The 144,179-nt window shown below is 40.8% G+C and overlaps 4 protein-coding genes and 1 non-coding gene across 9 annotated transcripts; 3 read left to right on the top strand and 2 right to left on the bottom strand.

Moving 5' to 3' along the window:
- Nucleotides 1-32,320: 32,320 nt before the first annotated feature.
- On the top strand, nt 32,321-67,004 carry pkn2b (protein kinase N2b). The gene is made up of 22 exons (XM_072684057.1): nt 32,321-32,978; nt 41,714-42,014; nt 49,037-49,197; nt 51,126-51,249; nt 52,052-52,206; nt 52,810-53,023; nt 54,291-54,476; nt 54,828-54,937; nt 57,500-57,643; nt 57,787-57,862; nt 58,129-58,306; nt 59,440-59,569; nt 59,971-60,107; nt 60,409-60,484; nt 60,687-60,778; nt 62,010-62,186; nt 62,282-62,344; nt 62,445-62,521; nt 63,963-64,105; nt 64,251-64,358; nt 64,474-64,554; nt 65,276-67,004. The coding sequence occupies exons 1-22, from the start codon at nt 32,958-32,960 to the stop codon at nt 65,477-65,479; spliced, it is 2,958 nt and encodes a 985-aa protein (XP_072540158.1). The 5' UTR covers nt 32,321-32,957; the 3' UTR covers nt 65,480-67,004.
- Nucleotides 67,005-71,846: 4,842 nt separating this feature from the next.
- LOC140560043 (kynurenine--oxoglutarate transaminase 3) lies at nt 71,847-83,262 on the bottom strand. Of its 3 annotated transcripts, XM_072684054.1 has the most exons (14): nt 83,116-83,260; nt 82,423-82,511; nt 82,279-82,343; nt 80,968-81,112; nt 80,261-80,410; nt 80,080-80,166; nt 79,869-79,994; nt 79,657-79,777; nt 77,418-77,494; nt 77,196-77,285; nt 75,131-75,317; nt 74,925-74,998; nt 74,739-74,825; nt 71,847-74,480 (listed from the first exon to the last, which is right to left on the bottom strand). In XM_072684054.1, the coding sequence occupies exons 2-14, from the start codon at nt 82,507-82,509 to the stop codon at nt 74,424-74,426; spliced, it is 1,353 nt and encodes a 450-aa protein (XP_072540155.1). In that variant the 5' UTR covers nt 82,510-82,511; nt 83,116-83,260; the 3' UTR covers nt 71,847-74,423. The 3 variants fall into 3 exon arrangements, with proteins under 3 accessions (XP_072540155.1, XP_072540156.1, XP_072540157.1); XM_072684055.1 differs by lacking the exon at nt 82,423-82,511; XM_072684056.1 differs by lacking the exon at nt 71,847-74,480 and having other exon boundaries at nt 74,773-74,843; nt 83,116-83,262.
- Nucleotides 83,263-87,185: 3,923 nt separating this feature from the next.
- On the bottom strand, nt 87,186-87,349 carry LOC140560470 (U1 spliceosomal RNA). The gene has a single exon (XR_011979972.1). It is a non-coding gene; the product is annotated as a U1 spliceosomal RNA (small nuclear RNA).
- An 11,013-nt stretch (nt 87,350-98,362) lies between these two features.
- Nucleotides 98,363-109,167, top strand: lrrc8c (leucine rich repeat containing 8 VRAC subunit C). Its single transcript, XM_072682975.1, has 3 exons — nt 98,363-98,449; nt 101,744-101,885; nt 104,973-109,167. Exons 2-3 carry the CDS (start codon nt 101,748-101,750, stop codon nt 107,226-107,228), a joined length of 2,394 nt encoding a protein of 797 aa, XP_072539076.1. The 5' UTR covers nt 98,363-98,449; nt 101,744-101,747; the 3' UTR covers nt 107,229-109,167.
- Nucleotides 109,168-119,842: 10,675 nt separating this feature from the next.
- Nucleotides 119,843-134,423, top strand: lrrc8db (leucine rich repeat containing 8 VRAC subunit Db). Of its 3 annotated transcripts, XM_072684051.1 has the most exons (3): nt 119,843-119,922; nt 120,158-120,255; nt 130,703-134,423. In XM_072684051.1, the coding sequence occupies exon 3, from the start codon at nt 130,705-130,707 to the stop codon at nt 133,216-133,218; it is 2,514 nt and encodes an 837-aa protein (XP_072540152.1). In that variant the 5' UTR covers nt 119,843-119,922; nt 120,158-120,255; nt 130,703-130,704; the 3' UTR covers nt 133,219-134,423. The 3 variants fall into 3 exon arrangements, with proteins under 3 accessions (XP_072540152.1, XP_072540151.1, XP_072540154.1); XM_072684050.1 differs by lacking the exon at nt 119,843-119,922 and having other exon boundaries at nt 120,060-120,255; XM_072684053.1 differs by lacking the exons at nt 119,843-119,922; nt 120,158-120,255 and adding an exon at nt 120,269-120,861.
- The last annotated feature ends 9,756 nt before the right edge of the window (nt 134,424-144,179 follow it).

The raw sequence follows: 144,179 nt of genomic DNA, 5'->3' as shown, positions 1-144,179 counted from the left end.
AAGAATGCCTCCCAGCCAATCACAGTGTGCATATTTTAATGAATTAATAAAAGAAAAGTTCCACCTATTTTACCTGTTATTACCTGAGAGAGTGTGTGATAACTTAATAATTACTTGTGTAATAACATGAGCCAAAACTGAGGTTGATAACATGTGCATTTGCATAATAAAGTTATTATTAAAGTTAATATATATTTATATATTACTTTAGTATAACATATAAAAAATACAACTTTATTACTATATAAGGTATTCATTTTTTTGCCAATAATTAAGAAATAACATTACCCCAATTAACTCCAAGTAGTGTGTGTGCCAGACAGGTCCTGGGGTTGTGAGTTCGAACCTCATTCTGGTCTCAGTAAGAGTGTGGTCTGATCTCATTCATGTGGGTTTGTACTCCAGGTGGTTTCCTCTCACCCCCAAAAAAACATGATAGGTAAATTGGCTAAGTAAAATTGATTGGTGTGTGTGGTACCCTTCAATAGACTGGTGGAAAAGAAGATGCATGGGTGGACGGACCTCTAATACATGATGACAATACCAACTATAGATTTCTACGGGTTACCTGAAAGGGTGGGGAGGCTACAGACCACAGTGTTCTCTGCCATACAAGCACAATTTAAAAGAATGTCAGAAGATATCAGCCAAAACTACCAGTCACAAAACCAGACTATACTGGACAGTGGGCCTCTCCTGATCTGCACCATGATATAATGACTGTGCTTCCTGTGCAATCTGTATTGTGTGAAAATTCTTTTCTGAGAAATGTGTAGTTCAAAGTTCCTCAGGCCTGTACTTCCACCGCCTGAATCATCAAGTACAGACCGGCCACTCGGGAAGCCCCAGTGCCGTTCAGTGCTGAGGGCGGAAGGCCTCACACACACTCTAACACGAAGCAGAGGAGGAAAGCCTGTGAGAGATGAGGAAAAGGGTAGAATTCCTCAGGCATTTGGCAAACTGATTCTCCACTCAGTTTTAATATAAATTGCTTAAGTTAAAAAAAAAAAAGATGGCTGAATATCAGGTTATAGAGCAGCGCTGGACCTTAAGGGGAGATTAGATCTGCCTATTGAGCCGAGTACAGCCAGCAGAGTGTTTGCAAGTTTTTGCTGCTAATTAATGGACAAGGTTTCAAATGAAGAGAAGTATGCAACAAGGAAAAAAGTCACTCTGAGGAATTTCTGTGTGCTGTCATTCAGGAATTCTTCTCATAACTCATAGTATTTCACAGCATTCCGTAGCGCTCTCGCGCTGTTCTGGGCGAGTGGACAACAGCAAAGTTGGCTGAGACAAGTGTTAACAGTGCTGCTTTGATGGTACATTTAAAAGGGTGTTGCTCCACATGACCTCATTTGAGCCCAAACAGCCGAGGAGACAGGAAAGGACGCCACGGGAATGCTTGAAGACACAGACCAGTGCTATTTATGCATGCACACACACACACACAATCGTACACACATATACACACACCCATATGCCGCTTATTATATGTCTAGTAACCAACCACTCTTTTGGGGTCCAGACATTCAAGTCTTAGCGAACTCCACGTACTAGAAAAGCTGCAGCCGAGTTTAAACAGGTCATTAAGTTTAATGAAAGTGAAGCCTTGCGCAGACATGCGCCAGACCATCATGAAACTGCAATCCCTCATTTCGCTTCAGGCCCTGAAAAACAAGATGGCTGCCAGAAGTTACCAGCCTCTCATAATATAACCCACTTCGACATACTCCCCCTACATGGGATTTTTGTCTTTCATTTCCCTCTTTGCGTGAATGGCACACATCCACACATCAGCCCCACTTGGATTTCACTGGACAGCCTAGTTCTGACTTTGCAGAGTTCATAAAAATCACACAGGGCGAGAGTAAGTTTTGGCTCCTTTAGTGCGTGCTGGAACAGAGCGCTGTTTCTACCCAAATTCTGGCCCAGCTTTCGACAGCGCAGAGTAGTGTTCCCTCCGTAAGCACAAGAGAGGACTCATGACTACTCCCATTTCCTTAGCCTGGAGAACATCACACTCTCTGTACTTCACTGTTGGGAAACTGACTCAGGAGAGCAGCCTAAAAGTTTCCAATAAATCTCTTCATACCGTGTTAACAGGTACATCCCTAAACCAATATACCAGCAAGAAAACTTCAGAGATCTGAGGGACCCCTGAGGTGAGTATACAACACTCTTTAAAATTGTGGGGCTACAAATGGTTCTTTCAGTGATGCCATATAAGAACCAGTTGTTGTAATCATGTTTGGAACAGAAGTGAGTTGGAAGAACCTTTATGATGATTCTTCAGACTGGAGGTTCCTCACACTCACACAGCTCTAAAAACTAGAGACATTCGCCAGTGTTTTTTTATCCATCATTATAAGAGTCATCATGGATCCATCATTATTAGAGAATAGCTGTAAAAGCTGGGTTTGAAAACACAACATAAATCTGACATAGATTTAGGAAGATTTTGGTAAATATGACCCATGATTCTGTATTGACCCGAGTGGTTCTTCTATTTTGGACAATCAGCTTGGTCATTCTCATTGACATGCATGTTAGGTAGCTTGGTTGGGTTCTCTATGCTGGGAGACCAGCTAAACCATCAAACTGAAATGAAAGTATACCCTATGCTGGTCAAGAGCTAAGCTAGGCAACCAGCTTGAGCTGTCCAGTCTTTTTTTTTTCAGCACTGAAAACAGGGTGTAATGGACCATTTTCACACTCCAATGCCATTAAGAGAAAATAGCGACAAAGCAGGTAAAATCACATCTGGTTAGCCTGCGTTTTAAAATGAGGCAATAAGGCACTTCTCGTGTTGTCTCAAGGACCTTGCATATATCTCAAGCAGTGACATGGGCCAATTTATAAAAACATTGCATATTCCTCTTGAGTATTTGAATTTCCAAGGTTAACCATATACCACGCATGGAATTCAGTATCAGATAGCTTATTAGAATCTTTAGAAGCCATTAAATTGCATTCACATTTTTCCATTTAGAATAAAGTAGGATGATACGATTCTAACTCTATAGACCAGTATCAAAACCAGCAAATATTATTCAGTCCTACGGAATAACTTACCAGGGGGTGGTAGAGACGTGTAGTCATGGTCAGATGCTAAAGATACGTTTACCTCCATATCCTGGCTGTTAACATCTGTTTCAAACCATGTAGATGGTCTTGACTAAAAAGATTCTCTACACTGTAAAAAGAAGAAATGTGAAATCTACAGTAACTTGCAGGCAGCAATTAGCTTGTAAGTTGTAGTAAATTTCACAGTATGTATAGTGTACATTTAATTACAGTACCTATAAAATATTGAGATGTTTATTACAGTAATAGCCACAGTACTGTAACCATTGCAGAAATAATCACAACACTGTAATTGCTATCACATGTTGTATCACAGCAAATATGAGACTACTTTAAAAGGCATTACTACATTCATTTTAACACTGTAAATTAAGAATGGTAATATAATTATATACTGTAAAATTAAGACACATCATTCATTTGATTATTTTCAACATTTAAAAAACATTTTGTAAATACATAGATACTAAATACATTTTGTTCTAGCTAGCCAGTGAAAAACGAGTTACGAGCTTCACCAAATGGATCCAAATAGCTAGCTATACACACAGGCACACACAAATGTTATTGTGTGTTACAAAATAAAATGTCATGTACACCATGCACGCTGACATACTAGCTAAGAAGACGTCATCTCTCTTCCAAAGAAGTCTTATAACCATTGCTTTTGGCAAAATGATGGCTAATTGCCTAATTTATTTATTTTTTTATTAACTATGTACACTTCTGTAACACTCAATAAAAAGCACCAGTAAGATTATATAATGCATCCAAGGAAAACAGAAATATAATGGAAAATACATAAAAACATGTATATGACATAGCAATGAGTAGCACAACTCGACAGTGCTCATCACTGGCATTTAAAATTGGGACTAGATCTATTTAAATCGTACCATGTGCTTGGTTGGAAATGTATGAAAATCCAGGTTTGTGTGGGGTTTTTTTTGTTTACAGTTGTGGCCCTGAGAAACACAGCAAAATGCCTTGAAGCTGGACTGCGCCATTTGTTTTGGTTCAAAACCAAATTATCTCAAACAGAAACCGACGAACGTTAGAACCTGGAATGTAAAAAGGGTCAATTTAAGTGCAAATATGTTTTGCTTTTTCGTTTTCTCTTAAACCTCTTAAGTTCATTTAACTTATCATGTTTTACAATGTGGCATCATTGGCAATGTTGGTGTTATTCTCTCTAATAATGCCATTTCAGAACTATCCTTAAGTATCTTTAAGGGAACTAATGGGTTGCTATAGTTCTGTAGCAGGCTCGACAGCCAGAATACAACACTTAGCTAGGATGGCACTTCCCAGTATGTGCCGTGCACATATAATAAATGACAGGCAAGTAGATACCAATCAGATACCCAATTCCCCCCTCGACATTCCTTTTTTGGACAGTTGTCTGAATGTGAGGAGAATTTTCTCAAATATTACGCCATGTTCTTTTACAAAAATGTCTGCTGGCCCTGTCTCCATTTTATGGAGACTGTCTAATAGTCTGCTACTTCATTAAAATGGTTAAGGATTAATGACACTGACACCGAATGAAGTAGGATAATTTACTGTGCTGACTGGGTTATAATGCCCTGTGACCAGCGTTCCCTTGTGACCCTGTGTTAGCCTGCCGCAGAGCATCAGCCGGTGTGAGTGCGGCCGGTGCTACGCCAAAACAAACCGCATTCAGGTTACCGGCCAATTGATCTCCAGTCATCAGCCATATGCGCATGGCGCCACTGGGTGACCAGCAGGGCTCGTGGGAAACCCGAGCTGCCCCTAATGAGACAGCACCCGGCCATGCCACAGACAATTGATTCTGGTCAAAAAAGCTTTGTGTCACAGGAAACAGGGGACAGATTCAGGAGACTCCGACTGACACTGGGATTCGAAGCAAACTGATAACAGCTCAGGACAGCGCTTTATCTATTATTCATCCTTCCATGCTGACATTCCTGGAACACAGGGATAAAAACTGCATTTTTTTTTTTATAATGAAATGACAAACTTTGCTAAGACTTGGCTAGACTGTCTGGAGTGTCAAATACTCTCGACTGGATTTCAAATGTACCTTCTTATAAACCTTATCTTAAACATAATAGGGTAGGAGTCCACAGCAGAAAGTTTTCAAAGTATCATTACTACAGTGAACTCCGGAATATCATTCCTGTCTAATTTATTCAAACCTCTAAAGACTGACCTGCCTCAGCCATAAGCCGGGCATGTGTACGCCTCTTAACACCGCTCCCCATTAGAGCTCAACCCTAGCCATAACTCTGTCACTGAGTGGCTGTGTACAGGACACAGGCGTAGTGTCTGCTAATAAACCCTGAATGGCAATGAGGAAACGTTGGGGGGGTGGGGGGTGGGGGGGTTGTCCGAAATTGGAAATCATGAAGAATTCTATAAATACAAGTTCTGCCTCGTCTTCCCCTGGCCTAATTTATTCTCCTTGCTTCATCGCTGGTGTAGGAAAAGCGCTGAGAGAATTCGGAGTCCAAGCATCTCTTCCTCCGTACCAGGGCAGTTCATTTACAGTAGGTGGCTGCTGTGGAGCAATGCATTACCGTGGGGCAGTTGCTGGAACTTTAATAGACGTGGAGGAAACTGGAGGGCAGTCCCTGCTAGTAGAATACTGATGATCAAGTCCGTTCTGGACCAGGAGAGGAGAGAGCGAGCACCAAGCGGCCCAGACACACTCTGAGTACGAACACACTCGTGCAGGCAGGCAGGCAGGCAGGCAGCGGCAGAGGAGGCACAATGAGATAATGATGTACCTGTCCTCCACTATAACACTAATCATGTCTCACCTCCAGGCCAGGCCTTTATAAGGTCACAACACATTCACCGCCATGAATTAAACCTCCTATATTGTTTTAATGAAGGAGGTTTTTTGGCCCTAAACAAGCACAGAGAAGAACAAATACTTAGCGAGGGGTTTTCCAGACAAACCACTGAAACTCACCCCCCCCCCCCTCACCAACAAATGACATCTATCGTAAATTCATGTCGCCGTTCTGTCCGTGGCAGAACAAATACTGTCCGTTCTGTCCGTGGAAGAACAAATACTTAGCGAGGGGTTTTCCAGACAAACCACTGAAACTCACCCCCCCCCCCTCACCAACAAATGACATCTATCGTAAATTCATGTCGCCGTTCTGTCTGTGGCACGTTCAGGTTCACGTACAAACAAATGTACAAACCCGTCCTCCACAGGCCTGCAGCAAACACTGCGTTCTGTCTTTCGAGGGTTTATCAGTGTATAGGGAGCAAAGGTCTATTTGTAATGACTGGAAAAGCAGCCCAAGCACAGAAGTAGGGTTTCAGCGGCCGACTCGCCATCTGAAATTACAGCCGGCGAAACACCTTTCCGCAGTGCAAATTAATGAATTCGGTGAACGCGCAAGGGGCCATGCTTTAACGAACATCTGTGACTGTGCGAGGCTCTTGAGGGAATTCCTCATAAAGGGGCCATACAGCTATATTTATGTTTCTTACCCCGATTACCACGGCTTTAAATAATACGGTCAAAATAAATAGCCCCCATTACATTTATCACATTGTGCTAACTCAAATTGTGTTTATTATGTTAATGGTACATGAAATGAAGAAAAAGACCTTGATGGCAGGAGCGTTAATTAATGGGCTTTAGGAGAAAAAACGCAAAGACGTTATTCATTCCGAAGCAAGCGTCCCCCGCTCTCCGTCGCATGGGTCCGAAATGCCTCTGATTGCATGAGTTATTCTTGCAGATGGGCTGCTCACAGCGAGTCGCCTCCATTAGGAACGAGCAGCTCATTATATAAACCCGCTAATTAAACATAATACAGGCCTGCGTCGACTCATTAATGCACAGATCCTCTCTGCACAGAACCTCGTTTGGATAGAGAGGGAGCACGGGAGAGAGAAGGAAAGAGGCTGAGAGCAATTGAGCATTCAGGAATGTGCAATGCTTTTCAACCCATGATCCTAATAGGCTCGTTTCAAATCCACATCTGCACAAATGGCTTCATGATTAGATTAAAGAGATCCTGAACACTTCCCACTCACGGCTCTTTTCATTCTGTCTCTTTAACACCATCCTATCACTGTTCTCTCGCAGGTGGCCGTGCCAAGCCATCATAAGACTTGGGGGTATTGGTCCTGACTGGTCAGATCGAATGTAGAAATAGGAGCCGAACATAAAACGCAGAGCTATTCTGATCATAAAAACATATCATATGAAATAGAGGAGACCTTAATAAGGATAAGGAACCCAAACGTGTCCAGGCCTCCTGCCGGAGTCTTAATTAGCTTACTTCAGCTCTTCTCCCTAACACAAATACACACACACACATACCCCCAAACACACACACACAAGCACGCACACCAGTCCAACGGTAAGCCTCAATAATTCAACACTAATTAAAAAGACTCCTGAATACACAACTGCTCTGAGAGGAGAGGAGTCATCAATTCTGAGAGCATGCTCACAGCTCATGGCACTGAGTCATGTGTGTATGTGTAAAACCAGGTCTTGAAGTGGGCGGGTACTCACCCGTACGCAGTACCAGCACGCCTATATTTTACTCTTGGGCGTACTGGGACTTGTACGATGTTCCTGTGTACATAAAATGCAATAAACGTCTGGGATTTCACAGCACTATATATGCTTTTATATTCTATGTGCAAATTTTGACAGCTTTAAACACGTGTGTTTATGTCCGGCCTTCTTGCCACCATAATTGGTCTACATGTACCCGCATCTACATCCACCACTGGTCAAGCCAATTCTCTTCCCAGAGAGAAAGAGCTGATGATGGACTGAAGCCTAAAATGCCTAAAAATCCAAGGTAGGTACACAAATCAGTGTAGAAATATTCGTAAGGGTCCAAAAGCATTGAGCATTAAATTAATCATCAAATCAGTGTTACACAGAGCATTAAAGTCTGTAGGACATATTAGGAGCAATGAACAGTGAATATTTTAATAGCATCTGCCTTCATTATGTTTATGGATTTAGTAAATTAAAAAATAAAATAAAATTAATTAACTAGAACAATTTTAACCTGCTTGAATCTATGGCAGACCCTCACGTCATCCATGTTTCTCTTATTTGAAAACCAAAACATTACTCTACTGTATGAACTGCATCACCCAGGTGCAACCACAGGACACTCACCTGTTCCCTTTCTCACAGCAAGTCTAGTACTGAACAAGTGATACTCCAAGGCTTCGAGAGCATGGTTTGCTTTTCTGTAGGTGGGAAAATTGAGGGAGATAGAAAGTTATAAGGGCCTAACCCACATGTTCTTTCATGACCCACATTAACTTCATCTCAACTGGACTTTCCTACCTGGCATCACACCTGAAACGTAACCATACCAGTAAAAGACAGTCCCCACTAAACTGTATTAATTTGTATGTTTTTGTTTCCATGTGCCTTCGAGTCTTTATTGACGACAAGCGGTATTGTGACTGATCTCCGGAGGGTGGAGATGGACCTGCAAGTGCGTGTTAATGTTCTAATGTTCTAGCTAGCCTTTTGCCACTCAGTGCACTAGGCACAGTACGTTCATCGTTTACAATGAGTGCTCCATTGGTCGTGCAAGTTTGTCAAACCCCTTATTGAATGCTCTGTATCGAACACTGTAATGTGAACTCCAGTAACAGTAGCAGGTGAAATGAAAGCTCTACCAGGATACTCTAATGCAGCATCACTTTTCTTCAGCCAATCACCACCCTCCACCTGTGTTAAAAGACCTCTAATCACATACTTGTGTTGCTGCTTTCAAAAGTGACATTACATGTCTCCTTCCTTCCCCCCCACCGCTACCAGTTTGGTCCCAATAGCTGCCCAGGGGTAGGCTCCGCCCCCTGCCTCTAAGTTCAGCATGATCTGCGAGAGTCCCGAAGTTGCAAGACCTGGGCTGGTGACAGGGCCTACACCACAGACAATCAGCGGTTCAACTTGCTAATATTGTTCCCATCCTATTAGTTGTCCAGATAAAATTTACGCTTTACTGCCTTCATGTCTCTGTCTTCTGGTAGAACTACATTTCCCACAATGCCACATTGCTCATCGAGTTTTAGGCTTGATACCAGGCTGGGATGTTCATGTTGCAACCATTCAACTTGTAGCATGCTGCTTCATCTCTCACTACATTTTCTCAGCTACCTCAAGTCATCCATGGTCCAACACAGAAGGTAACAGACACCAAAACAAATGGCCAAGATCTAAGTTTATATTTCATGCATATATGTATACTTAACCCATGATTCATGGAATTCATTACTCTCTGCACTCAGCAGTAACACAAATGGAGCGACTCTCCGTGTCAGATAATTAGAGGCGTGCAACGCGGCATGTTCAAATAAATAATCACTTCCCCAGCTCCGTTTCATGGGAAAATTTCCACGGCTCATTCTCCTCCAGTGAACCCACCGCTGAGAGCTCGGAGGGGGTGGCCCACGTCACGCGGAGTTTTCCAGAAAAGAGCACGCGCTAGGCGCTTGACTGCTCCCGTTTCTCCGTTCTAACACAAGACCTTTCTGAAATTCTGCAGAGCTGACAGTGGCTTGACGTTGAGCCGTGTTAATTACTGTAATGGCACGCATTCTCATTAAGTCACTGTTTGCGTGTCCCGGGGCCTGCTGGAGTCCGAGTGGTGCTCCTGTTCGCTCGTAGGCCACCGCCGCCATCCCGTCTCACCCGTCCGTGCCCTCGTTAGCGCAGGCAGCTGTTCCTCGCAGCCAAAGATGAGGCTATGGAAGAGAAGAGGGTAGGGGGGTGTGAGGGAGTGGGGGCTTGGTGGTGGGTGGGTGGGATTGGTTGAGTGGGGGCACATGCCAGTGCATGCCCCCATTGCAAGAGGCTTTGTCAGAAATAACAGTGTGCCACAAGGCGGGGAAATGTCAATGAGTAATCAGAGGGAGGAAAAGGGCGCCCCAGGACACTTCGCTCTCCAGCCAGCCCGAAACCACCCCCCAGCACACCCCTCTTCCACGGCAGCCTCCATATTGTGCCCCAAGTTCAGGGCATCTAACACACCCACCATATCCTTAATGCAGCAGAGGGACGATTCAATGCTGTGACATTTGTGTTTCACATGTAAGGCTTGTGGTCAGTCATGATGTGTCTCCTAACCCTATTTTGGGGCAGGCCTTATTTTGATGGTTCTCTATTTTAAAAGCTTAATTACAAATTAGGATCCTGGATAAAGTTGATTACTTATTGATTATGCAATGACCTGAACAAAATTGTTGTTTACATGCAAACAAAAGCCACATTTTGGACATTTTGCCCCTGTACACCTCCTCAGTAGATTTGAAATGGCAAAATCAAAGTATGGTTGAACTCTAGACTTTTAACTCTAGGTAATAAGTCTACTTTTAACTCCAAAATACTGCAACTGCAGACATTTCACGCAGTCCCTCTATATTATAGCTTTCCAGTCAGTAAGCCAACAGACATCAACAAACACTGAGTTTCCTTCATTAAGATGGATCGCCAGGCCTTCACTGAAGCCGCCTTCAGTTGCTGATTGTTTGTGGGTCTTTTTTCTTTCAGTTATGTCATCAGCAAGAGAAAAAGCTGCTGAATCGAGTTGAGGTCAGGTGACTGACTCTGTCATGTAGATGGCAGTTTTATTTATTTGCCTTAAGATGCCTTCGAGTCTGTAGTTTAGGTGTAAATTAAGGTGTAGGTTAAGGTTAGATTAGGATTAGGTGTAGGTTAAAATTAGGTTTAGGTATAGATTAAGGTGTAGGTTAAGGTGAGGTTCAGAATAAGGGTAGGGGTTGAGATTAGGGTTAGGTGTAGATTAAGGAGTAGGTTAAGGTTAAGTTTAGAATAAGGATGAGGGGAAATGTTAGGTTTATGTGTAGATTTAGGTGCAGGTTAAGATTAGGTTTATGTGAAGCTTATGTGGTTGGTGTGGCGCAACAGATAACACCACTACCCGCCACTGAACTACCACACCATGTGGGAGACTAGGGTTTGATTCCTGGTATGGGTGGCTATAATATGAGCAACCTTGTAAGTCACTCTGGATGAGAGCGTCAGCGAAATGTAAATGATTAAGGTGCAGGTTAAGATTAGGTTTATGTGAAGGTTAGGTTTAGATGTAGTTTAAGGTCTTGGTTGGTGTAAAGGTAAGATTAGGTTTAGGTGTAGATTAATTGTCTATGTTAAGTTAATCCTTCTTTTTAAGTTTATGCTGATGTTTATGTTTGATTTGGTCATATCTCTCGAATAGGCTTGTTTTGCAAGTCCAGACCAAAAATGGCCTCCATAACTTGCCTTGACACCTCTTTGGAAGACATACTGAGAGTTCACCACCTTTATGTCCTTCATTTGTTTCTTAGGTTTTCTTGTTCAAATTGATTTGAACAATAGCGAATACAAACCGTTCTTAAAAGAGAGCTCAATTAGCCTTGCTCTTTCCAAGGAGGCTAGATGGCACTTTCTCCCATATCACTCCAGAAGACAGGCTGCTTCACCCCAAGTGTGTAAAGGAGCGGTATCGCAGGTCCTTCCTTCCTGCTGCCGTCAGACTGCACAACCAGCACTGCTCCCAGCAGACCACATACACACACACTTAACTACACACACATGTTCATGTTCAGGGAATACTATGTGCAATATCCCACCCCCATGTGCAATTAAGAGTCTTTTGCTGTAAATAATATTGTTTATTGCTTTTTTAATTCTTATTTATATTGTGTATATAGTGTAAATTATTTATCTAACTTTTTGTAACTGAGTGTCTTGCTATCCCTTTCTGCTGTCACACTGTGAATTTCCCCACTGCGGGACTAATAAAGGACTATCTTATCTTACCTTATCTTAGTACACTGGCGTGTCCTGGCCAATGCATCAGAGCTGGGCACACTGTGCTTTCCTCAGATCATGTTGGATGCCTGGTTGGCAGTAGTTGGGCAAAAAAGTCACTGGCTGGCTGCGCCCGTGTCGTAGGAGGCATGTGATGGTCTTCACCCTCACAGTGTCTGAAGCATTGCATGCTGTCTGAAGCATTGCATTGCATGAGGGATACAGATTGGGGGAAAAATGGGTACAACTCAGACATAAACCATGAATAAATAATCATATTTATTACATTTCAACATTAGCAAGAAAAAAGCTGCACACAGCCAATAAAGTATGGAATCTTGAATTACCCCCCCCCCCCCACACACACACACACACACACACAAATCTCGACACAGTGATGTACACACATAGTTGAGGATTCTTTGTTGTGTGAGACTGAAGGCTTTATAGCAACAAACAACAGGACAAAGACCAAAAAGTTAAGCAGCAATAAGGTAAACCAACATGTTCTCTAAACCCCTGCTCAGTCTCTCCTCATCCTACTCCACCTTCAGGCCTAAAACTACCAGGAGATTTTGCCCACCTACCCCATTCAACCACCAGAAAGGCCAGAGAAGGCAAAGAGAGGAGAGGGGAGGGGGGCAGAGCCACCAAGCACAAACGCTGCACCAAATCCTGCTCCAAAATGCAATGAGACCTGTTCACCATGCTCATTCCCTCCCTTCCCTCCTGGGGCTCTGAGTGCCAATCAGGGAATAATGCGCTCCATCTGTAGGAGCCAGTGTAGTAATCAAAAGAGTCAATGGCACATTTCTGCACTTGCTGGGGCAGACTGCAAAATTGTTACAAAGCAAAACGACCCCCGCTCCCTCTTCCTCTCTCGCTCTCTCTCTCTCTCTCTCTCCCCCTCCATCTCTCTTTCTCTCTCTCCCAGCCTTGGGAGATTTCACACACTTTTAAACCCTGAAATGTATGTTCAATTAGGAGTTGGTTAGAAAGGATTAACATTATCTCCCGTGCCTGACAATATTTAAATTGCCAGTTTATCCGCGTCTGAGGAAACGTGGTGGCGGTGGCGGCTGCTACAATAAATGGAAATTAGAATGTCTGCTTAAGGTACACCCTGTTTTATCGTTAACTATAAAGGCTTTAATTTCGCTATCATCTCACGAATCTTGCTCCAACTGGAATTCTTTATTGAGTCCCTCTGTGTTGCTGCCAAAAGGAGGCCTTTGAAAAACAAATTCCTACAAAAGGAAAAAAAAGATTAATTTATCATTAAGGCAGGCCCTAATTGAAGTCAATTCTGAGCAAACTTGAATTCAATTTCTGCTCATTAAATTGAACGTGCGGGGCCTTTCTGCCACTGCCGCTTTGAGCCTGCAGATGAGAGCAGGGGACTAACTTCAGAATGATTAAACAGAGGGGAGTTTATTTGGCCGCGCCGCAGCCGAGTTTTGGCACGGGCTGGGGAGACGAGCAGCTGGAGGAGAAACCAAATTGAAACCAGGCCCTGCGAAAAAAAAAAAAAGAAAAGAAAAAAAACCAGAAAGATATTGACAGAAACGTGAGCATAACGATATTTAATAATGAAATTCCCGCAAACAATGGCAGGGCGAATGAAGTAATCTGGGGGAAACAAAAAAAAAAAAGTGTGCAACGTAATTTGCATAATTGACAGTGGTCCCCTCTCACCACCACCATCCCTCTGCAGCAACCCCACTATGCAAACCCCCACTCCACCACCTCCATTCTCCCTTATAAATGAATAATGAAGATAATAAAAGATGTTGCTAAAATTGGGCACAATAACAGCAAAATTTCATCAAGGGCCCCACGCTCTGATTAATCTGCTCTTGCAAATCAGCGCGGTGAGGGGAGCCAGAGAGACGGGAGGTGGGAAGAGCGTGATTAACAACGTCGGGGACCAGTGTGTCGGGCGGCGGGCGAGCGGCCCCGCGTGTGTGAGCCGCCGCTGCACACACGCTGTCTGCTCTGCGCACCGCCGTCAGCAGCTAAGCTACGCAGACTTTCCGCCTTCGTACCGCCATTAACTCCTCACGCCCCGGACTGAACTCACGCCCTCATTAGACCCTTGTTTTCGTATTCCGCCCAGCACACCTTCCTCATAATGGCTGTGGAATGTCTTAGAAACAAACTGGATGACCTGAGGTGCTCATGTTTTTGTTTAGAACACATTATGATAATGCACCCAACCCAAACCCTTATCATGTACTAGCCGGAGGTTAATTAGGGCTGCTCATGTGTTCAGGCCTAGTCAGTTGAGGCGTGCATTAGACTGCATAGGACTTTCTTTCTGTGTATGCCTTCATCATAGACTTACCTGTCCTTGTTTGAATATGCTTCATGAAGAACTATAGGGCCTGTTTACAACTGGCAGTAGCATCCGTTTTGTTTCCAGATAGTATCTGGATCTACTTTGACCAGATTCTGTTGACATCTGTGTTACATTTGTTTTACTTTCCCACTTAAAAAGCACCCCAACATTGTCCTGCTCCAGGATACTGTGGGGGTTCTACAACATGGTGGAACAATAGTTGGTTCTCACATTAGAAAAGCTAGGCTCCATACGAAAATGCAATGGACTGCTCTCACCACACACAGGAGAGAGCAAGGGAGAGAGAGGCAAAGATCTATAGTAATTATTACTCAGATTTTTTACGTATTTCCGTGTACCTGATGGAATCTGTTTACACTTGTATTAAATGTGGACGAGATTCGTCTCTGGCCACCTCTGAATGTGGTTTGAGTCATCTGATCATAGAACAACTGTGCAAACAGATTATTTCAATTTTAGAGATGGAAGGATATGTAATCTGCAGTGTTCTCTTGCAGTTCCTCGTTCAGCCACCAGATGACCACACTTACAGCTCCAGAAACCCATTGAAGCCAGTGTTTAAATCTGCTCCAGGTGCTAAATGCTGCCAGTCTGCCGCCATATCTGACTCAAACTCACATATTTGTGGAATTTGTCAAACTAACATGTCAAAGTTAGGACTTTTTAACACCACTGACTGGATACTCCTCTTATGGATCAGTACAGTACAGTGAGTACCAGACACAGCAGAACAAACAAGCACTGGGCTAAACAGTGCAGTTTTGAACAGGAATTCACAGGCTCTCAGAGTTCAACAGTGTTGATTCCATGCTTTGCATAATGATGCATCACCAAGTTTGCCTGGAAAGGTTAATGTGGCATCCAGCCCCACCCTCAGAAGGCCGATTGAGCTAAAAGCCAAACAGCAATCGGCATTGTCCCTAAAAACACTGATCGGCCCATCTTTAAACATTTGAATAGCATAGTAAAGTAATAGATTGCTGTTTGGCATTACCCCAGTTTGAGATTCAAATATATCAATACAAAAAACCTATCGCAGGACATCACATCCCATTTATAGGATCCAACTAGGGAGAAAAGCTACAAGCCCTTAGGGACAGAGCTAGGGGACATATTGACATTCATAGATTTTCCTACACTGTTCAAAGTTCCTTAAGAAACTTGAAGGTTATTCAGTTTGAATTTGTGGAGGAACCTCTTAAGGTGCTTTGAGGAACCTTCAAGTTTTTTTTAGAAGAAAAGGGTTTCTTAAAGGTTCCTTAAAGCACCTTAATAGGTTCCTCCACAGTTTTAAGTTGAAGAACCCATAAATGTTCCCTAAGAATTTTATATCTTTAACAGCGTAGAACATTATTTGCAAGAAATCCAAAATCTAAAAATCTAAAATAAAAAAAAGCTTAAATACTTAATTATTAATGGCTAGCAGCCTAAACACTATGCTCTCCACAAGAGGGGGAGCAATGAGCCCTCAAGTAGCTTTTGTGTGCACCACTAAAAAAGAGCAAACCAACACTAGCAGGATTTCTCAAGTCTCGTTGTATCAACACACTTTCCGTAAGCTATGATTGACTGATACAGTATAAACATTCACTTGTCTACAGAGTAATGATGCTTTTGCGGGCTTGTAGAGAAAACCACTACAGTGGCAGGGGGGTTGGAGGGCAAGCTAACCACACAATCCCCTACGGCAGGCATTAGAAGATATGCAGTTGCAAGTATAATCATAAGTGAGAAAGCAATAATGGGCTTTCCAATTAGGTAAGACTCTAATATGAGGCCTTAATGAGTTAATGAGGACAAATACAGTCTCAGTTTTCTTATAATGTCATTAGTATGAACAAATTGAATATGTATTTTCAGATATGGCCGTGTAGTTTTTGAGGTCACCCCTAATTCCAGCATGGCCGGCTGAAGTCCAGTTAGCTTTTCACAGTATGCACTACAGAACCAGGCATTCCAAACCTATGAGGAGACACAATACCTCGAGAAAGTGCAGTTATGAAAATGAACAGCCATCCTTAATGCCACCACAAGCTACAAAGGCCCAGTCTGTTCATTTTCATGCTTGATGACCATATACACACTCCTCCGTAATTGCAGGTGTTTGCTCCTTATGCTTAACGGTCTCGTCTCAGCAAAGCACATTTTTGAGATCATTTCAATAACTGCTTACATCTTCTACCATTTACCCAGTGTGAAAAGCAAGCATCAACTACATGTATTTTTTACAGTCCCTGTAATGCTCCTAATGAAGCTTGCATTTAATAGTCAATTGACTTGATTACATGTATAATCAGGGGAAATCGTAGCTGGCTCAAGAGGGGATGAGCAGGCAAAGCATTCATGCCCTATGGTCTTTCTAAAGCCAGTTGGGCCACAAGGGTCCGGAAGCTAGTCTGTGCCCATTGGAGTGTGTGGGTGTCCATCAGGAAGCACAGCGTAGAGCTCCGGGCTCTGTTACACACTTCGAACGCAGTCACTCGAGATGCCAGCTAGTGCTCTTTTCTATCTGATTACGCTTTGCTTCCCTTTCCCTTCTTCTGAGAAGGTTTTTTTTTAGGTTATGTTGTTCTAGCATCATTTTATTTTATTGCATTTTTATAATTAAGTGTTGAAATCATCATTAGTCATAATTGCAGCAGTTGCAGCTACCCATTTGGTGTGAGATGCCTACCCCCCCCCCCACACACACACACACACACACCCCACCCCCATATCTCTGTAATCAAAAAGACAACAAATGAAAAAAACAACAGATGGGCGATGAGAGTACTCTCAATGTGTGAGTTCTCAGTTGCCATTTGTCCAAGTGCGATTCAGCTCCATGAGTCAGAGAGAGAGAGAGAGAGAGAAAGAGAGAGAGAGAAGAGAGACAGTAGGGGGAGAGTAAGAGAGAAAGAGAGAATGCAGACATGAGCAGAGAAGAAATTCTTGCTCACTCTTTGACTGCCTTTCACTGTACACCCCCCCCCCCACCACCACCACCACCACCACCCACCCACCCCCCACCCACTGTCTCTCTCTCTCTCTCTCTCTGTCTCTCTGTCTCTCCTACTCAACAGAACCCAATCTGCTGTTTGGTGTGACAAAATGGATAATAATATCTCAACTGTTGAATCCTCGACATCAGTTACACAAGATATTAATAAAGATATGGCGGTGTGACAATTACACCAACCTCCGCCGTGTTCCAGATAAAACAAACAGGTTCAGTGGGAAATGAACCTCTAAATACATGAAAGATAGTCATCATTATATTACAGTGTCACTCAGCCCTCTCTTTTATCACCTCTGAGATAAAAGACGGTGCTTTTACTTCCTAATTGAGAAGAACGGCGTCTGTTATGGTGCCAAGTGAATTGCAGGAAAACTTTTTGGAAAACTTTGTTTATTTATTTTTTACTCAGGTGTTTTTTGTCAGATGTCAGATGTTAGAGAAACGTGAAAAAAATAACATTCCTCCTACAAAGAGCACATCTCTGCATATTTTAATTCATTTTACTAATTTTATGTTTGTCCAATATGTTCAATTTAGCATAGAACTACAGATTTTGCTCTAAAATGTGAATTTAAAAACTACTTTTGTAAGTGGTGGATGTGGTGGATTAATGTATTTGCTATTAGAAAAGAAACAAACTTCAATTTACATGTAAAGGGGCACGGGGGTGTCAAAACTTTTGCACAATTCATAGTGTATATGAAAAGCTTATGTATCCTGTACACAGATCTTGATAGTGCTAATAATCTCTAATAAGCTCATGTAATGTTTATGTTAGCACACAAAACCGTGGTTGCCAGCCACACTAGAAGAGCTTCTAAGCTAACTAGTTATCAGCAATAACAGCCAAAAAATTAGAAGCCATGTAATGTAGAAGTCACAACTAGCAGCTGTGGTTAACTACATTCACTAGCTCACAGTTTTATTGCTCATTCTTCTTAGTAGGGACAGGAAACTAAGGGCCAAAATAGCCTTTATGCAGATACACTAACATTAGCAAAGGTGAAAAGAATGGGAATTCAATGGCAAGACATCAGAAAATGATGCTAACAGGCCTGGCTTTGAGCTCTGCTGACAGGGTGATTTGACGTGAAACGCTGTGTTCTAGAGAAAAGTCAGAATTGTTCACAGAGGTGGCATTTGGAACCAGATGTCTGTAGACATTTACATTGACATGTAAGGCATTTAGGAGACGCTGTTATCCAGGGCAGCTTCCACTAAAAGTGCTACACTGTTTACTCAGAAAATACCCTTAGCTAGTTTGTAAAGGCCAGGATCTTAGATACTACTAAACACAAAAGTCAGTATGGAGACCTAGACACACAGTACTCAACATACACTACTACACTTCACCCAAGTACTCTTGTAGAGTTTAGTGGAAAGCTACTTCACAGTCTTGAAAAGTCTTGAAACCTATCTCACATAATAGATTGACTAAGCAAATTTACTAAAATGAGACTATGTTACCATATTTTACCATCTCATGTTACTATGTTGAGAGTTTTCCAACCCAGTTTTGGCCTAAAGCATTTTTTAAGCACATTCATTGCACAGAAGTACATGCAGGACATTGTAGAGAAGCGTAGACAGTATGCAAGGACATATACGGGACATGAAGGTTCACAGGTGGTTCTGTATAGTAAATAAAATGGCTATACATGTGTTACAGATAATGTGACAGCTGGTTCAGCACCTATTATTTCTCTTTATATACTGCATATTTCACATTAAGGAACACTGTATGACACCATGCAAAACCAAAATGAAAAGGAAGAGATGTTAAATGCTGACACTAAGCTCAAATAATAGGGATGTCACTAGGCCTTCTGGATGCCCTGTCTCTGCATGTGACCTGCCCTTATGTTTCACTGCAGCCTCCGTAAACTGTTCACAGGAACCTCTGCTTGCTTATGTGAGTCTGAGGCTGCATCCAAATAGTTTACGAAAACTGCAATTATTTCCTTGACACTACCTGAACTGGATTTTATGCTCTCAGTAAATATATTGGGGAAGCTGATTATCCTACGGATCCACATGGCGACCAGATCAGGTAATGTGGGTTGCTACCAATGTGGGTAGGCTGACCTAATCACTGACCCAACCTCTCTGAGTTCCAAAGTAAAACCAAATGTCTACACAGACAGAGCTCAAAATAATTCATTAATAAATAAATAACTTACAATTTATAACTATAACATAGTTATAATAACTACAACAATGTAACTACTGGTGATATGATACTGGTATTCACTGTTATAAATGAATTACAGTAGCAAAACCTATGACTCGTGTATCACAATAGCAGTGACAGCAAATTCTCTCTTAAGTGGTTATAGATGTGTAATAAGACAAGGGTAATTGTTATTATACAAGCTGCTGCCTTTCCTGTTACAGTCATTATAATGAAATGAGTCAGAACTGAAGTTGTTGCACTTGTGTGATTACACAAGCTGTTTTGCTGTAATACATCTGTAACAGTGAATACGTCACCTGTAGTTACACTGTTATCTGTGTAATGACTGTTACCGTGTCATTACACAGTTATAACAGACACTTAATGTAAAGCTGGCCAGAAATATGGCTTCCATTGAATGTTTCCTATCATAAATATATCGTCCCTCGTCAGAGCCATCCCTCATTGTGAACTGGCTCAGGCGGTCAAAAAAAGCAAGGGAGGTGGAGTGCTGACACTAAGCACAGATAATAGGGACGTCACCAGGCCTCGGAGGTGAGAATGTTCAGGATGCTCTCTCCGCATGTGTTCTGCCCTCATGTTTCACCACAGCCTCTGTGGGCAAATCTGACCTCAGATCTGTCCATTGTGGCATCAACACCTTCGAAGTCATTAGCACCATAATCCCAGCGCTCATTAGAGTATTAATCAAGGCTATGAACATCTGCGAGTGCTGGAGATCCGCCTTAGCACAAAGCACGAGCATGAATGACACTTTCCCTTATTTAGCGATGACGGCCTCCCTCAAGCGTCCTGTGAACATCACCCACGACTCCATTTCCCCGCAAGCCAGCGCCTTCCATGCCCTGCTTGCGCATCCCGCACAATTAGCAGGGCCTCGCACACCCAGAGACATCATTTGATTTGAACCTCTTCCGTCCAATTAACAAAATGTAGGTTGGAAAATAAATGGCAGACGCCAGGGGAAATTAATTATGTGTCCGGCAAGATGTTAGCCTGCGCGTTCCATGCCGAGCTGCCATTGGAGCCTGGGCAGTGTGTGCCATATGGCCTGTGTGAGAACGGCCATGGGTTTTTTTTTGGAGGGGGCAGGGTGGTGGTGGTTCAGGGGGCACCCCTCGGATTCTCACAGACACTGCGACAGTTATGGGCAGGAACTCTTTAAAGAACAACAGGACAGAGATTCTGATATAAAAATATGTTGAAGGCTGTAACTATGCCTGATTGCAAGTCTGTAGGAGCAATCGGCTTGTTGTCACTGATATTTCCCTCTAAAAGGTTTTCAGTGTTTGCCACTGAAAAGTGATGGCTGTTGATTTATTGTGTGACAGCACCCTCTATAGGATACACTGAGAATAAGGGAGCCGTTCACTCCGTTTCTTGTAAAGAAGCGGACACAGGGCCTCCTTTTAGAGTGTGAAGCTGTTTTGAGGATCATGTCTGTTTTAGAAAGCCTTTAGAAATAAAAATGGAACTGAACTGAATATGTTCATGTGGAATCATGAGCAGCTTGTCACTGTATGTGTATGAGATGTTCAGAATGTAGAAGCAAAGAAGATGCATTGAGGAACATGTTCTACTTACAGTCCATAGCCTTGTAGACAAGTGCCTATTTACAATTTAAGTGTGTATATAATAGACTAAACTAATGTCTTAATGTCCGGTCTGTTTTAAAAAGCACTATGTACATATACAATACATGGCCGAATGTTTGTGGACACCCCTTCTAATGAATGCATTCGGCTACTTTAGGTAGCACCCATTGCAGCCAATGTGTAAATTGCTTATCTAGTCCCTGTAGAGATTAGAGAGTATTGCCAATAGAATAGGACTCTCTGGAGCAGATAAACATGAACCCATTGGCACTATGTCTAATGCCAGGTGTGGGCTAGAGGGGTATAAAGCCCCCAGCATTGAGCTGTGGAGCAGTGGAACTGTGTTTTCTGGAATAATGGATGGTGCTGATCATCCAACATCGACTTCACTAATACTACTGTCGTTGAATGCAAGCAAATCCTCACGGCAATGCTCTAAAATCTAGAAGAACTCTTTTTAATAAACTTGATTTCAAAAGAAACAATGGACAAGCAGGTGTCCCAATACCTAAACACCTATAACAAATTGTTGATAGGATGTACTTGGTCTCAGTAAAAGTATGTTGGTAAGATATGCTGATAGCTTAAATGACACTAGGTGGGATATTTGGATAGCTTTAATGATCAGTTATCAGAAAATGCTCAGAGTATTAAATTGTCACATCAGTGAGTGAAGCAAATAATAACAGTAAGATAAATCTGTATAATATACTTGACGAAAAGCAAAGAGTCACTAAAAGATAATAGATCAAAGATAATAACTATAAAAATGCAGCAGACTACACAGTAACTGTTGTTAGGTCAGCTCAATGGGTAGGACTAATTGTTAGAACACCTGTTGTCAGCGATTTCCTCTAGTCGTCTGAACCCTGCCTATAAAAAATACATTTTTATACATGAATTGAACCCAAAATACAAAGTAATTCCCTAATATACATTATTAACATATTTATTGGCTGAGATATGATTTTAAAATGTTCCCCATCACTTCCCAACTGAGCTGCTACTCCATATAGCCCACACGCACCATGCATTGAATACAGGGCAGCAGATCCCTGTTTATTTATTGGTTATTGATTTGTTGGACTTAAATATTAAACTGACTATCCATCACACATATTTTTGATCACTCTTCACCATTAGCGGGCATAATGACAATCTTAAAGAAACTGTTAAACATTAAGCATGATTTCTTAAGTCCACTTAGATTTGATCTACAGCATCTATCCTTTTTTTTGTTAATAACTGTTTATATTGTATTTAAAACATACATAGGTGCACATAATATCTGTGATATAATATAACAACACATCAAAACCAAACAAACAGACAAGGGAGTTTACATACAGTAACAACAAAAATAGACATAGATATAAAGTCACTGTCTTACCCAACAAGGTGTTTAGCAAAAGAGTTGATCTATACTTTAGTAATGTAATGAATTCTGGATCTTAATTGGTCTGTTACGCAGTTCCTAACGCTATACATCTTTCTCAGTCATGAGAAGTGAAGTGATGCTGCACAGGACAAGCAAATTAGAACCACTCTATACACAACCAAGTTGATAGCCTCGTTACGAAGCACCAACTACTATTCTTTCATTCAGTTCATTATCCAATATTCCTGGTCAGGGTTACAGTGAGTCTAGAGCCTACGTGGAAACACTGCACACAAGGAAGGATAGGGTAGGAAGGGTAAGAAGGGTAACTGACTCACCTAGGGGTACAGAATAGTCAATTTACCCACCATGTGTCAAAGGGGACACCAGAAGGATGTAATGCGGTCAAAGGGAGAATGCACCAAATTCCTCAGAGACAAAGCCGGAGAAAGGGTTGTGCAGCACACACACTACCTGCTGTGCCATCACACCACCCACAAAAACGCTCTAAGCCCAACAATTTGGAATTTTTACATTTACTAGACTCTGCATGATAGACACTGGCAAGAACAGAAAGTGGACTTCTACTAAACAGTTGTGTATTTAATTGACTGAATCTTAGCCAAACTTTGCCGGAATAGTTCTTTGAGGGGCTGAGTTTGCTATTATTTTGTACAGCGAGGGAATTATCCAAAGGCAGTTGTTCTCTAGTTCACTGAATTGCCAACACTGGCAACAGTTCCCCACTCTCAATATTCAGCGCTGTTTGCTATTCCAACTTGGCCTTGTGTGCGCACGTAAGGTGGCTCAGGTGACGCCAGTGTGAACTAGAACTCATGAATGTCGCAGCGTGTCGGCTCGAACACCGACCCACACACTGCTTTATAAACATGACTGCGGCCATCTGCTGCAGAAAGACAGAGGAGACCGGAACAGTAATTTGTCAGTCACTTTACGCAAATGTCTGAGACTAAATCCAGTCACGTAGAAGCTGCAGGACGATGTAAAGGTGGGAAAAATTATGTTAACCCATCGTGCTGTATTCATGGTCATGCACTGAGCAACTACGTTCAATACTAGACTAAAATGTTGTCACTAATGTCTCTGAAATAATAACTTCACAAGCACTGCTTACCCTAATTTAAACCCCTTTTTCCAGGTTAAAGATGCTATAGAACGCCTTAATTCAGTATTTTAATAGTTCTCTGATGTCTATATAAAAGATATGTAACTTTGGGGAGGGGGGGGGGATTGCCAGATGCAGTTTTACACGCCCATTTACAACCCTGTGATTTGGCCCTAGAATGAAACAAGCTGATTTATCCTTTATGGTGGGCTTTGGAATAATTTGCTCCGCTCTGCTCTGATTGGCAGGATAAGGTCACCACAACGTGTCAATCCGACAACACACAGCATAGCTTAGCTTTGTTTTTAAGCAAGGACATTGTAATCGATAGATAGTGCTGCTGTCCTATTAGCACAGCTTGTTTAGCTAGCAAACCCGCTTGCTTCCCTGACTTTTGCTAAGCCATGCCCATGTTCTGCCTCCCCAATCAGTCCTCAGGCAAACCTGTGGTCGCAAAGTTTGGTTCACATAGCAATATGTTTTTTTCAGTATCTAGCAGAGTTTGGTGGTGATATGCTGCTCTCCACTGTTACTGATGCACAACCACAGCAAAGATTGTCTAAAGCACCACATTGACTCAGCAAGTGGCAGCTGGGTGTTACCGCCCCGTCATCTTGAGCTGGGAACACTGGTGTATGTCAATTTTGGGGGGTTATGGAAGGTTTTTTTAAATTAAAATACAACAGGGTTTGAGGTTCATTTCCATGTACTCAACTCTCATCACTCAACCAGTCTAAAGTAAATACAGTTTTCCATTCTGTGGCACCTCTAAAGAGAAATCCACAGTTTTTTCACAATGTCTGCATGAATGGTTAAATAGTTATGAAACAAAGTAATTCAGAGTGGTTTGAGTAATTAAATCTAAAAACACAAGAATTAAAGCAGCATTATGCAGGAATTGGAATTTCGGGTCACCCTGCAGTTTGCATGCATAGAATATTTCTGGACTTTTCTTTTTAGAGTTACAGAACCATCACTGAAGGTAAATGAAGGTGTGGACAGATGCTGTCTGAAGCTGATATTTTAAGGTAAAATTCTTCATAAAGATGCTTTAAAATTAACAATTAGCCATGTAAAAAAAAAAACGGAGGCAGCAATGTTGACTGTATTGGGTCATCGTGTTCTACCATGTCCAACATGTCAGACAAATTCGAGTTATGTCTCTTGGGGAGTTATAAGCAAGGCAGCAAGGCTTATTACACACTAAGGTGTATTATTCAGCAGCTACATGGACTTCTGTACAAACTGGTGGGGCTATTCTTTAGTAATTGATAATTGAAGTAACACTTTCGGCCTGTCGGCAGTCCATAGGCTGTTTGACCTTCCTGTTATGTTGTGGGTCAAATTGACCCGTTTTCAAAGGTTATGTATGTGTATATATATATACACACACACACATAGATATATATATTACATATTATTTGTAACTACTTTAGGGTTGTTAAGCATGGTTAAACACTGGTCAGCTTGCCCTTGGAACGTTTTTGCAGTTCCTGAAAGAAGAAAGTAGCACATTTTAAAATACTTTCTCTATGGTACCGATGAGTTTTCTCTTTGGGTAATCTGTAGAACCTTTTTTCTTCATCAAAGTCAGGCTATGTGAAAAAAGCAGATTTTTATCTTTTTCACTTTGATTATAATGCCATTGTAGTTTTTCTTTTTTTTTTCATTTTGGATGTTTTCAATATCATTGCAATTGTGTTTCAGCTCTTATTTTTATCTGCTGAAACTATATGAAGTCTTTGAGCTTAGGCATGAACACATGTGTCTTTGACAGATGAACCGGGACCTGTTTTACTTAATTTATGAACACTGGTGGTGAGAGAGGATCTACTGGGCTGTAATTGTTTCCAGTCCAAGTTTCCTCTGATTAATATGAACAGAGGGCAGGTGTCAGGGCCTCTTAAACATGGCACTGGCGGCTTAGGGTGTTTTTTGTAATAACCACACTGCCTGCATTGGAGATTAAACAGGTAACTAAGGCAGACATTAGACATTTGAATGTGTAAAAAAACAGGATACCCTGGAAAGGTCATAGGCAAGCAATGGTTATTGTAATGGTGTCTGTCATTTTAATTGTACAGTACTTTTCTGGTTTGGTAGGTTTTGTCTCCCCCATCTGGTTGAAATACTGAACCTCCTCTAAGGGCAAAAACAAACTTCTCCAAACTACAGTAATATTATTATACATTATAGGTGAGTTACCTGTCCAGGGATTAAAGCCAATCCTGGACTTATTGGTTTGGAATGAAGAATCCCCCTTGAAATTGAAATACACTATATGGACAAAGGTATTGGGACACCATGGGAGCTCCAAGCCTTACATCACAATGCCAGGCAAGGATGGCGTGGTGTAAAGCACACCTGGTGTAGTGGAAAGGGGGCCCAACTCTATATGAATTCCGATGGATTCAGACTGGGATGTCATAAAGGCTCTTGTATGTGTAATGTGTAGATATCCAAATGCTGTATATCTAGGTAGAAGGTATCTGTAATGATCTTTTGGCTGAATGCAATCCAACTCTCACAGCAATGTTCCAATTTTTGTTGTGTAAAGCTCTGTAAAGATCAGAGGATGATGAGGAGGAGGGCAAATTTGCTATTGATACCAAGTGGGTAGTCCGGTGCCTACAGACTTTTAGAAAAGCCTAGCTTCTATGTCCACTGTCTGGACACTGAATGACCTTAACCTATATATTATATCTACTGTGAGGGTGAACATCTACAGAATGCAATTTTGTTGTCACACTGTCCTCCACCCGATCCATCATTGGTCAGTTTCTGACCACAGAACCACTGGTATTCAGATCAAATTTGGGACTTGGACCAGGGGCATTGCTCTGGGGGGTTCAGGGTGGGTAACTGTGGCCACTTTGGTCATTTTGAATGTGTCTGGTGTAGATCTAGGGAGATACTCACCTTCAAACAAGGTAATAAAAGTAGGCAAGAAAAGCATGTAAATGTACACAGAAGGACATGGACAACAGCTCAAACCTGTGTACTGGAATATCACTCTACTGCCACTAGAGAGCGCCCAGTATACAGAATGGTAACAGTAAAAGAATGAATCCACTGTGATGAGCTTTTTATTCCCTGCAGTGAAACCTAATGACAATCATATAATCAAGCTCACAGGTATAATTATTATGTACTCAGATTTCTCTATATGGGCGGAAGTGTACACACCCGCTGAGAACAATCAAGTGAGCTTCAGGAGAGCTGAAGAAAGTGGTGTGGTCACATTTGTGACAGTTAGCTATTAGTAAGACAGGCTCTATTGCAGTCAGCTGTAAGCTGTTAAAATCAATAACCGAGTAGCTGTGAGTAACTAAGGGTGCTTCCAGTTAAATAAATGCAAAAAATGTGTTATGACAGACAGACAGATAGATAGATAGATAGATAGATAGATAGATAGATAGATAGATAGATAGATAGATAGATAGACAGATAGATAGACAGACAGATATACAGATAGATAGATAGATAGATAGATAGATAGATAGATAGATAGATAGATAGATAGACAGATAGATAGACAGACAGATATACAGATAGATAGATAGATAGATAGATAGATAGATAGATAGATAGATAGATAGACAGACAGATATACAGATAGATAGATAGATAGATAGATAGACATTTCTACAACTAACTAAACTATTACTATTTTATTACATATTTATTAAATACAGACACATATGTCTGACCCCACACCCTGAAATCACATTTATATCTTTGTGCGTGTATGTGTGAGTGTATGTATGTGTGTGTGTGTGTGTGTGTGTGTGTGTGTGTGTGTGTGTGTGTGAGAGAGAGAGAGAGAGAGAGAGAGAGACAGAGAGTTATAGGAGTGATGACACATAGGCAAGTTTCATCCTCACCACTCAGGTGTAACAGGTAACAGGTTTCGGCCGCGTGCTGCATGCTGTGTCATGCACACTCACACTCTCACTCTCTCTCTCTTTCTCTCTATCTCTTTCTGTCTCTCTCTCTCTCTCTCTCTCTCTCTCTCTCTCTCTCTCTCAGCACTGTCAGACTAACTACCACCCTAAACCTGCTCTTACTGTAAGACAGGTGCAAACAGAGGTGACTAATATTCCTCTCACACCTGACTTGAGGCCCTGAGTGTTCTGTCAGTACAGATTTACACAATTTTCCTCACATGTACTGTACATGTAAATTATATTTAGTGTTGCAGTTTCTGATACTGTGTGATATGGAGAAAATCTAGGCTTCAAGGGTGGTTGCTACAGTTGTTTTTTTATAAATGAAAATAACCAAATTTGGTCTTTGCTAAATAATTGTTTCTGAATAAAAGGCCAAGATCATTTTAAGCATTTTTCCAGCACCAACTGTTCATAAACAAAATAAAAAAGTGAGGTGAGTGCAATTTACTCCCCATGCTTCCACTACAAAATTCTGGTAAAATGGAAAACACAGCAACATAAAAACTGTGTATCACAATAAATAGGATCTGTGGGAATATTTTTGACCACAAAGTAGAACAACAGTTATCAACACAATAAAACATATTATTTTTTGCTATATTTTAATTTCCATGACGTTTACAGTACATAAACAGTACTGTCAAGTCCTCTCATTGTTTTCATTGGCACACTTCACTACAAATAACTCCCCTGTGTGGAGGCTGTACTTTGGCCTGGCTAGCTCTTAGTGTGATGTTTACATGCCTGAAAATGATACAGTCACAAAAAGGGTGATTAAAATAATATTGGTGGAAATCCAGTGACTTGCACACAACTCAGTAATAAAAATAAAAAAACAGATAAGATATTGCAGTCAGACAGTCTTCAGGGTGAATCTATTGAAAAATATGCAAAATTCGCAAATGTGGTTGCCATGGGAATAAAAGAAGATGACTATTTTGATAAAGATGAAGGCATTTGTGTGTTATACAGTGTCAAACATCCTCATAGTCCTCTTAGCCTATTATTCGATTCCTAAACAGCTCAATGCAGTTAAAAAACGTGTGGTGAGGTCGGCGAATAGTTGGCAGGTCGCTAATTGCTGCACATAGACTTCCATTATTTGCATTATGAATTATAGCAACGTTAGCCTCGTAGTTCCAGCGCACAACTGCAGAGACAAACTTTAAACACCAAAATACCTTCAAACACCAAACATCTTGACCAACCTGAACCTGCTCTCACTATAAGACAAGTGCAAACAGCAGTGACTACTACACCAGGCCTACCAGGCCCTGAGTGTTCAGACAGGGCAGAAATCAAACACCTTGGTCAGCTACACTTAGTGGAAGGGGGGGACTGTGCAAATTAGATTTTTGTTGAATCATAACTTTAAATACAGGGTTTCCATCATATGTATTTAACCCATTCTTACTTTGCACCGTAAAAGAATGACCTCAGTAAACTTTCAAAAGCGAGCAGTGGCATTTCCATATTGGGACTAATGTCCAGAGAATTTGGCTGTGCGCATTTTTATAACCTATTAGATGAAAGCCGCAGAAGATTATCACGTCTGATAGAGCAACACGCGGTCTAACACAGGAAGCCCGATTGTTACCACAGGAAGTCTCTGGCTTTCAGCTTCCTTAAGAGCTACTGAGTAAAAGAGGCCGTTGTGTTAAGCGGGGTTTCAGGCGTGGGTTCAGCGTCTGGAGCCGAAACCAGCAAACCACAGACCGAGGTGAAAGAAAATAAACAGGATAAACAGAAGTGATGCAGAGCTACAATACAGCTGCTAGCCGCTGAGCTGAGTTGAAATCCGAATAAACAGTTGCGGTGTGTTGGATCGGAGCCTACAGCCTGCTGTAAGAGACATAGAAAGAGATTTACTATGAAACTGAATGGCGTGGTGTCTCATCTACACCATTGTTGTTGTCGTTTTTCCATTCCTGCATCCGGCACTCCCAAAACGGTCTGTTAAAAAAGAAAGAGTCTGAAAGAGTCGCCATTAATAGTCTATTCTTTAGTATAGTCTGAAAGGTATGCAGAGTATGGTATTAGGTGTTGGATTATTTCACTTGCTTTACGTCTGGACAGATTTCAAGAGATTTCTCCGAGACTCTGGAAGGCATAAATTAAAGGTCTTAAGGCTTACAAAACAAACTTTGAGAGAAAGCGGGACATATTTGACCCTCACTTTCTCTGGATGGCCCTCCCTCTACCCCACTACTCAGCATGATCCTAGCCAATGAGGGCATCTGGTAGCTGATGTAATAGAACTGGTGGCTCGCAGATTTTTCTCCAAGCGTGTTCAGCTGTCCGCTGACTTAGCAGTTTAAAAAGAGACAGTTAGCTGGCTCAGAGGACGCAAGGGCTACCCTTCAGCCTCTCAATGCTAATGAATGTAGTATAGAAAATCTACATTTACATTAAACCCCCTTGTTTAGTTTTAATGGGGCTTTCGGGTCAAAAAGTTGCATAATATGTTTCCCCATGCAATTCTGCATTATTTATTGTAGAGCACCACACAAGTTTGGATTCATTATTCTTAATTTTTCATTTATCAGTGTGCTCTCATTGCAATACTCAGCTTGCATTAGGTAAACACTGAATGCCAGCAGGCTGCATACAAACAACCCTGACTGTTAGCCTAGCCACTGATCTATAGGATAATAAATACAACCAGGCTAGCGTTAGCCTTGCAAAGATCCTGCCTCTAAAAATCCACCCAAAAGATCATATTTCCTTCAAGATTTGTCATCAGAAATGTGGGATTTCTGATTATTTAAAATATAAAATATAAAATATTGCTCTAAATATTAAGGCACTCCTACTGAATGTGGCAAATTGGCATGTAGTTAAAGTTAAGATTAAAAGATTAAGTTAAACATGTTGAAGGAACTTACTAATGACTCAAAATAATCTGGATACAGAACTAATATGTGACAATTCCTGAATACTTTAACATTGCCTTGTCCATTCTAATTAGCATTGTATATGCATTTAGAAAGACTCCAAGGCCATTCCATCCTCCTCTCAGCCAAGCGTACAGGGCCACACAATAGTTCCTGACCACCAATACTGCACATGCAAATTTTTTACACACTCACCTTGCACCTCTGTATAAAGGCAGCATTGTCGACGCCTACATCAAAGCCTCTGTCTGTTGGTTTCATATACTTCATATTCTTCAGCATGATGTGACATGTGTTAATTAAATTTCTAACCTAAATATTTGTGCAAGATCGTAATAAGCATCTAGGTTATCTGTTTCTTATAGACGTATTGGATTACAGCCTTGCTTGCTTACAGCAATGCAAACCTTCCTCATTAGCAGTTCCAAGCACATTTAGAGTGGATGAGCAAAAATAATAGGTGCTGGATCGCCTCAGCCATGACTCTGTTGTGGCCTTCTCGTGTGTCATGGTCAGAATAGTTCATTTACAGATGCTATCAAATTACCAGGAAGCTTTAGAGTGAGAGGGTGGCAGGGCTTTGTCTTGGTGGTGGTCTAGAGTGCTTCATAACGCACATGGACCAGCTAAGCCTGTAAAGTGTAAATGTGTCAGTGGCATGAGTAGCTGCATGTTACACATGGTCTCCACAAGTAAAGCAAAGAAGACGGTGCACTTAAAAACAGAGTATAGTTCTCCAGAACGTGTTACAAAACATTCAGAGCACTAGGCTTAGTACATAATAAAACATTATAAATAATACTATTTACAACAACAACAATAATAGTAGAACATTTTACATAAAAAGCATCCTGATGTGCTTTCTTCAGAGCATTGTACAAAATTACATTAAAGAATATTATAAGTATACCAATTTTAAAGTAGTAATGATATCATTTTTAACAACATACTAAAATATAATACATAACTTTTTTATAAGCAATTAAAAATGAGAATTAGAAAGGCAAGGTATTTAAAATAAGGCAAATGATGACACAGCAAAAAGAGACAGCTGTTAGTTTACAGTCTTGTTCAAATGTTTGGACACCCCTTATCAAATATAGTGTATATTTTGTTGATTTTCAAATTGAAGAAGTCCTCTAAAGAACATGTAGCTATAATCTTAAAATGTGGAATTATAATATATATATATATATATATATATATATATATATATATATATATATATAAACTCTAGAAAAAAAATAATATTTTCCCCCATGCAATTCTGCATTATTTATTTTAGAGCACCACACCAGTTTGGCTTCATTATTCTCAAGTTTTCATTTATCAGTGTGCTATATATATATTTATTAATATGTTCACTTCCACATTTTGAGATGAATGCTCTAACACTTTCTGTAGAGGATTTTTTGTAAAAAGTGTAAATCAAGTGTGCAAACAAGACTGTAAAGGAATTATGTGTTATATTAATACTTACAATTGTGTACATATATATAAATATATATATATATATATATATATATATATATATATATGTGTGTGTGTGTGTGTGTGTGTTTTGTTTGTTTTGTTTTTTTGTTTTTTTTAAATATGTGCCATAGCCTTTCTACATGTCACATTTAACTTCCGAATATGTAAAATCCAGCAATAAACGTGTATATATTTTCACTCAGAAAATGAGGAATGAAATGTAATTGGAGCAGGGTTTTTTTTTTTTTTTTTTTTTTGCCTAGGTCTGTGTATTAACCACAGGTGCACATAGCAAGCAGTGCTGAGAATGAGCGTGTGTGTTTGGCAGTGTTGTGGGACAGGGCTGCTGAAGGTCGCTGTAACAGCAGTGAGGGAGTCACTATTTTCGTCCTGCTCCGTGAACAACTGCACCCCCACGGCACACATGCAGGTCACGTGACCCAGCCGACCGGAGCGGAGGAGCAGCAGCAGCAGCAGCGGCGGCGGCGGCAGCGCGAGCGCAGGACTGCCGTTTAAAATACAGCTCGATTTAAAATAAATTAATAAATAAATAACGGCCGCCTTTCTGTGCTCGGATCTCGCCAACTTTTTGTGACTTTTGTAGCTCGTGTTTATTTTCGTTTACATTAATTTTTTTTTTCCAGACTGGAAGAACTGACAAACAAAGTTTGACCAAGGAGCCGTCATGGAGACCGGGGAGTTCAGACCGACCGATGGAAACGTCCTAGTGCTGGTTTTTGACTAATTTCGTTCATCAAAAAGCAGGAGAACTCGTGAGGACACTACAGCTACAGTCCAGTCTCGGTTGGCTGTCCGGACGCTTTGCTGATTTAACTCTGGAAGAGAAGAAAGTCGTGAGGAGAAGTGGGAGAAGTGGGAGAAGTGGTGGAGTTGGACTCCTCTTCTTCCCTTCCTCCCATGTTTTAGCCACGGCTAACTTCGGGATAAAACAAGGGAAATCGTGGCGGCGGTGTCCGGTTTGCTCTTCAGATGGTTTACTGACTTGTTTCTGGGAATAAAGACAGAAATCCCGAGGAGAAGTGCTGGAGTCGGGCTCCTGTTCGCTCTCCTGAGTTTGATTCAAAAGTTGAGGGGGCAAGATGGCGGCCGATTCCGTGCAGGTAAAAAAAATATGAATTTCTCCTTTCTTCACCCACAGCTTGCTCTGTTTACCAGCCGAAACGCACATTTCAACGTCTGTCCTTCTCAAAGGGCCGTTTAAAGCGTCCTGGAATCAGACTTTTGGATACCAAATGGCGAGCTTTCCAGTTGGCCACTATAGGGTTAAGTGGCCCGGAGGAGCCAAGGCCTAGCCTGAAATCATTAACCAGCACAACTGTTGCTTCACTAACTGCAGCATATGCTGTTTAAAACGGGGTATTCTGTTCTCTCTGGTGGATTTTGGGGCTGTTAAAGTATTGACAGTAAACCATATGTGCTTTGTTATGGACGCAGCTTTACAGAGGGGCAAGGCTTCGTGTAAAAGAATGAGAAACTTGGCAGCGAAGAGCTCCAATACAGTGCGAGTTGACCCACTGACAGAAATCTGTGGAGCTAACGCTAGCTAGCTTTGTGCTACTTCTACCGATTCTTTAGCCTTTTGCATCTGTCTAAAAGTTATTTTTGGCCAAAGAATAAATAACTTTAGTGTCTTTATGTGAGAGGGTTTCTTTTAAGGGGTTTTCTTCTGACAGAGTCAGAGCTCCAGTGCTGTCACACCCATAGGCTTACTGGCTGATTCTTTAGGTCTGAGGTAATGTTAGAAACAAATAAACCAGCCCAGGCTCCAAAAACACATGGATGGTCCTGTTGCCTCTCTAGGTCAACCCAAATATTGTCATCTTTTACAAGAATTAATAATACTAATACAAGTTGGAACTGATTTTGAGAATGTAACATTTCATAATGCCCCCCCCCCCCCCCACACACACACACACAGTGGTCTGCCAAACAGCATGGCTGAGCAGCAGACTTGGACTCCCCTGCTCTTTTGAAGGATTGAAGCATGGCTTAATGGAGAGTGGTAGTGTAACAGGAGGGATCTTATGTGTTGGCATCGTGTGTTGTAAACGTTCAGCCTCCTGAGGGCCAGGGGCAAGGGGAAAACTCCAGTCAAAATCTATTATTAGCATCATATCCTGTACCATACCAGACTGGCAACTCCCTTGTAAACCAACGTGGTGCTGGACAGGGTTCGGATACATATGAGAGAATCGGTTCCATGGAAAACTGAGTCATTTGTTTGACTTGATCTGTGTATAACCGTGCAGTGGTCCTCCACTTCCAGTGTTTTCGTTGTCTTTTGACTGTGTAACGTTCAAAGTAGTTTCACACCGGTCACAAAGTGACAAAGTCACGTTTATCAAAATATTTGTCCGCGCTTGGTCAGGCCTTGCAGGTGAGGGCCATTATTTGGCCGTCAGTGTGCTGTACAATCATCTGGGGATTCTCCAAACCAGCCTTTAATTTTGTTCTCATTTGCTCAGACAAGAATGCAGTGATGCTGTGGGTTAGAGCCTGTTTTAAACTTTAATAATCTTTTAAATATTGTTTTTTATTGTAAACCTTCGCACTCAAAGACCGTTTATTAGATCTTTTTGGTGATTTTTTTATTTTTGTCTTTGTTTTTCTAGTGTCAGCAAATCTGCTCCTCCTTGGCTCCGTTTAAAAGCTTTGCAAATTGTTAACTCTGTCTAAAAGTGGAGCGTAAACTGGTCATTAACAACTTACGAGCACGGTTGACTGTGATGAATTCAAAAGCTCCTGTCATTTAGTTGGTTTGGGCGGGAGTAATGGCTGTGTTTGGGTGCAGACTCCTCCCCTGCCTAATTGTAGTGCCGCACAACTGAAACTCGGAGGGTTAACTGATACTCTAGGCCCAAGTGTTCGGAGGTACACTGGGACCTTGGCTCTGAACGCCGTGTGGGACAGGTATCCTCTTCAGAGCTGCCCTTATCTGGGGCCAGATCATTTGAGTTACTGAAGGAGAGAGGCTCATTAGCTCGGAGTGACCTCAGCCTCAGGGTGGGAAGTTAGCATAGAACTCATGGATCATAGAAGTCATGGAAAGAGGAGAGGGATTGATGCAGGGGCTAGGAAATGAATTGTTAGTTTATTCTTTCTCAGGAAGATGACATTGCTGTGTGTGTGGCTTTCATAGGGCGGTTTCAGTGGAGTCCAGGCAGTTGCTCTAAGGTCTAAGTCAAACGGTTGTAGTATTCATAAAGGCTTTTGTACTGTATTATTATTTTCTTGTTGCAGAAATCCAATAGTTTGTGTAAGGGCCCCTGCAGACCCCTTGCGCAACTGACTGGGTAATATGACAAAATTGTAAAAGCACAACAGCAATGTGACTTTTCGGTTGTGTCTCTGTGTGTGGTGCTTTGATTCATAAATGGAAAAAAAGTTTAAAAATCCATCATTTTAATTAATTGCCTGATTGACTGAGATCCGTACAGGATACCCATACGTTTTTAGTCCCGTCCGAATTCGCCAGTTAGTAAAGATTACGGCACCTTCATGATTACAACAAGTGAGTTGCAAGTCTGGTTATCATCATGTACTTCATCAGTGGTGACAGGTTATATCAGGCATGGATGGGGATTTGCACTTGTGACCCCTGGGCCATAGGGGTAGCACATTAGAGCGTTTAGTAGAGCCCATCCAGTCCTCTCTTAATTTCAGGCATTTTTTCTTTCCTCAGAGTTTGTTAATTAACTTTTATTTATTAACTTTTACATGTACTTAATTCTAAGTTGCTGCACGTCCCTAATAACCTTTAGACAGTTATTCTTTACCAAATGCTGAAGAACATAGTGTCATAATTTATCATAATAAAAATAACCATCATATTACCTACCTGTAGGTGTATTTGTCTTTTTGCAGGTAGTTCTGTGAGGCACAGCTTTTCGTTGTGGGGTCTGGTGTAGGGATGAGCTTATCCTGTATAGACCATTTCTATGACGTTTTAAACAGTAGTGAAAAATGGTTCATTGAAACACTAGTTTCTCTGTAATGCAAACAGTTGTAGACACAATGTAGACGAAAAAGGGCACTTTCCCCCTTGATGATGTAAAAGGGTTAATAAACCTTCTTGCAAAGACAGCGTGAATATCTGAAAGACCCCACAGCGTGAGTCAGTTTGCCTAAGAATGGTGACTCGTTAAACATGATGCTTGCTACAGGCCTGCTGTTTTAGCTTACCTTGTAGTGACATTCATCTTGATCAGCTCTACTATCCCAGTGCACATAACCATTTGATAGGTTGTTAGGGATGTGTCAGCTTAGTTAAATGAACCTGAATGCTCTTGTGTACTGTTTTGGCTTATGACTATTTTTGATTTGAAAAGCTGGCTATAGCACTTGTGAGGGAGAAGCTAGTAGAGTACGAGGCTTTTTTTTTTTTTTTTCTCTCCTCGCCTTGGGTCAGGGAGTTTAAAGTAAAAGTAATAGGATGAGCTTTGTGATAAGACTAAGATCTTCTGCACCTCCAGGCTCATTCACTCGTGCGTGTTCTACCTGGGTGTTGTTTATGGAGCTTGTCCTTAGAGCGTTGTGTGTAGCATTAAAAGTGCTAATCCACACTGCTTCATTCATGTGCTTTCACTGTAAGAGAACAGTGACAAGAAGCAGCTTTTTTTCTTTATTTCTTTCCTTCCCCAAAAATAATTTCCTACTGCACCTTCCTTGCTCTTGCTAGCAACAATCAGTGCTCTCTGTGCGTCACCCGCAGGTGTAGAGAGCAGCGGTGTAAAGGTCTTTTAACTTGTACGTTTTATAGGGCACGTGGCCACCTGTTATCCGCTGTGTGGGAATTAGTTTGTTATGCAATGTGGAGGTTGTGTGCCCGTGTGAGTGGATTTGTTTCTGAGCCAGGTCCTTGTTGCTGGGTGGAGCATTGAGAAACAGCAGGAGGGAGGCCCCGAGCAAGGACTTCCAGGCTGTTGCTGACTCTCCGACAGCAAGGAACGTCTTCCATCTACTTTGGGCTGCTTTTTTTTTCCACTGTAAAACAAAGTACCTGTCAGTTCACCTGCTTGTGACTCATCTGCGTTTAAGAGCTTCACACCCTTTTACTTTACACGTTCCTCCTATTTCTTTCTCTGTCTTGGGGCAGTGGTGGCTTAGTGGTTAGAGCGCCGGGCTATCGATAACAGGGTTGTGGGTTCGATACCCGGACTTGGCAAGCTGCTACCGTTGGGCCCTTGAGCAAGGCCCTTTACCCTCTCTGCTCCCCGGACGCTGGAGTTGGCTCACTAGTGTGTGTGAGTGTGTGTTCACTACCACAGATGGGTTAAATGCGGAGGACACATTTTGCTGTACAGTGTACACTGTACAGTGACAAATACGTGCACTTTTACCTTTACCTTTATATTGTGTATTTAATGAAAATTGGCATAGGGAAGTGCACTTGACTGGATACATTTATGTAGACTCTGTTGCACTAATATGGAAAAAGTGGGATTGCTGTTCTGTTCTCTGTTATGAGTGTATGTATCTGCTACTGCCAAGATAGTTTGTAATTGGGACTACAGTAGATTATTATTAAAGACTAATAGAACAGTTAGCTGATCCTTTTTACAATTTCCTAGCAGGCAATACTGCTATGTTTCCAATATCATTGTAAACCTTAGTCTAGAATTAGTGATTAGGCCATGTGAAAGCCATGTAATGCAGACAGAATTAAGGCTGAACCTAACTTTTGTCTGTCGAATCAGATTTGGCTCTTTAATGTGAAGGTCTTTTTTTCCATATAGACTAGGCAGTAGACTAGACAGTCAGAAAATCCATTGGCATGAGTTTCAGGGTTAGTTTCAGCCACACTAGTCAAATGCGGCAGTCTCTTGGGATTGTATTTCTGAGCATTTTAAAAATCAGACAAACACAGCTTAATATAATGTGTAATTTGAACTGTAACTTTTTTGAATTTCGACATGCAGTGTCAGAAATGAGGTGATGGGCAGCATGTATTTTGATATAAATCAAGCTGTCATAGCCTGTTTATAATTTCATTTGAAATTAGCCTTGAAAGTAGTTTTAATTGCCTGTATTAAAAGAACAGTAAATAGGCCCAGATGAATGTAGAATAGCCACCTACATTTTGGTTGTGGTTAAATGTGGTCTGCACCGTTTGTTGTTTTGTGTGGTTGGTGGGGTTTGTTAGCTCAGCTGTGTTCTGATTCCTGCTGTACTAAGCTAAGAGTCATGCACTTTCGAGAGTGGTACCTGGTAAATAGTGTGAAAAGTCTTTACTCTGCTTCCTTCACAAGACACGTTAGTTTTACACACTCTACACACGAGTTTGAGTCTGATGCAGTAAAAAAAAAAACAACAAAAAAAAAAAAAGAAAAACACAAAAAACGCTATGCTGACAGGGCAGAGCCAGCACATGTAGCACAACGCTGGCTTTCGATGCCTGTGATCCTAAACTTGCAAACACGATCGGATTAGCTATTTAAAGAAGTATCGGTTGATTGTTTATTTTGGCTGAAAATTGCTCTATACTGATACATAGCTGAATCTCTACGCTCCATCTCAGGTTTTAGCTTATCTTATCAGTTAACCACCAGCAGGCATGTCAGCTAGCCCTGCTAGAATACACAAATACTTGATTCCCTTTATTTATAAGTAAAATGTAATATTCTCATGTAGCTAGACGTGTGAACATTGATTTGATTGATTTTTCTGGAAACCGCTTCATGCATCGGGAGGTCTCATGGTCGTGGAAATATACACAATGAGGACAATAGTCAGTTTCATTGGTCAGTGAGCCAGTTTCATTAGATATTATTATTATTATTATTATTATTATTATAAATGCTTTCCATAATGGTTGTAGTTGAATCACCACTTTCCATGTGGTGCATCACAGTGCGTCAGTGCATTTTAAAAAGCCCAGCTCTATTTGAATTGCCTTCACCTGCCAAAAGGAAGCAGATTAATTTTACAGTTACATGACCTCATCTCCCAGGTATTGGTAGAAAAGGAAGCACAGCATGCAGTGGAACTTCTGTTCTCTTCCTCATGCTTCTGTAGGTGGTGTTCAGTGGTTGCTGAGTGTTTGGATTAGCAGAGGTGACTTGGTGCTGTGTATCGCAGCCTGTCTGAGGCCTTGTTGCCCCTTTGGATATTTTGAGATCTCCCGACCAGAGTGGCAGTCACCTGCACTTAACCACAAAGATTATCCCACACCAGGCTTAACAGGACCTGTTTCTGCCAAGGCTGGCTTAGATTCTATTCTGATTTCCATGAAACTGCCTCATTCAGAGCCCAGAGCACAGATTAGAGCACAACTCCTGCTGCTTGAGTGAGGATGTCTGTGTGTGTTGTTCTGCCTCAGGTTCTCTAAGATTTTGTCTGATAAGCTGTTTTTGTGGAACTGAGAAAATGCTGGGATCCTTGTGTGCAGAAGGAGTAGTGGAGGTCTTGGTAAGCAATGTCAGTCACACTTTTTTTGTTGTTGTTTTTTTCCCTCTCTCTTGCTCGCTCTGTTATGCAGCTGAATATGGTCACTTTTATGATGTGTACTGTAGCTATTATAGTTATTATATCTTCACTGCTCTATTTGTAAGTGCAATTCTCACTTATAGGCTATGCTATTCTTGGCTTTTTATATTGACTGTCCTTAGATGTGGGGTTTAAACTCCCAGCTTTTTTTCTACTAATCTTATGGATTGGCAACATCTTGAATTCCTTTCTTACCATAATCTTTACATGACCCTATTTTTTAGGGTGCTTCCAGTTTAAATCATATGGCTTGGCCTGGGGTTTTGGGCTTTGTGTGACTCTTGCCTGGCTGATTTGTAGCAGCTACGCTCCTCAGTTGGCGGCCTGTGTGCGCTCACCCCACCCTGCTGATAGCATAGCCAGCGAATGACAGACCCTGTATTTGCAGTCGGGCTATAAATCAGCACCATAGAGGCTTCAGAAGGGTCTCTTCATATGTGAGGCTAGTGGGGTCGGGTACGTTCACTTCAAGGAGACCATATGCTTGCGTGATCCATGACTGCATGGGTAGGAAAGCAGTGTACTGAAGAATGCAAACACTTCTGGAGGGGCCAGGGTTTACAGAATATTGTTTGTTCGTATTTATCATGCTCTCAGCATCTGCAGAAGTATATCAGGAGTGATTGCAGTTATTTATTTAAAGCATCCAAATGAAGCATTCCCAGTGATAATATTGGGCAAAGAACTTAAAAAACTTCTGTTTCTGTCCAGTGTGTTGTGAGTACGCTGTGGGTGGGAATTATTATTATTTTATTTTTAATTTTTATGTCTCAGGAGCTGGAACAAGTACAGGAATGTGGGAGCATTTATCAACCCAATCTTCATAACCTACGCTTAGTTACCACAGACAATATTTTTTAACCCACACTAATATGACCTGCTCAGCAACCATGTAAGGCAGCTCACTAATAACATGGGTTTAGGATTTTCAAAACATCATAAAATTCTTCACTGAAGAGGTTTTCCTCTCTATTCAGTTAGCTACAGCTCTATTTTCTTATGGATGAGAGGCCATCAGGCCAAGGAAAACAGTGTTTTCAGCAGCGTGTCAGCAGCTACCAGCCTGATACCAGCACCAACACTCAATTTAGCCTTTCAGCTTATCCCTTCAACCAGTACTGCTTATGCTCTATGCTAAACTTAAACAGAGTTTGCTAAAAGCAGACAGTGATGCACTGTTGTTGACATTTGTGTGTGTATTTCTTAACTTTTTTAGTTGGGTTGTGCATCTCCCTGCTCTGCACTCTCTGCCGACTTGTGGTTTCTCTCATTTGGTCACTTGATGATGTACATATGTGCGGAAACGCAATCAAGCCAGCTGATTGTTCATATGAATTTGAAATCAAGGGTCTGTGGGAACAGCGCACAGTGCACTAAAACATGTGAAAGCATTGCAAAAATGCAAGAGTATTTATATGCAGTTTATATATTTATATTTATGTGCAGTTATAACCATCAACCACTCCAGCATGCTCCTGTCAGGTACCACGCTCCTCCTGCCACTCAGCTCTAGCCTCATTAGTGGATAATGCAATGAGCATACAGGAACTTATTTGTATTCATTTACATTTATATTTATTTAGATGAATAACCCAACGTAAGGAACTGCATCAAATTGTGGCCGTGTGTATCCTTACGCCCCTAGTTGTGACTTCAAAAGTCAAAAGTTTATGAACTTGTCTGTTTTTATGATGTGTGAGCAGTACGTAGTGCCATTCGGAAGCCTCTGTTTTCTCCCAGTGAACAGCTTAGCTTGAACTTTATGCCGTTACATAATATACACAATTGAATGGTAGAGAGCAAATTGTGCCCATATAAGAGGATATTAAAGATTTGAGACGGATGCAATGGCTCATTAATATGTGAACGGAAAGATATCTTAAGGTCATAACTAATTACGTGTTGGTAAATTTTAATATCCCCTCCCCCAGTGTCACAATATCAGATATTTACATAATAGTGTAATTAAGAACAGTAATAGTGAATAGTCCCATAGTTTCAGAGTACTGCTACTCTATGGTATAATAATATTGCTTACCACACATGACAGTTTGTTTTCTTAACATTTACACCTAAGGAAACCTTCCAGAACAAGAAATGGGAACATTTTCCCTTTTCTAAAAAAAACCCAAAAACAACCTGAAGCAGCAAATCAAATCACATGCGTTGAAATGTAACAGTTTTTGCAGATATGATCAATATATAATACAGCTTAATCTAAAAAGACACTGGTATCATTAAACAATATATTGCCCAGCATTAGTTTACTGCATATTTTAAATAAGTCCTAACTCTCTTTCTCTCTCTCTCTCTCTCTTTCTCTGATTCTCTCACACAAACCATTCCGCAGGGTGATGCTCGTAGCCACATGGTGTCGGACCGTCTGGGCCTGGGCCACAACCTGGACCTGTCGGACACCATGGTCCAACAGAAGCTAGACGAGATTAAGGACCAGATCAAGCGGGAGATCCGCAAAGAACTGAAGATTAAGGAAGGAGCCGAGAACCTGCGGAAAGTCACCACAGACAAGAAGAGCCTGGCTTATGTGGACAACATGCTAAAGAAGTCCAGTAAGAAGGTGGAGGAGCTGCACCAGGAGCTGCAGGAACTGAATGCTCACATAGTAGTGAAGGACCCAGATGAGCTTTTAGGTACAGCTTGCTCTCTTTTTTCAGTATCATGCTTCAGTTTTAGCTTAAATAATTTACTTGGTAAGTGGATGAAGTACCCAATACTTATAACTACAGGTTCATGAATGTATAGTTTGATTTAATGCAAATTTCAATACAGTATAAATATAGTGTGGTCCCAATCTAACGCTGTAGTCACAAGCTGATATGTTAGCCCCAAGCTCATGCATTAGCTGCAAGCTAACACACTAGTCATGAAACGATGCAGAATGATGCAGTTCAATTTTACACAATACAAAATGCTTACATGCTTATTTGTGGCCCAATTCTTTTAGTCAGTTATCATACGCCATTTCCTCGCTAATCACAGGACTGATTTGGTTTTAATAGCTTTATTAAAAGTGTTATGCATATTTTGCTAAACTGCCTGTCTCTCTGCAGGTCTGTCATCTATTCATCTATTCTGTCATCTATTCATCTATTCGTTTACTTGTTTGTCTGTTGATTCATTTATCCAACAAATGGTAACACCAGCCATTCTGTTTGTGCATTCCCTAAATTCATATTCAGTAGAGATGTGAATTCTGCCTCTTTAAGGTGTCACTACATGAAAACTAAATGTTTTTAGTAAATGAGCCCACAGCACCATCTCTGTGTTATAAAAGCTTGATTTAGCCATTTCTCCACATTTTGCTCACACTATTGTTCAAAATTATCGAGATGCTCAACTGACTTGTAATAGGGGTAGTCGTGGCGCTGTCATCCACACTCCGTCACGCCCGTCATGCTCTGAACGCACTATGTAACTCTGATGAAGCAAGCAGAACGTAGCGCTGCATAACTTGCTTGTGTAGGTGTCTTATTTGTGTAAAAGCCTGTCAGATTACTCTACCACGTCAGCCTGCATGCTTCATTCACTTTCAGTGACTGTTCTGTATCTTTCAGCTTGACTAGTAATGACTGTGTAAAGAGTATTTTTTGGGGTGGCCCAAAGTGTGAATAACATTTCCTGACTGTAGAGGAACCTTTCTGCATAATTTATTTTAGCAGAAAAAGAAAGTAGAGAATGAAAAAAAAATGCCCTCTTTAATCCTAGCCTTCTATCTCCTATTTCCTATCTCCATACCATTAGAGGTGACATTTTCAGAGGAAAATGATGGCATGAATGTTCACTCCAAACATGAAAGTCTCCAAACCTGACCACAGTGGCGCTGAGCAAGAGCCAGAGTCAAGGGTTTTGTTGCAACAGGGAGATTCGGGCAAACATTGTTTAGTGTGCACTCAGCATTAGATAGATAAAGGGAGTGTGTGAGTGTATCTGGGGGAGAGGTTCATTAGGATGGTGGAAATATCTGAATGTGCTTTGGCAGTGTGTATCTAGTGTTGGCTATGACTACATGTCCTACCGTGTGTTTTTGGAGAATCCTGCCTCCTCCCCGTCACTTAATGAAGTTGCAGGGTGATGCCTTTGGGATGTCTCTCTTTTTAAATATTATAAAATACTAAATGATGTTTCTTGCATACATACCACCAGGCATTTACCATTATAACCCTTTGTTTTTTGGAAAGATCATGCAGAGACCAACTTACTTTCTGACTGTTTATTTGAGTGGGGAGGGGTGAGCGCAGGATTAAAGAGATGGAGAAATTAGGACAGGAAGTGTCTCTTAGGTCCAGGCTCCTGCTGGTGTGAGGAAAGCCTTTGTTAAGCGAGAGACTTTCCGGCCTAGGGCAGTGACAGCAGCCCGTTATGAATTCCTCTACTATTTATGGTCAAATATTAGACAGGTGGAAAAGTGATGGTAGTGATTCAGTGGCATTGTTTTTAAAATATGATAATTATTTATAATTACATGTATAGTACTGTTTCCAGCCTGGGTTAGCATTTAAGTGAGTTTGTGAGGCTGTGATGTAAGAAGTTTGATGTGATCACTTTTAAAATGAACTGAAAATAATAAAAAAGTTGAGTAATTGTAGTAAATGAATTAAGTACCCTAAGACCACTCATAACGGGTTGTATCTAGCTAAATCATGCCTAATGTCACTGTTGTCTTCACCTTATGTGTGATCTGTTTAGAAGAGATTCCGATGCTGATTCTGGTCTAATCTTTGTGTTTTTACAGCCACAGAATTTAAGGGAGATTAATATTGCTTTGTTTTAAGCAAACAGTTTCTGTTCTCACATTCTGGACTGATGAATTTTGATTGGTTTGATTGGCTTTCCTACTTAAATGATCATTTTATAATGTGTTCAATGACCTCCAGCTTCCAGTAATTTTACAACATTGCAAATCACAGTAGTTTAGTTTCTAACCAGACATAATTCAAGTGTAAAGCCGTGACTGGGATGTATTTCACCATGTGTTTTTTGTGGCATGAGCAAAAATATCAGAAAATAGATGTCTAGAACCACAAATATTACATTAAGTTGTCCTGTTCCACCGTAAACTAGTTCCACACTGCATACTCTGTTTTGTTACCTTCTGAGAACATTAACGGTTTCGGAACTGGATCGGGTTTAAAAACAAAACAAACAGGAAAAAAAACAATAACCAATTAAATGCCTGGATTTTCCCCAAATCTGATCACCTGTCTCTGATCAGGACATCCCTAATGGTTGAAGTAGCTTTCTAATCAAAGTATGAATCATATTTCTTTTAAAAAAACAAACAAAAAAAACGGATTTTATGGGTTTGGGAACCTCTGCACGAATAAAAACACTTCTGTCAAGTTTATAAATGATGCTGCAGTTTGACATTTCACGATGCATTGAATCGGTTCTTGTAGTATACAAATTAGCATTGATCTCATAACATGTTTCTGTTGGCTTTTTTCTGTATTCATGTTTACACTTGTGTCTCTTGTGTGTAACATTTTAACCTGTTCTGTTAAAAGTGAAGAGTACTAACCCTAGACGGGGTCCGTAATTTCTTGTGCCTGTTGAGCCTGAGAGTCCTGAGCCTGTAAGCCCTCTTTGATCATGAAACAGACATTTCAGACATGCCATAGTTTGTTGTTTGTAAGCAGTTTCATTTTCTGTTTCCTCCTCATGCTCTGGAGATTACAGGAAGGAAATTTACAGTGTTTAGATTTTTGAGATGGTTCTTGTAGATTACTATATATATCTAGTCTTTATCAGCCAAACAGCTCTGTATTTTAAACACAAGTACTTTCTATATTTGCATCGTATATTTCCTGGTACAGTAAGTAATCACTGTCTGTTTGTGTTCCTGCCATGTTCCAAGTAGACTGAGATGTACCAAATGATGCTCAATTGTGTCAAATGGAAAGTATCCGTATACTATTTGAATTGAACTCCTGATTTTTCAGTGTTCTAACTTTATTTTGGCAAATGCTGTGTAATGTGACAGTAGCACTTTGTGTATAATTAATGGGATATACCATTGCCCAAGAGACCGGCAAATTAATTTCAGCTTATTTTAGATAATGAACAGATTATTTTGTAATAAGGACTTTTATTAAGATTATTTTAGGGTTGCTGTGCTGGGTTTGTTTTAAGGTGTGCATGTGCTGGTCACAGATCCTTTAACAAAAAAGAAAGCAAGACTAAAGAATGAACGAACCAGTTAGTACTTGGTAAGACTGCTGTTTATTTCATTATGTGCTACACATCATGACCTGCTCATAAAACACGAGGCCAAAACACATTCATTTTGTCAGGCTGTGAGAATCTGTGGTTTCTGATACTCCACAAGACTCTCAAACAGAAATGTCTAAATTGCTTGGCTCTCAGGATCGCATTGCACAACAGTAACAGTTCTCTTTTCCCATTGGCTGCAGAGCTTGTTTGGTTAGTAGTGCCACTCAGGCATGTTACTTCCATAAATGTATTCTCTGATTGCTTTTAACTGTGCTTTACTCTGCACCGCTAACCTGGGCATCACAGGATGTTTATGGATCTAACCTATTTTGTTTTTTGCCTAATAATTTTAAATGGGTCTTATTTGTATGCAAGTGTTACAAGTGTTAAATGTTGCAAATGAAAATGTAAACAACTAGGTGTGGAGTGAGTGGAAATGAGACAGCTGACTTTATGAGGAGGTTCATTGCGACAGATGGCAGGGTTAGTTGTACCACACAAAAATATATATATATGTAACATATTTTGTTAAATACTGTTCTATACAGTTGGAACCTAATGGGATTTCCAACCTAAATACATATAAAATATACGCATGAAAATTGTGTAGTGAGAAGATGTCTAAAAAAGTACTGTTTTGATTTTTTTTTTTTCTGATTAGCAATATGGTTGTCTTTTACAGTTTACGTTTCAAAATTAGGGGCCTCTACATTCATTCATTTATTCATTTATTAGAAATGTTTTCTGAAAATCTCTGTCCACATGAGAAACTGTCCTAAAACCCCAATAGGTGGCGCTAACGCCTCAGAGTTTAAAGTCAAATTCATCGAAAACAAGTGTAACGGCCAAAACAGATCTAATGAATGTGTGTGCAGGATTTTCTTTCAAATGGAGAAGTAAAGTGTCAGTTTACATGTGATGTCCGTGTTTTCAGAAAGCTGTGTTTTGCCTGTCCCAAAGTTTTTTGTCTTCATCTTTTTATCTGTATTTAACCTATTATCTCTCTTTTTCGTGTTGCCACAAAGACTAGTTTATTGTTAATAACTGATTTAGTTTATTAGTTCCTAAACTGTAAACACACTCGTATCAAAATTAACAGATGGTAAAATGTGACCAAACCAGAAAAAATAAGCTTAAGGCAGCAATCTTTTAGTCTCCCATGAACAACAAGCTTACTTTCACCAGAGAAATGTTCGGTAAGGTTGTGGGCAGCACATCGAACTAAGAGAGATTGCTGGTCATGAAGAACTATGATGAACTAGTTAAAATGTCTGGTCGTGTATGGAATTTGAGGAGGTTACTAAAAGCATGCTCTGTTTGCTCCCCTTCTTGGGTCTATATTTTAATAAAATAAGTGTAATAATAATAATTATAAAAATAAAGAAAAATACTTTCTGTATATGCATGTCTGCAGCAGTAGCTCTCTTGTTACATCTGCACGTGTATATATGGTAATGCTCTCATGTCCTGGCATGAGAGCATGATCTCATCGTTCTGAACTTCATTTTTGTGCGGGTATGTGAGTAATTGTGTCAGTAAAAGTTAAAAGAGCTCTAACCCAGTGAATGGAATTCCCTAGTCATTTGTTGTTGTCCCACGGGCTTCCCTGTGTCATAGGGCAGTTAAGAGGGCAGTGAAATGCTGGCACACCACTGTACATTCTGTGCTTTGCAGTAGGTTGTGTTTTCAAACTCACACTTTCTGGTCTGTCATCAGGAAAAGTCAAAGGAAAACCCAAGGAAAAACTGTTAGTACCAGTCTTTACCTTTACTCCCCTTTTTGGTTTGTTTTCACCCCTGAGGTGTGCCGTCGCTGTGTTATTTACTTACTCTGTGGAAGCCAGACTGTTCTCACAGAAAGGCCCCTTTTCCTAGTTCCCAGCTCACTCTATTACCTGAGTGTTTGCATGCCTACACAAGTCCCCTCTGTCTTCCGTATCAGCATGTGTTCTGTTTATTTCTCAGCATTTCAAAATAGCAGTCAGTATTAGTCAGAGGGAAATTCCATTTACAAGTAAATCCTATCAAATCTGAATGATGCCTGTGACTTGGTTAGAGAGGATAACTGATGTCTTTCAGCGTAGACATCCCAATGAGATCACTAGCACATTAAACACACTTGATTTGACTCATCAGCTAATTAGCAAGATTTTCAGGTGTTAAACACTAATGGTCTCAAATAACTAAAGAATGAAGTTTTATCTACGCAATAAATTAATACATTTGATCAGAAAACAGAAAATCCCAGGGTGGACTTCCTTGTTATCCTGTCCTACTGTACTGGGCAAGAAACGGACGAGGAAAACCCTGAACAAGAGTCAACAGTCAACATAGGAAATAAACTATTTAGAATTTTCTTTCCCGCCTATAATCTTGGTTACCTTTGTTGCTCTGTTGGAGTCACGCACTTCTCAAAATTTCTCTAATCTCTTCAGTGGATTTGTGTGATGTGGTGTGGTGGGCTTTTTTGTTTTGTTTGTTAGTTTTTTTGTTGTTGTTGTGGGTTTTTTTTTTTTTTTACATGCAGTCCAGCCTTCTAGCATAATTAACTCAGCCAGTTTTCCAGCTTTGTCTTAGACCAAAAAATGCAGTAGTTAGGAATTCTCCATTTATACATGGTTTACAGTGTTTTGTCCTCATTAAGGTCTGTCAGTCTTGGTTTGTTGGTTTACCTATGTGTATTCCTTGACATATTTGCAGTTATTGAAGGGGTTGTCATGGAAATCCGTACTTTGGTATCAAGTCAATACCAGAATTCTAAAAGCATGAGTGTACCTGTTTTATATAGTACCAAAAGAAACTAGGGGGCACCATAATAAGCCTACACATGTAGGTGGGGGGGAGGGGAGAGTAGCCACAGCGGATAATGGTGTTGGGAGTTGAGTTTGATGATCAGTATGCAGACAGCGTCACCGAGCACGAAAGGACTTCCTCAAACTTATCATGTTCAGAACCTGAAACGTTACCGTTATTGTTTGTGAATTCCGTTCGGTCTGATTTAGTTGGATCTGGAAGCGCTGAGCTGTGCCTCCTTACTGAAAGGGCAGTGTTGGTTTTCTCTACTAATAGCATGATTTGGTTCAGTGGTCAAAACACTGCTGAGTCTTTTTACAGGGCAGCTGTTACTATAATACCTATAATGATCGCTAGATTGCTCGTCATGCTTATATGCCAATGCTGAACTTGATACTAGGTCCAGTGCCTGTTCTTGTTCTACTCTTTACCTTAACTTTACCTGTTTGTTTTTAATGTTCACGCTGACATGCTGTGCCATAGCAGATGGAGTGAGCTTTTAACACAGTATTACTTGTTTTAAATAAGCTTCTAACATTCCTTCCCTGGACCATGATCAACTAGGAAGCCTTAAATATATCTGCGTATTAATTAATTATCTTGTGTGTGATGAGTATTTTTTATTTTTTTTTTTCCTGTTTGTGTTTTAGTTTCGGAGTGCCCTCTGACCCCAGACACCCCTAGCAGTGAGGCTCGGGCATGCACCAACAGCAGCCGCCTGGCCGCGCTGAAGAAACAGAACGACATCGAGCTCAAAGTCAAACAGGGAGCCGAGAACATGATACAGATGTACTCCAACGGCTCTTACAAGGTAGTCTGCTTCTGAATCCCTCTCACTCTGTGTCAGGATGATAAAGTGTGTGTGTCTTAATGGCCTGAAAGCTGTGAGTGTGAAGTATCGCTTAACTGCCATTTTAGGCCCAAACAGCAAAGCTGCGGTACAAAGACACTGTTAATAATAGATTGATTAAGTTGGTATGAATCCTTCTCACTGCAAAGCTGTCTTGGAGATTATGAAGTCTTTGTTCTCTGATGTTGTCCGTAAGTCCCATCTTATGAAATGAAAACAGATGTGAGCAGAAATATTCAATAATGGTGGGTAAAATTACTTCCAAAAAAAAAAAAAAAAAAGGATGATTGGAAACTTACCAAACCAGCTCATGGACCACATGTGTTCTGGGATGGAATGGTTGTTATTTCATGAGAGCAACTGGTAGTAAAGAGCAAGTGTAGAGCAGTGTCCAGGTCTTGTTTCAGTATTAATAGGCTTTGCTGTGTGTTATTATGCACATATATATTGTGGCTGTTCCAAAGTCTACCTTTTGTGTAGTCTGAGGGGCTCACCTGCGTATGGTCTTGGGATGAAAAAGAATCTTTACGTTTAATAGATTCCCATTGTAGTGCTGAAAACTGAGGAAATTATGAGGGTTATTGGACAGTTCTTTCTCTGATGTACTCTGCTGTTCGCATGCCAACCAATTTTCGATTTAGCACACAGGTCGACACAAGTTTTGTTTGTAGGCATTTCTTGGAGTATCTTCTGAAAAACAGATAAGGACACTCACACATGAATATTAGCACAATATGATCTAACAGTCCAATTTTGTTGGTGGTGTGGTTCTGAGTTTAATGTCCACATTAACATAATTGTAAGGCTGTTTATGTGCTGTGTGTGTGCAGTTTAACAGTACCGATAGGGATCTGTTGATCTCTACTGATCTCTAATAGAAACTGACAGGCATCAGTGTGGGGAATAGATATGCTGAAAATCAAAGTAAATTCGATTCAGTCCAGTCTAGCCTGAAATGGAACCCGCTCTCATTGTGTGGTGTGATGCGCTCTATTAGCTGTGTATTTTATTCTGCAAGGTAGTTGAATATTTGAGTAGTTTAAGCACGATTGCGGAGTGTTTCAGTTACAAATGGCTAGTTTTAAATCATTATCAAATCAAATTAGTTTTATTGAATCAATATTTGTATCAGCAGTTTCTCACGATTCCCGTATCTCTATCGGTAAAGTGGTTACATTGATTCCGCCACCATTTGTTTCCTATAGGCCTGTATATAGGCTGGTGTTTTTTTGTCTGCAGAAAGCTAGGTAAGAAATACTTTGCGACTGTCTTTTTAAGTGAAATGTCAGTAGCAGATGGTATTGTCTGTTCTAATAGCTTATGACTACATCTGTCAGGGATCTGTTTCCAAAACATTCGTAAACGAAGTAAAGTAACTTTGTGCATAACAACTGAAATCGGGGTCCTGTGACATGGTGGAGCCCACATGAAGGTTCTATGCTGCTATGAATTTCCTATGGAAGTGGAAAGCGCTACCTACAGGAAAGGCCTCTGAGGTGACATCAGCATTTCATGACTGTCCAGAGGAAGCCCAGCCCTTAAGAGGCCTTTGACATATTTACATGCTTTGGACTTGTATATTGTGAGAGATAAACAGTTAGCACTGTGATCCTTTACAACTGAGCAACAAAATAAGAACTAGTCAAACAGCTGACCCTGAAAGTAAACAGTGTGTTGCCCAAAGAACATAGCCTTGCTCTGGTCATGTGGTTCATAACAGTATGAGACTTGTATTGAATGCATTAGTCTACACAGACGCTGGCCTTAGAAAAATGAATTGCTTGTGTTGCAGACCTAACATATAAATACACAATCGGAGACATTAAAGCAGTCTATCTGAATGTTTTATGACGTTGTACCTGCTGTTCCTTTTGTTCTACTGTCTGCAGGATCGCAAGCTGCTTGCCACGGCCCAACAAATGCTCCAAGACAGCAAGACAAAAATAGAGTTCATCAGGATGCAGATCCTTAAAGCAAGCCAGACCAACGAGGTGACTTACGAGAACAATGATGGTAAGGAACTTGTCCACTTGTTGTTTCATCCTTGCTGCATGGTTTTGCTCAGATATTTGATCTTCTAATCTCATTTCACTTTTTTGGGGGATGCTGTAAATGCTTTAAATCATGATGGATCTTTTTAACGTAATTGTGTTTGTAGCGGAAGTGAAATATCATAGCTAAGGAGTAGACAAGTACTTGGTTTACAGTTCAAAGTACCCATTTTTAAATACAAAGACCACTGTCCAGGTATTTGTTGGGTATTATCGGAACATTTTAGGAAAAGGTACAGATCATTTTTTTCTGTAAAATGTAACGCAAGTGTGTTTTGAGGTGTGTTTTGAAGTATGTATATTCATTTACACTGTAGTACTCTGAAATGTGATGCCTTAGGCAGATATAGCAACTTTTACTAGTCTAGATGATGGTCTTGTTAAATGAGTTTAAATGCTAAAATTACCTTGTGTAAGAGTCAGTGTTTACCAGGGTTTTTGCCTCTCACCACAGGCAGTATCACCTATTCACCTATTCAGCCTATAGCTTCACAGCTACTGTTTGGCCATTGTTTTGTCCACTTCCACAAAATTAAAATTAGTCAGAATACACATCCCTAATAAATATACTGGATGCTTTCACTGCAGAATTTTCATAAAAATATATTGCGAAGTGTCTTCATCAAATTCCAGAGCCGTTCATTTACAGTTAATGTCATTATCAAGTGCTTAGATAAGATACAGCTTTACAAGAGGTAAGGAGGCATCTCGTAATTAGCACATTACACAGCTGTGGTTAATGTAATTAAACCTTGACCTTTCAGTGCCTACAAACAAGTCCATTATCAGTCCCCTGGACCTGCGGTTGGAAGAGCTGCGTCATCACTTCAGGATCGAATCTGCTGTGGCAGAAGGAGCCAAGAATGTGATGAAGCTGCTGGGTTCGGGGAAAGTGACTGAAAAGAAAGCCCATTCAGAGGTGTGTTCCATTCACCAAGGATTCACCATCCTTATGACAATCCAGCATGTGCTTTGCTTTATGTGAGAAGGAAACAAAGCCTCCTTGGAACTCTAACTCTTACTGCTAATTGAGGTATTTAAATCTAATTCAAGCTAGGAATTGTCGTCCAGGCCTGGTGTAAAAAATGGTAACGAGGCAGTGTGAATCCTTACTGATGGTCTAGCAGCAGTGTCACGAATGTGTGTGGAATGTTAGTCAGATGTTCTAACACCTCTGGCCTATTACTTCTTTATAGGGCATGTAATTTTCAATTCAGAGTCCTGTGCATTGCACTGCAGCTTTGTATCTTAGTCTGTATTTTGTATAATTCTGTTTAACTTATGCTACATATATGCTAGTGTATTTAATGATAGAATGAGTATTGACAATATGTCCATTTGTTGGGTTTTTTATGTCCAAGGTTGATAATTGGTTCATTTTAGCACTTACATATAGCAGTAGCTGAGGCTGAATCTCTCTCTCTCTCTCTCTCTCTCTCTCTCTCTCTCTCTCTCTCTCTCTCTCTCTCTCTCTCTCTGTCTGTGTCTGTCTCTGTCTCTGTCTCTCTCTCTGTCTGTCTAGGCACAGGCACGGTTTAATGAATCTAGCCAGAAGCTGGACCTGCTGAGGTTCTCCCTGGAGCAGAGGCTAAGCGAGCTGCCTAAAAACCACCCAAAGGCCAGTGTGATCTCAGAGGAGCTGGCCATGGTGGCTTCCCCTCCTCAAAGCCCACGACAAAGCATCATCTCCTCACAAAACCAGTACACCACTGTGGCCAAACCTGCTGCTCTCACGGGTAAACATGATATATGATTCATCCTCTTGACTCGCTGAACTTGATTCGCACTACTCTACCTCTAATCTGGTGGATGTTCTGTCGAAGACGACAGGTCTACACGTTTCTTCAAAATCTGTTTGATATTTAATGCATTTTCCCAAATCAAAAGTGCCATTCAAATCAATCAAATTAAATCAGTGCCATTTCAGGCTGCTTTGGATAGATGGATTTGTGTTCATAAGGAATTACTCTAGTTGTTATTTATGTGTAGTTTGTAATGTGTTCATCATATATAGTCAGTTCCGTAAGTATTTAAACAGGGACTAAAAACTGTAATTTTGCCTTTGTACACCACCGCAATTGATCTGGTATTAAGCGACCATGATGCGATTTAAAATGTAGGCTTTTTTTTTTAAATGTAGGCTTTTTTTTTTTTTCAAGACAAAAGGTTAGGCGTTTGGTAGCTGTTCATGGGAACTTCCACTATGTGGTCCAAAAACATGTTGATTCAAAGGGAAAAGACCATCATTTGGATGGCATAACAAAGCAAACCTATTAGAAACAAATGAACAGTTTGGTACATTCCTAAAAACGAGGAATGCACTGGCAAGCTCAGCAACACCAAAGGGCCTGGTAGATCTTTGAAGACCACTAAAGATGATGATTGCAGAATTCATCCCTTGGGGAAAGATGGTAAGAGATGAGTATGGAGAAGAAAAGGAAGGGCTTATGTTCTGAAGCATACTGCCTCATCAGTCAAACATGGTGGAGACGTTGTTTTGGAACAGCGTGTATGAATGCAGAAGGAACTAGCTTGCTAGTGTTTATTGACCGTGACACTGCTGATTGCAGTAACTGAATCTCTGTAATTCCAGTAGTGTAGTGTAATATTTTAGTTAAACCCCCTGACTTAAGACTTAACATCTACATTTCAATCACATCTAAAATGTTTCATTGCAGAATCATTGTGATGGTATACAGAGGCAAAATTGTAAATAAATAAATAAATAAATAAAAATAAAATAAAATGTCACTGACCAAATACTAAAGCTCAAGAATTGTTTCAATGATAAGTTACCAAAGTACTTTTAGTGGTTCATTCTGATATGTGAAAAGCAAGCGAGCTTAAAAGAAATAATATGCATCCCTAAGGTGTTGTTTTGTGATCTGCTTTTATGCTCCCTTGATGATCTTGTATTACAGCTAACTGTAATTCAATAGTGTATACCTTGCTTGAACTTTCTGCTAGTTTCCTAACAGAGATTTTTCCACCTGTGGTGAACAGGAACATTAGAAGTGAGACTCATGGGCTGTCAGGACCTGCTGGAAAATGTTCCGGGCCGGTCTAAAGCAGCGTCTGTCTCCCTGCCTGGCTGGAGCCCCAGCGAAACACGCTCCTCCTTCATGAGCCGAACAAACAAGAACAGATCAGGCAGCAGCAGAAATCCCTCCAAAGCAGACGAGCTGTCCAGTTGAGTGCTTTTCAGTCTTTCTCAGTTCAAAACAAGATCCTGATTTGTCAGTTAGACATGTATGTGGAATGATTTACTGACCTGAGTGCATTCCAAATGCTATTTGCACGTCCTTAGGGAATTTTGAGTCATATCTATATGTGGTTCTGAATTTAAATAATAGCATTTTGGAATTAAGTTGAACCTTTTGGGTTTTCTGTGATCTGTACTCCTGCCTACCTCAGTCATAAGGACACTGTAACCAGTGTTTTACACTCAGCAGTCTGTTAAAAACCACACATGACTGTGTTTGTCTTCCTGGCTGTATAACTTGGACTGAAAGGTGTAGTGTTTGTGTATTGCATCATCAGATGAGATCAGCGCTGTTTTGAAACTGGACAACACAGTGGTGGGGCAGACTACCTGGAAGCCAGTCAGCAACCAGTCCTGGGACCAGAAGTTCACACTGGAGCTTGATCGGGTAATCAGAGCGATAAAACTCAGTCTCGCAAACAAGCGCACACACACACACACACACACACACACGCACACATGCTTAGGCTTAAAGCCCATAATCCCCTCAACACAAGTAAATGCCCACCTTTACATAGACGCTTGCATGTTCTACCTCCTGAGTCACCCCCCACCCCCCAAGAATTACCACAATTAAGTTTAAGAATGTTAATCCCAGAATTGGCCCAGTTTTTAGGAGAACCTGTGCTAGGCTCTTCACTCTTCTTCTTTAATCTTTCTTGCACTCTGTGATGTGATTGTTCCTCCATGTTTGTTAGCAGTTTTGATGATTTAGTCACACTTACATAAAACACCTTGAAAGGAATTTCAACAATTGTGAGGTTACTGACCCACTGTGGGTGTGTTTATTAATGACCGCATGAAGAGAACAATATGGGCCAAGTTGGGCGAGTTCATTTAAGCGATTCCTAAACTGGCATCATACAATCAGGACTGACCTTTAAGACTTGTGGTGGTGGTTCTCATTATTTTGAGGGCCATCTGTGTGTTTACTGATATTTCACTGGCATGATTTTGTGCATTTCATTACATTATTGACTGATAGAGTTATGTCACAGCAAGCAACGTGATGGCAGTAATCTGTAGTTGAGCAATGAGAGGCTGAATGTAACAGCCAGACAGCACTAAGACTGCTGTTAGTTCACCCTCCCTGTGAAAGTCAGGCTTATAGGTGGATTAGCAGATTTGTTGTGAGTAATGGCTGTGAAGGCTGTGTCCTGGTCTTCAGGCTTGTATTGTTATTTTTTTTTTATTTTAACAGCTATCGAATTCATGTTTGCAAAAAAAAAAAAAAAATAGAACAAAAAAGGTCTATTGAGGACATGTCTGCAGCTCTGTATTTTCTATTGTACTCAGCGTAAAAGGAGCAGAAACTATATAGGAACAACACAAGCAAATCTTATAACGGGCTGTAATGCAGAATGGAGTCTGGCTGCTTACATCTTCTGTAATGATAAATCAACTGTACATTTTCTTATAACATATGACTGGCTGGGTTCGGGTTTGGGTTTCGCTGATCAACTTTTCATTAATTTTGTTAAATACATGTTAAATATATATAGAACAATGTATTTATAGATTTTAGATTAAGCACAGACATTTAAAGCTTGTAAAATACTTTCTATATATTTTATATAAAGCTTGTTACAAACATTAATGCAGAATCATAAATAGTGGTGTTAAACGCCTTCCGGTCGTGTTGTAAACAATGTCTGAGGCTACTGCTCGTTCATAAATACACCCAGAATTCAGCCAAACACACATACCAGAGTTTCCACTCCATCCAGTTTAAGAAAAGTCCAGCTGAAAAACTCCACTCATCATGTTTCATGATAAACCCGGAGACACAGGGCTGAACGGTGGGACATATTTACTCATATTTGTGATTAAGAATGTTAAACTCAGTGATGTTGCTTATGTTTACACTGATGTAGTGGAAGAATTAAAACTGCTGGATTTACTATTTATTGATCTCACCACGGAGCTCTGTGCAGCAGTAAACAGCGCACTATGGCAGACGCGCAGTTACACACATTTTTTACGCAGCACACTTTGGCCAAGACAAACTAGCTTTTCGTCCATGTTGGAGAGAGTTCCAGACATGTTAACTTCCCTCCTGTTGCCTGTGCTGAAGCCCAATAAACATTTTTAAGGAATGCTCTATTAAACGGTGCAGGCAGATGACACAGTGACTGTAAGAAAGGGAGACATCGTGGTCACAGCCATGTGTCACAGCCATGGTGTGTATGTGGCTATGTTCTCGTGCAGCACAGAATAAGTTATATGACACTGATCGGTCACCGGTTATGGCCGATCATGCCAAAATCAGCTGATTCCGGTATGCATGATGGCTACCTTATGTTTGTTTGGTTCGTAAAAAATATGCTTGTCAGAACAGCTGGCAAGAGAAGAGAGAAACAAATCTGAGATTATGTGTGTGCACAGTGGAAAAGGGGGGATCAAACAGAGTGGTCTGCCCTCCTATGGAAACCCCCAGTAATGCGTGTAGCATGTGTATTCAAGTATGTGAGCAGTTACATTTACTTTACAGACGTTTGTCTATGCTGCCAGCGCTACTTATATTGCTTACCAAACTTGAATGGAATTGGGCAAGTGGACAGCAATGTGTGATTTCTGACCTCTGATCTGCTGTTTTAGCTCTGTTTTGCACCTCATGCTTCCCTACTGAGCTTTTGCTGTGTAACAGTGTAACATTCTGGGACATGCACAGCCTTGCACTGTGTTTTTGCTCTTTCCGTCACATGGTGTAAATACAGCACACAAAGATTATCAAGCCAACTAATCCATATATATATTTTTTTTTTTTTGTAACTGCTGTTACTCATCATCTTACTTCAAAGTCAAGCTTAAAAAAAAAAAAACGTCCACAAGTAGTCTGGCCTAACCTTGATATTCTTATTGTTCATGGTGGTTAGGCTGTTAGGATATTTTCAGTAAGTTGTAAGCTGTCTTGTAAGATTTAGTTCTTTTTATATCTCTTTGTGTGAAGTCTCGTGAGCTGGAGATATCCGTTTACTGGCGAGACTGGCGTTCTCTGTGTGCTGTGAAGTTCCTGCGACTGGAGGACTTTCTGGACAACCAGCGCCATGGCATGTGCCTCTACCTGGAGCCACAAGGAACCTTGTTTGCTGAGGTACTCGCGTTTTCTTTTTCACATGCACACATGCATCCAAACTTGCAGGCTTATCTTATATAAAGTGCTGTAACGCAAATGCAATGTACAGTTGTTATTTTTGTAATTTATTTATTTAATTATTATTGTTTTTTTTTATCCAGGTTACATTTTTTAACCCAGTTATTGAGAGACGACCAAAACTACAAAGGCAGAAGAAAATCTTCTCGAAACAGCAAGGTAAGTGCAAGTCATAACCGTGCCCCTGTAAATGGGGAAAAGCCTTCATGTGGTAAGGCTTCAATCATTAATCATTATAAGTTAAAGAGCTAAACTGAGCTAAACTCAGTCTTGTGTGTGTTGCTTCAGCCAGAGTAGATTAAGCAGCAGTAGTTTGTAGGTCTGTCCTCCTTCTGTAAGATAGGGTGAACTTTGGCCTATTGGTGTCAGGTATGCAAGCAGATCAATGAGTGATGATTTGCCTCCTTCTTGTTTGTTCTTTCCAGGTAAAACATTTTTGCGAGCCCCTCAGATGAACATAAACATTGCCACATGGGGTCGTCTGGTAAGGAGAGCCATCCCGTCCGTCAACAACTCCTTCAGCCCTCCAGTGGCAGAGCTGGGCTCAGCACTGAGCCCTGAACCTGGAGCAATCGGTCACCCAGACTCACCCCCTCTGTCCAGGTACACTAACCAACATACAGCGGTGCACACTATCTAACTTGCTTGTGAAATCACAGCTGCGTTCGTAATTGCTCTGTACTACAGAAATAGTGCAGTATGTCGTGTGATGGCGAGCCCTAGCAATTGGTTGTGAATAAAATTGGGAAGAAATTGTATTCAGAACAAAGTCACGTTGAGAATACATTAGGAGTAGCACTATGGTAACTGTAGTCTTGGCTGTTGCACTACAGAAAAGCTAAAAGTTTAGGCTGGGTTACTGTGCTAACATGACATGTTAAGTAATACTAATCAGGGTGGATTAATTAATTTTATATATCTTATTGTATCGGCATCATTAGATATACACGTTAAAAGTATTGCATGTCTGCGTCAGTGCATTCCCGGAATGAATAACCTTTCATTAAATTTATTAACAAGAGAATTGTGATATTTTACTTTTAACATTTTAATTAGATTGAATGTTTTTTTGAACAAAAGCTTGTCTTTACAAAAGCTTGTTTTTTTGTAAAGCTTGTCAAAGCCTAGCAACAGTTGATTGATAAAGCATGAATAGTTCAATTCCTCTAATGTGCAATACTCCACATCCTTTTACCAAAGCTTTTAATGCTTTTATTTGTCCTTTCATGTTTGCTGGTATATATTTATCTGCCAAATCCTATGACCAGTTCAAACACTAGTTTTTATTTTCCCTCTATTCTGTTGTATTGGATGCTAGTTCAATCAAAGCCAGCAGTTTGCAATGTAGTGAGATTCAGTCATCGGAAAACATGCTCACAGCCAAATGAAAATCTCTTAACTCTGGCAGAACATACAAATTTACTCAAGAGCCGAACATGTCCCCATTGACTACCTGCTGTGTCACAATAGTTACTCTTATCTTGAACAAACAGCGACTAACCAGCCATCTTAGCATTTAGTACTGATTTAAATATAGTAAGCACTTACTCTGTGTTTAGATTTACATGTGACTTGTAGGCCCCTTGCTTTATCTGTAGATGAATGTTCTAATGAGATGTCCTTCAGTGAGTCTGGTTTGACTAGAAAGACTCCAGGCCCAAACATGGCCGTAGGCCAGGGCTAAAACGGAAATTGGAATGTTGTCAACAGTGTTATGATTTGACCCTTTCCTTCAGTGACCCGACCGTGACCAAATTAGACTTTGACAAAGGGGCCACTCCTCCTTCAAACCAGCATTCTAATGCTGTGGAACTAGAAGAAGAACCACCAACAAAGGACAAAATCCCAGATGGAAAGGAAGTGCAGGTACTGAACCTTTTAAGTGGGTGTGTATGTACTAATACAGCCAAACAGGCGCATTTAAATTTCAACAGGGAATGTGTAAATATAAAAAATGTAAATGTGCTTTCTTTCAGTGTAACATTTCCAATACCATGTAAGGTTCCATTTGAAACTAGCTGTGTTTGGTTTAAAGGTATACTTTTAGAACAGAGTAGAAGTGGTCAGGACAGACAAGCTCACACAAACTTGGATATCATCTGATGCTCTGGTACTATGATAATCAGATATATTTAATACTCAGTGATGTTGAAATTTAGCACTATTGCCCAGCACTAGATGCATCTGCAAGCTCATATATCGCTTTCACTGTACCACAGAAGCAATAAATCTATGTATATTTTTATTTGTTGCTGTATTTTTCTCAGGATGCGTTAGCCACCTTTGACTTCCTGAACGACAGTCGGAACAGTGTAGTGACCAAAACAGGCAATGACAGTTTGGTGGAAGACGAAATTCAGCAACCTGTTGTGGAGCTCACCAGTCAACAGAAAACTGAAAAAAGGTGCCATACCAATCATTCACCTGGACACAGTCAAAAGTACAGAGACAAAGCAAGAAGGACAGTTTAAAGAGTGTGTGTGTGTGTGTGTGTGTGTAATCCCAAAAAACAACATAGCTGTGGTGTTGACCATGACCTTTGTTTTTATCAGAAATAATATTCAGTAATAGTAGAGTAAGCCCTGACTGCAGTTTTAAGTGTATGTGAAACCATTTAAATAATGTTGTGAGATCTAACAGAAAAAGTAAGTTGAGAATGATGGATAAATAAAAAGGACTAACTAATGGTATTTATATATTCTCAGGGAAGAACAGGAGGTGCAGTTCAGTCTCAGAGACTTTAAGTGTGTGGCAGTTCTGGGTCGTGGACACTTCGGAAAGGTATGCTCTGTTTTTGTGTGTTTAAAAACCAGTAGATTAATTGTACATTGTTTGACTGAGTGCAGTATGTCCGGACAGTACTCAGAAAGGAAAAACTATTCAGCTAGCATTGTTCCCTTGCAGTTTTCCTCTCGGTGTGGGTTATCATGTCTGTTAGCTACAATTTCATTGCCTCAATTGAGTGTCCTCAATAATTCAACAGGTCTTACTGGCAGAGTACAGGAGCACTGGAGAAATGTTCGCCATCAAAGCTCTGAAAAAAGGGGATATTGTCGCTCGGGATGAAGTTGACAGGTAAAACTTTTTCACAGCTACTTGTACCTAAGTGTCGTTAAGAGATGTTGTACAGTCCTGGAAGACACTGCTTAGCGCAGCTGAGCCTTTTGGGGCCAGATGTCTTCCAGAACCCAGCTGGTAGTGTTGCCTTTGTGAGGGAGAAGTAGTGGGGTTGCTAAGGGAAGTCACCATTGCATCTGTATATTCCAGAGCAGTGAGTTAGTTGGTTAAACTTGATTAGTTCATTTTCTGTAAAATTGTTAATTACCTTTCTGATTAATTGGCAGCAAAGTATGTGTACTTTTTGGCTCTTTGCTAACGGAGACTTGCTACAGGTATCTCCATATTTTATTATTATTATTTTTTGTCATTTTAGTGCAACAGCATGTTTTTTGTACATCATTTGTTATTGCTGGGTAAATTCTTTTTTTTTTGTTTGATGTTAAAAAAAAAATATTACTCAATCATCAAAATAATGTAGTTATAGCACTTGTATATTTCCTGATGTCCTTCCCTGATTAGTCTCCCCTTGCCTGGTGATTCATTTGGAAAAATGAATTGTTCTGGGCAGGGTATGGTGAGGGTGGTTTCCCATTTCCCTCTTTAATAAAGCTTTCAAAGTTTTTGGTTTTTTTACATTATTATTATTATAATGCATGTCCTCTTTGTCCAAAATGTATGCCCATATTTTCAGTTAGCGCAACAGCGACCTTTTAGATTGTGTGCATATTTTGTGATGAATGGACCAACAGAATGATCTAAAATTACTAAAAGTTAAAAGATGTTTTATGTTTTTGCATTCTCCTGTCAAGTTACAGCTTTGCTTTGTTTATTTTGGACAGCAATGATAAACTGATTATTTTGCCACCTAATTATTATTCTTGGTTGTTATAAAGAAATTTGAAAGCACTCCTCTGTTACCCTTTCTCAGTAAAGCAGCTTGAAGTTAAAAAAAGAAGAAAAGCTGTGCATTATTTGTAATTGCTTGGTTAAATCCATTTTTATTGTTTGATCTTAAAAAAGAAAAAATCTTATATATAAATAATGTAGTTACAACACTTTATATTTACAGAACATAGTCCAGTGTCTGTTGTACTGATTAGTGATCTCCCAGTGTTGCAGTGTTGCTGGTTGCTGTGTTGCTTGTAGTTGCAGCAAATGACTGCTGGCAGGTTGGACAGTCCACTGGATTGTGTACCAGTTATTCACTCTAACAATGAGCCTCTGTGTCTTTCTTGCTGTCCTCCAGTCTTATGTGTGAGAAGAGGATCTTTGAGACGGTGAACAGTGTTCGGCACCCTTTTCTGGTCAATCTTTTCGCCTGCTTCCAAACCAAGGAGCATGTGTGCTTTGTGATGGAGTATGCTGCTGGGGGTGACTTGATGATGCACATCCATGCTGATGTGTTCTCAGAGCCGCGAGCAGTGTGAGTGACCGACTGCATTTACTCCTAGATCTCTGAGTTCCCTTAAATGAAAAGTCTTTTCTAACGCATGTTTTTTCCCCCTTTCCTCACTGCAGTTTCTATGCTGCCTGTGTAGTTTTAGGCCTGCAGTTCCTGCATGAGCATAAAATAGTGTACAGGTAAGTCAGAGCATTAGGAATCAAAGAATTAGTTTTTCCATTATACTGTATATAAACATTTCAGAACCTTTCATGAATGTAATGAATCAAACTTTTGCAGGGACCTGAAGCTAGATAACCTTTTGCTTGATACCGAAGGATATGTAAAAATTGCTGACTTTGGTCTCTGCAAAGAAGGTAAGTAACATTCATGTCCTTGTAATGGTTTTGTTGATCATCAGAATCCTAATTTTCACTTGTTCTTACTGTGAGGGGGAAATTTTTTTTTTTACTAAAAATGTACTACAAATGCAACTTTTCAATTTGACCTAAGTACTAAGCATCGTCCCTCTACTTAGTATAAATTCAGATGCCAACAGTAGTGTTATTTAGTTATGTTTCCTCCAGAATACCTTTTTATTCTTTGTAGTCAGTCAGTTGGTTCTAAGTTGGTCTCTAACTGAGATCTGCTCAGAGGTGTGTGTGGTTTGTGTGTGTGGCGTGGATTTTGGGGTCCTGATTTGTTCTTTTTGGTCGATTTAGTAATGTTCTGTAGCTTACTATGCCACTGGGTGGTTTTACACTCCCTGCTATCGGGAACCTCCATTCTTGCTATTAAGGAAAACTGGGCGTGAAAGCCTCCAGCAACTTGTTGTTTTTGATTTCCTGATGGCCTCTCTGATTAGTCTCCTCCTTGCCTGGTGATTCATTTAGGAAAAATGAATTGTTCTGGGCAGGGTATGGTGAGGGTGGTGGTGCTTTCCCATTTACTCTTTAATAATGCTTTCTAAGAGTTTAAAACCCATTTCTACTCATTTTTCTAGCTGAGCTTTTTGAAGAGTTTTTCACTTGTGGTTAAAGCTTTGTTCATCCAGTTTACACAACTGTGGGATCTTGTATACAATCAGTATTGGGACAATAACCGTAGAAAATGCAGGATTGGACAGCGGAGTGGGGGGGGGGCGATCTGATCAAACCTCACAACAAATCTATCCTGACATATGACCACTTTGGTGGGGTACGAGTGTTAGCTAGTCTGAGCATGATAACCTTCCTTTATATGCTTCAATTAAAAAATTCTCATTTTGAAGTGGGGCCATAAAATATATCGTTTTAGCATCATTATCGCAGTGTGCGCATGCACAGTAGTCACGTTGCAGGACATGCAACATTACGTAAGGAAATTAAATCGTACACCTCATGCAACAACTTCCTTGATACAAAAGGAAAATTCTCATTTTGCATGATGGATCTACCAGCAGCAGATCAATATCCAATATAATTTATTTTGCAATATTGAATGCATAGTGTGCATTATTAATAGCAGGAGGTGTGGACCTCTGGAGAAGTCAGTTGAAAATTCCTGCATTTTCTAATATCTAATATCAATGTTTTAAAGCTTTGTAGTTTTAAGAAAAATAAATGTTTACAGTCAAGATTCTAATGTTGGTATTGAGATCAGAAAGGGGGTACTTTTGAACTTTGTGGAATAGAATGTTAGGAAATGGAAAAAATTAACTAAATGTCAGCGCCATATCAAAAAGAGTCAGGTATCAAAAATGGGTTGAAACATAGTTAACTGCTGTATTTAGGGGTTGATTCAGACTCTTGAATACATTTCTCACCATTTGTCTTTCAGGAATGGGTTTTAGAGATCGCACTAGTACCTTCTGTGGCACTCCCGAGTTCCTGGCCCCTGAAGTCCTGACAGAAACCTCATACACACGAGCAGTTGACTGGTGGGGGTTGGGCGTGCTCATTTTTGAGATGCTGGTTGGAGAGGTGAGTTAAAGTGAAGTTAAACATTCACTCTGAAACTGTTTAGCTAAGCACTCCGGCAGAGTTCAGTTATACAGCTTATATAAAGACAGTAAAGCAGGATGAGTTTCCTGGCAGCGAGGTCCTAAATTTTCTTCTATGTTTGAAGTCCCCATTTCCAGGTGATGATGAAGAGGAGGTGTTTGATAGTATTGTAAACGATGAAGTTCGTTACCCAAGATTCCTGTCTACAGAGGCCATATCCATAATGAGACGGGTATGTTATTGAACTATAGTTTAAATTTCACAAATCCTGTTCAGTGTTCCTAGAAGGGCTTGTACTGTGTGCATTTCACTTCTTACGCTTATGCACTCTTATGTCCACTCTGCAGCTGTTGAGGAGAAATCCAGAGAGACGTCTTGGTGCAGGGGAGAGAGATGCGGAGGAAGTGAAGAAGCATCCATTTTTCAGAGTATGCTCTGTTTTATTCTCTGATTCCTGTTTGGCCTCTGAGGGACAGTGGGCAGACAATAAAAATAAATAAACCAGTCCAAATCCGTATCACAGTGTAATTTAAAAACTCACAGCATGTGCCTATACATTTATATTACACATATATTATATTACATTTATATTGTTTTCTTATATATTTGTGCTACATACAGATATCTGAAACTCCTTTTTTTTTGATACAACAGAAAAATAAAGGAAAAGCACATTTTAGTGAAAGAGAACAGAAGGACTATACTTTGCTTAATATCTGCAAATTCCAATACTCAACATCAAATATTGGCCCAATAATAAATTCATATTGATTATTCTTCATTATATTCACAATATGCTCAGAAAAAAACACATTGTGTATCTCCACACAATTTTATCACTTTATGATAAAATATTGTCATATTGCCGAGTCCTTGTCCAAGGCTTGTCAGTTGTTAAGCAAGCTTTCTTTCTTCACTTAAAAGTTATTCAGCAGCCATTTACAGAGAGACTGTAGCTGCTCTAAAGACAAAAGCTCTGGTCCTGGTCCATGCTAGCGGACCAGTAATTTTCCCACACACATACACCAAATCCAGTTGTAACATTGACTGTATAATGTCTTTATATATTGTCTGGTGTTTCCATTATCTTGTTTACCCTCTGTAGGTATTCCACTGATGTTTCTTTTGTTGTCGTTGTTTTTCTTTCAGAGTGTGGACTGGGGTGCGTTGCTGGCTAAGAAGATCCAGCCGCCATTCGTCCCGACCATTAAAGGCCGCGAGGACGTCAGTAACTTTGACGACGAGTTCACCTCAGAAGCGCCAATACTGACCCCACCTCGTGAGCCCAGGGTTCTGACGGCCAGTGAACAAGAGCTTTTCACAGACTTTGACTACATAGCTGACTGGTGTTAGTCCTTCCCACTGACCATCACAGCCCTTTGCCCACACATGTCCAATACTGTGAACCAAACGAAACAACCGACATCCACTGCCAGAGCAAGCAATTTCGAGGACTCCTCGATGACTCACGACAAAAGAAAATGAGCTTTTCCCTTTCTCTGCTCCAACCTGTGCCATTTAAAGGGACTGGCATTGTAGTGCGTTTTTAATTTTTTTTTTTTTCTTTCCAAAACTGAAATTGAGTTTTCAGAAAAATTCCTCTTCAGACAAAAATAATCCAAGAAGCCCACTGTGGCTTGTTTTTTGTTTTGTTGTTTTTTTGTTTGTTTTTTTGTCAGAGCACTGGGATATTTGGGAAGTCGGCTCTCTTTTTACCAGCTCACCTCTTGAACAGGTTCGATGAAGTCTCCTCCCTCCATGTTTCTTTTGCTGGCTTTTTATAGAACAACAGTGTGCATGTATGTGTGTGTCTTCAAGGCTAAATGTGCCTGTTATCTGAAACACACATATCTGAAAATGTTATTGAATCCAAACAAGCAGGACATTGCTAAATTACTGCAGTTACGTCAGACTGCACAAGAGGGGGCTTTTTCTTGAAGCTCAGACAATCCTCAACCCCGCAAACTGTCCCACTTAAGAACACTATCACCTGATTCGTGTATTTATTTAGTCTTTTCTCCCCACGATGCCTTAAATTCTTTGCAGATAGCGGGCTTCCAGACAATAATTGTCAGGTACTGAAAACTTACCAAAATAGGCTGCCAAACTGGCTTTGTCTTTGACAAGTTCCTTGGCCAAGAACGTACAGTTGGACTTGAATTTGAAGCTTGTAAAGGCAAGAGGAAAGAACTTGCTTGATTTTTCATCTTTGGTGGTTTTCAGACTTTTAATTATTTCTGCTTAACTGTGTACTCCCATCATTGAAAAACAAATGTAAGTTATAGTTTTATACTATATTTTTTAGGACATTAGCATCTTGGATCTGCTGTATGGTATGCATATGTGTGATTTTTTTTTTCTTATTTTTTAAATATATGAATTGTATGGTTATCATTAAGGAGAGGGCAGCTCAAACGTGAGAGCAATCATAAACTTCTCAAATGGAATGTAAAAATGTATATTCATAAAACAAAAAATGTATATTTTTGGCACATGGATATGCCAAAGCAAGGCTGTATTTTTAATAGTGTTTTTTTAAAGATGTTTGTAGTGTGTGACTCCTCTAGGACTTTGTCCATCTGAGAATTTCACGCAGTTAAGCCCTTTCTCGGCTCTGTGTGATCGCCAACAGCAAGCAATAACGTGAAGTAATCATGTATTGAAAATGTGGGACGTTGACGTTTGGGAATCAGTGGCACCGTCTGCATTCCAAATGGTTTGACAAGGATGAATCCCATGGAAAAATTCAGCTCTTCCCTGGACTTCTGGCATGCAGAAGACTCCTCAAATCTCCATAAGAAGGAGCTCATGTGGACTCTCGCCAACAACTTCACTCAGTGTATCACCAAACTTCTTTCAAATACACTCTGTACACACAGCAAGGCCTGGTCTGTCTCTCTTTTCCTCCTGTTGGGGGCTTCACAGAGGAATGCATGCACCAAATAAACCGATGCAGGCCGCTGCTCAGCCCATGCTTTCCTGGAAGCAGCCGGTGTTCTGTGCTGTTCGTGGAGACTGGCACGATTTTTTTTTGCGAAGTAAAAATCACATGCCCGGTCAAACCCGATCTACTGGTTCATCCCCTGAAGGAAATGTTGCAGGCGGACTTTTTGAAACGCTAACGGATTAATAACCAGTTTGAAGCTTTTTATTGTTACGGTCCCAAAACCACGCTGCTGCTCCTATCGCCATGCTGAAAGCAACTAGTTACAAATAGCAGAATAGTTCTTTTTAAACACTGATTGCTGTAAGAACAAATAAATGATTGACAGTGGAATTAGGCCCCTGGGCTTCAACTAGAAAGAATTATTAGTCTGTTCTTCCTTAACGTCTTTGGTACGGGCCAAAAAAAAAAAAAAGCTCACTCGACTGGTCGGCCTGGTCTTGTGAAAGAGCGTTTTGTGAAGTAAGAGCAAGTAAATCAATCACACTTCAGGTGGCGAGCATGAAGCCTTCTGTAGTTCAGCTTGTGGCCACACTGTGATGGATGGAGACCTGGTTCCAGTTTACTGGAAAATGAAGTCTGATGCCTTGGAGCATAATTTCTACTAAAATTAAAATTTGTTTATCAGCAAATAAAAAAAAATTATTATTTCAAAATCGTTTTAACCAATAAACCAATCAAATAAACAATTTAAACAGCTTAACACAACTAATAGAACAAGTGCTTTCTCCAAATTCAACATACGATGCTTTTAATGGCGACTGAAGTCTCAGGATTACTCAAGCCCTTTATGACAGACGGCTTTGGTGCGTAGTTGAAAACCTTTTTGATCGCTTCTGGCAGCGTTCCTAAGAAGTCTAAACCCAGGCCTTAATGGGCAATGGCCTGATTATTCTTGGGTGTGCTGCTGCAACCGCCTTCCCCAAATGCCACCAAAGATTTTCTATGGGGTTTCAAGTCAGGCACTCCAGAATCTTCCAGGACTTCTTCTCAAACCAAGTCTTCCTCACAGACATGGTGTTTTGTTCCTAGGATTTCCATCAGGTTTCCAGTGCCATAGGAAGCAAATCAGCCCCAAAGCATCACTGAGCCACCGCTATGCTGCACTGTAGGCAGGGTGCTTCCTCCTCCAGACATATTGCTGATCCATAGGCCTGAAAAGTTCCAGTTTTCTCTTATTGCTCCACAAAACACCGTCCCAAAACCACTGTGGTTGATTTATCTGGGTTTGAGTACACTGGAGTTGACCGAGCTTTGGGGTCAGTAGAGGTGCACAGACATGAAGACCGTCATGTGCCTTGCTGTGCAAACGGAAACCACTGTGCCTGCTGCCACCAAACCTTACAGCAGGGCTTTTGCAGTCTCGCTCAAGGGTTGACCACCTGCCTCCTGTAGAATCTGGTGGCAGCCGGGGGTGGCTTCCTCTTTCTGCCAAGAACCAGGTGTAGTGTAGCCAGTGTTCCTTTGAACTTGAACTTGTGAACTCTGCTTCTAGCGGTATCTCTAGGAACGTTCAGTGCCTTTGCCCTCTTTCTGTATCCTTTTCCATGTTTGGGAGGCAACAGTTTCTCTCTTGTCACAGTCAACAAACCATCTCAAGGCCACCTGATGTAACTAATGAAGACCTTGATTTGCCACCTGATGTGTGCTCTTGTGACTGAAGTGGTTTCTGTGTTGGGTTTGGAGAAAGCACCTGTTCTGTTAGTTGTGTTGAGCTATTTAAAGTGTTCCTGTTTGTTTGGTTTCTAACAGCTGGAATCAGGGTTGCATCATTTTGATTGCAACTGTATGAGATGATCTGCTCAGATACTTAAATAAGTTTGGAGTAAACAGGACTTTCCGAAGCTGGAATTGACCAAAGATACAGAGAAAATGTGACCTAACAACTGTGCAAGACCTGGTAGATTGCCACACCTACCCAGATCAACAGCACTTAAAGCTTTAAGCGAGAGGAGCAGATCACATGTCGCTTCACAGTCTCTCCCACTCTGGGAGGATATAGAGCTGATTGAGAAGTTGTTTTTACATCGTATAAATCTGACAGTTGTTCTTATATGTTACGTCAAAAGTTATTGATGAATGGACCAATAGAAATGCTCCAAAATGTCCTTGGGCTCAAAATCTTTTTACATCGACTTTCACTTAAGGTATGAGGTTTTTGCATGACTGCAATGGTTTGCTAATTATACTGCTGAGGCTGCTGGAGTTTTCTGGTCTATGGGCTGACTACCTGAGAGTCCAGACCTCAGCATCATTGAATGTGTTTGGAAATGGCCAAATAGGATGGTAAGAAGCGGAAAGCTGTTATAATAATAATAAAAAAGAAATACTGAAAAATCGGATATTATTCTTAGCTGTTGAGACGACTTCTCTCCTGATGACCTGGACACCTACAGCGAGGAGGTGAGTAAGCTCTCGATGGCTGTTTGGACTGGAACTAGAATAAATGGCAGGCGGTCTTTGGCTTTTGCACAGTGCTGTATAATAATGATATGTATACAATATTGCAGAATAAAAGCTCAGAAAGGACCCGACACAGAATTATGTCGTAGGCCTGTAATACACTCGCAGTATGGGGCCCTGGCCTTCTTCATCCAGGACCACAGTAAAGGCCTTTTCCAGTCTTGGAGAGTTGAAAGTGTGTCATCCACTGTGGTTTCATGGTGGACCCAGCCCACCCACAGGCATCCACATGCATGCAGGCTTTAGTGGGTTTCCAGTCTGTTTCTGGATGTATCTGTCTCGACCCCCAGCACTGAGTGAGCAGACAGGACCCTGTGGGAATGGTTGCTAGGCTGAGCTCTCCAGGGGAATGGCAGGACATGGGACAGATTTACGGACAGGAAGGGGAAAGGGAAGCTGGGAAATAGGCCGGAGAGGAACGGCTGCGCCCCACGACGTCCAGCAGCCTTCAGGGAGCAGGGCCGACTCCATCTTCTATCCTGCCACAGGAAGTGGAGGAATCGTGTGGTCTGGGATGATGCTGATTTAAAAATCTGCAGCTAGCTATATTTTCTGAAATAATGAGGTGGCTCCGGTGCTATCCATAGCTATCTTGTCTGTGGTTCAGAATTAAGCAAGAGGTTAACCCCAGTAGATCAGACGTCTTAAAGGGGCGATCCGACCAAACTGAGAAACGCAACCGGGACATCTGTTGTAAATAGAGCTACTCGCCTCCTACAGTGGCGCTACGAGAAGCTCCAGAGTGAACCTTCCTGGTTTTGAGACTCAGAAGATCTCGTTCTGGTGACTGATGTTGAAAATGGTCCTAAATGTGTTTGAGGGCAGATAAATGAGGGCAGTCTGTCTGAATGCGTTTCCTTTCTGCTAGCTGGCAAAAGCTGAAGGCCGGCAGCTAGTTAGCTAACCTCACTGCTAGGAGGCTGATTGATTTGAGGTGGGAAGTACTCCAGTAATTGCACTTAAGTGTTAGTTTGGAATATGTGGAGTTATTAAATCTGAATGTTTGTGTTTTTACTTAAAAATGCTTCCAGGAGAAAAGCATTTTCATTCAGACTTTAAATTACAAGAGACGCTGCTCGTTTTTTATCATGATAGTCAGCCAAGCTGCTGCACATATGTATTATATTCTTATTTTTTTATTTATTTTCAGTCAAGTATAATTTTATCTTCTTTTTGTTTTTTTTTACTCAGTGATTGCAGGACATTAGGCAGTATTTTTGTAATACACGCAGAGTACACTGACAATAAAACACACAAAAAGGGCTACAAACCTGTCCTGGCCTTTTGGTAATTAATATCTTTAAAGTCTAATTAAAAAATGTAAGGATTTAATAATAATAATAATAATAATAATTATAAAACACATTATTCACAAACTGGCATCTGGAAGCAGGGCTCACCAACGTCTTCATAGCACATATATTGTCCGCGTAACACTTCACTTTTATCTGTTTTATCAGTGAACCTTCCTAATTTTTAATGTAATGTTGATCATTAAATAAAAAAAATTATAATAATTAAATGTAGAAAAATTCTGCATGTATTTAAAAGTCCATTTTGTGTCTTGTAACTTAAAAGGCAATAAACTCTTTGAATGTCTGATCCCTATCATCACCAGCCCTGAATTCTGCAGACATTTTACTAAACAGGTGGAATTCCCCTTTAGGACCACAAGCTCCAAACACATCACAGTGAATGCTGCCATCTTGTGGTAAAAACCAGCATCGTATGAAAATGAGAGATATCAAATATACCCTGAAGAACATGACAGGTTAAGAAGGCTGTAAGTGGAGGATCCTGAGGAGTGACTTTTGTGGCTGGCTCCCATTACCTTTACCCACTGCTGCATGTTTGCTAAGATGTTTAAATGTGGCTCTGAACCATGTTTTCAGCTTCTGGAATTTCTGCTCATGTGAAGTCTGGCCAAAGAAACTCAGTTCAGGAATGTAAAGAAACATTTTTCCTTGAAGACGACCTCTGTTGATTCCTGCCAGCAGTAAAGAGGTTACGTCACTTTGCACATAACACAAATGCCAAGGTGTTTAGTGGAAGGGTAAACTGTGCTGTGTGCGCAAGCCGAGATTAGAAAAAGACTGAAAAGAAGAAGCGGTTGTCTATTAGTAAAATATATTTATTCTACACTCAAAATGTAGTACCCTAACGCAACCTCCAATATATTAAGCAATTAAATTGTAGCACCTTAACAATACTCCAATATATGACAGGTAAATTAGTCTTAGGTCCATAACTACCTTGTCGTTTGCCTCTCTACACCACCTCAATAGATTAGAAATGAAGCGATCAAGACGGGACTGAAATGCAGACTTTCACCTTTAATTCAAGGGGTTTAACAAAAATATTGCATTAGCTGTTTAGGAATTACAGCCATTTTTCCATAGTCCCTCCATTTTTCCAACCTCAAAAGTAACTGGAGAATTGATGTGGACTGGTTGCTTGTAATTTGATCACAAATTAAGGAGATAAAAGGGTTTAGAGTTGATTTCAAGTGCTGAATTTGCATTTTATAGGGACTCCTAACATGCGGTCCAAAGAAAGGTCAGAGTAAGTGAAGGTGGCCCTTTTAATTGTCAGTTTTTACCTTCTTAATGATGCACTGGCAAGCTCAGCAGCTAAGGTAGATGAAGACGAGCTATAATTCTGAGGTCAATACAGTAAATATACAGGGTTTACCTCAATATGGACAATAAGGCTAACATGCTAACATGTTCTGGAACAACATTATATGGGCAGATGAAGCAATTTATTTGAGTATGGGGAAGAACAAAATGAGTTCATTATCTACAGCAATGCCACGTCTTCTCACAAACATGGTGGAGGCACTGTTATGGCATGGGCATGTACGTCAGCCAGTGGAACTGGATCACTGGTGTTTATTGATGGCATGATTGATAGAAGTAGCAGGATGGATTCTGAAGTGTAAAGAGCTAAACCTTTTGCACAGGTTCAGCCAAATGTTGCAAACTGACATGATGGCTCCTCACAGTACAGATGGATAATGATCCAAAACCAATCCAAAAGCTTCTTAGTGCAAAAGAAACCGAATGGAATGTTCCTAAACGGCCAAGTTGGTCACCTGACCTCGAGCCCAATCGAGCATGCCTTACTGGAGACAAAACTGAAGCAGAAAGACCCACTAACAGGCAGGCTGCTGCAGTAAAGGCCTGGCAAAGCATTTCAAGGGAGAATCCTCAAACTGATGCCCATGGGTTTCAGATTTTTTATCTGCAAGGAATTTGCATCCAAGTATTAACAATTCTCCATAACTTTAGAATGATGTTATTTGTCCAATTACTTTTGAAAGTGGAAGGGCTAAGTATAAAATGTAATTCCTAAAAGATTGATGCTATATGTTTAGAATAAGGCTAAAATCCATTCGTTCAATCACATTGTGATTGCTTATTTTCAAAGAACAGTCCAACATCATTAACCTGATATTTCTACATTGCAAATAATTGACTTAGTAGAGTAACACTCACTCTGAGTAACTGAATCATTCATCATTGAAAAGGGATTGTTAAAAAAAATAGCAGTGAGGATTTCAATTGGTGAGAATTGTCATTCTGTGGAATAACAGGTGGCAATTCTGGCCCTTTTTTAAGGCAGGAGTGTGGTAAACGTTGCACATGTTGGTGCATGATGCAGGTTATGGTGCATACCTTGATTAAAAAGTTAAATGGAGAAGGAAACGAAGATAGGCTGCTCAACTAAAATGATCTTAAAAGTGGCAACCAAAACCTGAAAGACTTGGAAGCGAGTGGGGAACCACTGTTCGAATGGATAGAAGACTAGCCAAAATGGCAAAGGCTCAGTCAATGATCACCTCCAGAAGAATCAAAGAAGATCTGAAGTTCTCAGAAAAGTCCCGTTGTTGAATAAATAGGTTAAAATGAGCCAAGGAACACACTGACTGGAAATGAAAGCAAAAATTGTTCTTTGTGAGTCTACTGGCCACAGTACACAGTAAAGCATTATGGTGCAAAAATCATGATATGGGGAGGTTTCTCATAACATGATGTTGGGCCTATTTTTCACATACGAGGGATAATAGATCAGTCTGAATGTATCAAAAGAAGATCATGCTGTCTTTTGCAGAAATGGAAATGCCCTTGAGATGGGTGCTGTAACATGACAATGACCCAAAACACACCAGTAAGCAAACAACATCTTGGGTAGGATTAAGTTAATGGAATGGCCAGCCCAATCCCCTGACCTTAATCCCATTGAAAGTCACTTGTGGGATGACATTAAAAATGTGGTTTCTGAGGCAAAACCCAAAAATGTTGAAGAACTGTGGAATGTAGTTTAATCGCCCTGGACTGGGTTACCTGTTCGGAAGTGCCAGAAGTTGAGATGTGAGACAGTTCTCAGAAACAGTGGTTATGCCACTACATTTTAGTTCAGTAATTAAAAGTGAAATGAAATCTCAAACATTTTGTCAGTTGATACATTCATTTTTTTATGATTTTGTTTTTAGAAAAATGCTGGCAGTACTATTTTTTGAACAGCCAAAGAATATTCCTTGTTCTTTACTTCCATAAAAGGTTAACACAAACTGGATGCATTAGTGTTTTGATTTGGAACTGAATGTGTAGTATTTCCAGTCTGTATGCACTGATGAAATGAAAATAAAAGTTATTATAGTGATTCTTATTCATTTTTCTAAACTCACTGCTATTTTTGTACACTACTGTACATATTCGAAGAGCATGTAACAGTGATAGTGCAGTGTGGAAGTGTTGTTGTCTCAGAGCCACAAACTTCATTCTAAATCCCTACTCACACTGAATAGGTAAACAGCCACTACAGAATGGGGTAATGAGGGAAAGGCAGTACAGCTGAAGTACTGCATCACTGCTGCATCATCCAAAATCAAGCTTTGCTCCAGTTCTTCAGTATGGTCTCTGCAGCATCGAGCGTGCTGTCTTGCTGCAGTGAAGGAAAGAAAATGGTTCGTGAATCTGCTTCTTTAGTACGAGCACATGACATTCTTCATACTTGTCAAACCTACAGATCTTCTTCCTATTAAACAACACTGTATTTACTGCAGCAACGTTGCTGCTTTCCATGTACAAGGGATTTACTCTTTATTGATTGGCTAACTAGTTTATATGCAGGCACACAATCAGTGGTTTCTTTTTTCAATAATTCACTAGGGTGTCATTTAATCCGTCACTCCCTCCCTACCTTGATGAAACACAGCCGGATGTATTTCTCAAAGTGTTTGATGGATTCCTCCCCACAGAATGCAGTTACTGGAATGGCAGCCAATTTCTAGAATGGACAGATTTGCTACTTCAGCGTAATCGGAATCAGCATAATCTATCTGGATGGCTCGTAGTGCATCTGAAAACAAGATTAAGTCCATCATACCTTCTCCTTTATCATCCATCTGATGAATTTGTAGTCATAAGGCTCATCTCCTTCCATGTGTGAAAGATCCTGATCTACGGAACAGAGGAAAACACAAAGATACTGACTCTACAATGCTAAGTACCCTTCAGTTCCAGAATATTGCTTTTAGGAAAGATTATATATATATTTGTTTGTTTGTTTTTAAATGTGAGGAAATGTCTCACTGAGAGCTGTGACATCAGCAATGATGAAGTAGCCCCCTTCAGGGACCACTGGATTCATGCCGGCCTGCTTCAGTATGGTCACCATGCGGTCTCTCTTGCCCTCTAACTCTTCTGCTAATGAGGAGAAATAGCACTCTGGCTGCCCCATCAGCTCGTAGTCCCGTAGAAGCCCCTGCGCTACTGCCTCCTACCAGACAACACACACAGTTATAGTTATGGAAAAAAAATACAGTTAAGAATTAACAGTTAAACAAAACTATGTTTGCTGTTACTCTAACTAATTACCATAACTCTAGTAAATAATCTGGTCCTGGAGTACCCCCTGCCTCACACATTTTAGTGATTTGCTGCTCTTACTTGTTCTGTACAATGATAATGGAATCATGTCAGTACTTTGAAACTAATATTTAATGATGTATTTATTGTACGCTGGGAGTGTGGAAGGTTTAGGTGACAGTGAGTTTCTGGGCTAAAATGATTCTAATACTTTTCTGTATTGTAAACCCTATTAATAAATGTTATACATTGTATACTACTTCGTAATGCTAATCAAGGTAGATGTACAGCGCTCAGAATCAGTGTTGGGGAAGCGCTATTATCAGTTATTTTCTTAAGAATTATTTTATTTGTTAATGTATTATGAAGGGTCTCATGTTAGCTACAATTAAACTCATCAATCAATTGATCCAAATGCACCCACACTCACACAAAATGGAAAGCCCCTGTCCATCACACAACACACAATATTTTTTTCAATTGAGAAATCAATCTGTTAAGCTAATCAGCTTTTCCACTTGTGGTTTCTACAGTGAGCACTGTTATTAATAAAATGGCAATTCAGGGGACCTGTGAAACTGTAAGACTGGTGGGAACTGTGTGAGATCTGGAAGACCAAGACAACTCCTACTTGTACGCTGGAAAATCCAGCAAATCAAAATATACATACATACAACTGCCAAGAACAAGCATTAAAGTTTAGAGTCAAGAGGCCGGTCAAAGTCCTTATAGGCAAACTTGTTCACTCTGTGGCCATCTTTGCAATGCCACTGAGCAGTCACACAAGACCAGGCTCCCATCTCTACCAGTCATCATAAATATTAGTGATTGGATCTTAAACAAGCATGTACGATGACCCAAAGGTCTTAGAACTAGAGCCCTTTTGTAGAGAAAAATGTGGCGGGGGTTGGGTTGGGTTGTTAAATGTGAAGACAAAATGTGATATTTGGTAAATGGTGCCCATTCTTCTGCACAGAACTGTAGAATTAAACAAATGTACTCAGGTTGTGAGAAGAGACAGGAAGTGTTCAAAAGCTGCCATGATCTGGATAAAAGATCTACATAAATCCAACAAGCCTGGATGAGTATCAGCTGCTTTCATTCATGCCTGGAAAACGCCATGCTGTTGTCCAAAACAAGGGATATGCATTTATAAAGGAACAAAATACAAATATTATTCCCAGTGTTTGACTACTTTTACTCAACTTACTGATCTTTTTTGATGGACATGAATGAAAACTTTAGCTTAGACAGTAATAGACAAATATTCCAAACTGTATACACAAATCAGAGAGTATCCCAAGTCTATTTCTGAGCACTATAGTCTCGATTTCTACATAATACATGATTAAATGTCTGCATCAACAGATATGTGCATAAAAACATCAGCATGATCTCAGGATTGCCCCACAATTCCCACATCAGCATACCCCTAGCTCTAACTATCAATCTGTTTCAACTAAGAAAGAGCTGGTTAATTCACTCATTAGTTAGATCAGAAGTGTTAGAGCCAGGGCTTTACTTAGACCTTCCCACTAATCTCCATCAATTAAAGCGACTGCTTTCAGCATTATCCCGTTTGCAAGCATTCTCATAAGGCCCCCTGGTGGCCAGGGCCCTAAACTGCAGCTTCTGTCTCCAATAAGCTTTATGATACAGCCTTGGCTAGAGCAGGCAAACCGTTAAATCATGCAAGTCAGGAGTACTATAAGTGCAGGGTTACATTACTGAAATACTGTGCATACTGAGTGTGTGCACTGAGCTTGAGACATGTTCGGCCGATACGTGCCTGCAGTGGGGTTGGGCAAGTATACAGGGTGTTCTGCATAACAGTCTGCAGGTGTTTCACCAAGTGTTCAGGCCCAATTGACCAGCCCAGCTGCAAAAAGAGAAGCAGTGGAATATGAATCATTTCTGATATATTTGGTTTATTAACTTTAAATAGAACGGACATGTGCTTTAAAGCCCAGCAACAAACACGAAGCAATAAGAGCATTTGGAAAGCAGTTACCTTCCAGCCAGTCACACTGAAGGTTTTCCCAGCACTGCTGATAGTGATGGTTCTGTCCCACATACCAGGCAGAGTCGCTGTATAAGGAACAGAGCAAAATGACTACAACTCCCAACAGTCTATTTTAATACATTATTATATGTCGGCATCAACAGATATATACATTAAAACATCAACATGATATCAGCATTGCTGATACCCCCCCCCTCCCCAATTCCCACATCAACATATCCCTAGCTCTAACTAACTATCTGCTTTAACTAAGCACAAGATAAATTTCCCCATTATTTAGATCAGAAGTGTTAGAGTCAGGGCTTTACTTAGACGTTCCCACTGATGTCCATCTCCAATAAAGCGACTGCTTTCAGCATTCTCCCATTTGCAAGCATTCTCTGGTGGCCAGGGCCCTGAGCAGTAGTCCCTATCTCCAAAAACCAGCACTGCTGATAGTGATGGTTCTGTCCCACAAGCCAGGGAGAGTCGCTGTATAAAAATGACAACTCCCAGTAGCCCTTGCATGCAAATGCAAGGGCATTTTTTTTTTTTTTTTTTAAGATGGCGCCGCGGAGGTGGCAGCCTGTTGCAGCAGCTCCTGCTCACTTCGGAGCTTTTTCTAATTGTGAATTTCCCCACTGCGGGACTAATAAAGGACTATCTTATCTTATCTTAAATCAACGCTCAGTGTGACGTCTGTCAGTTCACTTACTGCTACACAGCTAATCAATAGACTGAAACCTTAACACTGATACTGAGTGCTTATGGGGTGTATCACAGTAGGGAAACACTATGCAAATGCTGTGGCCATCTCACTGGGCTACATCCACCATTAACCCCTCAAAATGTATGGGCCCCTGTATGTGGTCCCACACAGCCAATCAATATCTCAGTTTAAACTTAAGTTTCTGAATCAAAAGCCTGAAGTATCAACATTTTAGAGCAGGGATGCGCAACGCTAGTCCTGGAGGGCCAGTCTCCAGCAAAGTTTGGTAGTTGCTCCACTCAAACTGACCCACTTTGATGGGGAAATTAACTAATTAGTTGAATCTGATGTGGTTAAGTAGGGCAACTGCAAAAATCTTGACCTGCCCTCTAGGCCCTCTAGGCCCGGAGTGGTACTCTCCTGTTTTAGTGCAAGGCCTAATGCTTACCATTGCTAACAAATTGTCCAATGCTAACAACGTGTCATTACCCACAGATAATTTTTGCAGAGTCTGAGAATCCTGCGAGGTCACTATTTTAAAAACTACAACTAGATTCCTTTTGAGATCATGTCCCATTATGCTCCTGGTGAAAATTTACAAGAACAGCAGTACAATGAATCAGAAACGGAAGCAGCTTTTGGCCACAGTTGCCCTTGTATGTGCAATGGCACCCCCCACCCCCTCCCAAAAAAACTATGTCACAATTAGCATGAGCAAATACTAAAGACATGTGATAAAATTAAATACGGTTATATATACAGTTGCTTGAAATGTCATTTGGTGCAGAAAAGTAAAATCTGGGATTGTATTTACAATACTTCTCACGGTAGAAGGTGTAATGAGGAGTCACTAGTAGGCCTGAACAGTGTTTCTGAACCTGAATACTATTCTCAAACTCACCCTTAATCATATAGTAATAATATTAATAATAATAATAATAATAATAAACTACATTTACATTTAAGGCATTTAGCAGACGCTCTTATCCAGAGCAACTTATAAAAGTGCTTTGCTATTTACTTAAGAATAACCTCAGCTAGTTTGAATAGGCTAAAATTCAAAGATACGTCTAAGTTAAGACACTACTAAACACAAGTCAATAAGGTGACCACTAAGTATTCTCAGAAGAGGTGGGTCTTCAGTCTGCGTTTGAAGACAGCGAGCGACACGGCCGTTCAGACACCCAGAGGAAGCTCGTTCCACCAAGCCTGGACGCTTGTCTTTCGTGGACATGGAGCCCCCTGCCCTGCAAGCTATATATTTTCACAGTACAACTCATTGATCTCATGAAGGGCATGATAAGATCTTGATGATGGGAATCAGGTGTGTAAGAGCACAGGCGGAGTCCCACCGAGCCGAGCCATTAAAGGAGCACTGGGAGAGCTTGTTAAAAGATTAAAGAAACAGCCCACTCATGTGAATCATTATCATGTGAATACAGCTAACAATGAATGGAAGCTAGGAGCCACCAATTTCGCATGACTCTATTTGCATGCTAATGCTAACTGGTGGACTAGTCTTTTCAATACATGCCATACCTATCTTCACATGCTCATGACCCTTGTATACAAGCCATTCATAGACTTCATCACTGAAGCAGAGTGTGTCATGCTTGATGCAAAGGTCTGCAATAGCTTGCAGCTCATTCCTGGTGAAGACCTGTCATCAAACAAAACACATCGTTAGCATCTGGCAACAGATGAAGCATTTGAACCTGAATGATAGAAGAAGCAGAAGTAGTTGGCCTTACTTTCCCAATGGGGTTGTTGGGAGTGTTAATAATGATGGCCTTTGTCTTAGAATTGAATTTGCTGGCGAGTTCCTCCTGGTCCAGAATCCAGTCAGCACTACTGATGTCTGACTTCTTGCCGGACTTCTGCAACACATGATGTGAAAGCGCTGTGATACTGAACATACAGTCTGAGATCTATTCAAATATGTACACTGAGATGAGGACTCACAAGTCGAAGTGGTATTAACACAGGCTTGGCCCCTGCCATCCTGACCATGGGGACGTAGCAGTCAAAGAAAGGTTCAATTATGATGACCTGACAGGGAAAGAGGAACACAGTTCTACATGTGCTACACCACCGCTCCACTAGATGGAGCAAACAAACAAACAAAACACTGCCTTTTCTTTACCTCATCTCCCTCCTCTACCAGCCCCTGCATGGTGCTGAATAATGACCCATAGCCTCCCACAGTGACCAGGATCTCTTTGAAGGGGTCAATCTGACGGCCGTAAACTTTACCATACACTTGAGACAGGGCTTTCACCAGGCTTGGGTGTCCCTGTTAAAAACATCAGCATTCAGCTCAGTCAGATGGCTTGACAACACAGAACAGTGGGGCTTTTCAAAATGGCTTTTATTCCTCCAGGTCATTCAAAAGGGGATGAATGTGATAATGACTCATTCGATACTGAAATCATCATTTCTTGCTTTGTGTAAATGATGAATGAGCCAAAATAAAAGGGCAGCATTCAAAACCATTTCCAGATTCAACAACAATAACAAATCTGAGTTGTGGTTCTGTTGTTCAGAAGAGCAATGTCCATTTGAAGAAAAGAGGACCTCTCTTAGGACTTCCCTTAAAGGCCAAAATGCATTTTCCAAATGTGGTCGTCTTTTGCTAATACTAATTAGATTACTTGTATTAGAAAAGGCTGCATACAGTTTGGTTAGCTACTCATACGCACTATCTAACTGCATCCTTTTAGCACAAAAATGGTCCAAACTAAATAAAATAAAGGAATAAAATATGATACAGTCTGTAAAGATGATACAGACTCCTAACTTCCTAACAAATCACAGGCCACAGTCAGCATCAATACCAATAAAAAAGCTTACAAAGCCACGTGTGTACTGGTTCAGCCGATCCACCATTACAGCTTGAGCGAGACCCTCTTTTACATAAGATGGAGGGGGGATGTCTGGGTAACCCTGACCAAGGTTAACGACCGATGGATCCGCTGCCACGGAGGTTAAGGCGACCCTATTCACAGCACAGAGAAGCAAATCATCAGTGGGTGGTCAGACGTAGCACAATACTACTATTGATTGGAATACCTTGAATATCAACCACTGAGGCTTTTTTAAAAATATGTTTTCTTTAAAATAACTTTAAAAGAGGCCACAGAATACATTTACTGGGTTTTATAAGAGTTCCTTAATGTATAAACAGTAAATAAGTGCATGTGGTTGGGCCAAAAATGCTCAAATGCTTACAGGCCTCTTTACAGCCCTGTTATTTGTCCTTAGAATAAAGCTTGTGGATTTTCCTGTTATGGTGGGGTTTGTAGAAACAAATGTCACGGTCAGAAGCCACATAGCAGCTAGATTAGCATTGCTTTGTTTTTAACACTGTAACAAGAACACTTAATTAATTCATGTAATTAATGAAGCTTAATGAAGAGCTTGCAGCTGGTCGGCTAGGGTTAGCTTTCACAAGGCCTGTTAGGAGGCCTGGTTTGCAAAATTACCACCTACCAACTAGAGGAGTCTGGTGGTGATGTGCTGCTCTCTAGTGTTACACGTATTAACAATATCATATCATAGCTTTGGGATAGGCTGGATGCATGTAACTTTTGGAGGCGTGAATATAATGAGGCAAGACTGTTATGTTACAGTTAAGGGGTTTTGAAAGTGCCCTGTTTTGGTTATGCTGGATTCTCTTTTCAGTAAAGTGACAACAGTGTTTGAGGTGCACGGTATGTCAATTCCATAAACTGCACTCAATCATCTATGCCAACAGTTTTGTATTCTAGGGCACCTTCCAAATAGGCATCTAAACGTAGGCTATGATTCCCAAACTACTCACACTCATTCATTACCTTCACACTACCTTCCTCCAACATAGAACACAGCCTTTTCTGCTGATTCTGGCCTGATGCAGATACCTGGTATCGGATCAGAGGTCTCTATTGTGATTGGGATAGCACAGGGGATACCCCGGCTATCTTCCATGTGTGAGACTACAGTTCGCTACCCTGTCTGAGTAAAAACTCCACGCCATACTAAGACTTATGTTACATCGGCCTTAGTCTGTAACATGACTAAATGTTAAGTTACCCCAGACAAAGGCATCTGCCAAACGAATGTTAATCAGTAGACATCGTAGCAAGGGTCAGCAGTGTGTGTTCAGATTTGCTCCTTCCTTACCATACATTCTTGTCCAGTCCTTCGATCCTATTAGCGTTCTTGTGCTTGTTTGAAGTCATATTGAACTGCCAGAAAACAGACAAATCACCTGATTAAAAAAGGAAGCATTTTGGTGGTGGGCTAATCAGAGGACACTGAGCTTACTTGTGTGGAGAAGAACTTTCTTGTGGGATTAGTTTCTAAGAAGCAACAAAGAGATCTGCAGCTACGAAGCATATGAGTGATATTCATTTCTGTAAACAAACCAAAAAAAATGTTGATTTGATAATGATAATAATTAGATCATTAGATTAGATGATTAGTGATTAGATAATGAATTTTCTAAACACTTTTTAGATGCTTTCAGTGACGAGACCTATTACATATAGCAAAAACATGGTAAAAATGGTAGATATTACATTAAGGCTACATTATAGTTATAGAACAATATTATAATAGATTTCCTCTGTAAATCTGCACAAAAAAAATATTGCATACTCTATCATGAGCCAACGACCAGTTTTATTCACAATGACATGAGATAAACAGACCTCCAGCTCAGCTAGTATCAGGCTACAGGACCTTAGCCCACTCTGACCATTCATTTGAGAGTGACAGCGGGACCACCCCTTCTTTTAAAGCCTCACAGCAGCCAGAATGGACCTCGCAATACATCGCATGTACTACACGTTACCTATAGACTGATGTTATAGGAATGAGGGATATGTGACTACCATTACCCCCTGCAGTCCCTCTGATGATCACACTCTAGTGCCACTAGTTACCGGATCACCGGACAAGTTGAACTCGCTGCTCTCACGCACGATGCCCAGCTGCTCAAGAAAGCGTCTCCGTTACCTTTTCCAGCAACTGTCCAGTAGCTGGCCTGCAGGCTTCAGAGTCTAAATCATTACATGAACTCAGGAATAGCGACAAACTGCTCAACTCTTCTTCTCTCCTGTAATTAAATTATTCTGCGATTCCGAAGCGCAGATTCTGTGCGACACGTTCATCACCGCCTCTGGACTGACCAATCGCGTAAGAGCGAGCAGAAAGAGGCGTTCCTGTGCGGCACGCTCTGCGCAGGCCTGAACTGACACGCTTTCCGTGAGAGCAAGAAGAACCGGGTATGCGCACAATCTGCGCCGCTGCAACGCTATGAATCAGGTCCTTCAAAACACACGAAGTAGTAAATAGAGTGAGATTATTTACCTGAGTGTAACAAGAGTATCTGTCTGTCTGTCTGTCTATCTGTCTATCTGTCTGTCTGTCTATCTGTCTATCGGTCTATCTGTCTATCCAGCACACATCAATGCAGAGTAACTTCCATAGCCTCACACCAAAGTCAGACTACAGTGAGGCATAATGACTTCTGAAAATTATAAAAATGAAATTATAAAAATATACCTCAGTATTTTTTTTAGTTCAGTTTAATTTAAAAGAACGACCATGTATTGCATATTAAAACTTTTCTAGTTTTTGTGTTTTGATTGGAAACAAAAAGGTTAAAATCCTTAAACCCCAAATAGAAAAATTAGCATCAGGATCAGTGTGGTATCTGGATTATGGACTAAGATCTTTTATTTAATTACCAACATGTATATATATTAATTGACACATGATGTATTATTTATAGGCAATGTGTTTAGGGAAAATATCAGTTGCATTGTATTAAAAATCATGGACAGCATTTTTCCCCAAATCCCAAATAAAAACATTGCTATTTAGAGCATTTGCAGAAATGACAACTGCTCAAAAACAACACAAAAATTGGTCTCTTATTTATATATATATATATATATATATATATATATATATATATATATATATACTTTAGCTATATATTTAGAAGTTAGCTATATACGTATATATATATATATATAATATATAATAATATTATATATTATTATATATTATATATATATATATATATATATATATATATATATATATATATATATATATATATATATATATATTTGCAATCTTTTGGGGGCGTATATAGCTAACTTCTGATTTTCTGACGTTATGTAATCCGAGAGTTTGTAGTGAGAAGACCTGCCACTTGATACCTTCTGCTTTGTTTAGACGCTAGAGGGCGCTCCGAAGTGAGTCCAGAATGTCCTGTCCATGTCCTGACACTTGCCTATGTAAGCTTGCTTCTAGATATCAGGGTTTAGCTGTGTTAGCCTTAGCTGTTTTTCACCCGATAAAGCTATGCTGAATTATGATTCAAACATGACCCCATATCATATTCATGCAGAAACACAGAAATATAGAACAGAATTTGTATGTGTACATCTACTTTCCTAGTTGAAGAAAAGTACTATGTGAAAGAAAGGATAGGATGAGGACATGCTCTGTGCTCCTCATAAAACAGCTCTATGTTAATAATTCAACCAACTGTTGTATAAGTAATGCTACTAATGTCTGCGAAATATGACTGGACTACTATAGTTTCCAACCTTCAGAGACCCTCTGTTACAACAAATGTTTAAAACACTCTTTAACTCCTCTAATTCAGTGTAGATAAATATCTCCATGTGCCTGCAGACCACACTCTAACCCTAACTGTTGTAGCATTACATATGCACATATGTAGTTATGCAAAGCTTACATCATGTATACAAAAGATGTACAAAGAAAGATTTTAAGCGGTTTTGGGGCCCTTATGGGACACCACTTTATAGCATTATTCACGTGCTGCCACATTTACTTCATTATAGACAGTGGTTCCAGCTCCAGTCCTGCAGACCGCTCGTCACACACCCTATCAACCCGTCAGCTGTTGTTTTGGGGCGAGGAAGTACTGAAGTACAGGCTTACACGTCTGCCTTTCAAGTTTACTGGCTAATCTCACGAAAGGCTTCTTAAGATTTCAGTGTTACAGGAGGGAAAGACTTCAGAGCAGTACAGCAAGACTTCAGAGCAGGCCTGAGAAACAGCGCCCTAAAGAGAGGTATTCAGTTCCAGGCCTCGGTGACCCTTGCTCTGCACAGTTGTGTGTTTTCCAACACCTGTTTCATTCATTGCATGGCTGCAAATAGGAGTCTGAACTGAATGCAGGGAATTGCTGGGCAGAACACCCATGAGACTGTGTATAATTGCACACACATGGACACACACACACACACATGTGCCCAAGTACGCCTAAAGAGACAGATGTCTTATTCACAGCGGCAGCACAGGCAGATCAGAGTTGTGAAAATCAAGCTTTTTCCACCACTAATAAGATCTAATCCACTTTGATAGTCCTTTAATTCTTGGGAGAGTGAGCCGTGTTCCACTTTCAGGTCGAGCTGCATGAGCCAAGACTTCATCCATCTGAACAAAGATAAAAAAGGACATCAATTCATTCGCAAACAATGATGAGAGCAGTGATATAACCAGGGGTGTATAACAGGCTAGGCCACCATTGGTTGCCAACCCAAGCTTTCTTTTACATCACTGGCCATTTAGAAAGCTTTCACCCAGGCAAAAGTAGTTCAGAGTATGGTGTGATGTGCAGTCAGACACCAGCTTCAAACAGTAATAGGAAGCCTACATCACTAGCTGCTAGAAACAGTTAGCGTACTGGCCGTACTGAAGAGTTTTTCACATTTTGCAAATGCTCACTAGACTTATGCCTACAGCTGTGTGTGTGTGTGTGTGCTGTGTGTGAAAGACAGAGCTGTGGAATATAGTCTGAGACAAGGCCGAAGTTGGCTTTTTATCTGTATTTGAATGGGAAGCAAAACTTCAGCTTCGTTCAGCAGTCTATGTAATGTCCTTCAGTGTTTTTCAGAACAGAGTTCCCTATTCATCCGGTTTCACTGTTCTTCACATTAGAATGGGGTTTATTGGCTTTGCACTTTCTAGTCTGGGCCTTAGCCACCCCATTTATACAGACCTGGAATTTACATTTACATTTACGGCATTTAGCAGACGCTCTTATCCAGAGCGACTTACAAGGTTACTCGTATTACAGAGGTGGGCCAATGTAGTGTTAGGAGTCTTGCCCAAGAACTCTTATTGGTGTAGCGCAGCATAGTCACCCAGACCAGGAATTGAACCCTGGTCTCCCACATGGTGTTGTTGTAACGCAATGGTAGGTGGTGGTGTTATCTGTTGCGCCACACCAACCACAATTGTTGCTGCATGGCAGACATAGACCTGCTGATTATCTTGACTCCAGATCTCTGAAACCAAAAGCTCTAACAAGCTTGAACCATTCAGATTCTGTAGTTGTTTTAGCAGTTAGCAATTAGCAAATAGCATCCCATCACCTGAAAAATGGAGCCAAATGTAGACACTTCTTGTCAATGACGTGACACAGGGACACTCATTTAAGGCTTTAATTTGTAGTAAGGTTGACTCCCTTGGATATATCCTTAGGTGAACCCTCTAATGCAGAAAGCCTTATTAAACACTACGGTGTCTTACTCAGTAACTACAGGGACTTCTGTACAAACTGATGGGGCTATTCTTTGCTAATAGAAGTCTGTAATAACACTGTTGGGCTGTTTAATGGGTTGAACAGCTCTCTTACTGAATAAATGCTAAGAATTTTGCGGTGGCCTTTGTTGCTTAGGGTGCTGGAAGTGGTGTGAGGATGATTATAAGTGAGGTATATACACTATATAGGCACACAGTATAAAGTGAAAAAGGTAAAGGTGCACGTATTTGTCACTGTACAACGAAATGTGTCCTCCGCATTTAACCCATCTGTGGTAGTGAACACACACACTAGTGAACTAGGGGCAGTGAGCACACACACACAGAGTGGTGGGCAGCCAACTCCAGCGCCCGGGGAGCAGAGAGGGTAAAGGGCCTTGCTCAAGGGCCCAACAGTGGCAGCTTGCCGAGCCTGGGAATCGAACCCACAACTCTGTTATCGATAGCCCGGCACTCTAACCGCTGAGCCACCACTGCCTCATAAAAGAATTAAACAGGGGAGAGCGCAAACGCAGTCCCCCACTTCCAGAAATTATGTCGTCGAGATTCCCACATTTGGGGAATTCGCAGGGGTCAGCACAACCGGAGTGCAATGGCTGAGCCTCACCCTGGGTGAACCATCTTCTTGATCATGGTATGTTTATAACCATGTAAGTCTCCATATAGTGTACAGTTAACTCACATTAATTAAGTTTACACATCCAAGGAAGTGTGGATTCACCAAACCAGGCTTCATTTATTAATGATAATTTTTCTTGATCATTAGGGCAAACTATACAGTTCTACCTTAAGGCAACTGTATTAGTATTCTCTACCATTTCTCATTTGCACAGCAGTACTCACAGCATTGCAATTACACCCCAGTCTTTCAATAATTTGACTCTGGCCCTTAATTCAAATGTTTTACCCTGTTTAAAGTAATTGCCAAGTTAAATTGCCTACTTTTAATAAATGCGAGGGGTTCATTACGCCACTGATTTATTTATGCCTGTAATACAGAGAAATCCTGAAGGATGGGATTTCATTTCATTGCTTATCTCAGCTGCATTGGCCTTTTGGGTCCAAGTATCTAAATTAAAAGGAATTCTTAATGCCTCATATTATATTTTCATTTTCTCTGTGGCATTTCATTTTTAATTGGCTTCCAGTCAGCGCTGAATTAAAAAAATGCTCTCTGTTCAGAGGAGGCCACTCAGGACACACTTGACAGCCACATTTATTCTTTTTTTTTTTTTATTCTGCCTTGTTCCTTGTTTTGTTTTGTGAAGGTTACATGGGTTTCTATTCCCCTGGCTTTGTAGTATGAAAGTAAAGTTAACATCCTTTATACACAAGAAGTCTGAGACTTGTGACACCACCAGTGACATCACCTTACTCTGCTTTTGACATCAGTTTGCATAAACTAACATTGGGACATGAGATTTGCATGAAACTGCATGAAGAACCGAAGGCAGCTTCTGCCCATTTCAACGACAGACAAAAACTCAAAGCAGACAGTGAAGAATATGGGCATATCAAAAGCAGCAACTCAAACCATGTGACTGCTGTATGTAATACAAATTAAGAACACATAAAGCTATTGTTTACATTTTAGGAGAATGGTTTTAGAATACCTAAAAAGGTGAGATACACTTCTTCTCCACAGGTTAACACGGCTTGCTCCTATCTTCCTGTTTGTGACATGCTTTGGTCAAAATAATGACTGGACCTTTAAATGACAATGAGTTCCACCCCCCACACGGCCCCCGTTTTTTCCTTTCTTCACTCCCCAGCTACACAAATTCCTAGACTTCTAACTTTATTCTCCGTCCCATGCCACATACATGCTCTCTTGCTTTGTCTACACTCACTCTCAGCTGTAGGCTTCTGTACCTGTCTATCTGTCCTTAGGTTTCCAGCTACTCAACTTTTTGATGGCTTCAGTACACTGTCAATACAAAATAGAAAAAAATGACTTATTAGATTGTCTTATTTCACATCTAGTGGGTTGGGGCACAAGCAATGAAAAGAGATTTTCATAGTATGTCCTCGTTAAGTTTTTTCTAATAATGCTTTTTGCATGCTTATGTAGTTTGTAAGTATTTTTAGAATACTTTGTGTGAACTTGCTTGCTCATTGCCTATTTTTATAACCATGTAACGGCATTCTTAGATGCTAGATGATGCTTAGATGCTAGATGTTAGATATACTATAAAGAGGAAGTAAAACGCATTCCTACTGAAGCAGAAACGGACAGAGAAATGAAAGCAATAAGTCAGCATTACTGAGCCTTTTTGAAAGATGATAATCTCTTGCACATCCAAACACCATGTACACAGGCTCACAGATAGAAGCTGGATGGTATTGTGCGTACAACTGATTTAATGAGACACAAATCAATGGTATGGTATGATGTATGGTGCAGCCATCTTGGATTTTGAAATCAGGGTTGGTGAGGCTCTCCCAACTTTCCAAATCTGGAACTTTCAGGAAATCTGTCTTGTATCAGGAGTGTTCCAGCTTAAATGTCCTACTTGGAACTCAGAAATTCCCACATCCCAGTTCAAATGGCATGAAGCACTACTCCTCGTCCATTGTAAGGATTGTCTAACTAAACCGCTTTGGATTTTCTATATTTTGACCTTGTATTGTGGTTTTTGGAGTGTGGATTTACCTGTGTGTTAGCTGCCTTCTTGTGGGTATCAGTGTACATAGGAGTCTTGTCCAAGCCATATGGAAGCATAATCATCCAGACCAGGAATCAAACCCTGGTGTCCCGCATGGTGTGGCAGTTCACTGGCAGGTAGTGGTGTAAACCATTGCGCCACACCAACCACTTTAGGCTTTATTAGGTGTAGGCCTAACAAAGACACTCCAGTTAAACCTACACACTTGTTCCAAATTCCCAAAGGCCAGGGTATTTGTCTTTGCCACCAAATTTATCATGCAGCTAGACCTGCATTTATCAGTATTGAGCCAATTTAATTGTCTTTTGGTCACTCCATTACATCACATTTCATGGAATTTAATTTGATGTCAAACCATTTACTTAGACGTTCACTTAAATATAATGTAGTTTATTTTATCCAACCCTGTGATATACATAATTATAAAAAACTTTATGATAGGTATTTAGTCATACAAGCAGTATATGGTTAAAAGAAATTGTTTCCATCACGAAAAAATGTGATATTCTCAAATGACTGGCTATATTAATCAGTGTGTCATGAGCTATAGCTAAAATTGTTGTCCTGATTTTTTTATTTATTTTTATTTTTTTGCCAGGCTGCTGACGTACTTTCATAAGGTGACTTGAAGAGTTTTGCAAGTGGGCAGTCATTCTACCATGTTCTCCGGCTATAGTGGGACGTCTTCTGCCATTACCTCTCCATTATGATGTGCATAGTTGCTTGCCATGTTTGCAGGGACCCTTCAGATAACGCTGTCCAATATCATATGTTGTGCCATGTCACATCACTTCAGACAAGCTGTGTGGAATCCTGTTCGGCCATGATGGCAGTCATGTAAACAGCAGCGTAACAGAATCACCTCCCAGTCAACCACAATTTGTTCTACTGTACAAGCTTGACCTGCAGCAGTAAACCTATGTAGATGCTGTGTGCTGTCATCTACACTGGTTTGCTACATTCATCCCTTAAGTGGTGATGCAGAAGACATTAGCCTTGGTGAATGTATAACGTTACTTTTGGTGAAAATCCAATTGGCAGCATTACAGGAGAAAGGAAAATAATGGAAGTTTATATAAGAAGATTGTGTTTCATATTATTATGGACCACTCTGAAAGAGCAAAGGTATCTACTGCTAGCAATGAGAGGAAGCCTGTTGTGGTTTCATGAGTTCCATAGAATCCTAGAAGAAAGCAAGGTGCAAAAAAAAAAAAAAGAATATATATATATATATATATATATATATATATATATATATATATATATATTATTTATATATATAATATATATATACCCAATTTTCTCCCCAATTCTAGCCAAGCCAATTAACCCACCAACCCCCCGCCCCACCATTTGCAATGCTCCCGACAGTAGAAGAGTGAGGACAAGCACATAGTCAGCCACTGCCTCTTTTCGAACAGCCTCCAATGCAGTATCACTAAGCAGCCAATAAGCTTGGAGAAAAGTGTTATGGATCCCCAGCTCTGATTCATCAGTCAACACACTTAGTGCTGACCAGCATTCCAATGGGAGTAATGAGGGGAGAATTATTTGGACCCTACCTACCCAGAGAGAGCATGGCCAATTGTGCTCTCTTGGCCTCCAGCTGCTGGTGGCGAAGCAGCATGACCCAGGATTTGAACTTGCGATCTTCAGGCTGAGTTGAAATAAGTGTGTTAACACAAAACCCAAAAATGTGAAGGGCAGTGTGCCTGGAGACCACTGTTCTAAGTGATCTCCATTGTACCTTCCCATGGTCTGTGATAGCTTACCCGAAATAACCCCTGGCCCTTGAACAGTACAGGAACTGCTGAGAAATACTCAGTACCAGATGGAGCTTCTGCTTATGCTATAAAGTACCATCCCAGATGCTGGCTTTGAACCGTAGGAACTAGAAGTCCTAGAAATAAAATTCATTCCAGATCCCAGATTCCCTCACATAACTCTTAAGAATTTTGCCTAGACCATTCTTCTAGTACAATGGACCTCATAAGAAGGTTAATGTGGCATAATATAGTAGGTGACAACACTGCCTTTCCTGTAGCAGACTGAGGTTTGCCTACTTGTGTAACAGGAGTAAAATGTAAGTCACTCTGAATAAATACAGCAGTCCTTGCAAAAAATCTAAGGATCCCAAATTTAACATTTACAGAGCCAAACAAAGCTCTGTGTTGGATGTTCAATCTGCGGGACCTAGAGGGCGCATGTCATGAAAAAACATTTTTTGCTCACAATTTTAGAAAATTAACATTTACTTTGATGTAGATGAATTATGTAAACATTATTTTATTTATCGTATTTTATTTAGTTTATCTTGGTCAGTGGAAACTAAGCTGCAAAAGCCAGATTTAAATACAATTTTTGTGATGTCAAGAAAGCCAACACATTAATATACAATGTTTACTGAGATGAGATTGGTGACAATTTGTCAGGTTTGCTACTGTTTGTTAGCATTAGCCTAGAAAACTTGTGACCCCAGGCCTAAAATTCTTATGTTTTCCGGGAGAAAATCATGTTCAACTGCATCTGGACACATCATGCCCATTTTTTTTAAGAGGCACAGCAACAAAGTACCAACCTAAACTACAGAATGAACTAGGTCACTAATGGCGGCTGGGCTCTGAGTGTCTCAGCAATCTAATGCGCTTCCACTATGACCCGGAAGTGGCAAGTTTGAATCCTGAGCCATGCCCTCCACTATGGCTCTTTACCATCAGCAGCCAGAGTCTGAGAGCACAATTGGCTGTGCTCTGTCTGGGTGGGTAGACTGTGCTTACTCTCCTCATCAGTCTTGAGCGATGTTGGCTGGCACAGGTGTCTGTTAACTGGTGTGGCAGAGTTGGCGACCTGGTGCTATACTTTCCAAACGTGTCGGCCTCTTGGTGATGCCACACTGATGGCAGTTCGAAAAGAGGCGGTGGCTGGCTTTGCATGAATCGGAGGAGACATGTGAAGTCCTTACCTTCCTAACCTCCAAGTGCTAGGGGGAGCTACGAATTTGGCAGTACCAAGTTGGGAGAAAAACGGGGAAAAAAGTTAATAAACAAATGATAAAACTACATAAAATGTCATAAAATGTAGTACACGGGCCCTTTAAGTAAGCTGGGAACCTTTTGTCAGAGGAGCACCAGGCAATGATCATTTCTCAAAAGAAAACTGAGAGTTATTGTCATCAAGAGCAGTATCAGTTTCATACCAGAGGTGATACAAATTCAATGTTCTCCTTTCAGAACGACGTCCAACCCAGAGTTGTCTGATTGTAATGCCACACTATCTTGCTTGGAGCCTCTCAATTGTAACCTGCAACGAATTGGCTCTATCTTCAGCCTTGCAAACTTGCAAGACATAATCAGTGTCCAGCTTCTTCTAGGTTAGCTCCTTTTTAGTCTAAAACTTTTAGTTAGCTCCTTTTTAGTCTAAAACTTTCTTAGCTCCTTTTAGTCTAAAGCTCAGATATAAAATAACCCCACACAAAACCATTCACATGTTTAGACTTGACCTTAGTCACACCATAATCAGCACTTTGCTAACCTTCCCTCTGCAGTCAATTGTATCACTTGGATGTGAGTCATAATACGTTATCTGCCATCCCTCATGAAACTCAAAACCCTAAGAGGCTCCAGCTCCTAAATCTCTGCCATAACAACGCGAGGAATACACTGAATACATTTAACACGTAACTGGATTATGTGTGCAGAATCAAGCGAAACAATCGACTGATGGATGGGTTTGAACTTTGAATGTTTTCAGACTTGCATGTGGTTGCACTTCCTCAGAATTAGAAGGTTAATTCCAGGCTAGTGGTGAACTATAATAGCCGGCATTAGCCTGAAATCAAGGCTAATGGAGATACGAGATGAAAAGAAAAAATCTAAGATAATCAACATTTTTATTCCGTATTACTTTACTTTAATCAATCCATTCTTTATTTGAATTCCTGTTCCTCGTTCAATTATAGGTTTGTTATTTAAGCTGTTTGTTCTCCACAGAGTGATGATCGCCCAGATGGCAAGACTCAGTCAGTGTATATTCTTGAACCACAACATCCTGAATGCAGTTCTAACTGAGGACAGTCAATTACAGGGTTGTAAAAAATTACAGAGATATTCCTGATTTCCTGAAATCTATAATTAAATGGTTAGGATGTAAACAAAGTCGTTTATGGTGATGCAGAAGGTGTGCAATACTCAGAGGAGAAACACAGAGTCTGAATAGCTCACAGTGCTGCTGATAGGAGCTAGAGTTTAATGCCTCTAAAAGCATGTACCTATATCACAGTTTTTACACTAACTAGATATACATGGGCTTTCTGACGCCTGACACATTATTGTACAATAGTTTTGAGAGGACATTCTGGCTTGAAATATAATTTTGTGGCAGTGAGGTACATGCAGGGTGATGTAAGACAAAATAGTCCCCAAAGAAAATATCCTGTAGGTTTATAATATAACAAATATATAGAAAAATATAGAAATGATCAAATTAATGACTTTGTACTTTAACTACTCTAACTCTTGGTACTTAAGAACACTGTCAGAAAATCTGAGTTGGTACATTTCTCTGCAGTAAAGCTTTCCACATCAAATCACTCTGAATGACTTAGTTTCCATATACAGTGCATCCGGAAAGTATTCACAGCGCTTCACTTTTTCCACATTTTGTTAGGTTACAGCCTTATTCCAAATTGTATTAAATTAATCTCTTTCCTCAAAATTCTACACAAAATACCCCATTATGACCATGTGAAAAAAGTTTTCTTGAGAGTTCTGAAAATTTATTAAAATTAAAAAACAAAGAAATCATATTTACATAAGTATTCACAGCCTTTGCTTAATACTTTGTAGAACCACCCTTGGCAGCAACTACAGCCTCAAGTCTTTTTGAATATGATGCCACAAGCTTGGCACACCTCTCTTTAGGCAGTTTTGCCCATTCTTCTTTGCAGTACCTCTGAAGCTCCATCAGGTTGGATGGGAGACGTCTGTGCACAGCCATTTTCAGATCTCTCCAGAGATGTTCAATCGGATTCAAGTCTGGCTGGGCCACTCCAGGACATTCACAGAGTGGTCCTGAAGCCACTCCTTTGAGATCTTGGCTGTGTGCTTCGGATCGTTGTCCTGCTGAAAAATGAACCGTCGCCCCAGTCTGAGGTCAAGAGCGCTATGGAGTAGGTTTTCATCCAGGATGTCTCTGTACATTGCTGCATTCATCTTTCCCTCTATCCTGACTAGTCTGGCAGTTCCTGCTGCTGAAAAACATCCCCATAGCATGATGCTGCCACCACCATGCTTGACTGTAGGGATGGTATTGGCCTCGTGATGAGCAGTGCCTGGTTTCCTCCAAACATGACGCCTGGCATTCACACCAAAGAGTTCAATCTTTGTCTCATCAGACCAGAGAATTTTGTTTCTCATGGTCTGAGAGTCCTTCAGGTGCCTTTTGGCAAATTCCAGACGGGCTGCCTTGTGCCTTTTACTAAGGAGTGGCTTTCGCCTGGCCACTCTGCCATACAGGCCTGATTGGTGGATTGCTGCAGAGATGGTTGTCCTTCTGCAAGGTTCTCCTCTCTCCACGGAGGAACGCTGGAGCTCTGACAGAGTGACCATCGGGTTCTTGGTCACCTCCCTGACCAAGGCCCTTCTCCCCCGATCGCTCAATTTAGATGGCCGGCCAGCTCTAGGAAGAGTCCTGGTGGTTCCAAACTTCTTCCATTTACGGATGATGGAGGCCACTGTGCTCATTGGGACCTTCAAAGCAGCAGAAATTTTTCTGTATCCTTCCCCAGATTTGTGCCTCGAGACTATTTTGTCTCGGAGGTCTACAGACAATTCCTTTGACTTCATGCTTGGTGTTTGCGCTCTGACATGCAGTCAACTGTGGGACCTTATATAGACAGGTGTGTGCCTTTCCAAATCATGTCCAATCAACTGGATTTACCACAGGGGGACTCCATTTAAGCTGTAGAAACATCTCAAAGATGATCAGTGGAAACAGGATGCACCTGAGCTCAATTTTGAGCTTCATGGCGAAGGCTGTGAATACTTACGTAAATGTGATTTCTTAGTTTTTTATTTTTAATAAATTTTCAGAACTCTCAAGAAAACTTTTTTCACATGGTCATAATGGGGTATTTTGTGTAGAATTTTGAGGAAAGAGATTAATTTAATACAATTTGGAATAAGGCTGTAACCTAACAAAATGTGGAAAAAGTGAAGCGCTGTGAATACTTTCCGGATGCACTGTACTACTGGATTACTCATTTGAAGAATCAGTGGAATTCCCCATTTGAGTAAGCATTTATTCTTAATTACAACTGGAAATATAGAGTCAAAAATATTCTCTTATTCTCTAAGTAAAAAAACAGCAACATTTAAACATGCTAAAGTGCATAAAAGTTTTACGTTTCTAGTAAGAAAAGGATTTACAAGACAAACATTAGGCAGAAATGGTGGATCTTGCATCTCTTGTGATTGCAACCTGATCGTCTCTCATACAGGCAGCAGACAATCAGCTCACTGTATAGTCTAACTCAGTGTATAGTGCTGAACGGTCTGATCTATACCTCACCCTGCCTTGCTCTGTTAACTTTGCCTGAGGTTACGTTTCATGTTTACTTGTGCTTTTTTACCTTGTTTAGGATTAATAACTAATGTTTAATATGTATGTTGATACACAGTTGATATTACAATACTCGGTTCTTATCTAAGTTGGTAAGTAAGCAAGTAAATGAATTGTCAAAATGTCAAAATAAAAAAAATGTGTTGGAAGTACTTTAAAGGTTCTAAATCAATGGTTTCCAAATGTTTACAGTTCTGTACCTCTTCTTAATACTTACACCCACATGCAAACGTCGCCATGATGCAGAAGTAGGCTTGTGAAATCAATCCCCTTTGATGTATCAAGCATGTTTACAATGCGATGACCCAACACACCAGATGTGCAACAGATGTCTTTTTGTTAATGCTAAAATAAACATCACTGAATAAATAAATAATATTGGGGGTGTTTCTGTATTATTTATGTATTATTCTGTATTATTAATGTACTGTACTACAGGTGTGGTTGTGGGGGTGAGGAAGGGAATGAACCTAAGCTTCCTATTGGCTGTAAAATGAACAGAGAAGAGTTCTGATTAAAAGTACAAGTTTCTTGAGGAACATTTGGAGGTTCTTCAATTTGAAACTGTGGAGGAACTATATTTTATATATATTTTTTTATATTTATCTATATTTTTGGAGGTTGAACTAAGTGTACCATAACCTCAGTAGACTTTTGGTAGATGATGGGCTCCTAATGATGCCTCCTCCCCCACCTACCTCTCATTCTGAAAACATAGATAAACATTAGGCAGAAATGGTGGATCTTGCATCTCTTGCGGTTGCAACCTGATCGTCTCCTGATACTGGCAGCAGACAATCAGCTCACTTAGTCCAACTCAGTGTATAGTGCTGAACGGTCTGATCTATACCTCACCCTGCCTTGCTCTGTTAACTTTGCCTGAGGTCATGTTTCACGTTCACTTGTGCTTTTTCACCTTCTCCCTTTTCACTTCTCATCTATATTTTGGTGCTATGGTACCATCAGCACTCACACCTCAACCCCAGCTATCCAGAAAGAGGTACAGAGGTACATCAGAGCCAGAACCACCAGGCTCAAGAATAGTTTCCTCCCGCATGCCGGTCTCACATATATATGTATACATATTCAGACTGCAGTTTACTCATCATACCCACGTAGTGGAGCTCAGGGACTGTATGCACTTGGCACTTCACCTGGAACTCCCTCTCTGTACATCTCTGTTTACTCTGTTCTCTCACCTAAACACTAGCTGCTATACTTAGTCCTGCACCGTATACTTGTTCATGTACGTGGGGATGTTTACAACACCAGACTGGCCTACGTCAGCATACACTCCTGAACTCCCTGTTTTACTCTTCCATTTGCACGCACAGCTCATTGCAGGTCCACATATTCACTCTACATTATTATAAGTATAGTAACTTAGCTTAGGCTTCATGCACACTTTTGCACATGCACGTGCATTTGTATATTTTGTACTTATTGTCTAAGCACCATGTCTTGTGTCTACTGTCCTTGCACTATCGTACCATGTCCTACCTATTCTGCACCGGAGCCTAACAGTACTGCACAAAGCTGTATTAGTATAATGACAATAAAGTGGAACTAAACTAGATTTTTGGTAGATGATTTAGGGCTCCTAAACTCTCTGCCCCCTCCATCCAGTCATCCAGCCTCATAGAGAACTTCCAGAGAGCCTGAAACGGTCCAGCCAACTCTTGTGGTTGCAACCTGATCATCTACAGTACAGACTGGAGACAAAAGGCTTGCTGAACCTGACCCTGCCTTTCACTTTTGCTTGTCCTTTTCCACTCAGCAGTCCATATTCATCAACTCAACCTTCTGAAAACTGCTGATCTGGGGTCAGCTTATGCTTTTTTTTCCCTCCCAGGACTAAACTACTGAACTATATGCCTGGCTGAGGAGACCTGATATCCAACACTCACTCATAAGTATGGGCCAGGCTAAAAACTATTGTCTTTATTTTTAAACCCGTGTCTGAAACTGAACTCACCAGACCAACCCACCAAGTCCACCCACGTGTTCCGTTTCCTCGCCTGCATTTGTAAAGCCCTCGTGGAAAAGGGTAAATACCCATAATGCAAGCCAGTGACGCGAGGGAGTGGACAGGCTTCAGAAAGGATGGGACAGTCCCGCTAACGGTGTCCTTCCTGGCGGAACTGCTCTCAACTCTGGAGCTTTAAAATAATAATAATAATAATAATAATAAATAAATAAATAAATAAAATAAGCGCCGGCTGAGGGCAGAGGTGTTGGTGGGGCAGTGCTGGAAGCCCCCGCCCGTCCGGCAGCGTCACTTCAGTGCAGCCTTTGTGCTTCAGCAGGAGCAGCAGGGGGAATAAGAGGAGAGCGAGCGAGCGAGTGATAGAGCGAGCAAGAGAGAGAGAGAGCGAGAGAGCGAGAGCAGGGAACCAAACGCAGCCGTGCCAAGGACATGCAGCCCGCCCGCCTCGCTTAGTGCCCGCAAGCCGCCGCTGAGCCTCTCTCTCGGGGTAAGTAACCTCGTTTTTAAATACCTGGGTTCAGTTTTCCAGCCTTCAGCGCTGCTTTGGCGTGTTTTACCAGTGTAGCAAATTTAGCTAACGTTAACTTTCCTCCTCTCTCCTCCTTCATGCGTAAAGTGCACCTCATTCACAGCGAAACGTGCTCGAGCTTCTTCTGTTGTTGGACATTTAGCGACGCTGGCGGCTCGCGCGTTCGTGTTGTGTTGCGTGAAGCTGTTTCGTCAGCGGGTCGTTTTTTTTGTTTTGTTTTTTTTTTAATTATTTTTCATTATTTTTTAAAGACTGAATTAAAGTGATAAAGTGATAAGTACGTTTGAGAAAGGAACACAGCCCAAGCTGGAAACGTTTAGCGTTTTTTTTTTTTTTTTTTTCTTTTCTTTTTTTTTTAATAGAGCCTCGCGCCAAGCCGCCCGGATCTCGCGGTGTAATTAGTGCTTACTGAGCTCCAGGCACTCAGGCTTCCCCCTGACTCAAGACACCCGCTATAGACTGCAGTGGTGAGGCTGCTGGAAACGTTGCGTCCGCTGGAACACATGGCTAATCTAATTTCTTCATGGACCTTCGCTCGGGCCTTATTTCATTACAACACCTCTAGCTGGGAGTGTGTGAACGATCCACAGTCGCCTGGGCAGCTCTCACCCTCCTGAGTGGTGGAGTATGGAGGCTGTACACAGCACGCACTCCAGAAGACCGTCTGCTCTGTGTCACTTCAAGCAAAGTGTCTGTGTGTTTTTCCATTGTTTTAAAAAGGTCCATCTCCAGCAGAACTCTGCATCCTGGAGACTGAAGCTGATTCAGACACACATTGTCTTTCTGTCTTTTTTTTTTTTTTCTTTTCTTTTCTCCAACACCATGTGCGAGAATAGCCCCATTTCCTGGCAGGAAGGAGCCGAGAGAAGAAAGAAGTATAAAAGCCTCCCAGGTCCCAGATGCTCAACACAGGTCTAATCTTGAAGGACAGCCGCCTGAGAAGTTTCTCAGTAGACGCCAGTCGCAAATAACCCACTTCCAGATCTCCTTTTGAAATAAGAAGTTATTGGGGTTCTGAGACCAGCCGTTAATAACTTAACACAGTTGCTTAGGCCAATTTGGAAATATTTAGTCATCAAGAATCCATAAACAGCATCCACCCCACCCTTTACCAGCGTCGTTTCCTCTCTTATCAGTGTCCCATGCTTGCCCCCCCCCCCTTAATGAAGTCAGACAGTATCTTCATTCGTCTGATGCCCACTCTTGCGTCAGAGCTGCATCACTACTCTTTGCTGTAATTATATGGCAGTGACCAACGTCGAATAAGGCCTGCGTGTGAATTACTGTTATTAAATGTTGACCAGCCTTACACACACACACACTGCACGTAGTGTAATGGGTGTAAGGAGAGAATAGTGTATGTATAGACATGCATATTTAACAAATGAAATGTGTCCCAGTTCTCATGTCGAGCGCATATGCTGCACGATCCACTGATTCATCGATGACCGGGTTCTCATATATGGATTTCCATGTAGTGCCAATGGTGGTATGCATAGTTAAAATTTTGGGTGGTTAAAAATAGTGTACACAGTGAATTGCATTTAAAAAAAAAAAAAAAAAAAAAAAAAGGCACTTGATGCTTGATCTAAAGCAGATGGTGTGCTCAGATGTCCAAATAGTTTAAAGAAAGAATACACAGTGGCTTCGTTTGTTACTGTTTTTGCCCAAGGCATGCTACACTAGAACCACACAAGACTAAATTGATGGGACGATCTCCTCGGACAGCCTTTAACTCTGTATTATTCGGCCGTTCGCTCCAGCTGCTTCACGTGTTGCTGCTGTCCGCTGCGTGATTAAGCACAGAGTAGTTTAGCAACAGCTTACCAAACAGGATACACACACGCTTGGTTGTATATCTGCGTGTTTATGCTGGAAGCACCACTCAAGGAAAGAGAGGGATTTCCACAGAATATCCAAGGCTTGGAAGCTTGAAGTGAGCAGAGGTCAATCTGGTAAAATGCATGGGCTAAAAATATAAGGGGAGGGTTGCATTTTAAAGATGCCTGTTTTGGTGCAGGTTACGTCTTCAGTTGCTGGTAATAAATCGAAAGGTGAATTTGAATCCAGAGCTGTATGTTTTAGATAGGAAGTTGATGTTGAGTATAGAAGCAGAGATGATGATGATGTAGCATCTCCAGTGCCTCGCATCCTAAAGATTGATGGTTGAAGTGTTGGTTTGCTTCCTTTAACTAGAGTGTTCCTGAGGTTGGAGTGAGGCTTTTGCATTGCCTGTATTTTCCAGTGTCCATTTAAAGAGCTTGCCGTAGTCTTGCATCATTAGGATGCTGTGAGCACGTGGAGAGTGGTCAGCATTATGTTAGAGATGCCACAGCACTCTCTAAAAACGAGACGAGAAAGGAAGAAAGCTGCAATGAGTAACTGATGAGTCACTGTGGTCTCCTTCAGTACACCAACATGGCCTTTCTCTCAGGTGTGTGTGTGTGTGTGTGTGTGTGTGTGTGTGTGTGTGTGTGTGTGTGTGTGTGTGTGTAATGATCCACTGCATTTTTCCAGTCCTGGAGTCTGCTGTCTGCTTTGGTATGTTGTGTTATCCTTGCAGACAGCTGCAAGGGTTCGTCAGCAATGGAATGGCTTTCTGGCTCAACTGCCAAGGACTGGGAGCTGGATAGCACAGGCTTCAATAATTAATCAAACCGAAGGAGAGATGTATTGTTATGATGGGATGGAATGTATCTGGACTTGCACTTGCAAGGGGCACTTATAGAAGACTTGGTCGAACACAATTAGAGTGTCTCAGGCCGTATTCAGTGGGGTGTAATTGCATCAGATAGCTAAGCTTGACGTTATCAGGTGTGTGTGGTTTTTTTTTTTATTTTTTTTTTATTTTTTTATTTTTTTCAAATCAATTCCTAAACATTTACTGGCATGTTGGCTAAGCAGACAAATCTGCTACTGCCTTTTGAGAGTGATGCATTGCAGGTCAGAATTGTAGATGGTCAGGAAGTGGGCAGGACTGTAAAATGCACAAAAGCAAAAGGGATGTTTCAGTACAATGGCTTTTACAATGTCACGAGGACAGCTGAAGGACAGTTATTCTCAGGGCATTGCTGTTCTGTGCACACTTCCTGTTGTAATTAAGTTGAAACGTGATCTGCCTTGGATATGACAAATGGCTTCTTGTGCACCATTTGCTCAGGGCATGAGAACAGCTTGCTTGAGTTGAACCACAAGCACCAATGTTCATGTTCTGCTCAGGAAGGCTCACGTTTCCTCTTTGTGTCCTTGCAGGAATATGATTCCAGTGACAGAATTCCGTCAGTTCTCGGAACAGCAGCCGGCTTTCCGGGTCCTCAAGCCATGGTGGGACGTCTTCGCAGAATACCTCTCCGTGGTCATGCTCATGATTGGCGTGTTTGGATGTACCCTGCAGGTTGGTGCCCAACCTGTTCTTTCGTGCAGTTCGTCTCAGCATTTGGATATAATTTGAATGTAGGGCACGTTTCGTGCCCGTTTTTACGCTCACGTTGTGAGCTGATGTTGTTTAACTGTTAATGCCAGCATGTTAATGCCAGGCCTAAGTGACTCCCAGAGAGTTACTGATCAGGAAATCAACCCTCAGGATCCCAATTATACATATATACTGCTCACCTAACATTAGGTTTAATGTTCTTTAGCAAGTTGCACCCAAACCAAGATTTTAAGCACAGCTGGGATTTGGAGGAAAGCCAGTCCAGAAGACTAATGTTGGCCTGCTTTTATCCCTTTTACAACCACCTCTGATGTACGCTTGTGGCCATCGTCTTGTTGGAACACCTAGTTGTGAAAGCTTCAAGTATTTAGCTGATGGTTTGTGGTTAAGCTAAACCTCTCCTGCTCCAAACATACCTCTGCTCATTGTGCCCAGACAGTGTGGTCTTTTTCCTGACCATTACATTTCTTCAAGAGGGCTTTCTCGTGGTCCACGTGGTCCGCTACAAATTTAAGTTGAGCTCAAAGGTGTCAGTTTGGAATTATGGACTTCTTTCTTGGACAGCAGCTTCTCCAAGAAATGCCCCTGACTAGATCTGCACTGGGCTTCCTGGACCTTCCCATTGTAATGTATATTAATCAAATCAATGAGTGCTGTAAAACAAACCCTTTAAATGTGGACCCAGAAAAGCAATCCGCTCATCATGATTGCTAACAAAGTTTTTGTTGTGTCTCAAGAAAAGAAAAGCTCCCAAATTACTTGATAATCCATTGAATGGTTTTGCCTTCTCCGTTAAAGCTGCACATTTGAAGATACAATGATTTTGTTCCAACTGGAACACTATATATTAAAGTCTGTTGCTTTTGCTATACAATAACGACATTAAAAAGATGTAATACGATATGATAATGGATCAGAATTTGCTCCTTTAGTTTGTTTCCTGATCTACATCTAGTCTCCTCTTCAGGAGGTGAAATGCTGCCCCATCCACCCCCAGTATTGGTGGCTCATCCACCCCCCAGTATCAGCAGGTCTCCCATCCACTCAGCATGTTTGGACAATTTTAAGTTAGAGAGTGGATAGTGGGTATGTGGAGGCGGGACTTAATGGCAGAGATCTGATGACATGTTGCAGTAACGAAAGCATTAACATTTGGAAGCTAGTAACGGATGCAGAAACCTTTTATTTTTTCACCAAATTGAGGCAAAGTTACAGATGCAGCAGAACTGAATTTTTAGCCTTTTGGTAGGTTTGAAACAGCGCAAGTGTCATTCATCAGATATCATTATTATTATTATTATTATTATTATTATTATATATATATTATATTTTTTTTTGTGTGTTTGAGTGAGAGTGAGAGTTTTTAATAGGGCAACAGGAAACACCATGTTTGATCCCAGGCAACAGCTACTGGTCCCATATTTGTGCACTTGCAGTATGAATGGGTTCAAACAAAAGGGGCAATGTTCAAAGTTCACGTTAAGATGTAAATATTAAAAAAAATCAAAGCTGCTATTGTGTTTCCAATGTTATTGTGTCCCAAATACATTTAAGAACCATCAGCAAAGACAGAACCACACAGTCCTCCTCTTGAATAAGCAGTGGAAAATAAACGACTCCTACACTGCAGCTTGATCACTGTGCTCCTCATGTGTGTAGTATAGATGGGCCACTGTGCTTAAAACGAGCTTAATAGTGGAGTGTTAGTTTGCTTACGGAAAAGGGTAGAAATTCCAGCTGCCCCACACGCACACAGCACCGCCTCCTCCTTCACTGCATTAGGCCCTGCCTTCCTCATAAAGCTTGTGTGATTTCTAGTCTGCCTCTTTAACCCCCCCCAATCACTGGGTTCCTTGTGGCCTGCTTGTTCCTCTATCTGCATTCCTGTAGATTATCCTAATTATTTTTAGATTAAACAAACAGCAGTGACAGGAACTGATCCGTTGGGTGGGAATATCCCCCAAGCTCCCCGGAGGAGTGCATTCAAAGGATGGAAGTGTTTTAGAATCAATCTATCCTAGCCTGTAAACAATGACTCAGAATCATTGTCCTCAATCGTCTTCATGATTCGATTACGTCATGAAAGTCGAAACCAGTGAAGACCGTCATTACTGCTCCTAATTAATTCTTTTCCTGTTATGAATAGAGGAGATAAACATGACACTATGCCAAAAAGCTGTGTTTGACCAGGGGGAGGTGAGGGAGTGAGCCTGGGGTGCATAATGCAGATTTTATTGCTCCTTTAGGGCTCTAATGCTGGTAAAACACAAGCAAGCTTTGTGCAGTGGCACAATACGACAGATCCCTCCTCTGAGGCTTTGCTCAGCAGTTGTGTTTTCTTGTGTTGTGATGCTGGGTGGCTTTTGTCTGCCCTCTAGCTGATGTTGCCCTTCAGTTTGGAGGCAGGGCTCATCTCCCATATAAACCAGGGAGTAATTAAAGTACCAGACATGATGTTTCACACCGAAAGGGATGGAAAATGGCCCTTCAGCAGGGATGGCATTATTACATGGACAATGGCTGCCTTGGAGATTTTATTCTCATTAAAATGCCTCAAGTGGCTTTGGTTTCTACAGTAGCACTGAATCAGCTGTTATTCATATGAAAGTTGGCTTTCATGGTACATGTTTGTGCAAATGCATTTAAGAGAGCATGTCTCCCTCTGGAGTCTGCTGGAGTCAGAGCAATAATCTCTCATTTCCTGTCTGAGTCACGCTGATGTCAGTGTGCAGAAATAGTTATCTACCGTCCTATCCTGTTTACAGTAACACTATTCCTATTGAGTTATCTAGTTTGCTGTTTTTACCCAGACACCCATTTATAACTACTTTTAAGCTTGTGTTCATGTGTATTGTTTAGGGCACAGGGTTTCTTTTTTAGATTGCTCCTTATTTTTATTTATTTATTTATTTATTTTGGATGAAAATCACTACTGACAATCACAATAAATAAATAAATAAAAATAATCCATACATTTTAAATGACTCTCAATAAGGCTGGCTTTTGTCTTATTTTATTGTTGATTGACTTTCTCCTTTGCCCTTACAGGTAATGCAGGACAAAATCATATGTCTTCCCCTACGGACACCTGCCCCAAACCAAACGGTGCCTTTGCCAAACCACACGGAGCCCTCCTCACCCGTTTCTCCAGTGCCTGTGTTCCACGAGATGAAGGGCCTAAAAACCAACCTGGATCTGCAACAATACAGCTTCGTAAACCAAATGTGCTATGAAAAGGCTCTGCACTGGTATGCCAAGTACTTCCCCTACCTGGTGCTCATACACACCCTTGTGTTCATGGTGTGCAGCAATTTCTGGTTCAAATTTCCAGGCTCGAGCTCGAAAATCGAGCACTTTATTTCCATCCTGGGCAAATGTTTTGATTCCCCCTGGACTACGAGAGCCCTGTCTGAGGTATCGGGAGAGAATCCAGAGGAGAAAGACCACAAAAAGAACAGTACGAGTACGAGTAGATTAAACCTTGAAAGCACCACCGGCGAGGGCAACCTGGAGAAGACGCCGTCGCTCCGATCTATCCCTGAAAAGATTGTTGTGGACAAGCCAACGGCCAGTGTACTTGACAAGAAGGAAGGAGAGCAGGCCAAAGCGCTGTTTGAGAAGGTCAAAAAGTTCCGGCTTCACGTGGAGGAAGGGGATCTGTTGTATCTCATGTATGTTCGTCAGACTGTGCTCAAGGTGTTCAAATTTATTCTCATCGTTGTGTACAACAGTATCCTGGTGTCTAAGGTTAAGATCACGGTCAGATGTAAAGTGATGGATATAGAGGATATGATAGGCTACAGTAATTTTTCTTGCAATCACACCATGGCCCATCTCTTCTCCAAGCTCTGCTACTGTTATTTGTGTTTTGTGATTGTCTACGGATTAACATGCCTTTACACGTCTTATTGGCTGTTCTACCGTTCCCTGAAGGAGTACTCTTTTGAATATGTGAGGCAGGAAACTGGAATTGATGACATCCCAGATGTGAAAAACGATTTTGCCTTCATGTTGCACATGATTGACCAGTATGATCCACTGTACTCCAAGAGGTTTGCCGTATTTCTCTCTGAGGTAAGCGAGAACAAGCTCAAACAGCTGAATCTGAACCATGAGTGGACAGTGGATAAGCTTCGCCAGAGGTTGCTAACCAATGCCAATGACCGTCTGGAGCTTCAGCTCTTCATGCTCTCAGGGCTTCCAGACACGGTCTTTGAGGTGACTGAGCTACAGTCTTTGAAACTGGAGATTATTAATAATATCACCATCCCTGCTGCTGTTTCCCAGCTGGAGGATCTTCAGGAGCTTTCTCTGCACCAGTGCTCCCTCAAAATCCACCAGACGGCCCTTGCTTTCCTGAAGGAGAACCTTAAGGTTTTGCGCGTGAAGTTTGATGATGGCCGCGAGCTGCCTCTGTGGCTCTACAGCCTTCGGACCTTGGAAGAACTCCACCTGACTGGCTCTCTGAGTCCTGATGCATCAAAGAACATAACCCTGGACTCTTTAAGGGAGCTCAAGTCCCTCAAGACCTTGACGCTCAAAAGCAACTTGACCAAGATCCCCCAGTCTATCGTGGACGTGTCCAGCCACCTGCAGCGCCTGTATGTGCACAATGATGGCACCAAGCTGGTTATGCTGAACAACCTCAAGAAAATGGTGCATCTTACAGAGCTCGAGCTGGTGCATTGTGATCTGGAACGCATTCCACATGCTATCTTCAGTCTAACCCACCTGCAGGAGCTGGATCTTAAGGAGAACAACCTGCGCTCCATTGAGGAGATCATCAGTTTCCAGCACCTTCGGAAGCTCACATGCCTCAAGCTGTGGCACAATGGGATCACCCACATCCCCGAGCACATCAAGAAGCTGGGTAGTCTGGAGCGCCTCTATTTCAGCCACAACAAGATCGAGATTTTGCCCTCACACCTGTTCCTCTGCAACAAGCTGCGCTATCTTGATCTGTCCTACAACGACATCCGCTTCATTCCCCCAGAGATCGGAGTTCTCCAGAGCCTTCAGTACTTCTCGGTCTCGTGCAACAAACTTGAGAACATCCCGGATGAACTGTACTTCTGCAAGAAGCTGAAAACCCTCAAGCTTGGGAGGAACACACTTTCTCTGCTCTCACCAAAGATTTCCTTTCTGGTTTCGTTGACTCATTTGGAGTTAAAGGGCAATCATTTCGAGGCTTTGCCAGCCGAGCTGGGCTGTTGCCGCGCCTTGAAGCGCGCTGGCCTTGTGGTAGAGGATGCACTCTTTGACACTTTGCCTTCAGACGTCAGGGATCAGATGAAAGCTGAGTGATGTTGCTCATCTGGTAAAAAAAAAAAAGCCTCACATGTAAAAGGCAGCATTAAATAATGCTTTTTAACTGAACTCCAGTGTTCCACCCTACTCTCAATAATGTGACGTTTACGGGTGAGTACCTACATTTAAATGCTTAGATATTTGACCGAAGGGAAATATGTATCTTAGTGATAGGAAAACGTCTACTTAGAGTAGAGTAGAGTAAATGTTGAGTAAAGCCATGCATTGTAACTTTGAAGTAATGAAGATTTTAAAAAATCTTCCTGCATCCTAGAAAGCCTGTTCTTTTACAGAAGCACCTTATGTTTTGAATAGAGATCAGTGACAGTGATTTATATGGTCGAGGGCAATCATGGTTACATCGCATGACTCTTTCGTAGTTGATTATGGTGACGATTTTATTATGCATTGAGGTTTTGCAACCAAAGTACAAGTGCAACACTAGTTTGCCAAACTGCAGTATTTTGCCCTTGAAAAGCAGTGCCCCAAACAGCTCTTGGCACGGTCTTTAAGATTGCTGTCCAGTGGCGTTGGTAAAGAAGGGCCTTTTCCGTGCAGTGGTTCCAAACTCATGTCTCTTTTTTTTTTTTTTTTTTTTCTTTTTTTTTTTTCTTTTTTTGTTAAATGCCTGATTCCCCTAGCCATCGACACTAGGCCAATTACCCATTTCAGTGAGTAACTAGGACCCAGTTTACACCTGGTCACTTCATGCATCTTGAATATCAGCATTATATCTGGATGATGCTGAGCCAGTGTGTGTAAACGCACCCAAGACTCATTTAATATAAATACAAATCTGATCGCTCAAATCAATGTGAACACATTTGTCTCTCTAAGACCCATTCGACAATCAAAACCCCAGTAATATTTCCTGTGCAATGAGCACATTGGCATATTCTGTCCCACGCAGTCAGACGAACCGGAGATACTCATTTGACTACCGAGTGTAGATGCATGTGGCTAAAATCGTATGAGGATACAATCCAGATACTAGTCACATGAAGTGACCAGGTGTAAACGGGGTCTAGGTATGTTGTAAGAAGTAAGCATATTGGCATGCCAGGCTACCACAACACACCGTTTGCACTGGAAACTTCAACATTCCATCATATTTAGCATGTTTTTTCAAAGGTATGTGTGATATGAAGTGCAGACACTGTAGGCTATTAGAACTGTAGTAATACCCATATAGAGCAGTGGCGCAATCACTTTCTATGTAGCCTGCTTGTTGGTCCTTGCATGAGGTCTTTGGAGGTTCTAGAGATGATGAAGGCAAGAGTGAGTAATGGAGCCACGAAAACTTAAGTGTTCTCAGGTAATCTCTGTATTGTCTTGTCTTGTCTTTTTGCTTCACTGTTTTACAATTTGAACTGATGTTGAAGCAGGTGTTTGCGGATCTTGGCAAGCTGAAGGGCAGCGTGTCAAAATATACCTCTTATAAACTCTACACAAGTGCTACTTTAAGCTGTTGTAAGCAGTAGACTTTTTAGAAAGCCACTTATTGTAGTTTAGCATTTTTGCTACAACTGTAGACGGTGAGCTGCTAGTTCACTATGGCTTTGCTCGCTAGTCTGTAAATCGGTCACTACTGTGCTGCTGTCCATACATAGGCTATTAAGCTATATCCAAAGAATGATGTTGGTGCCATGTTTTTGTTTTATTTAGCATGATCGTCATTTCCTTTCCGCTACTAGCTTTTTGTATAGATAGATGTCCTGTGTGTTGCTCTTGTTAATAGATTTGTTTCTGAAACCTAAGGAGTAAAGCAGAAACCGTGCCTACGACATAAGAAGCATTCAACATGGACTTTCTTATGCCTTTATTGCCTTAGCAACATTATGCTGTACATTTTATACCCAAGTATTGCAGTTTTAACCCTTTGTTGTTCAAAAAATGTTAAAAATAAATGACATCCTGAGGAATAGTCTGACTTCAACATGCATGCCTTGGTCTTAATTTTCTGTTTCTGTCATATCAAGCAATTCATGCGTACGGTTTTCCGTTTCTTAGAACTTGTCTGTCAAACAATAGCAAACATGCTGGATTGAGTATTCGCAGGGGGATTTAAAAAAAAAAAAAAATCCAGTTCTATAGTGCAGTGCTATTTTCAGTCCTGCCCTGCAATACCCCTGCTCCCAACACACCTGGTGCAACTGATGAACTAATTGAAAAGTCCTTCTTGAGGTGAACCTGGTGTTACATTAATGCTCATGCAGTGCAGTGATGCTCTAGGGCTAGGGCTAAGAACCACTGCCATCATCAAGTTATCTTATGTCACCAGAATGTAGCACAATAAAACAGTGTTCATGATATTGACAAAATAAATAACAATCAACTTGTATCTGATGGCTTCATGGCATCAGATGTATTATAATAACTTTAACAATAATGGTAATTGAATTAATGCTTCTATTCATTAAAACCTGATCTAGCTTGTTTTGAGTTTAACTAAACTGCTTTGCTTCAGAAACCATAAAAAACTGAACTGAACCAGAAAATGAACTGTTGGTTTGTAACAATCTTAAACACCCATCCAATGAAGTTGCAGTAAACTGCATTAAAAAATGAGGGGGAGGGGCATTAAGCAACAAGCATGATGCTAAACCTACAAAGCAAAGCAAGATCACTATGTCTGTATCAGTGTACTAGTATAGCCCGTATACCACTAAATGTTAACTTGGCAAGCTAAATTAGTCATGTGATGGTGGAGGCCCACATCCTAATGCACAGTTGTCTTTCGTAACATAACAATCAATCATCAGAGTGACCTGTGCAGATGTTGCAAAGCATTTTTATATATTTTTTCCTTTAGACCTTAATTAGCAAATTAGCAGTTGTAATAAGCGGGTGTCCCCTAAATAACATTTCCAAGCTTATATACTCTAACTGTTCAAACCTTGTACTAGCACTCAATTACGTGCTCCTCTAAGCAACTGTCGAAAGAGGCCAATGCGGCCGTAATCAGTGCCCACAAGGCTACGGAAAGCTATCTGTTTTTTGTTTTTTTTTGTTTGTTTGTTTTTTTAGATTTGTGATTTCTAAAGTGTGTAATGTTGTTAAGAACTGGTTCTGGGTTCAGGGGAGACGACTGTGGAGGTCCTTATAAGATCTGGAATACCAAGAAAGCTCTCTGAGGCAACCCGCATGACCGCCAGACCTTTTGTTAAAGCTGATGCACCATTTCACTGTGCAGCATTGCTGAATTTATTTATGGGGAATTGCTGTGAAGAACCTCCCTGATGGTTCTTTTGTATAACTGCACAACAACCCACATTTATTTCAGGAACGTTGATGGAGGTGTTTTTTTTTAAATGGTAGACCCTCTAGATTGCACATAGAGTATGAAATGGTAACAGTGTGACGTGAACTGTTAAGGTGCTCAGACCAAAAAAAAAAAAAATAAGCACACCCATGGAATCAGTGGAAGGCAGAACTGCTCTGTAGCTCTAAAAACGTCTGATAAAACTGGAGCTTGTTTGTCTTAAATGCAGAAACAGTATATTGTATAATCTATCACATTTAATTATTAAATATCGGCACGTCTAGTCCCTGCTGTTGCTCAAGGTCTCAATGTCCGTATTGGTCCGTATGTGTTTATTGCCCACCCCCCCCTGCAGTCACGTATACGTGGTAATTATTCTCTGTGTGCTGTGATCGTGCCTGGTGGGTAATTTCTCATCAGACACACAGTGTTCAGGCAGGGGCCCTTTGCATTCAGGCTGCTTCTTGACCTCTCCTGTCATATCAGATAAGAACCCATCACATCGAGCGCGTCAAAGCCAGTGCATTACCAGTGTCACGCGATTTGAACACATCCTGAGATGCTTTTAGAAGGTCAAGACTGACAGTATCAGCTGCTGAAATCAACAAGCTATTTTTGTGCTGGTAGAAACAAATTCTGCATGCGGGCTCGTGGGCTGGAGGAGTGTCAGTGAGAGTGTCAGCAGTCCTAAGATGGTTTAATCAGGCTTGTGTGTGTGTGTTTGTGTGTGTGTGTGTGTGTATGTATGTGGGTGGGTGTGGTTTGTTAGGAAACACGTTGCATCCTTGAGTAATTTCAGTTGGTAAATCAGTGACCAACAGGATGCATTGCAGTTGTGAGCTTTCCTAATTAAAAAAAAAAGTACTTTTATGGTTACTGGTGTGGATTTTTTATTTTATAATGAACAAAAAGATCAAAATGATGCAACTTTCAGCTTTTCTCTTCTGTAAACATGTGGGTAGGGGAAAAGCAGGATGGCTCTGTTTTATTTTTTCATTTTTTTTAGTAATAGACCTAAAAATAAACATAAAAAGACTAAACAAATGAAGACAAAAAAGATCCCCTGTGAGCAAGCCAACCTACCTAAACTGTTGAACTGCTCTGATCATAATCATAATATAATAATCATGGTGTAGTTTAACTTCATATAGTTATGGCAGTGATGGTCAGATTAATGAGAGTAATGATAGTTAATAGTGGTAATATTAATAGTGGCAGATAGTTAAGAGTCCATGTAGAACATGGTCATTAGGCAGATAGCAGTGGTAGGAGGGTGTGTGCTGGTCTGGCGTGGGTGGTAGTGGGTGGGGTGGGCCTGCTGGTCGGACTGGTAGGTGGCAGCTGGTCTGACGGACCAAAAGAACACATTTTTTAAAACATTTATTTTAGGATCTTGATTATAATAATCAGAAAATCATATGCCAACCACGTGTCAACCAAAACCTCAATAAATTTTTTTTTTAAATTGTGTTTTTTCCCCCTATATTTCAAAATGTTATTTTTATTTTTTTTACACAATTTTAACAATTATGCAGTTTGATTCATTGGTTGGGAAGCTTTATAACCGTGCACGTAACCCTTTTTTGGTTTTATACAAACACTATCACGCCAATGTTGCTCTCAGTCATACAGCTAAACAACCAATAAATAAGGTAAATGCCCTGAGCAAAAAAAAAAGTGACCTAAAACGAAATAAAAAGGATTAAGAAAAGAAAACGCTCAAAAAAGTTTAATTTGTTGGTCTGTGTAAGGAGCTGGAAGGAAATGCTAAGTTCACAACTTGCTTAATTTATTTTCTGAACTGATGTATAAAAGTAATACAACATGTTCTCGCTAAACAACAGCATGGCTGTGATGAAGCAGACATAAGCCATAGGCGAGTGTGGCATTTCAGCACAGTCGTGCTGTTTCACGATAACGTACGACCTCGAGGGTTGTATTACTTTTATACATCAATTAAGAAAATAAATTAAGAAATAAAGTGTTCTGTTGCTTTAACTTAATGGTATATATTCAATTTTACTGTGTAAATAGTCCCTCCAGCAAACCATTTGTTTCTTAAAACAGTGCTCAATTAAAAGAACAGAATGTACCCAGAACATAATTGACACATTTAAATAATTTAATAAATAATTACAATCTAATGCAATTGGAAGCTCTTGTCTTGGCCAGAGAATTTCACTTCTGCTGATCATCATGTATCACACACATGCACGAAAAGCACATGCACCCACAGTGTTGTTGTGAAGGAGAAAGTGAGATAGTGGCAAATGTGTGAGTGGTGGGATTGAAACGCTTTCCTCACTTCAACAACCCATGTTCACCTCTCCACACCACACACACACCGCCGCAGCAACGTGAAAGCACAGCAGAGTGCGAGTGAGGGAGTGTGGATTCTCTGGGGGGGTTGAAAGTACAGGATGCAGCTGTAGGGTGTATAGAGTTCTGTGGAAGATGAAAGTCAATACGTTTTTCTGCCCTGCTGATGTAAGAACTGGTGCCACTGGAGAGCGCTAGTCACCTCTTTTTAACTCTGATGACAAAGTTCACCAGAATTCCAGATGGAGGGAGAGAGAGAGCGAGAGAGCAAAAGGAAAAGTAGACCACTGTTTGCTGTTATCATTTCATGTCAGTAAATAAGTCTCTGGGATCAATACTACTCTTCCTTCCTTTTCTTTCCGTTTCTCATACCAGACAGGATACAGCCTTTATGCCAAAGACAGTACTGTGTGTGTGTGTGTGTGTGTGTGTGTTTTAGATTTATGTTGTCCATTAAAGCCTATGGATTTGGAATGGCAGTCCGTAAAGGCTTCTGTATGTGTCCCAATACTTTTGTCCATATAGAGAATATATAAACTGTGATTATATTATGTTATTATAATCTTGGGATGTAATATAAAGGCTTTTAATGAAGAATATTACATCTAGCCTGGGTCTAAATGTATATTGTACTCCCTGCTATTAGTAGTTTCTCTTTATAAAGCAAAATGCACAATGCCATCTATTCATGCGTGTGCGTGTGTGTGTGTGTGTGTGTGTGTGTGTGTGTGTGTGTGTGCGTGTGCGCAAAAGAGAGGACTTCAGTTATTGTGCTTTTGGTCTGCTTCACGGCCCTGTCCCTGGACACATGCTATATTTGTACCGTGACACGTCTGTTCGACTCAAACGCACAGCTATGAAGGCCAAAGTTTTAAAGAATCAAGTCACGAGCAGCTGGGCATTCCTGCTAACATGAGCTCATAAACATGCTGAGCTGGGTGCGCTCGCACGAACGAACGTCACATTGCATGGATTGTACAGATAGATAAAGTTAAATTCTATTAAAAAAAAAATGAGCACCATGTGTGATGTGAGCTGACTTCAGGTAGAAGTTATTTATTAAGTTATTACCATGTTTATTTTAGCAGTAGAGTATAAAGGAAATTGCACCTTGTTCTGAAACTGTGAATACTGTCTATAACTGTCTGTCTGTAACTAGAGATGCACCGATTCGATATTGGGATCAGATATCGGGCCCAATATAAATTAAATTAGCTGGATCAGGTATCGGATAATTAGGCCGATCCATGGAACTGATCCTTTTACTTTAATTTGTTAATGTGAAACTGCACTATGTGCAAATAAATAGAAGACAAATGGCAGTTTAGTACGTTTATATCTGTGTTAATTTGTTAGATAAAGTATTATTTAAGTAAATCCTGATGTCTTAAGTCTCTCCCACATGGTGAGATATACGGTTTATTAATTCAGCAATGGTATCAGACTGGTATCGGGTATCGACCAATGTGCAAAATTTATGTATCGGTATCGGAACTAAAAAAGCCGGATCGGTGCATCCCTACTATTAACAGGTAGAATTCATGCTTAACGTTGATGCCAAGCTATTACATAATTATACAGTGTTCCAAATTTTATTTTCAATGTGTACTTTACTGTATCTTATTTTTTTTGGAAAGAGGCCCCTAATAATAAAAGAACAGCGCCTCATTCCTTCATTAGCTATGTCTTCTTGTCCCTGCACGTATTTTTATGAGCGTGTACGTGAAGGCTGCGAGTGCAGCTGAGGCAAAGGGCTTTAGTCTGTGCATTATTTAGAGGTCTCCTGGCTCTGAAACACTCTGCAGTGGACGCCATGTGGGGCTGGGTGATATGTTGTCTGTATTGGTTGTTGGTGTCTCACAGCAATATAGATATTTAAGACTGTAGCAATATTCATAGATAGAAAATTGTAGCTAACTGAGATGTCTGTCTGCTTTGTGACTAGTTTAATACTTCGTAAGGTTCCCTTTTGGTGTAATGTTGAGCAAAGAAAATCAAAAACAACTGTCCGATGTTGTTTTAGCATACAGTAGCAATAGGGAGAGAGCCGTGGACTGCGTAACACATTTGGAGGTTTTGCTGAAAGAATGAGCAGCAGCCATCTGTGCTACAACTACAATCACTTTCTTGTCAGCACCTACTGTTTATTAAGAAATAAGCTGAAAGCAGGGTGCTGAAGTGTTGCAACTTGCCCTTGTAGGTTAGGTTCACTGCAAACAGATGGAGGGGCTCGTTGGAACAGTTACTAAAATGACTGGCAATTTGGTACAGGCACAAGTCATTCGGTGTGGTAGGGCTGCAACAAATGACTATGTTGGTAGTCAAACAATCTATCGGTTATTAAAATTATGGATTATTTGGATTAATGACAACAATAAAGATAAGTACTTTATTCACTTAATTTATTCAACCTTTCTGCTAATAAAAAACATAGGTAACAGACATTGGACACTGATAACACAAAATTGTAAACCAAGGATTTGCAAATAAGCAGCAATAAAATATTACAAAATTTAAATGTTCCCTTTATCAGTTTTTTTGGACTAATTTTTCACATCAAAAAAGAAGCAAAAAAGAAAAGCCTCTTATTTATAACATCGCTTAGCTCAGGTCCATAAGAGACTCCCACAGTGGCAGTAATACTGTATTCCATGCGGTTACAGTTAAACTTTGGTGCTTAATACATGGTTCGCGTGGGTCCAAAACCATTCCTAGCTAGCGTCAGAAACACACGTGATCACGTCACCAACCAATCAACTTTTAATTTTGTTGCCAACCAATTTGGTCGTAGAGTAGTTGTTGCACTATAGTGCAGTGCTATGTTCTTTACACCCGGTCACATTTTACAACCTAAAGGCATACAAATATCTGCACCAACTAGATATCATTAATGGAAAGCTGCGTCAAAGATGTAAAAAGATGTCAAAGATGTTTAGGAGCTTTAACTGTAACTGTATTAAAACTAACCTTGCAGTGTGGAGGCTGTACTAGCCGACTCACTGTTGTTTATGTGCTTCCAAGTATTGATTAATTACCGTAACCAGGAGGTATTCAGTGACTTTGAGTGCACACATTCAAATCACTTATGACTACAAAGAAATTATGATATGAGCAGTATTTTAGGGTAGTACTTGAGAAAAGTCTGTTCAACTGAGATAAAAAATGTGTGCATAGCATTGCAATGAGAATCGTGGATGATTATTTAAAAAACCTGTTGACTACATAAAATATTCAGGTTACTTTTTAACCCATGCTAGTTTCTGTCCACCTCCCCAACTCAGAAAGCATGAGTTCATGAACACTGTTAATGATTAATCTCAAATAGCAGATGTTGCTGTGATTCCATGATATATTTAACAAACATTCATCAATACTGCATTTCTCAGCATTTGCACCACATGTCTCTCTTTAGACACCGCCAGATGGCCTTAGAAGATGGTGCGGTTGAACTTGAGGATGTGGCTTTCACTGAAGTGTGAGAGGTGACCCGCCATTAACCTTCAGACAGGGCAGAGAAGTGCTTTAGCTCTGGGTTTGTGGGTCTCCAAAACATACGGGCTGCTGTTGGTCATGCTTAATTGAGCATTGGGGGGGAGCAAAGACCTTGCTCTACATGTTGCACATATGACATTAACTAGAAGGCAGTTATGGGGTAATACAAAGGTTTGGGCCACCCTGGTCAAAAGATGTTTAAATACTTATGCGAGTAAAAGAAAGGCCTGATTTCCAAAAGGCATAAAGTTCACACATTTCTTGAATACTATTTTAAGCCAGATTAATGTGGGTTGTGTGGTGTGTTAAGGATGATTATCCTGCTGTAAAACCATCCTCTTTTTATATTTGTGCTTCAAGAAGTGTCTTGTATTTCCCTAAATCCATTCTTTCCTCTACCACTGAGATGTTCCCCGTGCCACTGGCTGCAACGCAACCCCAAAGCATGATTGGTCCACTCCTGTGCTTAACAGTTGGAAAAGTGTTCTCTTCATGAAGACCTGCATACCTATTTCGTCTATTTAAATGTACACAGGACTTATTTCCAAAATGCATCAGACTTTAGATGTTCCTTTGAAAACGTACAACACTGAATGTTGGGGTGAGGACGAAGGACGAAGGGCTGGTCTTCTGATGAATCTTCCATGAAGCTCATAATTCTGCAGGTGTTGCTGCACAGTAGAATAGTGTACCACCCCTCCAAACATATGAAACCTGCTGAACATGTGCTACTCGGTATCATGTAGTGTGGGGCGGGCGCCAATTCTTTGGTGTGAAACTTGATGATGAAGTCCTTCCTGAAAGACTGTCATCCAATGAGAGGCTGATCTGACTGGAACTTCTCTTGGCTTTTTTTCTGTGTGGCAACTCTAATTAGCAGCATATCAATAGTATTGCTGTCCTATGATATGATCAGTATTTTGGAGTGGTACTTGAGACATGTCTGTTCAAGGTCAACATTTGTGCATAACATTGCTATAAAAATACAGGATGGTAATAAGATAAAAGCCTGTTCTGTTTGCATCTGGGTGATGGCATAAAATATCCAGATTACTTTTTAACCCATGCTAGTTTGTGTCCACCTCCCCAACTCAGAAAGCATGAGTTCATGAACACTGTTAATGATTCATCTTCAATATGAAATGTTATAGGCATTCCATGATATATTTAACAAACATTGTAATACTGATTTACTGACAACTGCATTTGCACCACATGTCTCTCTTTAGACACAGCCAAATGGCCGGAAAACACTCACCAGCAACATATCAATAGTATCCCTGTCACCCGCCATGTTTGTTTAGATCTAGTTTGTGGGAATCTGCCTGTTCCCTCGATGTAGTGGTTCACGTAAAACTCCCGCAAGGCTGAGGACTGGAGTCATCGGTTGGGACTCAGCTAGACCTCCACTGTTCCTGTTACCTGACACATAGCCTTCTCCTGCTTTGCGGGCATCAATTATTTAATTTGAGTTCTAGGCAGGTGCATAGAGGAGTCCTTGGCTGCTGATTATTGGGACAAAATAATCAGCAGCAATAACAAAATTATTGGGAATATTTGTGTCACCTGGACGATGACTGAACAAGCCATGAACTAGCTCTGAGACCTTGGTACAAATCCCAAATGCTCAAATCTCTTTGGGTGCCCAAATCTTTGCATGGTGCTACTTTGACCTTTTTCACCCTAAAATTGTACAAACGAAAAAATAATACATTCATCTTGTTTAAAGTTATTAAAAATTATGTTTACCTTTTAACTTTCTTATTTTAGATCAGTTCATCTTATGCTCACTTAAATATTCAGTTTCAGAAAGTTTGACAGAGCACCCAAACTTTTGCATGCGGCTGTATATCGCAAGTGTCCTCCTTTTCCTTTGCTCGTGGCTCCTGAGTTTATCATTTGTAAAACAGTTCTGTCAAACACACTTTATCAGCACTTATCATATGTAAATACAGCATTATTAATGTGCAATAAAGGTAACGGCGGTCCCTGACTTACGGCTGGGAGTGTGCAGAGCCGAATCACTGGTAGAGGGGGTTCATATCACGTATTTATCACAAGTACTTTTCAGAATTACACCGTACTTCAGTGCTTATAAGCTACAATACACCCATCTGAGCTCCAGTCAATGAAGACTACAAACCACAGAGCGCTGCAAGGGCCTCAAAGTTAAACATTGACGGCACATAGTGTACCTGAAAGATGTTCCCTGCACTCTTGCCAAATCTCCTTTGTGTTGCCTTTGAAAGCGCAGACATGCAGGCAGACACACACACACACACACATCTCATTTCCCCAGGGCCTGACACTACAGCTCGACCACTTTTATTTCATCTAGTTAGAACTGGCTCAAGCCTGCCCATTCTTACAGAAGAGGCGAGGACTCAAATGCCAAGAAGTCTCCCCATGCGCCCAGAGTTCTGCCGGCAGTGCATATTTGGACCTGGAATGTGAGATTCACCTTGTCAGACTATGTTCTGCTCAAACCCCTTGGACTGTGAGCCTGAGGGCTTTGTTTGTGTGTGTCTTTTGTGCATCTCCCAGTTCTATGGTCTCACACAGCCTCCGACAAACTGACCGCCTCTAAACTGTAACAGGTCTGCTAAATGCCTGTTTTCACCAGGATCCTACCATACCTTATACCATGCCTACCCCTTATATGTTCATTTTAACATTCAACAGACTCCTTACCGCTTACAGTAACAACCAAAACAACAGTAATAATCAAAAATGACAGATTTTTCAGTTAAAGAGAGGTCAGGACATGTACCCAAACGACTTTTAGAGGTCATTAAACATCCAACAAATCTCTCATCAATGCTAATATGTTTTTGTGGTAGGGCCAGGACCACCCGGTCACCCCCTCACACATTATTACAGAAAAAAAAAACTGCCAATGAATAAATATTACATGTTAAAACGCGTTACTTTCTCATTTTACCTGTTAATATGAACACATTACTGACATTTACTCGAGTATAGATAGTTTAATGGTTCAAACTGAACGTATCGTATGGTTTCTCTGTCCTGTCTTCAACCCTGCTTCTTAACATCTGTGTAAAACACAAATGTAAAATGTCACACGATGCCTTTGTCATTTTTGTTGAATCTTTTGAGGCAGTGGTGGCTCAGCGGTTACAGCACCGGGGCTACTGATGACAGGGCTGCGGGTTCGATACTTGGGTTTCAACAAGCAAGGCCCTTCACCCCTCTCTGCTCCCCGGCTGCCCACCTCTTCGGGCATGTGTGTGTTAACTGCACGGATGGCACGGTACAAGGCCTAATGTCCAGAACAAATGGTGAATATGCGTGCCTCGTCTTGTCTTGTCTTTTATTTCGTCTAACATTTAGGCTGCGTCCCAAAAAATCCACACACCAAAGTAGTGTGCTCATTACTACAGTGTGGTGGTCTGTGGGTTTGGACGCAGCTTTATCCTGCTTGGCCAACAGGGCTAGGATACAAGAAGTGTCCTTAATCTTCTAGAGGCCATATGGCTGCCTAGCAAAGCAGGGCTACATTTTATACGAGCAGGACACGAGGCTGAAGAACGCACCCCCCAGTAGGAGCTTTCTAGGGGACAGGTCTGCAGCTTGTGTGCCCATGCTAATCCCAGAAAGGTAGGTCCTGAGCTCCCTGTGGGTCAGGTGTTTGTGGGGTCCGTTAGATAACGTTTTTTTTTTATTTTTTTCGGAAGTCATATGAACACTTGATCACCACTCGTCTGTACCACACGGATTTGCGTGGTCAGGCAGCACCCGTGAGGTCGTCGAGCACCGGCTCTCAGAAACTTAAGAACCGCCCCTCACACACTTCCTGCTTCTGACCATTTAAAACAAATGCTATTTCTTCCAGGCTGTGCTCTCCCTGTCTGCTTCTCCACCGCGATCTGCTGCTAATGGAGCTGAGGGAAGGACCAGTCTGTTAAAAAAAAATGACCACACTGGACTGAGGTACGTATGCTGTGTTGTGAATGTGCCGTTGTGAAAGCGGGGGGCTGGAGGATGAAGCGCTGAGGAGAACTGGTGCAGACTGGTTAGCGCTGCCGTGCACACGGTACTGAGACTGCGGAGGGGAACGCGAGGGACTCCGGGCTTCACACTGCAGCCAGATCGCAATGCTTTATAATGAGGACTTTATAACAAGCGGCTGGCGATTTCCTCTCGTTCCCCGAGTCTCGACGTCGAGGACACCACGGAAGGACAGCCCGGACCGCTGTGGTCAGGACTGCGTGTTGTGTTTAGTCATCACCACTCAGCTCAGAGGAAGGCTGACTCCCAAGTCGTCCCTCGCCCATGATGAATGGGGTCTGTCTATCCGTAGATCTGTCTGTCATGGTCGGGGGGGCTTTTTCCCCTAGCCCGCTGGCTTTGTGTTGCCTGCTGTAGTCCTCAAGTTTGCCTGTCAGCACAGCAGAGAGAGGGGAAGACATGGCGCGCTGCTCTCAGTGAGGAGGCTCTTCAGAGCTGCATGCATTTCGGTGACCTCTTCGCGCTGGAGAACCTGGCTCGTCTTATAGGAGAAGGTGCTAGCGGGTGTTGAGGTCATGTGATGTAGCAGTAAGTATGTGGTTTTACACCAGCACCAGACGCAGCATATATGAGCCCCTTTACCATGTTTACTACACCCTACAGCATCGGATGCGCCCTTAGACATGGCATGTGCATGTGCATGAAGGCTGGAGCAAGGAGCACCTGGATGTGTTGATGGACCTTCAGGTGATCAGACAGACAGTCAGATGAAGTGCACTGCAGAGCCTCGAGTCAGCATGGAAACCGTTATGCAGTGCATTGTCTAATTTGGGTTGTCATCCCAAATCTCTACACCCCCCCCCACACACACACACACACAAAAATATGGTTTTAATTATTCCAGAAAGTTCACTTTCCCCCTCCCAGCAGTGTGTGGCACCGCCTGCATTTTTCCAGTTCCAACTCGTTTGAGTCCTGCTGTGTGTGATTGGAGCACTGCACAGTATACAGGGAATCCCACTGAAGAGGAATTCCACCAGAATTTCAGAATTCAAGCTTTTCATACAGTTCAGTGGTTTGGATGCAAGTGAAAGTCATACAGACTGGTTAAACACAAAAATCTACATTTATAGAGAAACTTAATGAGTCGGAATTGTTCAGATGGGAACCACAGGTCCAATACCTGTGATATCCCTTAAGAAGACTTATATATATATAAATATATATGAATAGTTACAAGTGTATAGTTATATAGTACAACTGTCAGAGGTGTTGCTTATGGTAGTTCTGTCTTTACAAAAACCTTCCATCTCCATTTTTGACTTTTTGATCATAATTCAGTCTGGTGGTTGTTTTTTGGGTTTTTTTTTACATTGTGTCAGAAGTTTATGATAAGTGGACCAATAGAAATGCTCCAAAATGACCTAATAGACTTCCATTGAAAGTGAAGAAAGGTTTTCTGCTCTACTGTAAAGTTGATATTTACGTAAAGTTGAGATTATGCTCATGATGGAGGGGTAAATGCAGGGCGTTGTAAAACAATATCCTTTTGGTACCATAAAGAACCATGTTGAAGGTTCCAGTCACACACCACACTTAGCTCGCACACAGTGGGACTCAGACGAGTTGAAACTGGAAAAATTCAGGTGGTTACTAAACACTTCTCTGTTACCAAAGAACAGGCCCACCAGGCTTGTTCATCATTATCAGCATCACATATAAACGTAGAAGGTACATGTAAGTAATTAGTCTTTTTTGGATGGTGAAAAAAATATATATATATAGCTGAAGACCCTTGGGTCCCACCACCAGTGTGAGTTTGTTTACAGTGACGTATTTCACACAAAATGACTTTGAATGACTGTATTTCAGCGATTTAACTATGCCAACATTTTGACAAATCAGTGAAATTCCCCCCATTCCCCATGTCCCAACCAGGAAAACAGTGGTGCTTGTATGCATTTCATCTTTACCATATATATTTATTCACATGTCAAAACTAGTTGTGGCTAGTTTCAGGATTGACCTGCATAATTGCAGGACATCTGGCGTTTGCCAATCTAGTGTATAAACCAAGTAAGCCTTTAATGGCTGCATATTTCAGAGCATGTTTGTGATGAGCTTTCTGTTTCTTTAAAAGACGGAATCGGCCTGTTAACAGCCACGCCACATTCATCTGAGCTACGCAAGGAGACTGGCGCATAGTGCTGCCCCCGACAAATCAGCTTCTACTTCTGAGTACCTGCGTCTTCCATTGGGACACTTACAGTAGGCCCAAGGCTGATTTAATCGGCTTGCCTGTGCATGAAGGGCTGTGATTGGTTTCCAGGCCTGCCACTTTCAGTTGCTGCGAAAGTCCCAGCAAATCAGAAAGCTGTCTGTGACCTAGTTAAGAGAGAGAGAGAGAGAGAGAGAGAGAGAGAGTAAGTGAGGGGGGGGGAGGGGGGGGGGGGGAAGCAGACTGAGGTTAAGCAAGGCTGACCATGGGAGGTAACTACTTGTGCGTGGGTGCTGCATTACTCAAGTGTGGTTACAACACCACAGCACCCAACACTATCAGCTGGTTAGAGGCATTACACACGGCTGCTGGAGATAATGACAGTTTGCTTACAGTACTGCTTCAGGCCTCTCAGTCGACCCTGCGTGTCTGAACTGGTGAGATTAGAAGAGGTGACTGATTACAGAGTGCAGCGATGATCTCTATTGTAGATGTACTGATGCTTATGCCTCTTTGTCCTCATTTTGAAGGATACAGGCGGCATAGTGTGTGAATTCTCAGCTCCACAGTGATGAACACCCCTCCCTCTTTAATTGTCCAAATGAGTTGTTTGTCTCTTTTTATTATTATTTTTTGCTTCATTTAGCACATGGGTGATGCCAGGATCACCAAGCTTGGTAACTATGGATACATGATGAAGTCATGCGTGAAAGAAAAGGTTTATACTGGGGATTTTTTCTTTTGATTGTGGTACCACTTGAGATACAGTATGTCAAAATGTTTGTGGACACCCCTTCTAATGAATGCATTCAGCTACTTTAAGTTGCACCCATTGCTGACACAGACATGCATATGCACACACACACAGCTTGTTGAGTCCTTGTAGAGAAGTAGAGCCAGTAAAAAAAGGACTTTCTGGAGCAGATAAGCATAAACCTATTGGCACCTTGCCTCTTAATGCCAGAAGTAGACTGAAGTATAGAATAATGACCTCAGGCATTGAGCTGTGGAGCCGTGGAACTGTGTTCTTTGGAATCATGATGCTCTACCTAATACTTATGGGATGAGGTGGGGGAGTGGGAGTGGGTGTGGGGGGGTCAACCACCCACCTCATCCCATAAGTACTGGATGGAGCGCAGTCTAAAGAAATACACAGTATAGCGCTTTGTGATCATCATGTATCCATAGTTATCAAGCTTGGTGATCCTGGCTTCACCCATGGGCTAAATGGAGCACCATCATTTCAGAGAACACAGTTTCAGCAGTAATCATCCAACATCCTTAATGCTCCAAAGCTCCAATTTAGTAGAAAGCCTTCCCTGGACAGTAGAGACAGTTACTCCATCAAAAACACTGTTAATACCCTTGATTTCAGTAGAAACCTGAGCAATGTCCCAATGCTTTTGTCCATACAGTGTAGGTTATAGATGGGACAGAAATTTGTAAGAAAAGTAAAGAGTCTATTGAGCTGTATCTGAGCTGCCTGCCATTTCTCAGTGATTTTAGTGATTTGTTCGAGAGTATATGTTGGTCAAGGATGCTGGGAATAAGAATTGACAATAGGTGCAATTTGACAGGGTTATCATTATTGTGATAAATTGTAGCACAGTAGGCATTTCTGAGGATATTGTGGATGTTATCAGTACTTCAAATATACTGAGACACTACTAAAAGCATAATTAATATTCAGGTTATTTGCAGTTGGTGCAGTGCAGCAAGTGAAATGTCATGTTCATTTTGTTTTCCAGGATTTTTATGGTGAGATATAATCCGATAAACATGCCTCAGATGCAGCTGATCAGCCGGGGCATGTTTGATATCTGATACAAGCCTTTTCAGTTCAGAGCAGGCCTTAGCTGGGCTAACATTGCTAACATAACATGACTTAAGATCGCCACCAATCTCATCTCAGTAGATGATCAATCAAGCACACATGATCTTAATCTTAAAAAAGTCTGTCGAAAAGCTACGTAAACGAGTCAGAACAAAAACGGCAGTAACACACTTTCTTAAGACCACTGCCACCATTCAGCTCTACAGAGATGTGTCTGTGTGTTATTCTAGACTTAGGGAAGTCATACCCTGTTCTAAATGGCGTTGATTTGTGCGAAACAAGTGAAGATCTGGATGCCTTTTGAATGGTGAGATGCTTTTCGTTGTGTATTTACAGAGATGAGATTGGAGACGGCCTTAAGTTCCAATGTTTGTTAGCAACATTAGCCCAGCATCTCCTGTTCTATACTACAGAAGCATGTCTCAGATACCAAACATGTGATGGCTGACTGACTGCCTATGGAGAAAGGATTAATCACATTCATGAGAAATCAGGGTAAAGGTATGTCATCCAGTATTGGACACATAAGAACCTGGTGACCCCCAGGATTAAGTGTGCTAGCTGGATTTAGGTTTTTAATTACATACTTGGATGTTTAGAGTAGAGATGCCACAATACAGGAATAGTTGATGCTGATTGTACATAAACATTTACAAAATATAGAAATTGGGAGCTACATCTACCTGGATTAACATTACGAAGGGACATAGGATTCATTTATTTCTGTAGAGTTTCAAATGCTGATATTTTTAGAACCAACATAACCTAAACATTGTGCTCACCAAACATAACCATAACATAAGAACTACAAAATTTCTTTTTTTTAAATTAAGCATTTGCCTGCTGATACCGATATAATTTGGACTGTGCATCCCCAATTCATAGGTAATGTAAATATCAAATAGAATTAAGCTTAATTACTTTATATATATATATATATATATATATATATATAATTCATAGGCAAGGTAAATATCAAATTATTAAATAATTATTTGATTATTGAATTATTAAATAATTATTATATATAATTACTTGATATATTAATCAGATAATTAGGCTTAATTATTTGCTTAATGATATTTACCTTGCCTATATATATATATAATTCATAGGCAAGGTAAATATCAAATAATTAAATAAGCTTAATTACTTAATGTTATATATATATGTGTATGTATATATATATATATATATATATATATATATATAGTAGGTCTCAGTCAATTTATATATATTTATATATATATATATACCATCCTTAAACTGCTTTAAACACTTTAAACACACCCAACCTCCCATCACACAGTGCGAGTGTGCTCTGTTTTAGGCTAGATTTCATAGAGGATCGGATTGGGTTCGTTCTTTTTTTTCAGCATTTTAGTTGATACCTCTATCTGTAGTGATGTGAGATGTGCTCCTACTGGTCCTACTGATTTACACACTCACCTACTGTACTATTTATTTGTTGCGTAATGTTTTATATAAATGTATTTGCATATTATATGCATGGTTTGCTGCTGTTCAGTAAATCTCTTATTTATTAGACTATTTTGTTTCTCTTTATTTAAGCATTTAGATTGTCGGTTGTTATGGTAATAATCCGCTTGATTATTAATATCCAAACAATATTCACAGATTCATTAAGATAACAAAAACTACAATTGTTGTGTTCGCAGCGTCTCTTGTTTTGTAAACATCCTGAGAGCACAACTGACCCTGCAGAATCGCGAGTGCATGAATGAATGAAGCCGTTTACATCATTTATGAGAACTCCGATGATATCTTGCAGCACACAGAAGCCTCTGTTGAATAGAGAGAACAATTGAGTGTTGACAACTTCCACGCGTGAGCGAGAATCATCATCTAGCAAGGCCTAGTGGGAAACTTTCTAAACATGACCGATCTGGTCATACGGGGACACTTAAGAGGCTGGTCTAAAAGTAGACTTCCTCTTAAATGAAAACAGATGCACGTAGCTGTTTGCTTCTTTAAAAGTCCTGCTCTTTGTGTTCCGCCATTACTTCTGCAACTGCCAGGGCTGGAAAAAAGAGTGACGGCACGCCTCACGTGGCTAATGTGGGTACATTAACCACACTCACATTACTCCCTCTGTGTTTGCATGCAAATGCATCAACACAGCAGATACCATCTAGGATTCAGTAAGTGCTGAACACTGATAAAATTCAGTGGCTTTTGGGGGGGAACATCTGTATGTGGATGTCCTCAGCTCTTTTAGCTCTTGTAATGGTTAATAAACAGCTGTTCTGTGGATGAAGTCTAGTCTATGTACAGAAAGCATTAATGGCAGTTAAGCCAGGGGAAGATGTGTGACTATTATCATTGTACTGAACTTGTTTGTACAGAACCATGAAGTCTGAACCATGGTGTCGTTACACTCCTGTGATGACATTGGAAACCTAGAAAGATTGGATGGATATTCTGTTATACACAACTAGAGATAATCAGAACCCATATCAGTTGTGAAGCATGAATGTGTAAATGTTATGGTTTGGGGCTGCTTTTCTGCAGTAGGGCATGGAGAGCACTGCACAATAGAATCCACTAGGAATCTTTTATTATATCAGGAGGACGCTTGAGGGAAATGTGAGACCATCTGTCTGAAAACAAAAGCTGAAAGAATTCTGCGTGGAGAAGTGGAGAAAACTTTCTCCCGGTTGATGTCAGAGATTGGTAGCACGTTCAGTATGTCTTACTGAAGTTATTTCAGTCAAGAGGGGAAATACCAGCTATAGGACATAGGGTGTTCTAATTTGTTGCACAAAAATTTTATGTGTAGTTATATTACGTCCATCTTTTAATGTTGTTTAAATGAAGATCAAATGTCCATTTGTTTAAATATATAGTAAAAAAGACAAAAATGTAATGGGGTGTCCTAACTTTTTTTTTACATGACTGCAGATAAAATGAGAATTTTAAACTATTATTAATTATTTTATTTACATTTTTCAAAATAAAATGAAAAAAAAGCTGAAGCTTGGGTATCCTGCACAGTCAATAGTTAGCAGGGTTGCAACGGTACATGCATTTGTATTGAACCCTTGCGGTACGGGGGCCAAGTTTCGGTGCATGCAGTCGCACGAAGAATACATCTTACGTGCTATTAGGATAAATACGGTCATTTCACGAGTGGGAACTGTAGTGTTTTAGGAGTATTGCTATGGTAACTGTAGATTGTATAACTGTATAGACTGTATTGCCTATATGTCCGTGCATTTAAGCAACGGCAGAGTTGGCATTTGTTCATAGCTGTAGTAATTATCTGAGCAATGTACCAGGTTAACACCTGGCTACGGAATTCTTTTTTGCTCAGACTTGTGGAGTACACCTGATAGTTGGGTCGGATCACATTCTCAGTACAAATGAACCGCTCCAGAGTTTGTTTAGGACCAGAACTGGGACAACCTCCTCTGAAGAGTCTCAATGCAGTTGTTTTGGTCCAAATTTGAGGTAGATGACTGTGTTCACACCTGGCCAAACGAATCGCACCGAGCCTGAAAATGACTCAAGAGTCCAAAAAAAAACACTAAAATATTGTTGCATTTATTTAATGTAAAGAACTTGATCCAACAAAGCTGAAAATTCTTAGATTTGTTTCTGTTATTTGTCTCAAACTCCTGTTCATGCTTATTATAGGGCTATTTTTTGACATTGCGCAAAAAGGTCTGTTTTAAATGATCCCATGCTGTTTTTAACAAGCGTTTCTGGCCTTTCTGCTCAGTCAGTTTATGCCCACTAAATGTGTCTCGCAGTAGATAGGAATGATAATGAGCCAGCAGTGTTGTGTAAACAGTAGGGAAAACCTACAAAGTCAGATGGGTCTCTAAATGGTCACATTCCCATGGTCTGCTTTGCTTGTCTAAAGGCAATGCCAGTGGAGTTACTGCCTTAACCTTACGTACAGTCTGGCTAGCTGTTATATTCAGCGTTTCTATCAAGATTTTAATGACTGCCTTTTGCATGTTCTTTAAAGCTGTTGGTTTTATTAGTAGTCTAGTAACAGGGAGGTGATGAATTCTGCAGACGTTTATAAGACTCGTGTTTGTCTCCACGTTGACCCATTTTTTCTTTAAATTGATTTTTCAGAGGATTTTGTCCAAACCTAAAATGTCCTTCAGCTGTAATTCATAGTGTCCCTGAGGAGATTCTTCCCTGTCTCGATCATTTATTTACAATCAATAAAATACGATGGACATACCATGAGGACAGCTATAATGCAGTCATGTGACGAAATTAGGACACCTGATGAAAACCTTTGTCTTTTTAAAACATATTTAAACATATGAACATTAGATTTTTACCCTTTTTTACATTCTTGAGAGATTGATGTAATTTAGCTAAACAAAAAACTTTTTAATTTTAATCAACATAATGTTATTTATTTGCAGATTAGTTAATGCGGTATTTAAGCATAAGTGCTGGCTAAACCCCTCTTCATCAAAGTTCTCCCTTGGCACTCGCTGAATTATACCATTCTGTGAGCTCGTCTGCTTTGTTACATTCAGGGCCACATTTCCATTTCTGTGGTGAGGCTTATTTCTACACAGGTAACACCATTCCAATGTAATATGATTAAAGTAAAAAAAAATAATCCATCCATTAAAATACATTAATCCAGCTGTCTCTCATCCCAGACGCTGGGTCCCGTTTTTACAGTTGATATGCTGACATCAAAGCCAACTTGGCCATCTTTTTTTCAAGGAGGGATAAGACTTCAGAGTCAGCAGGACAGGACAAAAGCAAAGAACAAGGTTATGACTGGAATAGTTAGTGCAATAAAGGGAAGGAATGTGGCTCCAGTAGGTAAAGCAAGCCTTAACATGTACTTTTCAGTCAAGACTGGGAAAATATGCAGGACCCCACTGCTGAGCGTGCAACGCTACAATGGTACAATGGGTTTTATAGCCTGTATCACAAACTGTGTGTAAAGCTGGGTGTGACACTGGTCACTGGGTGGTCCGGGCCTTTTCAGAATTCAGTATTGTTTCACGACCCTCCATTTTTACCTTAGAAAGAGGGTAAGCTGTTGTTCACCCTTGTGATTTTAATGTTCTGGGATGACAGGCCTAGAGGGATGAAAGCTGTGCTGCAGTCACAAGTGCCTAGGCATGAAGTGGAAGGAAGCACAGTGATTCTTGTAATTCGAGATCAGTGAAAACATTGTTTTTGGCCTTGACCCACCACTACAGCCCAGTTGTTGTCTTTTCCTAGTGTCAGACAGATAATGTAATCAAGACGCCGTATGTACTGTTATTTTTACTATCTGGGTAGTGGTAAGGCACTAGGAGGATGGGAAAGTCTGTCTTGGAAATTGATACTAGCCAGAGATGCGACATCCTGCTCTCTCCTTCGTAACTGTTTTATCAGAACCATTTGTTATCATTAGGGGTGGAGTACACTGGTGGGATGGACAGCAGGGTGTTGTGCACAGAATATAGTAATGGACAGTTAATAAGGAAGCATTGCATACTCAAAACTGCAGGAAAGGCAACCCACTCTACTAGTACATATTGACTTATTATGGTGTAAGCAAATCTAATCTAACTGGTCCGGCCAAGTCTTCTTTTTTAGGCAAGTTCTCTGTACTGAAAACATTCTGCATACAATAAATAAAATATATTTAAAAAAAGTATGTATATATATATAGATATATATAGATAGATAGATAGATAATGCATATATAGATTTCATATTTAAATATATATATATATTTAAATATGAAATACAATAAATTACATTAAGCTAAAAAAAGGCAAATGATCACTTTTCCTCATTTGGTTTAATACTGCACTTTTTTTAGACCCAAGATGATTTTGGAGGTCTGTTTGTTCAGGCAGTCACACCCTCTCCATGTATCGTTCTTGGTTTTCATTCTGGTAGCGAAGTTTCTCTCTCTCTGCCCCTCTGATAAGGCGTTGTACTATGCTCCTGAGCCACAGAAACTGGCAGCAAAGGCTGGCACGAGTGACGATTGAGGCAGAGAAACTACAGACCATGGCGCCAGCGTTTCAGCACTACTCTGCACGTTGCTGGCTTTGAGCAGCTTCCAAAGAAAAATGAAATCCCTTTTATTACTGTTACGGTCTGTAATATTTGCTGAGCCAAACACATGTCTGGCAGTGCTGAATATTTGCTAACCTCAATTTGCACTGTTCCCCGATACTGTGCGTATTTCTGCTGCCAAAAATAAGTCTTTTGCAGGTCTTGAACATCTACAGATGCTACAAGGCACCTGTCAATCAATGTTCACACATATAATCTACACATTTATTTTTATTAACAACCAGAAAGTATGATAAAGAAAGTTGATCAGGAATTGATTATGATAATCAGTTGTTTTTTCTTCTCTCCCATAGGAATGTTTACCCTCACAGAAGTTGCCTCTCTGAACGACATCCAGCCGACCTATCGAATACTGAAACCATGGTGGGACGTGTTCATGGATTACCTGGGCATTGTCATGCTCATGGTGGCGATATTTGCTGGGACAATGCAGTTAACCAAAGACCAGGTCGTCTGCTTGCCTGTTCTGGACTCATGGCAGGAGTCCTTGACAACACAGAGGCCACCGGAAACCGCTTCTGGCATCGGGACAGGAGGAAGCAGAGTGACCTTAACAGCTGCACCTACAAGCAAAGACCAACCTGAGACAGGGGTCCCTTTCCCTCATCCAACCGCCATTAGACAGCCTCAGCCAACAGGTGTGAAAACAAACCTGGACTTTCAGCAGTATGTCTTTGTCAACCAGATGTGCTACCATGAAGCCCTGCCCTGGTATTCGAAGTACTTTCCATATCTTGCTCTTATCCACACTATTGTGCTCATGGTCAGCAGCAACTTTTGGTTCAAGTATCCAAAGACAAGTTCGAAAATTGAGCATTTCGTTTCGATTTTGGGGAAGTGTTTCGAGTCCCCTTGGACCACTAAGGCATTGTCTGAGACCGCTTGCGAGGACTCCGAAGAGAATAAGCAAAGACTGACTGGAGCCCCTTCATTACCAAAGCATTTCTCCACCAGCAGTGAAGAGGGAAGTCCAAACCAATCCACACCAATGCTGGCAAAATCCAGTGTTAAGTTCTCTACAGAGAAGCCTGTGATCGAAGTCCCGAGCATGACTATACTTGATAAGAAAGACGGCGAGCAGGCCAAGGCCCTTTTTGAGAAAGTGAGAAAGTTCCGTGCTCATGTTGAGGACAGTGACCTGATCTACAAACTCTATGTTGCACAAACAGTAATAAAGACCTTTAAGTTCATTTTGATCCTATGTTACACCTCAACGTTTGTTGCCTCCATTCAATTTTACCACGATTGTGAACCAAAAATCAAGCACTTAACTGGCTACACCAAATTTAATTGCACTCACAACATGGCTTTCATGTTGAAAAAGCTGCTTATTAGTTACATTGCTCTCATTTGTGTTTATGGCTTGGTGTGCATTCACACGCTCTTCTGGCTATTCAGGCGTCCCCTCAAGGAGTACTCCTTTGAGAAAGTAAGAGAGGAGAGCAGCTTTAGTGACATTCCGGATGTAAAGAACGACTTTGCTTTCCTCCTGCATATGGTAGATCAGTATGACCAGTTATACTCCAAGCGCTTTGGTGTGTTTCTCTCCGAGGTCAGCGAGAACAAGCTGCGAGAGATCAGCCTGAATCATGAGTGGACGTTTGAGAAACTACGGCAGCATGTGACTCGGAATTCGCAGGACAAGCTAGAGCTGCATCTGTTCATGCTCTCAGGTGTTCCTGACGCCGTGTTTGAGCTCACTGACCTGGAAATATTAAAACTTGAGCTGATCCCTGAAGCACGGATAACAGCGAAAATTTCCCAGATGATCAACCTCCAGGAGCTGCATTTCTATCACTGCCCCACCAAAGTTGAGCAGACTGCATTCAGTTTCCTTCGAGACCACCTACGGTGCCTTCATGTCAAGTTTACGGATGTCGCGGAGATCCCCACTTGGGTTTACCTGTTAAAGAACCTGAGGGAGCTCTACCTGGTTGGAAACCTGAACTCAGAAAACAACAAAATGATTGGTCTGGAATCCCTCAGAGACCTGAGGCACCTGAAGGTCCTCCATCTGAAGAGCAACCTTACGAAGATCCCAACCAATATAACAGACTTGGCTCCCCATCTGATCAAACTGGTGGTGCACAATGATGGTACTAAACTCTTGGTTTTGAACAGTTTGAAAAAGATGATGAACCTCTCCGATCTGGAGTTGCATAACTGTGAACTGGAAAGGATACCGCATGCCATTTTTAGCCTGACCAATCTACAGGAGTTGGACCTGAAATCCAATAACATTCGCACCATTGAGGAAGTCATCAGCTTTCAGCACCTCAAAAGGCTGACCTGCCTCAAACTGTGGCACAACAAGATCATCACCATTCCACTGTCCATAAGCCATGTAAAGAACCTTGAGTCCCTCTATCTTTCACACAACAAACTAGAGTCCTTGCCTGTCCCTTTGTTTAATCTGCTCAAGCTAAGATATTTGGACTTAAGTCACAACTCCATTGTGGTCATTCCACTAGAGATAGGATTCCTCCAGAACCTCCAACATTTTGCCATCACAGGAAACAAAGTGGAGGTGGTGCCCAAACAGCTGTTCAAATGCACGAAGCTGCGTACACTGTGTCTTGGCCATAACTGTATCTCTGCTCTACCGGAGAAAATTGGCCAGCTGGTGCAGCTGACACATCTGGAATTGAAGGGAAACTGTCTGGACCGCCTTCCAGCCCAGCTCGGCCAGTGCCGACTTCTGCGGCGCAACTTTCTCCTTGTAGAAGACCATCTATTCGACTCCCTGCCCATAGAGGTCAAAGAGAGCATAAATCAGGAAACCAGTGTTACTTTTGCTAACGGAATATAAGAGTGGATTGGGGGACGATTTTACCAGACCTCCACCTCTCCCTAGTCTTCTTGCCCAAGGTCTTGTTGTTCTTCATGTGGAGGGCACAATGTTTTCCATACAGCTGGCATGTTTTCGAAATAATATCGTTGTCAACTGGTGTGAGAGATTTGGCTCAGGACCTGAAGTTGAGTGGAATACTTTAACCCTTTAGAATTAGCAAGCGTATTTCCTGAGGGGTGACTCGGCTGTTTCGGGGGCCATCATGAAACATTTGATGGACTTCTTATGCTTTTTGATAAGAAATGTTGTCTCTCTAAAGCGGTCGTCCCCGGGGACCTCATACACAACCCAACTGGGGTACACAAGGCCTGGGGTCCCTGAGGACTACTGCTTTAAGGGAGATGAAGTACGAACAATGCCAGGGAATCACTCGTGTGTTTGGAAGCATTGTTTGCAATAGTTTAATTTACAGTCATTTCCGTTCTTATCTGTTATTTTACCTGTTTGTTTTTGTAGCCATATTTCAGTATAGAGATACTTCTTTGCTAACATTATCATGTTCCCTTGTTTATCTGCAGCCTTTTGCTGTTCAGACTTGCTAATCCCTCTGTAGTCTTTCATTTTGTACTTTGTATTCACATTTTGTATTTTAGCTAGCAGGTGTCCGCACAGTACAAACCCACATTGTGGTGCAGTTAACAATTATATTGATTGATGGAACTCAAGTCGCAAACCAGGGAAGCAATGTACAACCTGATTTGACAATTATTTGTGTATAACATCATGTTTAAAAGATTTTTGCTGCTCTCAGAACTTCGTTTTATTGTCCTGGTATTTATTATTCTACTGCCATAATGTTAGCCAGTAGATATGTATGAAATCTGAGAAGAAGAAAAAAAGCAGCCCTGCTATTGATAAACACTGCACTGGTTCCTCTGAATAGGAATGCAGAACACTGCTTTAAAAGTCTATGTTTTATTTTGAGTGTGCTGAATATTGCAGACGCCACTTCAAATGCATGGCACTTTCAATGCTGTCAGGTTCTGAAGATGATCCAATGGGATAGAAAGTCATTATTTATTGAATGATATTTATGATGAATGAGTGTTCATCAGTTTTTGATCAAGCCTCCCCTTTAATGATGGTCCAAAAACAATAGCTGAAGTTTGTTTTTGTAATAATCACTGATACACCCTAAAAAATTAATAAAAAATTAACAAAAATCGTCTGGCCATATTCTGTAGGTCCACCTCAGACTGGATTACTGCCTTTTTTCAAAAAGCACACTGAAAAACTCAATATGAATGGGTGGGGCTAAACTGTGGTAGGCTGAATAGGTGAATATGGACATATGTAAACTAGCCAACATCAGAGAAACGTTGAACTGGAAATGGGTTGTTTTTGGAAATTGGTTTCAAGATATGGGCTGTATAGACTTAAAAATGACAATATTATAATATAATGTCAGACAAAGAAAATGTATTTTCTATAATATAATAGTATAAATAATTACTAATATATGGTAGCTTGTATTTTTCATACATTACCTAAGCTTACCATAACAGTGTGGCATCCTAGGGACATCTTGTTTTAGAATGCTTTGTTGTGGTTATCTGCCAGAAAGAGAGGGAATAGCCTGTAAAACTCTTCCAGGACAATAGCAAAACATAGATGTTGGGCATCTATCCACAAAAGGCTGGTGTGGCTGAGTGAATAACTAGCTACACAAGCCCTAGTGGACATGACTGTTGGGGATTGGATTTATATTTGTATTTTCTAGTCATTTTAGATTTTTCTCACCGCTCTTTATTTAATACCAATGAATCTAGTAGAAATTCTGCTAAATTAAGACCGTTCAAAACTTGTAGGGAAAACATGTACTTTGTAGGTTTTGCATTCATATAAGAGAAATGTGTAGTTTTAAATGACCTAAAATACAATACTTTACACACCTGTACACAGCAAACATCAAAAACGTTAATGTATCTAAACACAAAGTGCAAGTATTAAGCAGTATTCCTGAATGCAATTTTTCTTAATGATAATTTGATATGCTGCTCCCTTTTTTAGAACTGCTATCCTCGTTGAGGTTACCAGGTCCATCTAACAAATCATGTAGAAATGAAATACTGCTTTCCCACAAGTTAACACAGCTCTCTGGGGTCTTGTTAAAATATGTGTGACATGCCATGGCCAAAATACCACAAGGATCAAGCAGCACAGCACCGTTTTTACCCTGTCTGAACAGCCCTGCTCAAAACGGCCAGTGTTTTGCGTTCCTCTAAATGATAATGAGCCACTACTCACCCACCCTCACTCGTTTTTTAGGCTGTGTCCTAATTGTATACTACACACTAATACTATAAGGGTACAGACCATATACTTATCTTAATAGTGCATGTTTGGCAGGTTAGTACACAAATTATTAACTATGCCAACACACATCACTGCAAGTTCTCCTGCTGCTGTCGCCGCTGCACATCTTTATCCACCATTTCTTTTCAAATTTTTCCAGATGTGAATAGCTCCTCCCTTTGTTTCGCATTGCATTGTGGGATAATGGTGAGCACACTCAAAAACGACCAGTTGTCAGTGCGCAAAGTGGATATTTGAGGGACGCACCCTACAACTTTACTCTCAGTTGTCACTGTTTGCACAAGCTACAGAATATTTACTTCGCCTTGAGTTCTCTCTCTCTAGCTTCCAGCTAGTCAAAGGGCAAGGGTCAATAGGCAAAAATAAAAAATAAAATCTTTGACGGCTCCAATTTAGAGAACCCAAACAAAACCTCCCAAAAAAAAACCAAAAAAAAAAAACCACACACACACACCCAGCGACCTGACAATTTTTACCCGTGGCTGTCTTTAAAAAATTTTGCCTTTGCAAACATAGGGGGGTGGGGGTACTACTGTACCTGCGTGTACTGTAGAAAGAGGTGCCAAAACAAAACCCTATGTTGAATGACCTGTTTATGACCTTAGCAGTCCACAGGAATACAGACCAGTCCAGATGCCCATACAGACAGGCAAAAGCACAAAAAGTTCAGTTTTAATATGTCCACTTTTAAGGGTGGCGATGGGACCCTGAATTGACCGTCAGTCTGCTAGATTGTCACTTTAAAAATCAGATGTACTCCTCCATGTTTCGTCCAGTTTATTTTTCTTGTGCCATTGCTGTGTGTGTTAGGAGACAGGGAAACATGAATGGCATTTGGGTAGAAATTAGAGTTTCCTACTGTAAATGAAAACATCAGCTTATCCCAACATTAAATCAGTGGAGACTGAACAATATCAAGTTTTTATAAAATTATTTTAATAATAATTAAAAAATATTATACAGATCCCCTTTAAAAAAAATCGATCTCTGTATCTCCACAGTTTTTGTTCTAATTAAACTGCATATTCTTGTTAAAGGTTGTAAGTCTTGTATTACTTGTCTGGTCTATGTGGGGAAGCTCTGAAATGAAAACTCATAGAACTTTTAACTTATCATCCATATACACTGCAAAATGACCAGTATTTAAATATTTATTAGTCCAAATGAGGTCAAATTCTGTACACACTCATGTTGTGATTTCCAAATAACTAAAAAAAAATAAACTCATTTTTATTTGAATCAGCAACAGTTATTAACTAACTGCATTATATTATAGACATTGGGGTGCATAAAGATGTTTTTGCATGAGCTCCTCGCATAAATCTGCTTATACTAGACTAACCTTCAAAAATCAAGTAAAAAAAAATTTACAAAAGAAGTGTTTGTCATATTATTGATTAGCGCTGTCTTATTTAGTAGAAACGTATACAGCATTTATTACAATTTACTGAAAATTAACTGATAAATTATACAGGTATAATGATCTATGCATTTTTGATACAGTATTAAAAAGTTAATGAAAGTGTCATGTTAATGTCTGTTAGTGTTAATCATATTCACTTCATTAGAGCATTCAACATTATAAAATGTTCAGTACTGGAAAATAAGGTAAAGGTGCACGTATTTGTCACTGTACAGTGACACATTTAACCCATCTGGTAGTGAACACACACACACGTGTGTTAGGGGCAGTGAGTACACACACCCAGAGCGGTAGTGCCCAAGAGTTGGGCACTTGTTTGCTCAAGGGCCCAACAGTGGCAGCTTGCCGAGCCCGGGAATCGAACCCACAACCCTGTTATCAATATCCCGGCGCTCTAACCGCTATACCACCACTGCCCCGTGTTAAATAGGTGTGCTTTAAACAAATCTAATGCTTAGGCACCCAGCTAGACAAGCTAAGCTAACAATATTTAGCCCCAAATGAATACGCTAGCCACAGGTTATTGTGCTAATCACGATATAGCTACATAATTCCATACAACTAGTGGCCTTCAAGTATTGTTCACTTTGGGCTATGTTCACATTACCCAAGCCTCATTAATGAATTCCTATATTTTTCTCAGATAGAATTTGGCTATCTTGATGGTTGACGCTCATGAATGTAAGGGACCTGTATCCGTGCACGTCTATATGCACATGCCAAAAAAACACATACATCTGATCCGATCTGACCGTTTACATCAATGTCACATGCCCACGAGTCAAATACACATCCAATTGAGGAGCACCTATGAAAGTGATCAGCACCTGATGAATTTGATCAGGTGCACACAGGCCTAAAAAAATCTGACCACATTAAAGCAAATGTGAGTCCAAAGCAGCCTGGTAATGGTAAACTTTGGATCCAACCCTAATCCACTTGGGCTGATCCAACCAGTTACTACCTTCAGAAGTCCTTAATTGGCTGTTGTGGTTCATGCTTCTAGGCTCCCATCCACAGCTACATAAAACACCAAGCAATCACCCAGGACTCTGTTCAACATTTTGGATGCACCACAAAAGTTTCATGTTCTACAAAAAACAGTAGTGCACATGTGGGAATGCCATCATGAAAGGCGTGGAGCCCAAGTCACCACATGATCAGAGAACTAAGGTTTTGTCAAGTCTCTTAAGTGATCCCATCAGCCAAACAAACAATGTTGTAGGCACAGAGCCACGGCTTTTCCAAGAGCTTGTTCCCCGCACTCGGTATGAAAAGACGGAAGTTCCTTTGAGAGTACAAATGTGTACATGTTGAAAGGTTGCACTGCTAATGTCAGAAAACGGCACAAGCATGTTCATAACTTCATGAGCATTCCTGGAAAATGTTTTGATCTTTTCATTCAAATCCACAATAAAAAGACATTATTCTGGAAATGACAGAGACACAGTGGCTAATTGTGTTTGGAGAATAATAGGGAACACCGTTTTTAAAATGTAAGTGGGCAGCAATTTGCGTGCCTTTTGGTTTCTATGTCAGAGCGGGACAGCTGCTGCCATAGCAACAACGAAACCCCCAATAAAGAAACAGTTTCTTTTGGACTCTGAATAAGTTGTCCTAGTTTTATATCTCCACTTAACTCCATTATTCTGAACTGACCCTAAAGGTCACTCTTTACTTCAGGAGACTTCAGGTTTCAACCCAAAACCAAATCAAATCAAAATCCCATGAATTAAAAAACAATAATACAATACAGAATATTATAAATAATACACCCCTTTTTGGGGGGAAGAGGGGAGGAGCCTTTTACAATTACTTTGCAAGGCCAGAGGGAATAGCCAGCTAATTTTAGGCCTCATCAGACAACTGTCTGACAACACATCCTGAACAAAGAGTCTCATAAATAATGAATGCATGGGTGAATCTGATGGTGCGTGTGTTTGTTGTGAATTTTCTATACTCAACTAGGCTTTCAAAATTAATTTCTAGTTCTGTATCACGCAAGTACATATCTGACAGAGGCTCTATGGTTTAATATTTCATAAAACTAGGGTTACAATTACTTATTTGATCACTTTCATATTAAAAGTTTGACTTGAGCCTCAGACCACTAAAAATATCCAGCTGAATATTCCTTTCAGAAACAGTGAAGCCAATTACTGCTCATGAAGGAGCATGAACTGAAAGGAGAGTCCCACAGGCTTAGGTTGAACATTTTTGGCTCAGATTTTCCAAAGGAAGTATTTTCAGACTTCCAGATCAGTGCCGCGTTTCCTATGAGACAATGCCCTCTTGTGGTGAGACAATGTCATTACCACAAACAAGCAGGCCTGCAGTTTTCACTGTAACAATGCTGACATCACAATTGCACTTCTGTCACATCACAGTTACACTACTGTGACATCACAACTACACTACTATAACATCACTGATACACTTCTGTGACATCACTATGACACTACTGTGACATCACAATTACTCTACTGTGACATCAAAACTACACTACTGTGACATCACTGATACACTACTGTGACATCACTGATACACTACTGTGACAACAAAATTGCATTACTGTGACATCACAACTACACTACCGTGACAACACTGATACACTACTGTGACATCACAGTTACTCTACTGTGACATCACTGTGACAACACAATTGCACTACTGTGACGTCACTGTTGTACTGTTGTTACACCATTTATACGCTACTGTGACACTACTCAGCATCTCAGCATGCCTCACCGACGTCTCTTCTTGGATGGCGGCTCACCACCTCAAACTCAACCCCAGCAAGACGGAGCTGCTGTACATCCCGGGAACTGCTGGACCAAGAAACGATCTTGCCATCACCTTTGAGAACTCACTGGTCACTCCCTCTACTGAAGCACGAAGCCTTGGTGTAGTGATGGATGATCAGTTATCATTCTCAAGTCATGTTGCAAACGTAACTCGGTCCTGCAGATTTCTTCTGTACAACATTCGGAGAATTCGACCCTTCCTCTCTAGAGAGGCCACCCAGGTGCTTGTTCAGTCTCTCGTCACTTCCAGACTTGACTACCGCAACTCTCTTCTGGCTGGTCTCCCTCTGCGCACCATCAGGCCCTTGCAACTCATCCAGAATGCAGCGGCACGGGTCGTCTTCAATGTCCCTAAATTTAGCCATGTCACTCCACTGCTGCATTCTCTCCACTGGCTTCCTGTAGCTGCCCGCATCAGATTTAAAACCCTGACGCTGGCCTACAAAGCCAAGAACGGACCAGCCCCTCCGTATCTGATGGCAATGGTCAAAAGCCGATCCGCACCAAGAGCCCTTCGAGCTTCAAGTACGGCTCGGCTCGACCCACCATCCCTCAAAATCCGCGGAAGACAAGCGTCCAGGCTTTTTTCTGTCCTGGCACCAAAGTGGTGGAACGAGCTGCCCCTGGGTGTCCGAACGGCCGAGTCCCTCGCTGTCTTCAAACGCAGACTGAAGACCCACCTCTTCCGAGAGTACTTGGACGAATAGTTCTATAGTCGCCTTATTATCTTGTGTTTAGCAATGTCTAAGCTTAGAGGTATCTTTTGAATTATTTGCCTATTCTAACTAGCGAAGGTTTTCTTGGGTAAATAGCAAAGCACTTTGTAAGTCGCTCTGGATAAGAGCGTCTCCTAAATGCCATAAATGTAAATGTAAATGTAATGTACTGTGACAACACAGTTACACTATTGTGACATCACAATTATACTACTATGACATCATTTATACACTGCAGTGACATCACAGTGACACTACAGTGACATCACAGTTACAGTACTGTGACATCACAGTGACACTACTGTGACATCACAGTTATACTACTGTGACATCACTGTAACAATGCTGACATCACAATTGCACTTCTGTCACATCACAGTTACACTACTGTGACAACACAACTACACTACTATGACATCACTGATACACTACTGTGACATCACAATTGCACTACTGTGACATCACTGTGACACTACTGTGACATCACAATTACTCTACTGTGACATCACAACTACACTACTATGACATCACTAATACACTACAACACAATTGCATTGCATTGCAATTGCTGTGACATCGCTGTTGTACTGATGTTACACCGTTGTAATACTACTGTGACATCACTATAACACTACTGTGACATCACAATTACTCTACTGTGACATCACTGTGACACTACTATGACATCACTGATACACTACTGTGACATCACTGATACACTACTGTGACATCACAATTGCACTTCTGTGACATCACTGTGACACTACTGTGACATCACAATTACTCTACTGTGACATCACAACTACACTACTATGACATCACTGATACACTACTGTGACATCACAATTGCACTTCTGTGACATCACTGTGACACTACTGTGACATCACAATTACTCTACTGTGACATCAAAACTACACTACTGTGACATCACTGATACACTACTGTGACAACACAATAGCATTACTGTGACATCACAACTACACTACTATGACATCACTGATACACTACTGTGACATCACAATTGCACTTCTGTGACATCACTGTGACGCTACTGTGACATCACAGTGACACTACTGTGACAACACAACTACACTACTATGACATCACTGATACACTACTGTGACATCACAATTGCACTTCTGTGACATCACTGTGACACTACTGTGACATCACAATTACTCTACTGTGACATCAAAACTACACTACTGTGACATCACTGATACACTACTTTGACAACACAATAGCATTACTGTGACATCACAACTAGACTACTATGACATCACTGATACACTACTGTGACATCACAATTGCACTTCTGTGACATCACTGTGACGCTACTTTGACATCACAGTGACACTACTGTGACAACACAACTACACTACTATGACATCACTGATACACTACTGTGACATCACAATTGCACTTCTGTGACATCACTGTTGTACTGCTGTTACACCGTTGATATACTACTGTGACATCCCTATAACACTACTGTGACATCACAATTACTCTACTGTGACATCACTGTGACACTACTGTGACATCACAATTACTCTACTGTGACATCACAACTACACTACTATGACATCACTGATACACTACTGTGACATCACAATTGCACTTCTGTGACATCACTGTTGTACTGCTGTTACACCGTTGATATACTACTGTGACATCACTATAACACTACTGTGACATCACAATAACTCTACTGTGACATCAAAACTACACTACTGTGACATCACTGATACACTACTGTGACAACACAATAGCATTACTGTGACATCACAACTACACTACTATGACATCACTGATACACTACAGTGACATCACAATTGCACTTCTGTGACATCACTGTGACGCTACTTTGACATCACAGTGACACTACTGTGACAACACAACTACACTACTATGACATCACTGATACACTACTGTGACATCACAATTGCACTTCTGTGACATCACTGTTGTACTGCTGTTACACCGTTGATATACTACTGTGACATCACTATAACACTACTGTGACATCACAATTACTCTACTGTGACATCACAACTACACTACTATGACATCACTGATACACTACTGTGACATCACAATTGCACTTCTGTGACATCACTGTGACACTACTGTGACATCACAATTACTCTACTGTGACATCAAAACTACACTACTGTGACATCACTGATACACTACTGTGACAACACAATAGCATTACTGTGACATCACAACTACACTACTATGACATCACTGATACACTACTGTGACATCACAATTGCACTTCTGTGACATCACAATTGCACTTCTGTGACATCACTGTGACGCTACTGTGACATCACAGTGACACTACTGTGACAACACAACTACACTACTATGACATCACTGATACACTACTGTGACATCACAATTGCACTTCTGTGACATCACTGTTGTACTGCTGTTACACCGTTGATATACTAACGTGAGAATTTATACACTACTGTGACATCACAGTGACACTACTGTGACATCACAATTACAGTACTGTGACATCACTACATCACTGTGACACTACTGTGACATCACAGTGACACTACTGTGACATCAAAACTACACTACTGTGACATCACTGATACACTACTTTGACAACAGAATAGCATTACTGTGACATCACAACTAGACTACTATGACATCACTGATACACTACTGTGACATCACAATTGCACTTCTGTGACATCACTGTTGTACTGCTGTTACACCGTTGATATACTACTGTGACATCACTATAACACTACTGTGACATCACAATTACTCTACTGTGACATCACTGTGACACTACTGTGACATCACAATTACTCTATTGTGACATCACAACTACACTACTATGACATCAGTGATACACTACTGTGACATTACAATTGCACTTCTGTGACATCACTGTGACACTACTTTGACATCACAGTGACACTACTGTGACAACACAACTACACTACTGTGACATCACAATTGCACTTCTGTGACATCACTGTTGTACTGCTGTTACACCGTTGATATACTAACGTGACAATTTATACACTACTGTGACATCACAGTGACACTACTGTGACATCACAATTACAGTACTGTGACATCACTATGACACTACTGTGACATCACAATTGCACTTCTGTGACATCACTGTGACACTACTGTGACATCACAGTGACACTACTGTGACATCACAGTTATACTACTGTGACATCACTGTAACAATGCTGACATCACAATTGCACTTCTGTCACATCACAGTTACACTACTGTGACAACACAACTACACTACTATGACATCACTGATACACTACTGTGACATCACAATTACTCTACTGTGACATCAAAACTACACTACTATGACATCACTGATACACTACTGTGACATCACAATTGCACTTCTGTGACATCACTGTGACACTACTGTGACATCACAGTGACACTACTGTGACATCACAGTTATACTACTGTGACATCACTGTAACAATGCTGACATCACAATTGCACTTCTGTCACATCACAGTTACACTACTGTGACAACACAACTACACTACTATGACATCACTGATACACTACTGTGACATCACAATTACTCTACTGTGACATCAAAACTACACTACTATGACATCACTGATACACTACTGTGACATCAC

The sequence above is a fragment of the Salminus brasiliensis genome, chromosome 7 (assembly GCF_030463535.1).
Source record: "Salminus brasiliensis chromosome 7, fSalBra1.hap2, whole genome shotgun sequence".
NCBI classification, from domain to species: Eukaryota; Metazoa; Chordata; class Actinopteri; order Characiformes; family Bryconidae; genus Salminus; species Salminus brasiliensis.
Note: the sequence above shows the minus strand (reverse complement) of the source record. Positions and strands in the feature narration are given on the sequence as shown.

Excerpts from the sequence above, each read along its gene's own strand:
- LOC140560043 (XM_072684054.1), bottom strand. The coding sequence starts at position 82,509 with ATGAATATCACTCATATGCTTCGTAGCTGCAGATCTCTTTGTTGCTTC. Across the intron at positions 81,113-82,278 it reads GGACTGGACAAGAATGTATG|GGTCGCCTTAACCTCCGTGG; the intron begins GTAAGGAAGGAG and ends TGCTGTGAATAG. Across the intron at positions 77,495-79,656 it reads TCATGAGCATGTGAAGATAG|CGACTCTGCCTGGTATGTGG; the intron begins GTATGGCATGTA and ends TTCCTTATACAG.
- lrrc8db (XM_072684051.1), top strand. The coding sequence starts at position 130,705 with ATGTTTACCCTCACAGAAGTTGCCTCTCTGAACGACATCCAGCCGACC.
- pkn2b (XM_072684057.1), top strand. The coding sequence starts at position 32,958 with ATGGCGGCCGATTCCGTGCAG. Across the intron at positions 42,015-49,036 it reads GGACCCAGATGAGCTTTTAG|TTTCGGAGTGCCCTCTGACC; the intron begins GTACAGCTTGCT and ends TTTGTGTTTTAG. Across the intron at positions 49,198-51,125 it reads ACTCCAACGGCTCTTACAAG|GATCGCAAGCTGCTTGCCAC; the intron begins GTAGTCTGCTTC and ends TACTGTCTGCAG.
- lrrc8c (XM_072682975.1), top strand. The coding sequence starts at position 101,748 with ATGATTCCAGTGACAGAATTCCGTCAGTTCTCGGAACAGCAGCCGGCT. Across the intron at positions 101,886-104,972 it reads TGTTTGGATGTACCCTGCAG|GTAATGCAGGACAAAATCAT; the intron begins GTTGGTGCCCAA and ends TTGCCCTTACAG.